The following is a 141,888-nucleotide window of genomic DNA, read 5'->3' as shown; positions in this document are numbered from 1 at the left end:
ATTACATGTTGCTGTGTCACCATGCCCAATGGCTTAGTCAAACCAGACAGGCTGCACCATCCTACACTCTTATGGGTACATACTACTGTACATTCTCTATCCGTCTGCCTGACTGAAATCTTCACATACATAGTCCGTCTGTTGTTTTAGCCAATAACTTGGCAGGACACTGAGGGGTTCAGTCAGCCAACCAATGACTGAAGAATGCAGGATGCTGTCCTTGCTGGAATGTTGTAGTATATATCATCATAAGTTCATGGGCAGAGTTTCTGTGTTCACTATAGTTCTCAGTGAGAACGCCATTTTAACCTTACAGGACACAGCAAGACTCCTCTTCGTCATGTTCTTCTTCATCCTCCTCCACTGCACCATATTGGTGACCTGCTGCTGGGCCCACAGACAGAACTACACTACACTTAAGCCCGTACTGGGCTTAAGAGAGAGGAGATGGACTTCTAACAACAACCTGGACCTCCATGTTGCTTTGGGGCGGACTGACTCTGAGGCGTTGTGAGAGACAATGGACAATAAAGCCCTCTATGGCGTCCATGTTGCTTTGGGGAGGACTGAGTGTGGGGAAAGTATGTTAATATGGGCTTATGCAGTCAGACAGGAACCTGTAGTTACCTAGAGACTGAGCTGGTCTAGGAACAGGAGAACGTGTTAATGAACGGAGGCTTGGGAGGGAGGGATCAGGGTTATTATTATTAAGCCTTAATAAATCCACAGTAATGATGATCAACCCAGTTCATCCCTCTACTAGGCATGTCATCATGTAACGTATTCCTTCTATACAGCAGGAGAAACAAACCCAGTCCTCCAGGGCCACTGGAATGATGCTCTCACTGTTGTACTCTACAGCATACAGCTTCTGGTTAGAAAGATATAGGGTGAAACTAGGTGAGACAGCTGTTGTACTCTACAGCAGTGGTATTCAAAGTCCAGGTTGTGAGTGAACTGCAGTTGGATCGCGGCAAAATAAAAACATTTATTTTTTTATGAACAAAAAATGAAGAGTACAGATTATTGTATGGGTCAACATAAAAACATTTTTGAGAAAGATTTGAAAAATAAAATGCATTTGTTTTCTTTTAATTTGATAAGAGATGAACATGTAATGAATTGAAGGTTATTTGTTGATGTAAAAAATGGGGTCGTAAAAAAATGTTGTGAAGAAAAATGGCTTCCCCTGAAATTGTTTCCGGGAAAAAATGGAGTCCCAGCTGAACAAGTTTGAATACCACTGTTCTACAGCATACAGCCTCTGGTTAGAAAGATTATAGGGTGAAACCAGCACAACCAGTCTCTGCTGGACCTGTCTCTCCCTGCTGTAGAAGGCTCAAACCACCTGTAAGTCAGTGCAACACAATATCACACTCAATTTGTGCAAATATGCACAAAAAGTATTTCAGCAGATTTTGTGCGTTTTTATGTGGCTTAATTTGTGTGAAAATACAACATAAAATGCTCAAATAACTTTTAAAATATTGTTCCTACGTTTGCCCCCCAAAACTGTATTTTCCTATGAATTAAGTTGCACAAAAATGTGTCTTTTCACACGAATTAAGCCACACAAAAATTCACAAAAACACACAAAATATGCTTAAATACTTTTTGTACATATTTGCACGAGTTGATTGTGAGATTGTGTTGCAACGTGTTATAAAGTGCTTGAATTGTGCCAGAACGCAGAAGTACAGAGTATCGCACCTCAAATGTATTACTGTTTTGAGTTTTGGCACCTCTTACAGAGTTTTGCTTTAAAATGTTGTGCCGTTCTGCCAGTGGCACATAATTATAAACAGTAGGGGCGCCCAAAATAAGTACTGTCACCTATTTCAGTCCACTTCAAGCACTGGTGTCATAGATGGATACAGCAGGTTGATGTTGGGTTTCAGTGAGAACGTTTTAAGTTAAGAAAGTTACTCAAGTCTTTGTCAATCCAAAGAGGAAGTGTCAACTGAAATATAATTATTTACAGTTGACATCAAAGTATGATTTCGTTTGTAGTGTGACTGTATGGGGAATAATGTTTATAATAAGGGAAACAATCAATCTAACCTATTTATAGCACTTTTTACAGACGTTTGTCTCAATGTTCTTAACCGCAACCCGGGCCTTATCTCCATAACCAAAAGAACAAAACAAGATGAACGTAGCCTTCGGAGAAGCAGGTTATTATTACTGACCATGTCATTAGGACAAGTCAAGATTACAGCAAAATATTTGCCCAATCTCCTGAAAAAGCAGTGTACTACGTAAACCTAGTGTTTGTTTTGTAACATACTCTCCCCAGCGCGCTGGCTCCGCAAAAGTGCTTCTGGCATTTCGCCCTTCAAACATGGACAGTTTTATCTGGAAAGGAGTTTGACACATGGACACGACACTATCTGTACTTTCGCAATGTCCGATTTCTGAGAGTTCATGTTGTCTGACCAGAATTAACTGAGGTTTAGGGATATATTCTCTCTGTATCGCAGAATCGTTACATATTGCGGGATAAACTTGTAATGGTAATTTCCGATTGAGCCGACATGCAGCGTTTACCGTGAATACTGTCTCCGCTAAAGTGGGAACATTACCTTGACTTTTCAATCACGCTGTAAAAGCTGAACTTCCGCGATACAGATTAAATAGAGCCCGTTGGGAGTGAGTGTGTGTGTGTGTGTGTGTGTGTGTGTGTGTGTGTGTGTGTGTGTGTGTGAGTGTGAGAGAGAGAGAGAGAGAGAGAGACAAGAGGTGGTCCGTTTAGCTGGTGCCTGGGGTGTAATTAGGCTATTAGGACAAATTCATGTAGGTCCCTCCCCGTTACGTCGTTTGCAACGTTTCTGCAACAGATCTGGTGATGTCTTCGCTTCTGTTATTTTATTAAAACACAGAAGGTGGTCTGATCTATTTGAGTTATGTAAATCAACAGCTGCTCATAACGGCAGTCCAGACTCAGTCCAGCGGAGAGGTAGTCTGGAGAGCTTGTACAGGAACAGGGACAACTTGTATAACGGTTTTTTTTCTGCGTTTTAAATGAGTGTTAATTGATGTCTGAAAGGGAGCAGCTTTATAATCTAGTCTACTGATACGGTGTGATTGGATTTACCGACACAGAGAGATGACTCGTATGAAAGAAGCGTAAAGATGCCATCGTGGATCAGGCTGACGGTTCTCCTGTCTGCGCTGACAGTCCACTGCTTTCTGGACGGGACCTGTCCACGGAGAGGTAGGTTTATTTTATTACTGGATTATATCAATCAAATATTTAATAGATTTTGTTTCATGCCTATAGACTAATTATTTTATTTTCAGTTATGTTTAGGGTGTCCACCCACTCTGCCCAGAGCGGGGAACGCGCTATGGTGATGAAATGTCACTTTCCTTATGTTATAAAATATATTTTAAGAAGGGGCATTTTCATGGAAAAGTCCCCATGAAGTTATCAAATTAGATATTTGGAGCATATCAAATGAAAGCTACGAGTTTATATTTTGGGGGAAATAAAGGCATGGGTGCATTTTTCTTAAATGTTCCATCTTACAATTTTGGCGTAAGTAAAGGCTTTGATTTGTGGATGAACAGATGGAAAAGGGGTTTCCACTTCACAATAACAGCACATACAGTTGTCCAGGGAAGCTCTAGCAGCACTTACAGTTGTCCAGGGAAGCTCTAGCAGCACTTACAGTTGTCCAGGGAAGCTCTAGCAGCACTTACAGTTGTCCAGGGAAGCTCTAGCAGGGCAGAAATTTGATGAACTAACTTGTTGGAAAGGGGGAATCCTATGACAGTGCCACGTTGAAAGTCACTGAGCTCTTCAGTAAGGCTATTCTACTGCCAATGTTTGTCTATGGAGATTGCATGGCTGTGTGCTCGATTTTATACACCTGTCAGGAACAGGTGTGGCTGAAATAGCCGAATCCACTAATTTGAAGGGGTGTCCACATACTTTACTTTTTTTTTGGTATATCCAAAAAGTTGGATTTTCTAACCTAAATATAGACCTTTGTTGACAGAGCGATGTTGCTTTCTCATGGACTATTGAGGATTTTACATGTTGTGGTCATCTGCAAAGTTGTTTCTGCTAGTCGCAAAAATGTAAATTAACATGAGCGGAATTACATGTAAAAAGCTTTTGGTAAGCTCAGTGCTCTGTTGACATTTTCCAGAGATGGGGTACTAGGGGGTAACTAGGCCCCCCTAAGAACAATGTCTAATTGCTGACACAAAAAAAGCTATGTTCTGAGGGGGAAAAAGTGTTATGTAGATGAAGGTCATGTTTAGGGGAATAAACTATAAATGGAAATTAATGGCTACAGTTTACACTTTTTTTGTTGTTATTTCATGAAATGTTGTTTCTAGAAAAGGGGCATTTTTTTAAAGTACTAGACTACTGGCCCCAGGGGATGCCAGTTACCCCGGTAGAAAATTGACAGAGGGTTTCACACAAGTGTGTTAAGAAATGATTTGGTAAGTAATACTCAAAAGCTAAGTTTAGTTGTCTTATGTTAATTATTTAAATAAAATATGGGGGGGATTGTGTTGCGCATATCACCATTAATATCCACACTATGAGGAGATTTGATGTAAAGTAATCTATTTAACTCACCTGCACATCATGTTCTTTGTTCTTTCTTTGTTGTTCCTTATCCATACCATCCATTATGTACAATTGCACAAAATATGATTTGAATAATGCAAGATTTTAAATCCCAGCAGTCTTTACAATGACATTCAGGAGCAAACGGTTTTCAATAGATGTTTTTAACTCATAAAACAAATATATTCATTGGAATATAATATTGGAATGGAATATAACTAATAACATTCAATTACATTGGAATATAACATTTAATAACTTAACTAATTAACTCATTTTAACATTGATGTGGAAACTCTTATGCTCTGCTGTGCACAATTCCAATTTGTACATAGGTCACAAATGAAGCTATCCTCAGTCAAATTGGAGCACAACTAATGAGCCCAACTCCTGCACTGTCCCCACCTGTGACTGAAAACAGAGGGAGAGATGCCAATTGAAAAGCTTTCTCTTAAAAAACGTACGGTGCATTCGGAAGGTATTCAGACCCCTTCCCTTTTCCCATGTTTTGTTATGTTACAGCCTTATTGTAAAATGTATATATATTTTTAATGTCCTTATGTTAAATGTCAATCTATACACAACACTCCATAATGACAAATGAAAAACACGTTGTTAGACATTTTAGCAAATTGATTAAATATAAAAAACTGAAATAACTTATTTACATGTGTATACATACCCTTTGTTATGAGACTCCAAATTGAGCTCAGGTGCATCCAGTTTCCATTGATCATACTTGAGATGTTTCTATAACTTCATTGGAGTCCATCTGTGTAGATTCCATTGATTGGACATGTTTTGGAAAGGCACAAACCTGTCTATATAAGGTCCCACAGTTGACAGTGCATGTCAGATCAAAAACCAAGCCATGAGGTTGAAGGAATTGTTAGTAGAGCTCCGAGACAAGACTGTGTCGAGGCACAGATCTGGGGAAGGGTAAAAAAAACAAAAATCTGCAGCATTAATGGTCCCCAAGAACACAGTGGCCTTCATCATTCTTAAATGGAAGAAGTTTGGAACCACCAAGACTCTTCCTAGAGCTGGCTGCCTGGCCAAACTGAACAATCAGGGGAGAAGTGCCTTTGTCAGGGAGGTGACCAAGAACCCGATGGTCACTCTGATGGGAAAACCTTCCAGAAGGACAACCATCTCTGCAGCACTCCAGCAATTAGGTCTTTATGGTAGAGTGGTCCAAATGGAATCCACTCCTCAGTAAAAGGCACATGATAGCCAGCTTGGGGTTTGTCAAAAGGCACCTAAAGGACTCTCAGACCATGAGAAACAAGATTCTCTGGTCTGATGAAACCAAGATTGAACTCTTTGGCCTGAATGCCAAACGTCACGTCTGGAGGAAACCTGGCACCATCCCTACAGTAAAGCATGGTGGTGGCAGCATCATGCTTTGGGGATCTTTTTCAGTGGCAGGGACTAGAGTACTAGTCAGGATCGAGGGAAAGATGAACGGAGCAAAGTACAGAGAGATCCTTGATGAGAACCTGCTCCAGAGCACTCAGGATCTCCGACTGGGTGAAGGTTCATCTTCCAACAGGACAACGACCCTAAGCACACAGCCAAGAGAACACAGGAGGGGCTTCGGGACGAGTCTCTGAATGTCTTTGAAAGGCCCACCCAGAGCCTGGACCCGATCCAACATCTCTGGAGAGACTTGAAAATAGCTGTGCAGCAACACTCCCCATCCAACCTGACAGAGCTTGAGAGGATCTGCAGAGAAGAATGGGAGAAACTCCCCAAATACATGTGTGCCAAGCTTGTAGTGTCATACCCATGAAGACTCTCGGCTGTAATCACAGCCAAAGGTGCTTCAACAAAGTACTGAGTAAATGGTATGAATTCTTACAGTTGAAGTCAGAAGTTTACATACACTAAGGTTGGAGTTATTAAAACTCGTTTTTCAACCACTCCACAAATTTCTTGTTAATAAACTATAGTTTTGGTAAGTCCGTATCGGACATCTACTTTGTGCATGACAAGTAATTTTTCCAACAATTGTTTACAGACAGATTATTTCACTGTTTGACAATTACAGTGGGTCAGAAATGTACATACACTAAATTGATTGTGCCTTTAAACAGATTGGAAAATTCCAGAAAACGATGTCATGGCTTTAGAGGCTTCAGATAGGCTAATTTACATAATTTGAGTCAATTGGAGGTGTACCCGTGGATGTATTTCAAGTCCTACCTTCAAACTCAGTGCTTCTTTGCTTGACAACATGGGGAAATCAAAAGAAACCAGCCAAGACCTCAGAAAAAACATTGTAGACCTTCACAAGTCTGTTTCAGCCTTGGGAGCAATTTCCAAACGCCTGAAGGTACCACGTTCATCTGTACAAACAATAGTACGCAAGTATAAACACCATGGGACCACGCAGCCGTCATACCGCTCAGGAAGGAGACGCGTTCTGTCTCCTAGAGATGACCGTACTTTGGTGCTAAAAGTGAAAATCAATCCCAGAACAACAGCAAAGGACCTTGTGAAGATGCTGGAGGAACAGGTACAAAAGTATCTATATCCACAGTAAAAACGAGTCCTATATCAACACAACCTGAAAGGCCGCTCAGCAAGGAAGAAGCCACTGCTCCAAAACCGCCATAAAAAAAGCCAGACTACGGTTTGCAACTGCACATGGGGACAAAGATCGTACTTTTTGGAGAAATGTCCTCTGGTCTGATGAAACAAAAATAGAATTGTTTGGCCATAATGACCATCGTTATGTTTGGAGGAAAAGGGGGGAGGCTTGCAAGCCGAAGAACACCATCCCAACCGTGAAGCACGGGGGTGGCAGCATCATGTCGTGGGGGTGCTTTTCTGCAGGAGGGACTGATGCACTTCACAAAATAGATGGCATCATGAGGCAGGGAAATTATGTGGATATATTGAAGCAACATCTCAAGACATCAGTCAGGAGGTTAAAGCTTGGTCGCAAATGGGTCTTCCAAATGGACAATGACCCCAAGCATACATCCAAAGTTGTGGCAAAATGGCTTAAGGACAACAAAGTCAAGGTATTGGAGTGTCCATCACAAAGCCCTAACCTCAATCCCATAGAAAGTTTACAAACCTGACTCAGCTCCACCAGCTCTGTCAGGAGGAATGGGCCAAAATTCACCCAACTTATTGTGGGAAGCTTGTGGAAGGCTACCTGAAATGTTTGACCCAAGTGAAACAATTTAAAGGCAATGCCAACAAATACACTCAATTAGTATGTAAACTTCTGACCCACTGGGAATGTGATGAAAGAAATAAAAGCTGAAATAAATCATTATCTCTACTGTTATTCTGACATTTCACATTCTTTAAATAAAGTGGTGATCCCAACTAACCTAAGATGGGGACTTTTTACTAGGATTAAATATCAGGAATTGTGAAACTGAGTTTAAATGTATATGTCTAAGGTGTATGTAAACTTCCGACTTCAGCTGTATGTAAACTTAATATTAAAAAATGTATATATATATATATTTAGAAATTATAAATTTTGCTTTGTCATTATGGGGTATTGTATCATTTTAGAATAAGGCTGTAAAGTAACAAAATGTGGAAGAAGTGAAGGGGTCTGAATACTTTCCGAATGCTCTGGATATCACTTGTAAATGATATACAAAATATACTACTTTCTAAACATGAGACTATAAGTTTGAAAGTCCAGGGTCCTGGGAACAGTATTGGTATTAGGCCAACATTGTCAAGGCTGGAGCCAATCGTGTTTACTCAGACCCAAGGGTAAACTAACAAGCCACAGATTTGTCAAAACCCTTAAAAAAATTCTGTTTCTACAGGATTTCCTTCACATTATCAGCTGGTGTCACCAGTTTGGCTTTTGCCGGTCGTTATAGAGAATCTCCAGTGTCTAGTGACAGCAGCTTTATGGAGGTTGGGGCCACAGACAGAGAGATTGTTATATTATTTGTTTATTTTTAGTAAAGAATGTTAATCAGTAAATATTTAGACAAATGTTTTGTAGCTCTGTGACGGAGCTTTAATGGTGGGAGAAAGGATAGGGGAGGAGATAAAAACAGAATAACAGAGAGAGAGGGTGGAGGCATAGGAGGAGGAGATACACAGAATAACAGACAGAGAGGGTGGAGGCATAGAAGGAGGAGAGAAACAGAATAACAGACAAGAAACAGAATAACAGAGAGAGAGGGTGGAGGCATAGGAGGAGGAGAGAAACAGAATAACAGACAGAGAGGGTGGAGGCATAGTAGGAGGAGAGAAACAGAATAACAGACAATAAACAGAATAACAGAGAGAGGGTGGAGGCATAGGAGGAGGAGAGAAACAGATTAACAGACAATAAACAGAATAACACAGAGAGGGTGGATGCATAGGAGGAGGAGAGAAACAGAATAACAGACAATAAACAGAATAACAGACAATAAACAGAATAACAGACAGAGAGGGTGGAGGCATAAGAGGAGGAGAGAAACAGAATAACAGACAATAAACATAATAACAGACAGAGAGGGTGGAGGCATAGGAGGAGGAGAGAAACAGAATAACAGACAGAGAGGGTGGAGGCATAGTAGGAGGAGAGAAACAGAATAACAGACAATAAACAGAATAACAGAGAGAGGGTGGAGGCATAGGAGGAGGAGAGAAACAGAATAACAGACAGAGAGGGTGGAGGCATAGTAGGAGGAGAGAAACAGAATAACAGACAATAAACAGAATAACAGAGAGAGGGTGGAGGCATAGGAGGAGGAGAGAAACAGAATAACAGACAATAAACAGAATAACACAGAGAGGGTGGAGGCATAGGAGGAGGAGAGAAACAATAACAGACAGAGAGGGTGGAGGCATAGAAGGAGGAGAGAAACAGAATAACAGACAAGAAACAGAATAACAGACAATAAACATAATAACAGACAGAGAGGGTGGAGGCATAGGAGGAGGAGAGAAACAGAATAACAGACAAGAAACAGAATAACAGACAGAGAGGGTGGAGGCATAGGAGGAGGAGAGAAACAGAATAACAGACAAGAAACAGAATAACAGACAGAGAGGGTGGAGGCATAGGAGGAGGAGAGAAACAGAATAACAGACAGAGAGGGTGGAGGCATAGGAGGAGGAGAGAAACAGAATAACAGACAGAGAGGGTGGAGGCATAGGAGGAGGAGAGAAACAGAATAACAGACAGAGAGGGTGGAGGCATAGGAGGAGGAGAGAAACAGAATAACAGACAGAGAGGGTGGAGGCATAGGAGGAGGAGAGAAACAGAATAACAGACAGAGAGGGTGGAGGCATAGGAGGAGGAGAGAAACAGAATAACAGACAATAAACAGAATAACAGACAATAAACAGAATAACAGACAGAGAGGGTGGAGGCATAGGAGGAGGAGAGAAACAGAATAACAGACAGAGAGGGTGGAGGCATAGGAGGAGGAGAGAAACAGAATAACAGACAGAGAGGGTGGAGGCATAGGAGGAGGAGAGAAACAGAATAACAGACAGAGAGGGTGGAGGCATAGGAGGAGGAGAGAAACAGAATAACAGACAATAAACAGAATAACAGACAGAGAGGGTGGAGGCATAGGAGGAGGAGAGAAACAGAATAACAGACAATAAACAGAATAACAGACAGAGAGGGTGGAGGCATAGGAGGAGGAGAGAAACAGAATAACAGACAGAGAGGGTGGAGGCATAGGAGGAGGAGAGAAACAGAATAACAGACAGAGAGGGTGGAGGCATAGGAGGAGGAGAGAAACAGAATAACAGACAGAGAGGGTGGAGGCATAGGAGGAGGAGAGAAACAGAATAACAGATGGTGAGAGAGAAAGAGTTTGTTAAAGAAGAGACAGGCTGAGAGAAGATAAATACTGAGAGGAGATAGAAGAGACTTCGAGAAAGGGAAAGAGAGAAAGAGGTGGGAAGAAGGGATGTGTTGAAAGAGGAAGTGAAAGAGGGGTTGGTGATCAGTTATGCAATGTGTTCTCTCAGTTTATCTGTACTGCCCAGTCAACCACAACCTATACCCCTCAACGTGTGTGTGTGTATATATAAGGGTACATCCGTGCCTGCATGTGTGCCTGTGTCTCTGTACAGTACTGACTCATTATGTCTTTCTCTCTCCCTCCAGACCCCCCTCCCAGGGTGCTGGTGGTGTCCCCAGGCAGCGTTCTGGTCTTGGCCTGTAGTGGTCAGGTGGAGGTGAACGGGCTGGAGGTGACGGTTAACAGGGCCAAACACACCAGCACCATCGCTGGAAATGGAAAATACACCGGTGTCATTACCGGAGTACACCCCTCCACTGTCAGCACCACAACAAACACCACATCTAACGGAACCACTGTCAGCACCACAACAGACACCACATCTAACGGAACCACTGTCAGCACCACAACAGACACCACATCTAACGGAACCACTGTCAGCACCACAACAGACACCACATCTAACGGAACCACTGTCAGCACCACAACAGACACCACATCTAACGGAACCACTGTCAGCACCACAACAGACACCACATCTAACGGAACCACTGTCAGCACCACAACAGACACCACATCTAACGGAACCACTGTCAGCACCACAACAGACACCACATCTAACGGAACCACTGTCAGTACCACAACAGACACCACATCTAATGGAACCACTGTCAGCACCACAACAGACACCACATCTAATGGAACCACTGTCAGCACCACAACAGACACCACATCTAATGGAACCACTGTCAGCACCACAACAGACACCACATCTAACGGAACCACTGTCAGTACCACAACAGACACCACATCTAATGGAACCACTGTCAGCACCACAACAGACACCACATCTAACGGAACCACTGTCAGTACCACAACAGACACCACATCTAATGGAACCACTGTCAGCACCACAACAGACACCACATCTAACGGAACCACTGTCAGTGCTATAAAAGACAACAGTGATAATGGAACTACAGTCAGTGCTATAAAAGACGACAGTGATAATGGAACTACAGTCAGTGCTATAAAAGACAGTAGTGATAATAGAACTACAGTCAGTACTATAAAAGACAGTAGTGATAATGGAACTACAGTCAGTACTATAAAAGACAGTAGTGATAATGGAACTACAGTCAGTACTATAAAAGACGGTAGTGATAATGGAACTACAGTCAGTACTATAAAAGACAGTAGTGATAATGGAACTACAGTCAGTACTATAAAAGACGGCAGTGATAATGGAACTACAGTCAGTACTATAAAAGACAGTAGTGATAATGGAACTACAGTCAGTACTATAAAAGACGGTAGTGATAATGGAACTACAGTCAGTGCTATAAAAGACGGTAGTGATAATGGAATAGACACATTTTCTACTGGAAAGGACACTATTGTCCTTACTGTAACAGACACTCCTGTCACAGATGATACCGGGACAGACAGTAGGGAGAAACCCGTCATCAGGAACACTCGTGCAGGAAACCACACCCCTCTTACTGTGAGAGAAGTTAACAAAGGGAATGTGGAAGATGTAACAGAGGAGGAGCACAAAGGAGGAGGAGAGCAGAGGGATACAGGGCGGAGTCTTTACACTGTCAATCAATCAGGACATACAGATACACAGAAACTATTTCCTCTTACTGGGACATCGCTCCAACCAACCAGAGACAGCGGAGTGGGAGGGGCTGACACTGAGCTGTCCTCTAATCGGTGGACTGATGCGATGGACAGTGAGGATGACTATGAGGAAGAGGAGGAGGGGGGGAGGATGGTGAGGGGGCTGAGAGGGCGGTCTCAGTGGAGACTGAATGGGAGGCCGCTGAGAGGAGGAGAGGAAAGAGGAGGAGTAGTGGTGTTAGGGAGGAGAGGCGCCACTCTGACCCTGCCCTCCCTGGCGGTGGGTGACTCTGGGAACTACAGCTGCCACCGCGGGGGCAAACTGGTCTCCTCTCTGAGGGTGAGCGTGGCAGGTGAGTTATACTGATGGCATCTCTCTGTCTAACCTCATCACCTCTGGTCATTGAAGCTGACAACCATACTGTATGTGTTCTGTGAAGTGTGAATCAGCAGCAGACGTTCATGGTCACATAAGAACAACGGACAAACATTATGGATTTTCCCCTGGAATGTCTTTCAGTTCCCCCAGAGAGGCCTAAGCTGTCCTGCTATAAGAGGTCACCCAGCAGTAAGATCCGCTGTGATTGGACAGCCAGTCAACCGGTGACTCCTGTCCCTCAGTGCTACCTCCTCCTACGGAAAGGGTGAGAGCACACATCTTCTTTTCCTTCTTTCTCATCACCCTCTTCTTCCTCCTCTTATCACCTTCTTTCTTCTCTTCCTCATCACACTCTTCTTCCTCCACTTCCTCATCACCTTCTTCTTTCTCCTCTTCCTCATTCCTTTGTCTTAAATTACTTACTTTATCAAGCATATGATGCCGACAGAACAGTGTGGGTGGAATACTAACTCACTCTCTCTCTCAGTCTATCAGGGTCATTCTCTCGTGTCAACTGTTCCTACTCCGCCCTGCTGTCTCGGTGTTGGTGTGCTATAGGTCATCAAGAGAAGGAGAGTAGAGAGCCACACCTGGCCTACCTGTGTGTCACCAACACTGCTGGCAACACCACCAGCCCTCTCCTAGACTTCACACCTCTGGACATTAGTGAGTGTGTGTGTGTGATATGTGTGTGTGCGTAAGGCAGTATGTGTCTGTGTGTGTATGATATGAGTGCGTGCGTGCAGGCATGTGTGTAATGTGAGTATAGGTTTGTGTGCATGCTTAACAGACCACTCAATAAGACACCTTGCTAACATTCTCCTCCTCTCCCACTCTCTACCTCCCTCTCTCACCCTTTCCCCCTGTGTGTAGTTCATCCAGACCCCCCCAGCTCAGTGGTGGTGAGGGGTGTGGAGGGGCAGGAGAGGAGACTGAGGGTGGGCTGGGCTGTTCCTCACTCCTGGAAAGAGAGAGACCGCTATCACGAGCTGCTTTATGAGCTCAGATACCACACCATGCCACACGGAACACAGGTGTGTGGCTTCGCATGCATGTGTTGGTGTGTCTGTGTGTTTGTGAAATGACCCATGTTGTTCATCTAGCCTGCTCCGTTCTGAGTGTTGGTGTAATGGCCCATGTTGTTCATCTAGCCTGCTCTGTTCTGGGTGTTGGTGTAATGACCCATGTTGTTCATCTAGCCTGCCCCGTTCTGGGTGTTGGTATAATGACCCATGTTGTTCATCTAGCCTGCTCTGTTCTGGGTGTTGGTGTAATGACCCATGTTGTTCATCTAGCCTGTTCCGTTCTGAGTGTTGGTGTAATGACCCATGTTGTTCATCTAGCCTGCTCTGTTCTGGGTGTTGGTGTAATGACCCATGTTGTTCATCTAGCCTGCTCCGTTCTGGGTGTTGGTGTAATGACCCATGTTGTTCATCTAGCCTGCTCTGTTCTGGGTGTTGGTGTAATGACCCATGTTGTTCATCTAGCCTGCTCTGTTCTGGGTGTTGGTGTAATGACCCATGTTGTTCATCTAGCCTGCCCCGTTCTGGGTGTTGGTGTAATGACCCATGTTGTTCATCTAGCCTGCTCTGTTCTGGGTGTTGGTGTAATGACCCATGTTGTTCATCTAGCCTGCTCTGTTCTGGGTGTTGGTGTAATGACCCATGTTGTTCATCTAGCCTGCTCTGTTCTGGGTGTTGGTGTAATGACCCATGTTGTTCATCTAGCCTGCTCTGTTCTGGGTGTTGGTGTAATGACCCATGTTGTTCATCTAGCCTGCTCTGTTCTGGGTGTTGGTGTAATGACCCATGTTGTTCATCTAGCCTGCTCTGTTCTGGGTGTTGGTGTAATGACCCATGTTGTTCATCTAGCCTGCTCTGTTCTGGGTGTTGGTGTAATGACCCATGTTGTTCATCTAGCCTGCTCTGTTCTGGGTGTTGGTGTAATGACCCATGTTGTTCATCTAGCCTGCTCTGTTCTGGCTCAAACATACATTACTTTTTCTATTTCGTCATCTGTGTGTGTTTTTACTATCATTGTGGTGACCAGAAGTCCTCACAAGGTTAGTAAAACAAGGACAATTCAAGGAAAAAGGAAAAAAGGCTATTTTAGACTGAAGGTTTAGATTTATGGTTAGGGTTATAATTAGGGTTAGCCTTGCGGTTAAGGTTAGGTTTAGGGTGTTAGGGAAAATAGTATTTTAAATGTGAATAAGGATAGTAAAACAAAAGTGTTGGTGTGTGTGTGTGCATGCAGATAAAAGGGACCACCACAGCCCAGTTCTACACTATAACAGATGCGTTGCCAGGAGTACAGTACCTGATCCAACTCAGAGCTAAGGAAGAGTTTGATGGCCACTGGAGTGAATGGAGCACGGCTGTCTACGCCAACACCTGGACAGGTAACACACACACCAGATCTGTACGTGCTTAATTAAACTCTTCCATACTATCATCCAGGACCAGGCTAACGAGAACCATCCAGCCCATAGACAAAGGTAGTCATGACAACCCCTCCCTGTTCCTTCCTTTCTGCTCTGGTCTCTAGTCTTAACAGATACCTTCTACAGAGCTTTACAGCTTACCTGTCAACTCGCTTACCCTTCAACGGATCCTGTTCATGTACCCAGCCAGACACACACTCCTCTATTAGCCAGTTAGCTGTGTATGTGTGGTTCATGGGGAATCTCCTTTATTACAGCCCCTGTGCCAACTGCGTTCAGCGATCTTTCTACTGTTATGGTAAGAAACACACACACAGTGGTCCTAGTTGTTTAATCTCTCTGTGACATCTTTCTTTCTCACATTGTCTCATTCTGTCTCTCCAGCAGGACTACACAGACGACACAGATTCTGGCTCTGGTATGACAGAAGAGACATCAGGTTAGTGGGACAGAGAGCTACTGTATGTCGATTGGTTGAAGCTACAGTGTGTTTGTGTTAGAGTTAAGTGGGATATTTTCAATGTCAGAAATCCTCCTACCTTACAGAAGGCCATAACAGGAAGCTAATGTCATAACCTCATCAACTGAAAGTGCTTCAGGAAACACAGAACCTGGGCCAACTCATCTCACCCCATTCTTCAAGTTTCACACAAATACTGTACACACACACACACACACACACACACGTCAGTATAATAGTGTAACAGTTTATTAATATCATGACCTTTCACCCGCACTCCGCTCTCCTTTCTCCTCCCCCTCTTTTTCTCCCTTCCTCCCCCTTCTCTCTCCCTCTCTCCCCCTCTCTCTCTCGCTCCCTCCCTCCCCCCTCTCTCTCTCGCTCCCTCCCTCCCCCCCTCTCTCTCGCTCCCTCCCCCCCTCTCTCGCTCCCTCCCCCCTCTCTCTCGCTCCCTCCCCCCTCTCTCTCGCTCCCTCCCCCCCTCTCTCTCGCTCCCTCCCTCCCCCCTCTCTCGCTCCCTCCCTCCCTCTCTCTCGCTCCCTCCCTCTCTCTCGCTTCCTCCCCCCCTCTCGCTCCCTCCCCCCCTCTCTCTCGCTCCCCCCCTCTCTCTCGCTCCCTCCCTCTCTCCCAACCCCTCTGTTTTCCCCTCTCCCTCTCAGTCTCTGAGTCTAGGGGTGGTGTAGAGGTGTGGCCTCATGTCCTGTGGGTGGTTGCTTCCTGTGTGCTGCTGTCAATCACTCTGTTGTCCACCTACCTCTACAGGTAAACCACCCCCCTCTGTTCTTCACCTCCACTCTAATCCTCCCATCCTCACTAGATAACACCCTGTCCTGTACATACAGTGCCTTGCGAAAGTATTCGGCCCCCTTGAACTTTGCGACCTTTTGCCACATTTCAGGCTTCAAACATAAAGATATAAAACTGTATTTTTTTGTGAAGAATCAACAACAAGTGGGACACAATCATGAAGTGGAACGACATTTATTGGATATTTCAAACTTTTTTAACAAATCAAAAACTGAAAAATTGGGTGTGCAAAATTATTCAGCCCCCTTAAGTTAATACTTTGTAGCGCCACCTTTTGCTGCGATAACAGCTGTAAGTCGCTTGGGGTATGTCTCTATCAGTTTTGCACATCGAGAGACTGAATTTTTTTCCCCATTCCTCCTTGCAAAACAGCTCGAGCTCAGTGAGGTTGGATGGAGAGCATTTGTGAACAGCAGTTTTCAGTTCTTTCCACAGATTATCGATTGGATTCAGGTCTGGACTTTGACTTGGCCATTCTAACACCTGGATATGTTTATTTTTGAACCATTCCATTGTAGATTTTGCTTTATGTTTTGGATCATTGTCTTGTTGGAAGACAAATCTCCATCCCAGTCTCAGGTCTTTTGCAGACTCCATCAGGTTTTCTTCCAGAATGGTCCTGTATTTGGCTCCATCCATCTTCCCATCAATTTTAACCATCTTCCCTGTCCCTGCTGAAGAAAAGCAGGCCCAAACCATGATGCTGCCACCACCATGTTTGACAGTGGGGATGGTGTGTTCAGGGTGATGAGCTGTGTTGCTTTTACGCCAAACATAACGTTTTGCATTGTTGCCAAAAAGTTCAATTTTGGTTTCATCTGACCAGAGCACCTTCTTCCACATGTTTGGTGTGTCTCCCAGGTGGCTTGTGGCAAACTTTAAACGACACTTTTTATGGATATCTTTAAGAAATGGCTTTCTTCTTGCCACTCTTCCATAAAGGCCAGATTTGTGCAATATACGACTGATTGTTGTCCTATGGACAGAGTCTCCCACCTCAGCTGTAGATCTCTGCAGTTCATCCAGAGTGATCATGGGCCTCTTGGCTGCATCTCTGATCAGTCTTCTCCTTGTATGAGCTGAAAGTTTAGAGGGACGGCCAGGTCTTGGTAGATTTGCAGTGGTCTGATACTCCTTCCATTTCAATATTATCGCTTGCACAGTGCTCCTTGGGATGTTTAAAGCTTGGGAAATCTTTTTGTATCCAAATCCGGCTTTAAACTTCTTCACAACAGTATCTCGGACCTGCCTGGTGTGTTCCTTGTTCTTCATGATGCTCTCTGCGCTTTTAACGGACCTCTGAGACTATCACAGTGCAGGTGCATTTATACGGAGACTTGATTACACACAGGTGGATTGTATTTATCATCATTAGTCATTTAGGTCAACATTGGATCATTCAGAGATCCTCACTGAACTTCTGGAGAGAGTTTGCTGCACTGAAAGTAAAGGGGCTGAATAATTTTGCACCTCAATTTTTCAGTTTTTGATTTGTTAAAAAAGTTTGAAATATCCAATAAATGTCGTTCCACTTCATGATTGTGTCCCACTTGTTGTTGATTCTTCACAAAAAAATACAGTTTTATATCTTTATGTTTGAAGCCTGAAATGTGGCAAAAGGTCGCAAAGTTCAAGGGGGCCGAATACTTTCGCAAGGCACTATATCTATGGTTATCATGATTAACCATCAGTTAATTAACTAGCTGTTAAATTTTGTCATCTACAGAAACAAGCACAACACCATTTATCTAAATACCTTCCCCTCTCTCTTCCTCCCTATCTCTGCTCACACTGCCTTTCCTCCCTACTTTCTCTCTTTCCTACACCCTCTCTCCCCACCCTCTCTCTCTCGCTCTCTCAGACACAGGGAGAGGTTCATGTCTAAGCTGTGGAGGTTGAGTCCCGTCTCCTCCTCTCCTGCTTGCCCCTCCCCCCCAGTCACAACCCTGCCTACCCAGGAAGGACATGCCCTCGTGAACTTTGACCACCCAATCTACGGGGAACCCGTCCCACGGGAAGAAGAGAGGAAGGAGGAGGATGAAGAGGAGGAAGAAGAGGAGAAGGTGGAAGTTATTCGCTTTAACAACACAAGCTATTTTCTGGTCCAGAGCAAATGATATGCCTGCTCTTAAAACAAACCCCTTACCCTCTATCCCAGGCCCTTACCGCTAGCCCCCTGTTCCCCTAGTCCAGGCTGGAGAAGCCCTGTTATTTCACTGTTTGGATGTGTGCAGTATTTTGTTCTCATTGGGGAAAATGAGCCAGTAGAGTAATGATGTAAATATTCATTTGTGTGTCTATAAAAAAAGTATTGGGTTTTTGTAAATCATTTTGTCAGAATGAAATAAATAGTTTTGAATACAAACTTGTGTAAAGAGAGTTTATTTTGAAAATGCTGTTCTGGGTGTATAAACACATTTGTAGTGAAGGAAATGTATTTGTGCCCAGCAGGTGATGGTAGTCATCTATAAATGTGTTGTACACAACAACTAGGATATTTTTATTTGGGTATACATGCCATTTTTACTGGGATCTGTCACTGACAGTGTACACTGAGTGTACAAAACATCCGATTCAATCCGTGTAGATGAAGGGGGGGGGGACAGGTTAAAGAAGGATTCTTAAGCCTTGAGAAAATTGAGTCATGGATTGTGTGTGTGCCATTCAGAGTGAATGGGCAAAACAAAAGATTTAAGTGCTTTTGAACGGGGTATGGTAGTAGGGGTCGGGGGAGTGGGTGGGGTTCAACTAAATATTAAGGTGTTCTTAATGTTTTTTCCACTCAGTGTAAAGTCTTGTTGTTAACAATACACACTAAAACAGGGGCTCTCAACCAGGGGTGCTAGGACCACTAGGGGTAATTACCTATCCACAGGGGGTTCTTGAGAAGATTCATGAGACCATAGGCCTACTGCCTAAACGCACACGACAGGGTACTTCAGGAGTACTCTGGGCAGAGCTACATGTAGTTAGTGGTAGTGTAACCAAGGTACTCTGGGCAGAGCTAAATATTGCTGGTGATTGTAATCGAAAAAGTTTGAGAACCACAGCACTAAAACATCACCTTTCCACTAGGTGGCGGTAAAGATTCATTATTACAGTGAGTTCTGCTCTGTAGTACGTTAGTAGCACAGGTCATTTAGGTTCCTGGGGCTTCAATAATCTCCTGGTTAGCTCCTTATTTGTAGTCCGTTATTAATGATATTACTCTATGTATTTCAGACTAAGATAGTTTTGGTTTCATGTATCAGCGGGTATATGTACACACAGAGTACAACACATTAGGAACACCTGCTCTTTCCATGACATACACTGACCAGCTGGATCCAGCTGAAAGCTATGATCCTGTATTGATGTCACTTGTTAAATCCACTTCAATGTGTGTCAGGTTTAAGAAGGAGTTTTAAGCCTTGAGACAATTGAGACATGGCTTGTGTAGGCTAATTGAGACATGGCTTGTGTAGGCTAATTGAGACATGGCTTGTGTAGGCTAATTGAGGCATGGCTTGTGTAGGCTAATTGTGGCATGGCTTGTGTAGGCTAATTGAGGCATGGCTTGTGTAGGCTAATTGAGGCATGGCTTGTGTAGGCTAATTGAGACGTGGCTTGTGTAGGCTAATTGAGACGTGGCTTGTGTAGGCTAATTGAGACGTGGCTTGTGTAGGCTAATTGAGGCATGGATTGTGTAGGCTAATTGAGGCATGGATTGTGTAGGCTAATTGAGACATGGCTTGTGTAGGCTAATTGAGACATGGCTTGTGTGGGCTAATTGAGACATGGCTTGTGTAGGCTAATTGAGACATGGCTTGTGTGGGCTAATTGAGACATGGCTTGTGTAGGCTAATTGAGACATGGCTTGTGTAGGTTAATTGAGGCATGGATTGTGTAGGCTAATTGAGACATGGATTGTGTAGGCTAATTGAGACATGGCTTGTGTAGGTTAATTGAGGCATGGATTGTGTAGGCTAATTGAGACATGGATTGTGTAGGCTAATTGAGACATGGCTTGTGTAGGTTAATTGAGACATGGATTGTGTATATGTGCCATTCAAAGGGTGATTTAAGTGCCTTTGAATGGAGTATGGTAATAGCTGCAGGGCTCCCCGGTTTGAGTGTGTCAAGAGCTGCAACGTTGCTGGGTTTTTATGCTCAACAGCTTCCTGTGTGTGTCAGGAATGGTCCACCACCCAAAGGACATCCAGCCAACTTGAAACAACTGTGGGAAGCATTGGAGTCAACATGGACCAGCAACCCTGTGGAGCAAATCCATGCACCAATGAATTGAGGATGTTCTGAGGGCAAAAGGCGGGGGTGCAGCTCTATATGAGGAAGTTGTTCCGAATGTTTTGTACACTCAGTATATACAGTATATCATATCATGGTGGGTAGACCAACATTAGTCCCAGAGAAAGACATACACCTTATTTCCAGCATGGGTGGCACTGATCCTCATAGACATAGAGTAGTCCAAACTGTGTATGATTCACATGGTGGCACTGATCCTCATAGACATAGAGTAGTCCAAACTGTGTATGATTCACATGGTGGCACTGATCCTCATAGATGTAGAGTAGTCCAAACTGTGTATGATTCACATGGTGGCACTGATCCTCATAGACATAGAGTAGTCCAAACTGTGTATGATTCACATGGTGGCACTGATCCTCATAGATGTAGAGTAGTCCAAACTGTGTATGATTCACATGGTGGCACTGATCCTCATAGACATAGAGTAGTCCAAACTGTGTATGATTCACATGGTGGCACTGATCCTCATAGACAAATGTTATTTGTCACAAACACATGTTTAGCAGATGTTATTGTGGGTGTAGCAAAATGCTTGTGTTCCTAGTACCAACAGTGCTGTAATATCTAACAATTCACAACACACACAATTACAAAAAAGCTAAAAGTAAAATAATGGAATTAAGGAATATATAAATATTAGGATGAGTGATGTCAGAGTGGCACACTAAAATACAGTAGAAAAAAACATAGTATATAAATATCAGATGAGTAAAGCAAAAAATCTGTAAACATTATTAGAGTGACTAGTGCTACAGGCGCCACTACAGATCCGGGTTCGACCAGGAGACCCATGAAGCGGCGCACAACTGGCCTAGCGTCGTCCAGGTTAGAGGAGGGTTTTGTCCTTGTCCCATCGCACTCTAGCGACTCCTGTGGGGGAACAGGCGCATGAACGCTGACACGGCCAACAGTTGTACGGTGTTTCCTCCGACACATTGGTGTGGCTGGCTTCCGGGTTAAATGAGCAGTGCGGCTTGGCAGGGTCGTGTTTCAGAGGTCCAAGAGACTCTCGACCGTCGCCTCTCCCGAGTCCGTACGGGAGTTGCAGCGATGGGACAGGACTGTAACTGCCAAGAGACTCTCGACCTTCGCCTCTCCCGAGTTCGTACGGGAGTTGCAGCGATGGGACAGGACTGTAACTGCCAAGAGACTCTCGACCTTCGCCTCTCCCGAGTCCGTACGGGAGTTGCAGCGATGGGACAGGACTGTAACTGCCAAGAGACTCTCGACCTTCGCCTCTCCCGAGTCCATACGGGAGTTGCAGCGATGGGACAGGACTGTAACTGCCAAGAGACTCTCGACCTTCGCCTCTCCCGAGTCCGTACGGGAGTTGCAGCGATGGGACAGGACTGTAACTGCCAAGAGACTCTCGACCTTCGCCTCTCCCGAGTCCGTACGGGAGTTGCAGCAATGGGACAGGACTGTAACTGCCAAGAGACTCTCGACCATCGCCTCTCCCGAGTCCGTACGGGAGTTGCAGCGATGGGACAGGACTGTAACTGCCAATTGGATATCACAAAATTGGGGAGAAAAGGGGTAAACAATACAATTATTCACATGGTCTGACTAACATAGAGGAGGAACAGTGGTACCTCTTAAGAATGTTTGAGATACTCATTGTTGCCCCTCCCATTTAAAACACACACCTGAAATAGTTCATTTATGGCAGACGCGTTCTTCTTCGTTAGAAGGAAGGATGTGTTTTTTATGAAGAACATGTGAAACCAAAGAAAAAGCCTTTACCCACCCTGGATTTGTGATGTTATGTTTATCTGATCCTGCCACATTGCTAGGCAACAGTGACTTTAATCACTATTCCATACATCGGCTGCGTAAGGGGAGGTGGACTCAGTCAGCAAAAGCTAACGTCAGGTCAGATATTTATTGTGCATTGTGTAATAGATTTATCACATGCAACCGGTTCCAGTTTTCAAATATAACTGTCTCTAGTCTTTAACTCCTGACTCCTGCCTGCTGTGCTCCAGGCCTACTCCTGCCAGTACCATTCTCCTGGCCTGTCTCAAGTCTTTGACTCCTGCCGGCTGTGCTCCAGGCCTACTCCTGCCAGCACCATTCTCCTGGCCTGTCTCAAGTGTTTGACTCCTGCCTGCTGTGCTCCAGGCCTACTCCTGCCAGTACCATTCTCCTGGCCTGTCTCAAGTCTTTGACTCCTGCCTGCTGTGATCCAGGCCTACTCCTGCCAGTACCATTCTCCTGGCCTGTCTCAAGTGTTTGACTCCTGCCTGCTGTGCTCCAGGCCTACTCCTGCCAGTACCATTCTCCTGGCCTGTCTCAAGTCTTTGACTCCTGCCTGCTGTGCTCCAGGCCTACTCCTGCCAGTACCATTCTCCTGGCCTGTCTCAAGTCTTTGACTCCTGCCTGCTGTGCTCCAGGCCTACTCCTGCCAGTACCATTCTCCTGGCCTGTCTCAAGTGTTTGACTCCTGCCTGCTGTGCTCCAGGCCTACTCCTGCCAGTACCATTCTCCTGGCCTGTCTCAAGTCTTTGACTCCTGCCTGCTGTGCTCCAGGCCTACTCCTGCCAGTACCATTCTCCTGGCCTGTCTCAAGTGTTTGACTCCTGCCTGCTGTGCTCCAGGCCTACTCCTGCCAGTACCATTCTCCTGGCCTGTCTCTTCTCCTGTCGTCCCTGCCTTACTACATTAGAGTCAAGGAGTGAGCATTGACATGGCATGGGCACAACTTTCCATATACCCCACTGCTCTCATTATAGAGATACATGTTTAATAGGATCTCTGGGGCTACTAACCTTGGATCAGGTCTTATTTTAGGGTCATTTATTAACCATTCCTACTGAGGTTTGTTTATATAGAAACAGCCTGTGTGTGAGTGTGAAGGGGAAGTATTTCTCTGAGCTGCGGTCCACAACCAGACATGTTTGTTTTGGCTGTTTTTACTATCATGAGGCACACGCCCACACTAGCTGCTGCAATATCATGCCTCCAGAGAGCGGGAAAAGATTATGGAGCTTCAAACTTTAGTAGCCTACTTTACAACTTGAGGCCTGCTATACTTTCACTTGGGTTAGTCACGTCATACATCACACACACCGAAGAAACTTGACTACGAGTCAGGGTTGCCAGGTCTAACTAAAATGTCTAGCACAATGACCACTCAAAACCCACCCAAAAGGCCTGAAAACTAGCCCATATTTTTTTTGTTCACAGCAATTGGAGTTGCCTCATGTATACAATAAACCATTTTTCCATAATGTTATCGAGCCAATTAAGAAGAAATATTGTCGTAACAACATTATTAAAAAAAAAAATGATTTCCATCAACATAATAATTATTACAAACTGTGACATGACGGGATAAACGAATTCGAATATGTAGAAAGGGAAAATAAAATGACCTTATTAAACTCACCAGATCCTTTTCCATCAATGGATATCAATATAACTTGTTTGACTGCTATGACTAAGCAATAATGCATGAGGGGGGTATGGTATAAGGGCTGTTCTTAAAACCTCTTTGGGCTAGGGGTCAGTATTTTCACGTCCGGATGAAAAGCATGCCCAAAGTAAACTGCCTGCTACTCAGGCCCAGAAGCTAGGGTGTGCATATTATTAGTAGATTTGGATAGAAAACACTGAAGTTTCTAAAACTGTTTGAATAATGTCTGTGAGTATAACAGAACTGATTTGGCAGGCAAAACCCCGAGCACAATCCATCCAGGGAAAAAATGTTGAGGTCAATCTGTTTTCCATACTTTTCTATGGTAAGCCCTTTTTAATAGGAATCTGCTTGCAGTTCCTATGGCTTCCACTAGATGTCAACAGTCTTTAGAAATTGGTTGATGTTTTTCTTTCGAAAAATTAAGAAGTAGCCCTGTTGTTTCCAAGTGTCACTCAGATGGACTCAAGTCTTTTGGTGCGCACGACCTGGAACACGCTTCACTTTGTTTTCGTCCGGTATTGAACACAGTATATCCCGTCTTAAATGTGATCGATTATTTAAGTTTTAAAATACCTAAGGTTGGATTAGGAACGTTGTTTAAAATGTGTGGACCAAGTTTACAGGTAACTTATTAGATACTTTGTAGTCATGTTGGGCGAGTTGGAACCGGTGTATTTTCTGAATCAAAAGCGCCAAATAAATTGACATTTTGGGGATATAAAGAAGGAATTTATTGAACAAAAGAACCATTTGTGATGTTTAAGGGACATTTTGGAGTGCCAACAGAAGAAGATCTTCAAAGTTAAGGCATGAATTATATCGTTATTTCTGACTTTTGTGTCGCACCTGGCTGGTTGAAATATGATTTATGTGTTTGTATGTGGAGCGCTGTCCTCAGATAATCGCATGGTCCACTTTCGCCAGAAAGCTTTTTTGAAATCTGACACCGCGGCTGGATTAACGAGAAGCTAAGCTTTATTTTGATGTATTACACATGTATGTTTAGTGAATTTTTATTATGAGTATTTCTGTTTTTTAATTTTAAACCCAGTTTATAACTGTAAATAAATCCCTTTTACGCATGTGCATAACTATTCAACTTTGTCATGGTTCTCTTAGATGCAGGTAGCCTATAAACACAAATGCTTTGTTTGTAAATTATGACTTAGTGTTGGAGTGTGCCCCTGGTAATCTGTAAATAAAAAAACAAGTAAACATTGCCATCTGGTTTGTTTAATATAGGGAATTTGAAATTATTTATACTTTTACTTTCAATACTTAAGGATCAAAAGTAAATGTAATTGCTAAATTATTAAAACCAAATACTTTGACTTTTACTCAAGTAGTATTTTACTAGGTAACTTTCACTTTTACTTAGCAATTTTCTATTAAACTTAACTTTTACTCAAGTATGACAATTGGGTAATTTTTCCACCACTGTACATTCGTGGTGCAACATAGAACTCGCAATCTGCAACCAATAAATTTTTACCTGCGACATGTTTGTGAAAATAACGAACATGGCAACTCTACTATCAGTTGTATTTCAGTCATGGCGCAGACCATATTAAATCGCATGATATCATTCATGTCACCCCACCGTGAAAAATCGACCACAATACCGCCTACCAAAGGGCCGTTAGGCTAGATTCTTCACGGCTGATGCCACATAACTAAACTACATCGCAGTCTCGGTTAGTTAAAACTTCTTATGGCTTGGGGCAGTATTGAGTAGCTTGGATGAATAAGGTGCCCAGAGTAAACTGCCTGATACTCAGTCCCAAAAGCTAAGATATGCATATTATTAGTAGATTTGGAAGTTTCTAAAACTGTTTGAATGATGTCTGTGAGTATAACAGAATTCACATGAGCTCACATTAGCCAGCAGCATACCACCCTGCATACCACTGCTAGCTTGCTTCTGAAGCTAAGTAGGGTTGGTCCTGGTCAGTTCCTGGATGGGAGACCAGATGCTGCTGGAAGTGGTGTTGGAGGGCCAGTAGGAGGCACTCTTTCCTCTGGTCTAAAAAATCCCACTGCCCTGTGTAGGGTGCTGTCTTTCAGATGGGACGTTAAATGGGTGTCCTAACTCTCCGAGGTCATTAAAGATCTCATGGCACTTATTGTAAGAGTAGGGGTGTTAACCCCGGTGTCCTGGCTAAGTGTGTGTTTGAGGGAAAGAGGTGAGAACACTCTGTTTCTTTGACCTGGCGACAGAACCTTGTTATGGCAGTGCCAGATACTGTGGATGTGGAGAATCTGAAAGAACCAGTTTTGGAGTGTGTACCTGTCACACACACACACACGTATGAAAACACGCAACTATAGGTAAATATCCGTACATTTAATTGCCCTTATACCTAAAAACAAAGAACAATTCAATTAAAGACCCACATAATTAGCAAATCATGTTTATTTTCCCCCATTAAAAACACTCTTACATATCTGTCTAGATTAGAACTGTTGCTGTTAAAATACAATAAATCATTTAAAATCTTAACTGGAATAAACTGATTGATCACATCACACAGATGTATAACAGAACATACACACAGGCGCCGCTTTTGATAGTGCAAAGTAATAGTACAGATTTAAAATGACTGTAGAAAGTCTTGTTGAAAAAAAGGTGTAGGGTGTAACTGTTGCTGTTAAAATACAATAAATATTTTCACATCGCAGATGTAGACCAGAAAACAAACACACACAGTCCTAATGAGAGGTGTGTAGCTGGTTGAAGTTTTCAACAAGTATGTCTATTTTGGGCTCAGTTTTTGACAGTGCAACCCTGAGGTCAGCATCTAGTCTTTTTCTGTACTTTTTTTTTTTTAAGTACGCCAGAGTTGAGAACCCTGACTCACATACTGGAGGTATGTGGTGCCAAACTGTATCAGAACATCTACCGCTTCCTGCTGTAGATGGGCGACCCAGAACTGTGTGGGTGTTTGCCTCAAAAAGCATCTTGCTTCAATCAGTTTATCCTGAATGAAAATGATTTAACAGCAACAGTGCCAACCTATACTTGTTTGTAACAATAATTTCCACAGTAAGATGTACAGTAGGCCTGATCATGTTTCATCTTCATATGTACTGTTACTTAGGGTTGCACTTATCAGTAAGCTAGCTTTGGCTAACGTTAGCTAACGATTAGCTGGGGATTGTTTGAAAGAGAAACTCACATCTACTATTATGAGCGACAGTGCTCCCTTATTTGTTTATCATCACCTGTTAGAAAATTACAACAATGCCTTGCTAGATGACTTACTTTTACACTGTAGAAGCATTGTTTCCTGAAGCATTGTCCCCTGTTCTGAAATAACTCACTGGGTTTAACGTCATGCTGTGAATGTTTGGTCAGGCCGTGTTGTTTCAATTTGTTCGTTTTGTGAGACTCGACATTAGTAAGCATTTCCCGTACTAAACACATTGCAGGCGCTCCTAGTTATTTCTCAAAGTTAGTAGGAAACCAAGAGAGCGAAACTGTATCGCTGGATGACCTCGGTCAGAATTTCTGACTGGTTTGAGTCCATTTCACGACAGCGGTGCAGTTTGTAGGTTGCAGAGTGATCTTCAATAAAACTGCAGAACAAAATATCTGGTAAACCGTGAAGCACACGGACATCTCCCCCACTCGCGCAGCTGCCAAACTGAGCAGAGACACCGCTGCAAAGCAGAGAGCGCACTGAACAGAGAGCGCAGTTGCACTTGGCCATATCAATTATAGCAATGAATTAAATAATTATACATTTACTCTGACACGTTGCGACCCACCATTAACAGGTCCTAGAAAGGCTGGCCTACGCTATTGGTTGCATTTATGACACGGGTCGTTCGTTGTATTGATCTCAGTATGTACATTTTTTTCATGTATTTTTTATTTAACCTTTATTTAACCAGGTAGGCAAGTTGAACAAGTTCTCATTTACAATTGCGACCTGGCCAAGATAAAGCAAAGCAGTTCGACACAAACAACAACACAGAGTTACACATGGAGTAAAACAAACATACAGTTAATAATACAGTATAAAAATAAGTCTATATACAATGTGAGCAAGTGAGGTGAGATAAGGGAGGTAAAGGTAAAAAAGGCCATGGTGGCGAAGAAAATACAATATAGCAAGTAAAACACTGGAATGGTAGATTTGCAGTGGACGAATGTGCAAAGTAGAGATAGAAATAATGGGGTACAAAGGAGCAAAATAAATCAAATAAATACAGTAGGGAAAGAGGTAGTCGTTTGGGCTAAGTTATAGGTGGGCTGGTGTTTAAAGCGAGTGAGGGAGATAAGTGTTTCCAGTTTCAGAGATTTTTGTAGTTCGGACCAGTCATTGGCAGCAGAGAACTGGAATCATTTTAATAATTTGTGTGGTATAAACAAATAGTATTGTAACGTCTCCAGTCATATAAAATGATGTAGAATTACAGGAAAGGCCCTTTTTTAAATTGGAACCACAAACCCCTTAGTCTTCGGGACTGAGCCCCGAAAGAATATGGAACTCTGGAGACGGCCCCGGCCTGCCGGATAATAACGAATTCTATGGAACCCTGGAGACGGCCCCGGCCTGCCGGATAATAACGAATGCTATGGAACTCTGGAGACGGCCCCGGCCTGCCGGATAATAACGAATTCTATGGAACCCTGGAGACGGCCCCGGCCTGCCGGATAATAACGAATGCTATGGAACTCTGGAGACGGCCCCGGCCCCGGCCTGCCGGATAATAACGAATTCTATGGAACCCTGGAGACGGCCCCGGCCTGCCGGATAATAACGAATGCTATGGAACTCTGGAGACGGCCCCGGCCTGCCGGATAATAACGAATTCTATGGAACTCTGGAGACGCCCCGGCCTGCCGGATAATAACGAATTCTATGGAACCCTGGAGACGGCCCCGGCCTGCCGGATAATAACGAATTCTATGGAACCCTGGAGACGGCCCCGGCCTGCCGGATAATAACGAATGCTATGGAACTCTGGAGACGCCCCGGCCTGCCGGATAATAACGAATTCTATGGAACTCTGGAGACGGCCCGGGCCTGCCGGATAATAACGAATTCTATGGAACTCTGGAGACGGCCCCGGCCTGCCGGATAATAACGAATGCTATGGAACTCTGGAGACGGCCCCGGTCTGCCGGATAATAACGAATTCTATGGAACTCTGGAGACGGCCCTGGCCTGCCGGATAATAACGAATTCTATGGAACTCTGGAGACGGCCCCGGCTAATAACGAATGCTATGGAACTCTGGAGACGGCCCCGGCCTGCCGGATAATAACGAATGCTATGGAACTCTGGAGACGGCCCCGACCTGCCGGATAATAACGAATTCTATGGAACTCTGGAGACGGCCCCGGCCTGCCGGATAATAACGAATTCTATGGAACTCTGGAGACGGCCCCGGCCTGCCGGATAATAACGAATGCTATGGAACTCTGGAGACGGCCCCGGTCTGCCGGATAATAACGAATGCTATGGAACTCTGGAGACGGCCCCGGCCTGCCGGATAATAACGAATGCTATGGAACTCTGGAGACGGCCCCGGCCTGCCGGATAATAACGAATTCAACATGAGAAAGGCTAAATACTTTTCTACGTTGAAGGGACACAATTAACACAACTAGATACATTTCTATGAGAATGAAGGACATTGGCATTCTATAAGCATCTGATCGAACAACCGATTAAATTGATCAAATTAAATAGTAAACTCACGTGCTTGAATGTGTGCTAAGCTGAAGAGTCCTCTAAACTGAATAAAACGGCAGCTTTAATTTGTCTGGAATGCATTTGGGTCTCTGAAATGCAGCGTACGGCAACTTGTATTCAACTTGTTTGCTCAATGCGTATCCTGTCTTCCAAGGTCAGAGAAGTTCATACATGAATGATCGTGCGGAAAAGTGTCTCTTGATACGCTATGACTCCGCCCTCAGCATAAAGACACATGTTACTTTCAATCATTAATTCAAAATATTATTTTGTGCCAAAACACCATATCAGCTATATGAAAACTAACGGTCGTAGTGTGCACTGCACTCTGCATGTGACATAAGCAGTTTAAATCACTTGTTGTGGAGCAACACAATCTCACATTCAATTCGTGCATATATGTACATAATGCACAGCCTTTCATGGACAAATTGTCCGGCCACAATTTTATGTATTGGATTTTAATTGTTTTTTCGGACAAAAGCCGTAATTACCAGCTAAGGGAAACTGTCGCATTTTCCCATCAAAGTTGTGTTTCCATCAAATTGACTTGTTGCAGCTAAAAGTCTGCGTGTAAATACGTAGTGCACATGTTTTATTTGAGGTTTAATTTCCATTTACTGAATGAAAAATACAAGTTAAATGAGTTTCCATGCATTTTCAACTCTAGGCCTACTGATTGGTTTGTCACATAATAATGTAGCGAAATTGCCGACTCTGGTATTGGCAGGTGCGCTCTATCCAACAGCGTGCTGATACAGTGCAGGTATAGCCTACTACATGATGAGGTTATCATGGACAAAAGTTAAAGATTATTTGTATTTGTCAAATGTCAAGCATCGATCATTATGTCACCAGAATAAGGCCCTTCATCAACCTCATAGCTGTGCACTTTCACCACCCTGTGAAGTTCATAATTTCTTTCATCTGTAGCCTAATAAACTGCATGCTTTCCCGTGTTGCTGTGACATTTTTTATCCGACATGTAGACTACTTTACTCGCATTAGAAGGTTGGATGGAAACATGGTTAATGTCAAGCCATTCTGAGGATGGTGGAATTATATTTTGGATGAATGTGCGCATGCCTACAGGAGACTTTTGAAGTTGCCTAATCAGATTAAAACTGGTTGTGACTGGTTGTGTTAATTACACATATAAAAGGTAATACATTTTAAAAGTTAAAGGATAAATATTTAGGCTATATTGAAGCTCTATGTTCTAGGTGCAGAGAGGAGGCAGTGTTAAGCTTTCCTGACAAACTGGGCCTGCCGGGAGCATATGTGGTCACATTATTATAGGACCATTTGGGAGAATGATGATCTGAAACAGCTTATTCAGTATCAGAATAAAAAATACAGCCAGACTGGCCTGGTACTGTGCCTTTCTAGACCTTATAAACTGTCAGAGTAGACCCACAACTGATCCAAATGGAATGAAATGAAACTTTCAAATCACAAGACTTTTTCACTGCAGCCTAGAGTACAATTTTGTACTAATTTGAAAACAATAATGAAATGATTCATTGCATTGTGGTGTTGTAGGCTACTATAGTCTAGGTAATAATTGTATTGTCCCTAAACAAGATCAATAGGGGAGCTTTTTGATCTGTGTTTCATGTCTTCACTGTTTTTTCATGTGTAATGATGCACCTGGCTTGTCAGCTGCATATCAGCTATTCCGATTTGTTCTTGTCTAGGGTAGCCTAGTGGTTAAAGTGTTGGACTAGTAACTGAAAGGTGGCAAGTTCCAATCCCTGAGCTGACAAGGTACAAATCTGTCATTCTGCCCCTGAACAGGCAGTTAACCCACTGTTCCTAGGCCATCCTAAGAATTTGTTCTTAACTGACTTGCCTAGTTAAATAAAGAAAACAATTTATATTGGATATTGATGTAGTTTTGAATGCTTTTATGTGTGGTATGATTGCTACAGTAGTTAGCCTATTGCAGACCTGGACAAACGATCCGCCTAACACTATTGTCACTATGAATGGTGGATAGAGGGCAGGATAGATCTTTAGGCTGGTAGACTATACTGACCTGTGGTATAGTAAAAGTTAACACACTAAAAAGCGTAGTGCATAAGGGAAGTACCAAAACACCTTGATATAGAGGAGGCGCATGCAAACAAATGCTTTACATTTGGCTAGGATGGAAGAAATTATTTAGTATAACCTGCAATAGAACAAATGTTAACCAGGAACATTTTTACCCCCCCTCCCCACCCCAGTATATGGCGATATGTCCCTAATCCTTCAATAAATCACTTTGGGATCACAAATTTGTCACGGACAGTGGTTAACAGTCAGCAACTCAGCTAGAATTGGGCATTTGGATTTGCCTATAGGACAACAAAATAATAGGCCTGTACACTTGATTTAGGCTACATTATTGCATGCTAAATGTTTCTGATCAGTGATAGATGACTCACCTCCTGTCACGTCCTGACCATTTTTATGTCTCTATTTTAATGTGGTCAGGGCGTGAGTTGGGGTGGGCATTCTATGTTTTTGTTCTATGTGTTATAGTTCTATGTGTTTGGCCTGGTATGGTTCCCAATCAGAGGCAGCTGTCTATTGTTGTCTCTGATTGAGAGCCATACTTAGGCAGCCTGTTTTCCCACTATGGTTTGTGGGTAGTTGTTTTCTGTGTTTTACCATACAGAACTGTTTCCATTTTCATTGTTTCACTTTGGTTATTTTGTATTCAGTGTTCAGTTATATTTCATTAAAATGGACACTTACCACGCTGCGTTTTGGTCCGATCTTTCATACTCCTCATCAGATGAAGAAGATAGTTACACCTCCACTTATTTGTCCAGCGAACCTGGTCTCAGAGCATTTTGTATTATTCTGTATGTAAACGTGAAACACTCCATTTAGTATGATACGTTACGAATTACAATTTGTATATGTTACAAATTTGCAAAATATTTTTACCTTTATTTAACTAGGCAAGTCAGTTAAGAACAAATTCTTATTTACAATGACGGCCTAGGAACAGTGGGTTAACTGCCTGTTCAGGGGCAGAACGACAGATTGTCAGCTCGGGGGTTTGATCTTGCAACCTTCCGGTTACTAGTCCAACGCTCTAACCACTAGGCTACCCTGCCGCCCCAATATGTTACTAATTTGAGAGGGGATGGGTGTGCCATTCAATATTCATTACCAGACCAGAAAGGTAGATCATACCACAGTATACAGCATCTCCATCCAGTACAAGGTATATGGGCAGACATGACAAACACCTCTAGAAACTCATGTACTGATAAGAAAGGCAATACTCCTGCCAGCTCACTATTGAAGTAGCCAAATGCTTCTGCTGTAGAGTGTGAGAGATGAGGCTTGAGGGTTTGACACTCACTGACATTTTGACTGTTTCTGATTCTAGGAATAAGAAGAGCTTCGGCTATTAACAGATACAAATACAGTTTTGCCTCTAGCCTCGTCCCCTCACCCTGTCACACTGATCTCAGACCTTCCATTCTCCTGAGGAACTCAGCTCAAACAGATGCTTGTCCTTTCTGCCTCTGATCTCATGTGGACATACGTAAACAGCATCTAACCAAATTACAGGCGTTGTGTTAGTATGAAATTAGTTCTGGGTTAACAAAGATTACCTTGTCCCGCATGTCACAGCCAGTGTATGAGTATGAATGAAGGATAATTATGTCTCTGAGCTGAGGGGCTGAGTTCATGTTGCACAAAGAACTAACTGAGGAAAAGGTTTTAACTCATCATCGTGACATCGATCCCAAGAGTGGGCGAAAACGACTAAACAGATAGTCTGCAATTACATCTAGTGTTGACACAGCAGTAAGTAGCTAACGTTACACAAGACTTGACCAAGCCAGAACAGCTCATAGTGTAGTGCGAGGCAGCATCTTGTACAACCCCCGGACACAAGTCTATCACAGTGCCTTAACCACAATCTCCTTAATGCCGAATTCTAATCAGAGATGCATCAAGGCCCATTTTTACAGTCTTTGGTATGATTCAGCCATGGACTCAACTCACAACATTCCAATCTCAGGGTAGACACTCTAACCACAAGGCCACTGAGCAGTGTTTGTTAACTACCACTGATACTGTGCAGGGTTTTGTTGTTGCAGCCTGGTCTCAGATCAAAACGTATTAGGAAGGTTGTTTTGCTTTGTGTTGTTTGTGTACTACTGTCATTATGGGAGTGCAATACTGTGGTTTGGATAGTATGTTCTGTTTTCATTTTATCTGTTGGAGTCTGGAAATAGGAAGGATCCCTTATTATAGGAAGGACATTTAGGTCTATATCGAAGGTTATTGGGAAGGTGTGGGAAATATGTACCTTCTGGGTCAGAAAGATGAGACCAGACACCTGTCAAGGAATGGACCTGATATCATCCAGTGTAAGAAGAGCTGTTGACACACGACATTTGTTCTCCCAAGAGCTGCGATGTGGTATTGTATTGTGTTGTGTTGAGCTGCTGTGGTTGCCCTCTCTGTGTTGAGAGTTGAGTATTGTTACATTAGCATGGGTGATGCTGCTGCTTTGTGCAGTGCTGTTAGTGTAGCCTGTTTGCTGTTGTGTTTTATCATCACCCGGTGACTACCCCACTGACAGCCTTATATGGCTCTGATATGAACTATCATGTTAGTGACAATAAAACGAGGAAGTGGGCAGAATCATTTACTCAAGATCGTACGATTAAGACGGTCAGACATAATGGACCAATCCAATGTTGACCAACCACTCTGGTTGTTGGATCAGCTCTGTCATGCGGATGGTGTCAATTAAGTTGATTTGTGTGTTCTGTAAGTAACCTTACCTACAGTATATCAAGAAGGCTAAGGTACAGAAAAGCTTTTAGGCCAACGGTAGTGTTTTGGCCCAATCATCCTATGTAGCCTTTTTTACTCATGTTCCACCGTCTTGCAATGTTGAGGTTTGTGGAGGATTATGGGAAAACAGAGTCGCCTTAATCCATCATGCAATCATGTTTAATCATGTAATGCATCATGTTTTATCATGTAATGCATCATGTTTTATCATGTAATGCATCATGTTTTATCATGTAATGCATCATGTTTAATCATGTAATGCGATCACGTTTTATGCCTAGTTTAATGTTTTTATGGGTTTGAGAGAGGTGTGTGTGTGTGTGTGTGTGTGTGTGTGTGTGTGTGTGTGTGCGCAGTGTTTCTTATCAGTATTATTAGCTTGATGTATCAGTATCTGGGGTGTTTGTGGACAGATATCTGTTATACACTCCTGAAATATAACACACCTGCTTTAAATGTCTGTCTCTCTATCTCTCTGATTCTACAATCCATGCTATGTGTCCAAAGTTAAAACTGAGTTCCCTTGCTTTCACAGTGGTGTCTCAGCTGAGTAGCTGTGTCAGTGTCCAGACCGTTGGCTGTAACACTGTACATGCCAACTGTACAATGACCTATCAACTCTCAGAGCCCCTGCCAGGATCGCCCTCAACCTGTGTAACACAGTGGTTGGATGCAAATGTGAGTGACCATATGATTGCTTATTTGGAGGCTACATCTGTATAGCTGGGATCAACATGGTCACCAGCCCTGATTCAACTAATCAAGGTATTGATGATCAGTTGAGTAGTTGAATCAGGTACATTTCTGTAGCTATCCTGGACCAGGGTCAGTGACCAGTGAGTTATGCAAAGCTGTGTCAACACAGAGGAACACCATTTTGTGGTTTGTATTTTATTTAGGGCACTGTTCTCACTAACAGCAAAGAGATTGACAAAGATCGTGTTGTGTTTCAGACCAGTCAATCTATTACCATCATATGCTGCATGGACAGACTGAAGTACTTAGAGGAATGCACACATAATACAACGCTGTGTAGAATATGTTTACCCTCCACTACAACCCTGTTGTTACTGTATGGTTACTGTTTGTGTTGGGACAACATGAAAATCAAATCAAAGTTTATTTGTCACGTGCGCCGAATACAACAGGTGTAAACCTTACAGTGAAATGCTTACTTACAGGCTCTAACCAATGGTTTGGAGAAAAAAGAGAGGAAAAAAAAGGTTGTGTGTGTGTGTGTGTGTGTGTGTGTGTGTGTGTGTGTGTGTGTGTGTGTGTGTGTGTGTGTGTGTGTGTGGGTAAGTAAAGAAATAAAACAACAGTAAAAAGACATTTGAAAAAAGAGTAGCAAGGCTATATACAGACACCTGTTAGTCAGGCTTATTGAGGTAGTATGTAGGTATGGTTAAAGTGACTATGCATATATGATGAACAGAGAGTAGCAGTAGCGTAGAAAGAGGGGTTGGTGGGTGGTGGGACACAATGCAGATAGCCTGGTTAGCCAATGTGCAGAGGAGCACTGGTTGGTCGGGCCAATTGAGGTAGTATGTACATGAATGTATAGTTAAAGTGACTATGCATATATGATAAACACAGAGTAGCAGCAGTGTAAAAGAGGGGTTGGGGGCGGGGGGGGCACACAATGCAAATAGTCGGGTAACCATTTGGTTACCTGTTCAGGAGTCTTATGGCTTGGGGGTAAACACTGTTGAGAAGCCTGTTTGTCCTAGACTTGGCACTCCGGTACCGCTTGCCATGCGGTAGTAGAGAGAACAGTCTATGACTGGGGTGGCTGGGGTCTTTGACAATTTTTAGGGGCTTCCTCTGACACCGCCTGGTGTAGAGGTCCTGGATGGCAGGCAGCTTTGCCCCAGTGATGTACTGGGCCGTACGCACTACTCTCTGAAGTGCCTTGCGGTTGGAGGCTGAGCAATTGCCGTACCAGGCAGTGATGCAACCGGTCAGGATGTTGCAGCTGTAAAACCTTTTGAGGATCTCAGGATCCATGCCAAATCTTTTTAGTTTCCTGAGGGGGAATATGCTTTGTCGTGCCCTCTACACTACTGTCTTGGTGTGTTTGGACCAATCTAGTTTGTTGTTGATGTGGACACCAAGGAATTTGAAGCTCTCAACCTGCTCCACTACAGCCCTGTCGATGAGAATGGGGACGTGCTCCTTTTCCTGTAGTCCACAATCATCTCCTTAGTCTTGGTTACGTTGAGGGATAGGTTGTTATTCTGGCACCACCTGGCCAAAAATAAGATCATGATTATGGATTACATTTGCATACACATGCTGTAGCTGTCACTAGGTCTTAAAGTGTTTTATAAAGGAAAGCTCACATCATGCAACACCTGTGTGTAGCACTCACTATTTGGGTAATGCACAGTAGCCATTTTGTGCCAATACTCACCACATTTTAACACTGGCTATCAATGTAATGAGCACATAGAAAATACAGTAGCAGCTGGATTCATGACCATTTTAGGCCAGAGAGTGCAGACATGCCCAGACATGTTCAGGATGCCTAGTGACTACTTCCTAACTCTGCCTTCTGTTAACCAGTTTTTTCTCCATCTCTTATAGCTGTCATTTCATAAAGCAGAGTGTCTTAGTGAGTGTGAGTCCATATTACAGTGTTATTGTCAAATCACCATTAGCAAAGTAGAAACTTAGTCTTTCTAAGAACAATGCAGTGAAACCATGCTGAGATGTTCTCACCAGTAATGAGAATCCTCATCAGACACCTACATTATCTTACCCCCTTCATGTTCACACTGCTCTATAGTTGTGGAAGTACCTAAATACTCATCCCCCACACAGAATGCTCAGAGACACAATGAGCCAGTCTGCAACCTTGAATGGCCCATTTACTGAGCTACCTTATGAGACTTCATTATACTGAATGTCTAGCTCTTTCAGAACAGTTAGGCTGATTTCCTCTGTGAATCTGTTTACAGTAGTAATAGTGGCAGTAGTAGTAGTGGCAGTAGTAGTAGTGGCAGTAGTAGTGGCAGTAGTAGTGGCAGTAGTAGTAGTAATAGTAGTAGAATCTATTAGTTACTCAACTGTAAACAAAGTGAATGTACATTTGAATGTAATTCGACTAATATGCTTTCAAGTTAGTTACTAATGTTCTTACTGTATTGTTCTATGTAATTACACCAATAACCTGAAACCCCATGTAATTACATGACATATATGCACCTGTGTGTGTTTGTGTGTGTGTGTGTGTGTGTGTGTGTATGTGTGTGTGTGTGTGAGGTAGTCTCAAGGCCTGCTGGGTTTTTCTACCAACTTGAACAGTGTGTCTTTTGAACTTCTCTAGGTAACTGTATTGTGAAGCCATTTGACCAGGAACACATTGAACTAGATGATTATGACTCACAGTAGCTTGAGACATGCAGAGAGATCTTGGTATTGTTGCTATGGCTCCAGTAAGTTTAACTTTTTCATCAAATGTTATTTTATACTTGAGATTCTTCAAAGTAGCCACCCTTTGCCTTGATGACAGCTTTGCACACTCAGGTGTGCCTTGTTAATTGAAATGCAGGTCAGTCATTCTGGAAAATGTCAAGAACTTTGAAAGTTTCTTCAAGTGCAGTCGCAAAAACCATCGAGCGCTATGATAAAAATGGCTCTCATTAGGACCACCACAGGAAAGGAAGACCCAGAGTTACCTCTGCTGCAGAGGATACGTTCATTAGAGTTACCAGCCTCAGAAATTGCAGGCCAAATAAATGCTTCACAGAGTTCAAGTAACAGACACATCTCAACATCAGCTGTTCAGAGGAGACCCAGGCCTACATGGTCAAATTGCTGCAAAGAAACAACTACTAAAGGACACCAATGAGAATAAGAAACTTGCTTAGGCCAAGAAACACGAGCAATGGCCATTAGACTGGTAGAAATCTGTCCTGGTTCCAACCACCCTGTCTTTGTGAGACGCAGAGAAGGTGAATATATGATCTCTGCATATGTGGTTCCCACCATGAAGCATGGCGGTGGAGGTGTGGGGGTGCTTTGCTGGTGACACTGTTCATGATTTATTAAGAATTCAAGGCACACTTAACCAGCATTGCCACCAATGCATTCTGCAGCGATACACCACCCCATCTGGTTTGCACTTAGTGGGACTATCATTTGTTTTTCAACAGGACAATGACCTAAAACACACCTCCGGGCTGTGGTAAGGGCTATTTGACCAAGGAGAGTGATGCATCAGATTACCTTTCTTCCACAATCACCCGACCTCAACCCAATTGAGATGGTTTGGGATGAGTTGGACCGCAGAGTGAAAAGAAAGCAGCCAACAAGTGCTCAGCATATGTGGGAACTCCTTCAAAACTGTTGAAAAAGCATTCCAGGTGAAGCTGGTTGAGAGAATGTCAAGAGTGTGCAAAGCTGTCATCAAGGCAAAGGATGGCTACTTTGAAGAATGTAAAATATAAAATGTTTTTTAATTTGTTTAACACTTTTTTTGGTTACTTACTGTCCATACTGTATTATTTAATTATTATTATTTAATCTGTTCTGAATACTGTGGCATGTAGCCTAGCGCTTAAGAACGTTGCGCCAGTAACTGAAAGGTTGCTGGTTTGAATCCCTGAGCTGACTAGTTGAAAAAATCTGTTAATGTGCCTTTGAGCAAGGCACTTAACACTAATTGCTCCTGTAAGTCACTCTGGATACGAGCGTCTGCTAAAAATGTACTGTGGTTGTACTGACAGGCTATTGTTACTCTGAGATAGTGTATATCCATTATTACAATATGTCTACATCAACATTTTTAAATTACATATTTTAGTTTTCCTTATTGTTAAATGTGTAGAATTAATAATAATGTGTGATATATCCAGGTTTATTTGCTTTGTAACCCGGTTCAACAGCTTGTATTGAAACATTAAACCATTAAGTAATGTTTCTGTGTTTTATTTCTTGGCCTTTGTTCTTCCCTCAGTAGTGCCTCATTTCCCTCTTTCCATAGTTTCACAGTTATTAGAAGACAAAGCTGGTTCGTCAGGCCAAGAGGGGGGCATCTTGGCATAATGTTGAGTAATGAGCACTGTCCCTGTATCTGGGTCAGAGGAATACTGGAAAATAGACATCCAGTCAGCACAAAGACATACTTCCTGTTGTGGGGATTTCATCACTTCTTCTGGCTCATAGCTCACAGCTGAGTAATGTTAATCCTCTTAGAAACACTGACTACAAGCTACACTTGTTTATTTCAGCCCTGCCAACCAGATGCTTATCGTCTGCATTTGACTTGACTTCCTAACTCCTGATGTATAACTATTGTCTACAGTATATCTGCTGCTGGTATCTACAAATAGTTATCTGAGATTAGCTGTGCTGTTCTCACTGTAACAACACCAGTATATCATTTTCAGTGGAACATTTCACATAGGTCATCTCTTCTTTTCAACCCTCATTTCCCTCACGAAACGAAATAGACACGATGTACAAGCAAACCAATTATAAAACTGACTCAAATTCAAAGTAATATTTTAAACAAATCAATTCAGTGTGCCTCGGGTTATTGATGAAGAAACTGTTAATGAACCTCAGGTTGGACACAGGGCTGAAGTGGCACCACCTTTCATTTCAAAAAATAATTTATAAGTAGTCCAAGTCAAATGATGGACATATTACTGAACGGTGGCCCCATGTTCCAGAAGAATGTACCCATTGCCCTCTTCATTACAAATACTCTTACACACACAGACACACCCAGTTTATAGTAACAGCCTGTGTGTGAATGCGAAGGGAAATTCCATCTCAGAGCTGAGAGACCAGGTCCTCTGAGGTTGGTGGTCAAACCATCCCCCACTCCCAGTAGTAGAGTTTAGGGGAATGAATAGCTACACTGGAGTCACATACTGCGTGAAGAGGTATCAGGTGTGTAGGGATGCATGTAGGCACTGTAAAGTCGTCATCCTTCCTCTGCATATGGTGTCTAGTAGGCATGCTTGTAGGCGATGTGTCATGTGTGCATGCCAAAATTGTGCAATAGGGCTGGAGGAGATGATTGATTAGGGGAAGTGGAGAGGAGAGAGGGTAGAACTGCCGGTTTTAGTCACCCTGATTGAAGGTGACATAATATCGTATAGTTTCCGTCACCATAAAATAATCGAGACGTGGCCTGATAGCTACATCATTGGCTGAACGCGATAGAGGCTCGTGTACAGTAGTGTAGTTATTGGCTATCCGATTGGCCGGGGCGTGGTTAACGCAGCAGAAAGTCCTAAAAGCAGGGTTGACGTTTAAAAGCGGTTCATTCGCAGCGGAACGCAGAGAACAGTCTGTTTTACATCCATTTGAATGACTACACAACAAAGAGGAATTCTGGCGAAATGGTGTCAATCTTCGCTGTGCATGGTGAGGACTGGATACATTCCTCGCATTCATAGGTAGAGATATGTGACATGAGATTATATCATTTATCAGTTTTAATCATATTGTAATGAAACAGGCAGGAAGCATGTCTTGAACCCTCAATCTTCTAGCCCGAAGTACAGCGAGTTTATCGATTGTGCCCCAAAAGCACACTCAAGCGGCTGAGTCGATTTCCGCGCTTATAAACCCAGGGTCGTTACAATATGTTTAAGCTACATGCCGACATTGTTTATTTGCAAAGACATTGTTAATGAAGTAGCCTTAAAGTGACGCTCCAAAGGTTTTGTATAATTCCAGCCAGTAGTTTTGAAAGTTGTGCTCACGTCTGTAGAGGTCTTCTTGGGTCCCGAAAATGAGACCCGAACCGAATTGGACCAGCAAACTTTCCACTCGACCATAACAGGACCTGGTCATTTAAAAAATAAAATCAGTACCCTACCCGATTTGGATCTGATGTGGACCAGATCCGACCTGAAACAGGTCTGAGGTGAGAGAGGGTCAGGGCCAGGTAGGGTCGGGTCTGTAGGACCCAAATGGATCCAAAATATTAAATAGTAAGTTTTATTGCCGTGCAAGACAGCAACATTGTTTTGACTTGTCTGGTTGGGAAGTTTCACATGTGCATTTTCTGTTGTATCCTTCTACTGCTATGTTTGTTCAACAGAAATAAGGAAAACATTTCCTGAAATCACCTATAGTGATGGCATTATGAAAAATACTCCGCTGTAGACCACAAACATAACTCCTGATTAAATTGGGTAGCTGATATTCAGAGCTTAAATAGCCAAATGGATTAGTCACAGGAATCAGGATTTATACACCCAATGTAACTGTTTTACAAACACATGGACGGTCATTCATAACATTCCATTGCAGACTGCCACGGTAGGCCAAATTATCTAAAACTACATGTTATGGTGGAGGAATTAACATTAAATTCTATAGCAACAACTGTGTTAGAAATTCCTGTAGTCAGCATGCCAATTGCACGCTCCCTCAAATGTTGACATCTGTGGCATTGTGTGACAAAACAGCACGTTTTACAGGGGCCTTTTATTGTCCCCAGCACAAAGTGCACCTGTGTAATGGTCTATATGCCACACCTGTCAGGTGGATGGATTATCTTGGCAAAGGAGAAATGCTCACTTAAAGGGATGTAAACAAATTTGTGCACAACATTTTAGATAAATAAGCTTTTTGTGCATATGGGACATTTCTGGGATATTTTATTTCAGCCCATGAAACATGGGACCAACACTTTACATGTGTTAATATTTTTGTTCAGTATATATATATTAGAGGTCGACCGATTAATCGGAATGGCCGATTAATCAGGGCCGATTTCAAGTTTTCATAACAATCGGAAATCTGTATTTTTGGGCGACGATTTTGCCTATTTTTATATATTTTTTTATAATTATTTTTTTTATAATACCTTTATTTAACTAGGCAAGTCAGTTAAGAACACATTCTTATTTTCAATGACGGCCTAGGAACGGTGGGTTAACTGCCTTGTTCAGGGGCAGAACGACAGATTTTCACCTTGTCAGCTCAGGGGATCCAATCTTGTAACGTTACAGTTAACTTGTCCAACGCTATAACCACCTGCCTCTCGTTCCACTCCACAAGGAGACTGACTGCCTGTTACACGAATGCAGTAGAAGCCTAGGTAAGTTGCTAGCTAGCTAGCATTAAACTTATCTTATAAAAAAACTAGTTATAACTACACATGGTTGATGATATTACTAGTTTAATATAGCGTGTCCTACTTTGCATATAATTGATGCAACGCTTGGGGATGATTTAACAAAAGCGCATTTGCAGAAAAAGCACAATCGTTGGACGACTGTACCTAACCATAAACACCAATGCCTTTCTTAAAATCAATACACAGAAGTATATATTTTTAAACCTGCATATTTAGCTAAAATAAATCCAGGTTAGCAGGCAATATTAACCAGGTGAAATTGTGTCACTTCTCTTGCGTTCATTGCCCGCAGAGTCAGTGTATATGCAACAGTTTGGGCAGCCTGGCTCATTGCGAACTAATTTGCCAGAATTTTACGTAATTATGACAAGGTTGTGCAATGTAACAAGAATATTTAGACTGTTTCATTTATCACCCGTTAGATAAAATACCGAACGGTTCCTTATTTCACTGAAATAATAAACGTTGTTTGATAGTTTCTGGATTCGAACATATTAATGACCTAAGGCTCGTATTTCTGTTCGTATTTCTGTGTGTTATGGTATAATTAAGTCTATGATTTGATAGAGCAGTCTTTTTTTATTTTTTATTTTACCCCTTTTTCTCCCCAATTTCGTGGTATCCAATTGTTGTAGCTACTATCTTGTCTCATTGCTACAACTCCCGTACGGGCTCGGGAGAGACGAAGGCTGAATGTCATGCGTCCTCCGTACTGCTTCTTAACACAGCGCGCATCCAACCCGGAAGCCAGCCGCACCAATGTGTCAGAGGCTACACCGTGCACCTGGCAACCTTGGCTAGCGAGCACTGCGCCCGGCCCGCCACAGGAGTCGCTGGTGCACAATGAGACAAGGAGATCCCTACCGACCAATCCCTCCCTAACCCAGACGACGCTAGGCCAATTGTGCGTCGCCCCACGGACCTCCCGGTCGCGGCGGGTTACGACAGAGCCTGGGCGCAAACCCAGGGACTCTGATGGCGCTGCAGTACAGCGCCCTTAACCACTGCGCCACCCGGGAGGCTGATAGAGCAGTCTGACTGAGCGATGGTAGGCATCAGCAGGCTCATAAGCATTCATTCAAACAGCACTTTTGTGCGTTTTGCCAGCAGCTCTTCGTAAGCACAGCTCTGTTTATGACATCAAGGCTGTCAGCCTAATGGCTGGTGTAACCGATGTGAAATGGCTAGGTAGTTAGCGTGGTGTGCGCTAATAGCGTTTCAAACATCACTCGCTCTGAGACTTGGAGAAGTTATTCCCCTTGCTCTGGGCCGCGGCTTTTATGGAGCGATGGGTAACGCTGCTTCGTTGTGTTCCTGGTTCAAGCCCAGGTAGGGGTGAGGAGAGGGACGGAAGCTATACTGTTACACTGGCAATACCTGTGCCTAAAAGAACATCCACTAGTCAAAGGTATATGAAATACAAATGGTATAGAGAAATAGTCCTATAAATACTATATTAACTACAACATAAAACCTCTTACCATGGAATATTGAAGTCTCATGTTAAAAGGAACCACCAACTTTCATATGTTCTCATGTTCTGAGCAAGGAACTCAAACGTTAGCTTTTTTACATGGCACATATTGCACTTTTACTTCTCCAACACTTTGTTTTTGCATTATTTAAACCAAATTGAACATATTTCATTATTTATTTGAGGTATGGAATATTTTATTTGATATATTATATTAAGGTAAAATAAGTGTTCATTCAGTATTGTTGTAATTGTCATTATTACAAATAAATAAATACAAATTGTCAGATTAATCAGTATCGGCTTTTTTTGGTCCTCCAATAATCTGTATCGGCGTTGAAAAATCATGATCGGTCGACCTCTAATATATAACTTCTGATTTTTCAATGAGTGCTGCAGTACCCTTAGCACTGCTACTTTTCGTGGCTATGTACACAGTAGGAAAGCCCAGAAACGTGAAGGCCATGCTATTGCAAAATACTCTATAAACGGGATCATATAAACCATGCAACGTCCAGAGTTGTAGCTCATTTTCTTTTCTCTCACAGTGGTGTTTCTGCTGATTAGATGTGCCAACTTCCTGTCCATGCACTGTAACTGTTCTCAAGCTCCCAATGGTACAACAACCTATCACCTCTCAGAGCCCCCGCCTTCAATGAATTGTGAAACAGAGTGGGCATATCCAAATGTGAGTGACAGCAGAAATAACCCAATCATTCAAAAGCAGGGTTAGGGTCAATTTCAATTGAAGTCAGTCAAATGGTTTGAATTTTTTTCCAAAAATCGAAAAACTTTTGACATAACTTCTCCTTTTTTAACTTATTGAGAAGTCATTGAAAATAGATGCCCTTTTTAAATTATTGAATTGGAATTTCAGTTTACTTCCTGAATTGGCTGACTTCAATTTGATTTAAACCCCAACCCTGTTCAGAAGACTAGTGCATCTGTCATCATTAGGGAACAAGTTGTTACTGACCAGGAGAAACTCTGTCTGTGTTTTTGTTTAGGGATCCACGCTGACCTTCAAAGGTGAAACAAATGCAAATCAGGTTCTGGGTCTGACCAGACAGTCCATCACTACCACAGTCTGTCTGGGCAGCCTGAAGTATACGGTGGACTGCGTAAAGCCTCAGGTACTAATATTGCCTTTGAATTTGGTTGTCACCTCTTCTCCATGTAAGTGAGAAGTACGGTCAGACATTCAGAAAGATAGAGGGGAGCATATCACATAAAAGTGCTGGCAATGGATCAATGGATGGCTGGACTTGTAAAGGTCTAGAATCTAGACTACATCACTTCATGGTCTCTTATTGTCACCTCTCTGTTGTCTTTCAGGTGGTGAATAAAGTAGAATGTGAGTATAACCCCACCTCCAACTGAAAACAACTAGATTACACACACACATACACACCGACACACACACACACAGAGACACCGACACACACACACACACACAGAGACACCGACACACAGAGACACCGACACACTCCGAGACACACACATGCACACAAACACACTGTGGTTTCAATTCATCAGTGTACTAACTTCTTTGTACAGTAACTGAATAAAAATCACACAGGAACTGAATAGTCATACGGTGTTGGAGCATGTGAGGGTGGAGTATGAGTCCAAATCAAAGCATGTTAAATGAGCACGTAGGGCACTTCTCTAATGCATACTCCGTTCGAACATATTTAAAAGAAAGTATCCATTGAAATCAATGGCAGACATTATTTTTTTAACCTGGCAAGCCAGTTAAGAACACATTCTTATTTACAATGACCACCTACCGGGGAGCAGTGGGTTAACTGCCTTGTTCAGGGGAAGAATGACAGATTTTTACTTTGTCAGCTCAGGGATTCAATCCAGCAACCTTTCGGTAACTGGCCCAATGCTCTAACCACTAGGCTATCTGCCACCCCAGGTAGCCTTGTTATGTGAGCTGAAGCTATAGAAAATAAATTCAGACTAATTAAATGTTTCCCATTCACATGTCATATGTTGCCTGACTGCAATATATTGATACGTTACAGTGAACAGTGAACTCAAAGTATTGGGACAGTGACAATTTGTCTGCACTTTAACTGCATAGTCATTGTATCGTTTCAAATCCTAAGTGCTGGAGTACAGAGCCAAAACAACAAAACATGTCACTGGTCCAATGCGTTTAGAGCTCACTGTACATTCTGGGTTCATTTTGTCATGTTTACCTGCCTACAATGCCCACTGTAGTGTGTAGATCACAAGCCCATAATAAGTCAATAGGGCTAACTGGCTAGCTACTACTGTTACTGCTAACTAGCTAGCTACACACAATGAATTGACATCTACTTTGCATACATCTACTTTGCTAGCTACTACTGTTACTGCTAACTAGCTAGCTACACACGATGAATTGACATCTACTTTGCATACCATTGCTTTTAGGACATGTTTACCTGTTAAACTATCTGGTTAGATAGATTATTACAATTCACACATAGCTAGCTGAGAGTTATGAAGTAAAATGTTTGCTTTGTGTGTATCTTGTTTCGTCTCTATTGTTTCCATTGTCTTTGCTGGAAGATGGTTCATTGAATGGGGAGGTGCAGCCTGCGATAATACAGGGGGGAGTGCTGCTGAAATGTAATGTTTTATGCGTTCTCCACACTCGTCCTCACGAGACGTACTCAAGAGAACATCCTCGGAGAATGCACTTGAAGAATGAGTGTGGAGCACGGTAGTATGCATATTGATAAACACCCAGAGACTTAGCAGACAGACCCTGCAGCTGAGTTAACAGTTAATCAGTAAAGAAAGTGAATAGATAACCTTGTAGTTGTCACGCCTGCTCCCACTCTTCCCCCCCCCCCTGGCGCTCGAGGGCGCCAGGCTCTCCAGCACTACGCACGCCTGCCATCCCCGTCACGCGCATCAGCGATTATTGGACTCACCTGGACTCAATCACCTCTGTCATTACCTCCCCTATATCTGTCTGTTCCTCCGCTCTGTTCCCCGTCTGCTGCATTGATTGTCGTCTGTCTTTGTTACCCAGTTCTGACGCTGTTCCTGTCCTGTTGCCTGTCCGTTTCTAATTAAATGTTAACTCCCCATACCTGCTTCTCTTCTCCAGTGTTGTTCCTTACAGTAGTAGGCCTACTGTAGCTTAAGGATTTTTTTACCCTATAATTAATTATTTTTAAGTACCTGCATTGAGCCTGTTGTTTACTATATCATACCAAAGTTGCTGAACAAGTTACAAGTTACTGATCATCCCCTTGTGTTTCTTAGGTAACTGCACCATGGAACCTAGCAGCCCCTCTAATCCTGACCACATCAAGGATGTCAGACCAGGTGACAGTGTTAAGTCATAGTTGGAATCAGGATGTGTTTTAGGCACCCAGTCCTGAGAATCAATGTGTACAAAACATTAATGACACCTGCTCTTTCCATGACATGAACTGAAAGCTATGATCCCTTATTGATGCCACTTGTTAAATCCACTTCAATCAGAGTAGATTAAGGGTTTTCATGCTCAACAGTTTCCCATGTTTATCAAGAATGGTTCATCAACCAAAGGACATCCAGCCAACTTGACTCAACCATGGGAAGCATTGGATTCAACATGGGCATCCCTGTTGAACGCTTTCGCCCGTGCCCCGGAGAATTGATGCTGTTCTGAGAGCAATATTACTAATGTTTTGTACTCCATGTATATGTCTACCACCATGAGTCAAGACAGAAAGACAGAGACCTCTATATGACTTCTGAATTACTGCCATTTTGGATTTCAGTGTTTCTGCCAACTTACCCCTCCTACTATTTACCCTAGCTATGTCCCCATGTTCGTTCGCTCTCTCAATTCAATCTAATTTCAATTTAAGGGCTCTATTGGCATGGGAAACATATGTTTACATTGTCAAAGCAAGTGAAATAGATAATAAACAAAAGTGAAATTAACAATACAAAAATGAACAGTAAACATCACACACAAGTTCTAAAAGAATAACGACATTTCAAAGGTGTTGTAACGATGTGCAAATATCTCCCTCCCCCACCACGACTCTTCTCATCACTGTAAAACAATTGTCTTTAATGGCTTGTAGGTCTTCCTGTTATGGCTGGTTGATTCCTTTGGTAGTTCATCAGGTGTGTTTATCTACTCTAAAAGGATCATATCATATCCTCAGACTCAGCTAGGCTCCGAAGGAGTGTTTTTTTTTATTTATTTTTTTACCTTTATTTAACTAGGCAAGTCAGTTAAGAACAAATTCTTATTTACAATGACGGCCTAGGAACAGTGGGTTAACTGCCTGTTCAGGGGCAGAACGACAGATTTGTACCTTGTCAGCTCGGGGGTTTGAACTTGCAACAACGCTCTAACCACTAGGCTACCCTGCCGCCCCAAGTGTTCCCTAAGTGTTACAGTTACTGTAACGGCAGATTAAAAATCAAATCAAATATTTGTCACATGAGCCGAATACAACAGGTGGAATTATTACTTACAAGCCCTTAACCAACAATGCAGTTTTAACACTTATTTTACTTAAGTAAAAAATAATTCAGTTTAAAAAAAAACAACATTATAATTAAAGAGCAGCAGTAAAATAACAGTAGCGAGGCTATATACAGGTTGTTACGATAATAATCAATGTGGAGGCTATATACAGGGTGTTACGGTACAGAGTCAATGTGGAGGCTATGTACAGAGTCAATGTGGAGGCTATGTACAGGGGGTATCAGTACAGAGTCAATGTGCGGGGGCACCAGTTAGTCGAGGTAATTGAAGTAATATGTACATGTAGTTAGAGTTAAAAGTGACTATGCATAGATAATAAGAGTAGGGGGGTTAACAGCGGTGTCCTGGCTAAATTCCCAATCCGGCTCTCAAACCATCACGGTCACCTAATAATCCCCAGTTTACAATTGGCTCATTCATCCCCCTCCTCTCCCCTGTAACTATTCCCCAGGTCGTTGCTGTAAATGAGAACGTGTTTTCAGTCAATTTACCTGGTATAATAACAGATAAATTAAATAATAATAATAATAATAATAAACCGAGAGTAGCAGCAGTGTAAAAGAAGAGGGGGAGGGGGGGGGGGGCACGCAAATAGTCTGGGTAGCCATTTGATTAGCTGTTCAGGAGTCTTGTGGCTTGGGGGTAGAAGCTGTTAAGAAGCTTTTTGAACTTGGCTCACCGGTACCGCTTGCTGTGCGACAATCTGTCAAAGTGGTTTAGTGAAATAGTACAATGAAGATGAATTGTATAAACTTGACTTGAATGGACTGACATGCTCCACTGCTGCCCTGCCCAACAGTCCTGTGGAGTAGCTGAAAGTGGAGAGGCACTCAGGCTAAATCAACTCAGATCGTACAGTGCATTCGGAACATATTCCAACCCCTCCACATTTTGTTACGTTACAGCCTTATTCTAAAATGGATTAAATCATTTTTTCTCCTCATCAATCTACACTCAATAGCCCATAATGACAAAGCAAAAACAGGTTTGTAGATTTCTTAGCAAATTTCTCACAAAAATATTCAGACCATTTACTCAGAACTTTTTTGTCAGTCTTCTTTGGTATGACACTACAAGCTTGGCACACCTTTGAGGAGTTTCTCCCATTCTTCTCTGCTGATACTCTCAAGCTCTGTCAGATTGGACGGGGAGTGTCACTGAACAGCTATTTTTGGGTCTCTCCAGAGATGTTGGGCCACTCAAGGACATTCAGAGACTTGTCCCGAAGCCATTCCTGCGTTGTCTTGGCTGTGAGCTTTGGGTCTTTGTCTTGTTAGAAGGTGAACCTTCACCCCAGTCTGAGGTCCTGAGCGCTATGGAGCAGGTTTTCATCAAGGATCTCTCTGTACTTGCTCCTTTCATCCTTCCCTCGATCCTGACTAGTCTCCCAGTCCCTGCCACTGAAAAACATCCCCACCGCATGATGCTGCCACCACCATGCTTCACCGTAGGGATGGTGCCAGGTTTCCTCCAGATGTGACACTTGGCATTCAGGCCAAAGAGTTCAATCTTGGTTTCATCAGACCAGAGAATCTTGTTTCTCATGGTCTGAGAGTCATTTAGGCATTTTGGCAAACTCCAAGCGGGCTGTCATGTGCCTTTTACTGAGGAGTGGCTTCCGTCTGGCCACTCTACCAAAAAGGTCTGATTAGAATAGTGCTGCAGCGATGGTTGTCCTTCTGGAAGGTATTCCCATCTCCATAGAGGAACTCTGGAGCTCTGTCAGAGTGACCTTCGGGTTCTTGGTCACCTCCCTGACCAAAACCTTCTCCCCTGATTGCTCAGTTTGGCCGGGCAGCCAGCTCTAGGAAGAGTCTTGGGGGTTCCAAACGTCTTCCATTTAAGAATGATGGAGGCCACTGTGTTCTTGGGGGACCTTCAATGCTGCAAATCATGTCCAATTAATTGAATTTACCACAGGTGGACTCCAATCAAGTTGTAGAAACATCTCAAGGATGGTCAATGGAAACAGAGCACCTGAGTTCATAGCAAAGGGTCAGAATACTTGTGTAAATATTTACGTTTTTTATTTTTAATAAATTAGCTAAAATGTTTTAATAAAACAGTTTTCGCTTTGTCATTTTGGGGTATTGTGTGTAGGATGATGAGGAAAGCATCAATTGTCAGGGCTCCGAGTGGCGCAGCAGTCTATAAGGCACTGCATCTTAGTGCTAGAGCTGTCACTACAGACCCCGAATCGATTCCAGGCTATATCACCAACGGCCGCTATTGGGAGTCCCATAGGGCGGCGCACAACTGGCCCAGCGCCGTCCAGGGTAGGCTTGCCTAGTTAAAAAATATATATACAGTGGGGCAAAAAAGTATTTAGTCAGCCACCAATTGTGCAAGTTCTCCCACTTAAAAAGATGAGAGAGGCCTGTATTTTTCATCATAGGTACACTTCAACTATGACAGACAAAATGAGGGGAAAAAAATCCAGAAAATCACATTTGTAGGATTTTTAATGAATTTATTTGCAAATTATGGTGGAAAATAAGTATTTGGTCAATAACATAAGTTTATCTCAATACTTTGTTATATACCCTTTGTTGGCAATGACAGAGGTCAAATGTTTTCTGTAAGTCTTCACAAGGTTTTCACACACTGTTGCTGTTACGGTGCGTGAATGAGGACCCAAAAGCGAATTAACGTAAACAGAGCTTCTTTAATGACAAAACATAGGTAGGCTCAGATGGACCGGCAGATTCCGACAGGACAGGACAAGGTTGCAGCAAACATGACGATAGTCTGGTTCAGGCATGAATAACACAAACAAGAATCCGACAAAGACAGGAGCAAAAACAGAGAGAGATATAGAGGACTAATCAGAGGGAAAAAGGGAACAGGTGGGAAAAGGGGTGACGAGGTAGTTAGGAGGAGACAAGGAACAGCTGGGGGAAAGAGGGGGAGAAAAGGTAACCTAATAACGACCAGCAGAGGGAGACAGGGTGAAGGGAAAGGACAGAAACAAGACACAACATGACAATACATGACAGTACCCCCCCACTCACCGAGCGCCTCCTGGCGCACTCGAGGAGGAAACCTGGCGGCAACGGAGGAAATCCTTGATCAGCGCACGGTCCAGCACGTCCCGAGAGGGAACCCAACTCCTCTCCTCAGGGCCGTACCCCTCCCAATCTACTAGGTACTGATGACCACGGCCCCGAGGACGCATGTCCAAAATCCTACGGACCCTGTAGATGGGTGCGCCCTCGACAAGGATGGGGGGGGGGGGAGGAAGACGAGCGGGGGCGCGAAGAACGGGCTTGATACAGGAGACATGGAAGACCGGGTGGACGCGACGAAGATATCGCGGAAGAAGAAGTCGAACTGCGACAGGATTAATGATCTGAGAAATACGGAACGGACCAATGAACCGCGGGGTCAACTTGCGAGAAGCGGTCTTAAGGGGAAGGTTCTGAGTGGAGAGCCAAACTCTCTGACCGCGACAATATCTAGGACTCTTAGTTCTACGCTTATTAGCAGCTCTCACAGTCTGCGCCCTATAACGGCAAAGTGCAGACCTGACCCTCTTCCAGGTGCGCTCGCAACGTTGGACAAAAGCCTGAGCGGAGGGGACGCTGGACTCGGCGAACTGAGATGAGAACAGCGGAGGCTTGTACCCGAGGCTACTCTGAAAAGGAGATAGCCCGGTCGCAGACGAAGGAAGCGAGTTGTGGGCGTATTCTGCCCAGGGGAGCTGTTCTGACCAAGACGCAGGGTTGCGAAAAGAAAGACTGCGTAAGATGCGACCAATAGTCTGATTGGCCCGTTCTGCTTGACCGTTAGACTGGGGGTGAAAGCCGGAAGAGAGACTGACGGAAGCCCCAATCAAACGGCAAAACTCCCTCCAAAATTGAGACGTGAATTGCGGACCTCTGTCCGAAACGACGTCTGACGGAAGGCCATGAATTCTGAAAACATTCTCGATGATGATTTGTGCCGTCTCTTTAGCAGAAGGAAGCTTAGCAAGGGGAATAAAATGAGCCGCCTTAGAGAACCTGTCGACAACCGTAAGAATAACAGTCTTCCCCGCTGACGAAGGCAGTCCGGTGACAAAATCTAAGGCGATGTGAGACCACGGTCGAGAGGGAATGGGAAGCGGCCTGAGACGGCCGGCAGGAGGGGAGTTACCGGACTTAGTCTGCGCGCAGACCGAACAAGCAGCCACGAAGCGACGCGTGTCATGCTCCCGGGTGGGCCACCAAAAACGCTGGCGAATGGAAGCAAGCGTACCCCGAACGCCAGGGTGGCCGGCTAACTTGGCAGAGTGAGCCCACTGAAGAACGGCCAGACGAGTAGGAACGGGAACGAAAAGAAGGTTCCTAGGACAAGCGCGCGGCGACGGAGTTTGAGTGAGTGCTTGCTTTACCTGCCTCTCAATTCCCCAGACAGTCAACCCGACAACACGCCCCTCAGGGAGAATCCCCTCGGGGTCAGTGGAGGCTACTGAAGAACTGAAGAGACGAGATAAAGCATCAGGCTTGGTGTTCTTAGAGCCCGGACGATAAGAAATCACGAACTCGAAACGAGCGAAAAACAGCGCCCAGCGCGCCTGACGCGCATTAAGTCGTTTGGCAGAAAGGATGTACTCAAGGTTCCTATGGTCAGTCCAAACGACAAAAGGAACGGTCGCCCCCTCCAACCACTGTCGCCATTCGCCTAGGGCTAAGCGGATGGCGAGCAGTTCGCGGTTTCCCACATCATAGTTACGTTCCGACGGCGACAGGCGATGAGAAAAATACGCGCAAGGGTGGACCTTGTCGTCAGAGAGGGAGCGCTGAGAAAGAATGGCTCCCACGCCCACCTCTGACGCGTCAACCTCGACAACGAACTGTCTAGTGACGTCAGGTGTAACAAGGATAGGTGCGGATGTAAAACGATTCTTGAGGAGATCAAAAGCTCCCTGGGCGGAAACGGACCACTTAAAGCACGTCTTGACAGAAGTAAGGGCTGTGAGAGGAGCTGCCACCTGACCGAAATTACGGATGAAACGACGATAGAAGTTCGCGAAGCCGAGAAAGCGCTGCAGCTCGACGCGTGACTTAGGGACGGGCCAATCAATGACAGCTTGGACCTTAGCGGGATCCATCTTAATGCCTTCAGCGGAAATAACAGAACCGAGAAAAGTGACGGAGGAGGCATGAAAAGAGCACTTCTCAGCCTTCACAAAAAGACAATTCTCTAAAAGGCGCTGGAGGACACGTCGAACGTGCTGAACATGAATCTGGAGTGACGGTGAAAAAATCAGGATATCGTCAAGGTAAACGAAAACAAAGATGTTCAGCATGTCTCTCAGGACATCATTGACTAATGCCTGAAAGACAGCTGGAGCGTTAGCGAGGCCGAAAGGAAGAACCCGGTATTCAAAGTGCCCTAACGGAGTGTTAAACGCCGTCTTCCACTCGTCCCCCTCCCTGATGCGCACGAGATGGTAAGCGTTACGAAGGTCCAACTTAGTGAAAAACCTGGCTCCCTGCAGGATCTCGAAGGCTGAAGACATAAGAGGAAGCGGATAACGATTCTTCACTGTTATGTCATTCAGCCCTCGATAATCTATGCAGGGGCGCAGGGACCCGTCCTTCTTCTTAACAAAAAAAAACCCCGCTCCGGCGGGAGAGGAGGAGGGGACTATGGTACCGGCGGCAAGAGCTACAGACAAATAATCTTCGAGAGCCTTACGTTCGGGAGCCGACAGAGAGTATAGTCTACCCCGGGGGGGAGTGGTTCCCGGAAGGAGATCAATACTACAATCATACGACCGGTGTGGAGGAAGAGAGGTGGCCCTGGACCGACTGAACACCGTGCGCAGATCGTGATATTCCTCCGGCACCCCTGTCAAATCACCAGGCTCCTCCTGTGAAGAAGAGACAGAGGAAACAGGAGGGATAGCAGACATTAAACATTTCACATGACAAGAGACGTTCCAGGAGAGGATAGAATTACTAGACCAATTAATGGAAGGATTATGACAAACTAGCCAGGGATGGCCCAAAACAACAGGTGTAAAAGGTGAACGAAAAATTAAAAAAGAAATGGTTTCGCTATGATTACCAGAAACAGTGAGGGTTAAAGGTAGCGTCTCACGCTGAATCCTGGGGAGAGGACTACCATCCAGGGCGAACAAGGCCGTGGACTCCCTTAACTGTCTGAGAGGAATGTCATGTTCCCGAGCCCAGGTCTCGTCCATAAAACAGCCCTCCGCCCCAGAGTCTATTAAGGCACTGCAGGAAGCTGACGAACCGGTCCAGCGTAGATGGACCGACAAGGTAGTGCAGGATCTTGAAGGAGAGACAGGAGTAGTAGCGCTCACCAGTAGCCCTCCGCTTACTGATGAGCTCTGGCTTTTACTGGACATGAAGTGGCAAAATGACCAGCGGAACCGCAATAGAGACAGAGGCGGTTGGTGATTCTCCGTTCCCTCTCTTTAGTCGAGATGCGGATACCTCCCAGCTGCATAGGCTCAGCACCCGAGCCGGCAGAGGAAGATGGTAGTGATGCGGAGAGGGGGGCAACGGAGAACGCGAGCTCCTTTCCACGAGCTCGGTGACGAAGATCAACCCGTCGCTCAATGCGAATAGCGAGTTCAATCAAGGAATCCACGCTGGAAGGAACCTCCCGGGAGAGAATCTCATCCTTTACCTCTGCGCGGAGACCCTCCAGAAAACGAGCGAGCAAAGCCGGCTCGTTCCAGCCACTGGAGGCAGCAAGAGTGCGAAACTCAATAGAGTAGTCTGTTATGGATCGATTACCTTGACATAGGGAAGACAGGACCCTGGAAGCCTCCTCCCCAAAAACAGATCGATCAAAAACCCGTATCATCTCCTCCTTAAAGTCCTGATACTGGTTAGTACACTCAGCCCTTGCCTCCCAGATTGCCGTGCCCCACTCACGAGCCCGTCCAGTAAGGAGAGATATGACGTAGGCGATACGAGCAGTGCTCCTGGAGTAAGTGTTGGGCTGGAGAGAAAACACAATATCACACTGGGTGAGGAACGAGCGGCATTCAGTGGGCTCCCCAGAGTAACACGGCGGGTTATTGATTCTGGGCTCCGGAGATTCGAAAGCCCTGGAAGTGGCCGGTGGATCGAGGCGGAGATGGTGAACCTGTTCTGTGAGGTTGGAGACTTGGGTGGCCAGGATCTCAACGGCATGTCGAGCAGCAGACAATTCCTGCTCGTGTCTGCCTAGCATCGCTCCCTGGATCTCGACGGCTGAGTGGAGAGGATCCGAAGTCGCTGGGTCCATTCTTGGTCGGATTCTTCTGTTACGGTGCGTGAATGAGGACCCAAAAGCGAATTAACGTAAACAGAGCTTCTTTAATGACAAAACATAGGTAGGCTCAGATGGACCGGCAGATTCCGACAGGACAGGACAAGGTTGCAGCAAACATGACGATAGTCTGGTTCAGGCATGAATAACACAAACAAGAATCCGACAAAGACAGGAGCAAAAACAGAGAGAGATATAGAGGACTAATCAGAGGGAAAAAGGGAACAGGTGGGAAAAGGGGTGACGAGGTAGTTAGGAGGAGACAAGGAACAGCTGGGGGAAAGAGGGGGAGAAAAGGTAACCTAATAACGACCAGCAGAGGGAGACAGGGTGAAGGGAAAGGACAGAAACAAGACACAACATGACAATACATGACAGTTGCTGGTATTTTGTCCCATTCCTCCATGCAGATCTCCTCTAGAGCAGTGATGTTTTGGGGCTGTTGCTGCGCAACACGGACTTTCAACTCCCTCCAAAGATTTTCTATGTGGTTGAGATCTGGAGACTGGCTAGGCCACTCCAGGACCTTGAAATGCTTCTTACGAAGCCACTCCTTGCCTGGGCGGTGTGTTTGGGATCATTGTCATGCTGAAAGACCCAGCCACGTCTCATCTTCAATGCCCTTGCTGATGGAAGGAGGTTTTCACTCAAAATCTCACGATACATGGCCCCATTCATTATTTCCTTTACACGGATCAGACGTCCTGGTCCCTTTGCAGAAAAACAGCCCCAAAGCATGATGTTTCCACCCCCATGCTTCACAGTAGGTATGGTGTTCTTTGGATGCAACTCAGCATTCTTTGTCCTCCAAACACGACGAGTTGAGTTTTTACCAAAAAGTTCTATTTTGGTTTCATCTGACCATATGACATTCTCCCAATCTTCTTCTGGATCATCCAAATGCTCTCTAGCAAACTTCAGACGGGCCTGGACATGTACTGGCTTAAGCAGGGGGACACGTCTGGCACTGCGGGATTTGAGTCCCTGGCGGCGTAGTGTGTTACTGATGGTAGGCTTTGTTACTTTGGTCTCAGCTCTCTGCAGGTCATTCACTACGTCCTGCCGTGTGGTTCTGGGATTTTTGCTCACCGTTCTTGTGATCATTTTGACCCCACGGGGTGAAATCTTGCGTGGAGCCCCAGATCGAGGGAGGTTATCAGTGGTCTTGTATGTCTTCCATTTCCTAATAATTGCTCCCACAGTTGATTTCTTCAAACCAAGCTTACCCATTGCAGATTCAGTCTTCCCAGCCTGGTGCAGGTCTACAATTTTGTTTCTGGTGTCCTTTGACAGCTCTTTGGTCTTGGCCATAGTGGAGTTTGGAGTGTGACTGTTTGAGGTTGTGGACAGGTGTCTTTTATACTGTTCAAACAGGTGCCATTAATACAGGTAACGAGTGGAGGACAGATGAGCCTCTTAAAGAAGAAGTTAGGTCTGTGAGAGACAGAAATCTTGCTTGTTTGTATGTGACCAAATACCTATTTTCCACCATAATTTGCAAATCAATTAATTAAAAATCCTGCAATGTGATTTTTCTGGATTTTTTTTCCCTCATTTTGTCTTTCATAGTTGAAGTGTACCTATGATGAAAATTAAAGGCCTCTCGCATCTTTTTAAGTGGGAGAACTTGCACAATTGGTGGCTGACTAAATACTTTTTTGCCCCACTGTATATATTTTTTTTAATCATCCATTTTAGAATAAGGCTGTAACGTAACAATGTGGAAAAAGGGAAGGGGTCTCAATACTTTCCGAATGCACTTTATATCAACACTGATAGTCAAATCTCTCGTTCTGAAATGGATTTGGGTTTTATCTGAATGCTCATGTTGAAGACTGGGTTTGTAACAGGGTCATCTGTGAGTGTTAGTCTACTGTTGTTAGTCTACTGATCTAAAGCATATCATTAGCTTCTTCCATTACACTGAGCCACTCTCTCTTTCCCACATAGATGAAAGGTCCCACACACTGGCCTGGATTCCTGTGGGATGTTTTGCTGTAGTCATCATACTGTTATTTGCTGGAGAGAGGTGTGTATGGGGGTGGGGGGGGGGGGGGGTCCAAAGTTTTTTTTAGTTTAGTCAAGGTTACTGAGACATTGTAGGTCACTGAATGTATATAAATGATTATTTTGTGAATTTATACGTATTGCTAAAGACATCTGTTTGGTATTTCAGTTACAGATGTGTTGACAGGAGCAGGAATAGGACCCAACGAACCTCAGTTAATGTGGACAACGCAGAAGAAACCAAAGTGTGAATGTGTGTACGTGGGTCTGGGGGTATGTTTTGTGCCCGTGTGTGTGTTTTGTGGTGCGTGGGTGGGAGCGCGCGGGTGTGTGTGTGTGTGTGTGTGTGTTGTGCCCGTGTGTGTTTTGTGGTGCGTGGGTGGGTGGGTGCACGCGGGGGTGTGTGTGTGTTGTGCCCGTGTGTGTGTTTTGTGGTGCGTGGGTGGGTGGGTGCACGCGGGGGTGTGAGTGTGTTGTGTGTGTTTTGTGGTGCGTGGGTGGGTGCACGCGGGGGTGTGAGTGTATTGTGTGTGTTTTGTGGTGCGTGGGTGGGTGCACGCGGGGGTGTGTGTGTGTGTGTGTGTGTGTGTGTGTGTGTGTGTGTGTTTTGCCCGTGTGTGTGTTGTGGTGCGTGGGTGGGTGCACGCGGGGGTGTGAGTGTGGTTGTTCTTAGTGTTTTTAGCTGCCCAACTGTTTTTAAAAGTGTATTTTAATTTTTAAAGCATTGTAATGGGCAAGTGGCTTGAGCTTGTCTTGTATTACATTCTGAGACAGTTTTAGTGCAGCAGTGGATCTCTTGCTGTGGAAGCTAGATTCCCATAGCTGCACTTTTAGTCTATGATAAGTGACTAGGCATATTAACACACATACATACAAATGTACAGTATACAAACTCATATTACTATGTTGGGGGGAAATTACTCATCTGTGGTCTGTTGAGTAATAGTGTGACCTGGTAGTGGAGACAGTGTGATACTATTTGTGTTTCTAGTTATTGTAAAGATGGGTGAAAGATTTCTGTATCAGACAGCACACGAACATGACATTCCTTTTCCCCTCTCTTTCACTAGTTCCTAACAGTTCATACCAGTTCACTTCCTGTCGTATGCCGCAACAGATTTAGTTCCTCTCCCTCCCCCCCAGCTATACCAGGGAAGTCCCTGTGTGATTTATGAATGACTTAGAATTGGAGTTCCAGGCTTGATATTGAAGCAGAGAGGATATGACATCAGTTCCCAGCCACACCTACTCACACCACTCTGCCTAGACATTGTCTGTTAAACAAGTATTATTATAATACATCATTATATATCTAGTAATATAACCATAATATACATTTTGTACATAGTAGAACATGAAATATGATTACGATATGTATTACCGTTTTCCAGTCAGTCACTGAGGAAGTGACTCGTGGATCCAATGTCATGCTTTTAATAGATTAAATTGGCCCATAGACACGGATTTAAAGTTTCCCCCTAATGAAGTAGTGTTCGGGAAGCTGATCCTAGATCTGTGCCTATGGGCTCGTCTGACCCAGATTTTAGTGTTGTCTTTAGGTCAGCTAATGCTTATAGTGAGTGATGTAGGACTGGCATCTTTCCACATCTTATATTGGTTTATATTCTATGTGAGCGCAAATCAAATAGCCAGATTCCAAACTGCTACCTTGCTGCTATCCTTAGGATCTTGTTGACTTCCCTTTGTGGATCTGAAAGGACAACTTCAAGTGGAAGGTTAAGGGTGTGTTAGACCTACAGGAGAAGTTCAAGTGGGGCTAGAGAATCATAACTGCTGTTTTAGAAGTACTGACAGGATATATAACACATTATTAGGCTTCTAATAATTTTTTAAAGAAAATTACTTATTTTTGTTAAATTTCATAATGAATGATACTGACTGTATTTGTTAATGTGATTTTTATTTTTTATTGAATCATTACTCATGTGTTTAACACTCATTTATGTTTGCTTTGCTAACCTGCTCAACAACTTGTATTAAAACATCCTGCTATTCATCTTGATGTGTCTTGTTGGTTTAATCTGTTTTTCCTTGATTGATTGAATTCATTTGTGACAGTACTGTACTCCACTCAGACTGTTTAGATATAATTTAAGAGCCATTATTTAAATGTATCCCCTGGTGTAGTAACTTGGTTTATGTGTATTATCTGACCCCTGTATCTACTGGCTTACTGCCAAAGCTGGGTGTAAGACAAAGATAGAGATGTAGGGAAAGTCTGGGGACAGCCATGGCTTTCCCTCTCTCTCTATGTCTCTGTCTCTCTCTCTCTCTCTCTCTCTCTGTGTGTGTGTGTGTGTTTGATTGACGTTGACAGCATACAGTATTACATTTGTCTAACAAGTCAATCTCTCCTTAACACTCCAACTACTTCACAGTGATATAATGTAGTCTGGTGATTGACTTCAGGAAACACATTTACTGCTGTATAACCTCTCTTCCTCCTGGCTCTTAGCTGCTGATAAGCAAATGTTTGTGTAGGTTGTGGTTAGGTTTAGAATAAGGGTTAGGGTTATGGCTGGGATTAGGTTAGGATGAGGGTTAAGGCTAGGGTTAGTGGATAGTTGGTTTAAATGTTGTTGACAGTTATTGAACAAGCCATCTACTTGAGACCATCCCAATAAAGTGTTAACAAATAATTGGGGTAATTGTTGAATAACCTGTGGTTAACCTAAAGTGGGTCACGGGGCTGAAGTGGTGCCACTTTTCAATCCAGTCAGCCTAGATGAGTTGTCTTCATCTGTATTTCAATACAGTTACATGATTTCTCAGAATTCCTGATGATTCTAAAGACAGACCTGATCATATCACCTCTACCTTACCTGACACCCTAGACCCACTTCAATTTGCTTTCCACCCCATCACCGGGGGCAAACTACTTGTCCTCCAGGACACCAACAGCACCTGATGTCACAGGAAGGCAAAAAAGATCATCAACCACAGGTTGAGTACATGTGCATCAAAGCTGGGACAGAGAGACTGAAAAAACGCTTCTATCTCAAGGCCATCAGACTGTTAACTAGCCAACACTAGCCGGCCACTCCAACATTGCTCATCCTAATATTTATATATTTCTTAATTCCATTCTTTTACTTTTAGATTTGTGTGTAATGTTGTGTATTGTTGGATACTACTGCACTACTGCACTGTTGGAGCTAGAAACACAGGCATTTTCCAAACGCCCGCAATAACATCTGCTAAATATGTGTATGTGACCCATAATATTTGATTTGATGTCCCCACTGAGTCATAGAAATATGATGGTAAGTGTTTGATACAGGTCCCAGCTGAGGAAGAACAATGTTCTCTCTGTGGTATATACTGAGCCTACACTCCTTCAATGAAGACCAGACAGAGGCCATAGACTGAAGGGTTTTTACTATTGAGACCATGTCAAGGCAAGGCCAACAACAATTGCTTCATCATAATTCCATGACATCATATTCCTGCATGCAGACCACATTTGATGATGAGGATCCTCACACAGTTGTGATTGGTTGAGCTGGTATTGGGTGATGTGGTGCTGAGGTCTCTAGTTACTATTCTTTAGAGAGTTAAACTGAACACTGCTGGATAACTGATAAACAACCTACCATCTATAAACTGCAATCATGAACTCACTTTCCACTTCCAGCAAAACAAGTGGGAAAAAATGGTGAAGGAGGAGCTAATGGGGAATCCCCTGAAGCACAGATGTAATTGGTCGAGTTGGTGTGAGGTGATTTGATCCTTTAAGTTTGTCAGGAGCTGGTTGTAAAACTGACACACAGACTAGAATAGCATAAAACAGACATACAAGCAAAATATTAATATAAAACTGTCTGGAAATCAATTGGGATAGTTGCTGAATAACCTAGATTTTGCATGACATTTTGTGATTTATAAAATAAAGATTTGTGATTGGGTGTAGATACATTATATAAACACCTTTTCTCATATTTTAAGAAACTTGCCAGCTTTTTGATGTGGTTTCTGCTTATCCAACTTCCTGTTCAGCTTAGCTAGCGGACTAGGAAACTTAGCAGTGCATGGAACACAAGTAGTGACTCATATTTATGCCCACTTGCTCTGCCACAGTTATACAAACACAAACACACATACCACACACACACACATTCACACACACAGTGGTAGGCACAGTTCGAGCACAGCATACCAGGGCGGTGTGTCACTACACTCCACATTAAAGAAACACAGGCCCCCTCTGATGCACAGTTGTGATTGGTTAAGCTGGTATATGGTGATCACCAATACAGTCCTGAGGTCACTATATTTTATCTTCCCCAGTGAGCTAACCAACCTGGAAAGGAGTGCAGATAAACACATTCAAACATCACAGGTAAAATAACGTGACGGTGAGTCATTGTCAAACTCATTTTTGGTCAAACAAGACTCCCTATGCCCAAATGTTACAAGTGTGATCAGTAGGTTAATATTTTGTTTTTCTTGGTGTAACTCACGTACTATAGTGTCCCTGTTTTTGCATTCCTCCTCTTCTCTCCCCTCCGTGTCCATGGTAACCTGCTGAATAACATACACATTTCAATACCCCCCCAACCCTCCTTAAAGGCTGCACATTCAGTCTATAACCCTGGTTATTTGCCCTGATAGCTCACACAAGTCTGTTATCCACGGCTATCTGCTCACTGTTTCCAAAGTCTCTGGCAATGTGAAAGTTGTGAGTGTAATGTTTTCAGGGATTTCCAACCCTGTTCATGGAGAGCTACTGTCTGGTAGGTTTTCACTCCAAATCTAATCTAGCACACCTGATTCTAATAATTATCTGCTTGATGAACTGAATCAGTTTTTTTATTGAACCTTTATTTAACTAGGCAAGTCATTTAAGAACAAATTCTTATTTACAATGACGGCCTACATCGGCCAAACCTGGACGACACTGGGCCAGTTGTGCACTGCCCTATGGGACTCCCAATCACAGCCGGTTGTGATACAGCCTGGAATCGAACCAGGGTGTCTGTAGTGACGCCTCAAGCAATGAAATGCAGTGCCTTAGACAGCTGCGCCACTCAGGAGCCCACTGAGGTTGGAGTGAAAAGGAAAAGGAAAACTGTTTATTTTGTTTGGTTAATAGAGTGTCAGAAATGTTTACGTGCCACAGAGGGTGGTTTTGCTTTGGACATATTTGTGTTGTCAGAGCTTATTTGCTTGACATGATTGAAGATGCTTCTCTTGATATGCAGTAGTAGAAAACTGTTATCCCAAAGGGGAACTGGTTTAGTTGCATTGCTGTTTATTTAATCATTCCCTGGAGGTTTAGTTAATATTTTATTACAACTTGTCAGACACTCCTAACCCTCACCCTATAATCTGTTTATTTGCCTGACAGTAGTCTGTTGTCCACAGCTATCTGCTCATTGTTTTCCAAGGTCTCTGGCAAAGTTAAAGTTATGAATCTAATGTTTTAGATTATACTAGTGGAGAGTGTTTATTCTTCTTTAATAGTTCTTATGCGTTTAGCTCAGACTGTAGGTGAGGTGTCATGTTTCAGACTGGTGTCAGAGAGGGACAGCATTGTGATCCAGAGGTTTGGTGTGGGGTGGGGTTCTTAATCATAATGTACACGCTCATTGTATTTTATTATTTATGGTGTTGAGGGTAATGTTTCTGGTTGCTGTTGCGGAGTATCTTCAACACTTATTGGTTATCTAAAGCAGGGCAGGACACTTTTGTTACAGTCCAGCTTTATGGTAAAACACTGATTCAAACTAATCATGGTCTAGATTAAAGCCCATTAACAGTCAGTTGATTAGTTTAATCAGTTGTGTTATAGATCGTTTACCTAAACAGCCCATATATGCTACAGCTCAGCGTTCAACACCATAGTGCCCACAAATCTCATCACTAAGCTAAGGACCCTGGGACTGAACACCTCCCTCTGCAACTGGATCCTGGACTTCCTGACGGGCCAACCCCAGGTGGTAAGGGTAGGTAACAACACATCTGCCACCCTGATCCTCAACACGGGGGCCCCTCAGGGGTGCGTGTTTAGTCCCCTTCTGTACTCCCTGTTCACCCACGACTGCGTGGCCAAGCACGACTCCAACACCATCATTAAGTTTGCTGACAACACAACCTGACATCGATGAGACAGCCTATAGGGAGGAGGTCAGAGACCTTGCAGAATGGTGCCAGGACAACAACCTCTCCCTCAACGTGAGCAAGACAAAGGAGATGATCGTGGACTACAGGAAAATTAGGGTTGAACATGCCCCCATTCACATCGACAAGGCTGTAGTTGAGCAGGTCGAGAGTTTCATGTTCCTTGGTGTCTACATCACCAACAAGCTATCATGGTCCAAACACACCAAGAAAGTTGTGAAGAGGGCACCCCTTTCCCCCTCAGGAGACTGAAAAGATTTGGCATGGGTCCCCAGATCCTCAATATATCCACATAATGTTCCTTCCTCATGATGCCATCTATTTTGTGAAGTGCACCCGTCCCTCCTGCAGCAAAGCACCCCCACAGCATGATGCTGCCACCCGTGCTTCACGGTTGGGATGGTGTTCTTTGGCTTGCAAGCCTCCCCCTTTTTCCTCCAAACATAATGATGGTCATTATGGCTAAACAGTTCAATTTCTGTTTCATCAGACCAGAGGACATTTCCCCAAAAAGTACAATCTTTGTCCCCATGTGCAGTTGCAAACCGTAGTCAGGCTTTTTTATGTCGGTTTTAGAGCAGTGGCTTCTTCCTTGCTGAGCAGTCTTTCAGTTTATGTCGATATAGGACTCGTTTTACTGTGGATATAGATTATTTTGTACCTGTTTCCTTCAGCATCTTCACAAGGTCCTTTGCTGTTGTTCTGAGATTGATTTTCACTTTTCGCACCACAGTATGTTCATCTCTAGGAGACAGAACATGTCTCCTTCCTAAGCGGTATGACGGCTGCGTGGTCCCATGGTATTTGTACTTGCGTACTATTGTTTGTACAGATGAACATGGTACCTTTAGGCATTTGGAAATTGCTTCCAAGGATGAACCAGACTTGTGGAGGTCTACAATTTCTTGGCTGATTTCTTTTGATTTTCCCATGATGTCAAGCAAAGAGGCACTGAGTTTGAAGGTAGGCCTTGAAATACATCCACAGGTAGACCTCCAATTGACTCAAATGATGTCAATTAGCCGATCAGAAGCTTCTAAAGCCATGACATCATTTTCTGGAATTTTCAATGAAGGCACAGTCAATTTAGTGTATGTAAACTTCTGACCCACTGGAATTGTGATACAGTGAATTATAAGTGAAATAATCTGTCTGTAAACAATTGTTGGAAAAATGACTTGTGTCATGCACAAAGTAGATGTCCTAACCGACTTTCCAAAACTATAGTTTATTAACAAGAAATTTGTCGAGTGGTTGATGAACAAGTTTTAATGACTCCAACCTAAGTGTACTGTATGTAAACTTCCGACTTCAACTGTAGGTCCTGGATGGCAGGAAGCTTGGCCCCAGTGATGTACATCTCAAGACATCAGTCTGGAACTTAAAGCTTGGTCGCAAATGGGTCTTCCAAATGGACAATGACCCCAAGCATACATCCAAAGTGGTGGCAAAATGGCTTAAGGACAACAAGGTCAAGGTATTGGAGTGGCCATCACAAAGCCCTGACCTCAATCCCAAAGAAAATTTGTGGGCAGAACTGAAAAAGCGTGACTCAGTTACACCAGCTCTGTCAGGAGGAATGGGCCAAAATTCACCAAAACTTGTGGAAGGCTACCTGAAACATTTGACCCAAGTTAAACCATTTAAAGGCAATGCTACCAAATACTAATTGAGTATATGTAAACTTCTGACCCACTGGGAATATGATGAAATAAATAAAAGCTTAAATAAATCATTCTCTCTACTATTATTCTGACATTTCACATTCTTAAAATAAAGTGGTGATCCTAACTGACCTTAAACAGGGAATTTTTACTAGGATTAAATGTCAGGAATTGTGGAAAAACTGAGTTTAAATGAATTTGGCTAAGGTGTATGTAAACTTCCAAATTCAACTGAATATACTAGGCAGTGTCAGAGGAAGGCCCAAAAAATTGTCAAAGACTCTAGTCACCCAAGTCATAGACTGTTCTCTCTGCTACCGCACGGCAAGTGGTCCCGGAGCGCCAAGTCTCGGTCCAAAAGGCTCCTTAACAGCTTCTACCCCCGAATCATAAGACTGCTGAACAATTCATCAAATGGCCGACCAGACAATTTTCTAAACTGCATTGTTGGTTGAGGGCTTGTATTCGGCGCATGTGACAAATACAATTTGATTTGGAGTCAGGAAGGTAAACAGGAAAGGTAGTTGGTTGAGAGGGTAGGAGAACTAGCCTAAGGTACCTTAACAGTTACACCGGCAGCCCCCGGTGGCAACAAATGAATAAAACCAAAAGCTTACCTTGACTTGGAAGAGTTCCAGTGTTGGATAGCCATAGCCACCTAGCTAACATAGCATCGCTCTCTGTTTAAGCTGGGTAGCTAGCTCTTTCTCTCTCTCTCTCTATCGTTTCTCCATTTTAGAGTAATGTCATTCTCTTTTTGAGTCAAGACGGGTCACTCAACCGAGTCTGCTCTTCTCTGGGTCACGGAGGCTCTCCACACTGCCATAGCGGACTCTCTCTCCTCTGTTCTCATCCTCTTAGATCTGTATGCTGCCTTGGACACCGTGAATCATCAGATCCTCCTCTCCACCCTCTCAGGGCTGGACGTCTCAGGCTCTGCACACTCTTGGATTGCATCCTACCTGGTAGGCCGACATGGAGAGGATCTGTGTCTGCACCACGTACTCTCACTACTGGTGTCCCACAGGGCTCGGTTCTAGGCCATCTCCTTTTCTCTTTATACACCAAGTCACTTGTCTCCGTCATATCCTCATATGATCTCTCCTGTCATTGCTATGCGGATGACACTCAAGTACTTTTCTCCTTACCCCTTTTGACACCCAGGTGGCGACACTCATCTCTGTGCGCCTGGCAGATATCTCAACTTGAATGTCGGCCCACCACCTCAACCTCGAAAAGACGGGAGTACTCTTCCTCCAAGGAAGACCTGCCTGCTCAAAGACCTATCCATCACGGTTGACAACTCCACAGTGTCGCCCTTCCAGAGTGCAAATAACATTGGCGTGACCCTGGACAACACCCTGTCATTCTCTGCAAACATCAAAGCAGTGACTGGCTCCTGCAGGTTCATGCTCTACAACAGCCATAGAGTACGACCTTTCCTCACACAGGAAGCGGCGCAGGTCCTAATCCAGGCACTTGTCCTCTCCCATGTGGACTACTGCAACTCTGTTGGCTGGGCTGCCCGCTTGCAGCATCAAACCCATGCAATTTATCCAGAAGGCTGCAGCACGCCAGGTTTTCAGCCTTCCCAGGTTCTCTCATGTCACCCTGCTCCTCCGCACACTCCACTGGCTTGGAGTCAAAGCTCGCATCCACTACAAGACCATGGTGCTTACCTACGGAACAGCAACAGGAACTGTCCCTCCCTACCTTCAGGCTATGCTCAAACCCTACACCCCAACCCGAGCACTCCGTTCTGCCACCTCAGGTCTCTTGGCCTTGCCATCGCTACAGGAGGGCAGCTCCCGCTCAGCCCAGTCCGAGCTCTTCTCTGTCCTGGCCACCGATTGGTGAAACAAGCTTCCCCCAGAAGCTAGGACAGCAGAGCCCTGCCCATCTTCATAAAACATCTGAAACACTACCTATTCAGTGTCTTAGATAATCCTCCTCCCCACCTCGACACCCTACCCCCAAAAATTAAATAAATAAAATAACTAGTTAAAAAAATGACCAGCACTTGCACTTAACCAGCACAGGGAGGTGAGAACTATGAGCCTCCTGGGTTTTGTATTGAAGTCAATGTACCCAGAGGAGGACAGAAGCTAGGTGTCCTCTGTCTACACCATGGTGCTACCCTACAGAGTGCTGCAGAGGCTACTGTAGACCCTTCATTGCAAAACAATGTGTTTTAATCAATTATTTGGGGACACGTGAATATATTTATTATAGTTTGATCTTTAAAGGATACCTTTTAAGATGTTTCACAATTTTCTTTGTTTCTGAAATTCACTGGTCCTCCCCTTCCCCTTCCTCTGAGAAGCCTCGACTGGATCACAGAAGGCGAAGGCTGTGGCTTACCCATTTGTGGTCTGTTGAAAATAAAAGAGAGCCGCACACTCTAGGAGCTCAGATGCAATAATTGAATTACCAACGTTTCGACAGCCAAGCTGTCTTCATCAGGGTATAATCACAAACACAGTGTCAAAAGACACAGGTGTCTGTAATCATGGCCAAGAGTGGCCTAATACCATTGGTTAATAATCAAATATTAAAATGTCATACAAAGAACAGCATACAAACAAATGGATAACATTTGTGGTCTGTTGGCCTGGTAAACTGCTCTTAGTGACTTATGTCATATTTCAATCCTGAGTTGAAGTTGGAGTCACTTAGTTAATACTACAGAATGTGGTATTAATGTTCAAATCAAATGTTATTGGTCACATACACATGGTTAGCAGATGTTATTGGTCACATACATGGTTAGCAGATGTTATTGGTCACATACACATGGTTACCAGATGCTATTGGTCACATACACATGGTTAGCAGATGTTATTGGTCACATACACATGGTTAGCAGATGTTATTGGTCACATACACATGGTTAGCAGATGTTATTGGTCACATACACATGGTTAGCAGATGTTATTGGTCACATACACATGGTTAGCAGATGTTAATGGTCACATACACATGGTTAGCAGATGTTATTGGTCACATACACATGGTTAGCAGATGTTATTGGTCACATACACATGGTTAGCAGATGTTAATGGTCACATACACATGGTTAGCAGATGTTATTGGTCACATACACATGGTTAGCAGATGTTATTGGTCACATACACATGGTTAGCAGATGTTAATGGTCACATACACATGGTTAGCAGATGTTATTGGTCACATACACATGGTTGGCAGATGTTATTGGTCACATACACATGGTTGGCAGATGTTAATGCAAGTGCTTGTAAACCATGTCACCTTTGTTACTGTAACTGCTGAAAAGGCAAGTTTACCAGGCCAACAGACCAGGATTTATATTATTCAGACTGCTGAAAAGGCAAGTTTACCAGGCCAACAGACCAGGATTTATATTATTCAGACTGCTGAAAAGGCAAGTTTACCAGGCCAACAGACCAGGATTTATATTATTCAGACTGCTGAAAAGGCAAGTTTACCAGGCCAACAGACCAGGATTTATATTATTCAGACCACTGAAAAGGCAAGTTTACCAGGCCAACAGACCAGGATTTATATTATTCAGACTGCTGAAAAGGCAAGTTTACCAGGCCAACAGACCAGGATTTATATTATTCAGACCACTGAAAAGGCAAGTTTACCAGGCCAACAGACCAGGATTTATATTATTCAGACCACTGAATAATGTACATCCATGCCGTCACACAGGTCTATGTAGGAGAAATGTAGTTCTTTAGGGCAGTGGTTCAACCCTTATTCGGTTTTACTGTTCCACCAACTGAATTTTGCTCTGCCAGGAGTGAGCCTGAAGTACTCCCTCATTTTACCAGTAGGCCTATAGCCTCACTGTTCTAGGGAATGTTTAAAAACCATTTCACTGGTGCGCATAGAAACTCTACTTCCAATAAAACAATGAGTATCAAACATGAGCGATAGACGCAGCTGAAACATGTGTATACCCAGATACATTATGTGTGACACCAGAACGGTGGCAGTAAATGCAACACAATAAAAATTAATTTATATAAAGATTTATTTGAGAAAGTTAAAAAAAGAGAAGTTAATATTTCATGATCCTTTTCTGACACACTGCATCTCCAACACTTTAATACAGTACTATAATAATACACTATCATTCAACTCCCTTGGATTTCTTTACATAATATGGGATTCAAATGAATTTCATTGTCATTTTTTTGTCAATGATCCACACAAAATACTCTGTCATGCCAAAATAAAACATTTTTTTAAAATAAAATATTTATAAAGATATAAAACACTAATATACCTTGATTAACATTAACATTGGTTAACAGGTACTGTTATACAAGAATCTGAATATGAAAATGTATAAAAAGATTACAACTGTAAGAACAGTTAAAGAGATGGAATGAAGGCAGAGACAATCCAGCAGCATCCTTATCTGGGGGTTTGGGTAGTCCAAAGGGTTGTCCGTGTCTCTGGTGGTTTGGTCCAAACAGCTTGGTTAAGGGATGGGTAGTCCTGAGGGTTGTCCGTGTCTCTGGTGGTTTGGTCCAAACAGCTTGGTTAAGGGATGGGTAGTCCTGAGGGTTGTCTGTGTCTCTGGTGGTTTGGTCCAAACAGCTTGGTTAAGGGATGGGTAGTCCTGAGGGCTGTACGTGTCTCTGGTGGTTTGGTCCAAACAGCTTGGTTAAGGGATGGGTAGTCCTGAGGGTTGTACGTGTCTCTGGTGGTTTGGTCCAAACAGCTTGGTTAAGGGATGGGTAGTCCTGAGGGTTGTCCGTGTCTCTGGTGGTTTGGTCCAAACAGCTTGGTTAAGGGATGGGTAGTCCTGAGGGTTGTCCGTGTCTCTGGTGGTTTGGTCCAAACAGCTTGGTTAAGGGATGGGTAGTCCTGAGGGTTGTCCGTGTCTCTGGTGGTTTGGTCCAAACAGCTTGGTTAAGGGATGGGTAGTCCTGAGGGCTGTACGTGTCTCTGGTGGTTTGGTCCAAACAGCTTGGTTAAGGGATGGGTAGTCCTGAGGGTTGTACGTGTCTCTGGTGGTTTGGTCCAAACAGCTTGGTTAAGGGATGGGTAGTCCTGAGGGTTGTACGTGTCTCTGGTGGTTTGGTCCAAACAGCTTGGTTAAGGGATGGGTAGTCCTGAGGGTTGTCCGTGTCTCTGGTGGTTTGGTCCAAACAGCTTGGTTAAGGGATGGGTAGTCCTGAGGGTTGTCCGTGTCTCTGGTGGTTTGGTCCAAACAGCTTGGTTAAGGGATGGGTAGTCCTGAGGGTTGTACGTGTCTCTGGTGGTTTGGTCCAAACAGCTTGGTTAAGGGATGGGTAGTCCTGAGGGTTGTCCGTGTCTCTGGTGGTTTGGTCCAAACAGCTTGGTTAAGGGATGGGTAGTCCTGAGGGTTGTCTGTGTCTCTGGTGGTTTGGTCCAAACAGCTTGGTTAAGGGATGGGTAGTCCTGAGGGTTGTACGTGTCTCTGGTGGTTTGGTCCAAACAGCTTGGTTAAGGGATGGGTAGTCCTGAGGGTTGTACGTGTCTCTGGTGGTTTGGTCCAAACAGCTTGGTTAAGGGATGGGTAGTCCTGAGGGTTGTACGTGTCTCTGGTGGTTTGGTCCAAACAGCTTGGTTAAGGGATGGGTAGTCCTGAGGGTTGTCCGTGTCTCTGGTGGTTTGGTCCAAACAGCTTGGTTAAGGGATGGGTAGTCCTGAGGGTTGTCCGTGTCTCTGGTGGTTTGGTCCAAACAGCTTGGTTAAGGGATGGGTAGTCCTGAGGGTTGTCCGTGTCTCTGGTGGTTTGGTCCAAACAGCTTGGTTAAGGGATGGGTAGTCCTGAGGGTTGTCCGTGTCTCTGGTGGTTTGGTCCAAACAGCTTGGTTAAGGGATGGGTAGTCCTGAGGGTTGTCCGTGTCTCTGGTGGTTTGGTCCAAACAGCTTGGTTAAGGGATGGGTAGTCCTGAGGGTTGTACGTGTCTCTGGTGGTTTGGTCCAAACAGCTTGGTTAAGGGATGGGTAGTCCTGAGGGTTGTCCGTGTCTCTGGTGGTTTGGTCCAAACAGCTTGGTTAAGGGATGGGTAGTCCAAAGGGTTGTCCGTGTCTCTGGTGGTTTGGTCCAAACAGCTTGGTTAAGGGATGGGTAGTCCTGAGGGTTGTCCGTGTCTCTGGTGGTTTGGTCCAAACAGCTTGGTTAAGGGATGGGTAGTCCTGAGGGTTGTACGTGTCTCTGGTGGTTTGGTCCAAACAGCTTGGTTAAGGGATGGGTAGTCCTGAGGGTTGTCCGTGTCTCTGGTGGTTTGGTCCAAACAGCTTGGTTAAGGGATGGGTAGTCCTGAGGGTTGTCCGTGTCTCTGGTGGTTTGGTCCAAACAGCTTGGTTAAGGGATGGGTATTCCTGAGGGTTGTCCGTGTCTCTGGTGGTTTGGTCCAAACAGCTTGGTTAAGGGATGGGTAGTCCTGAGGGTTGTACGTGTCTCTGGTGGTTTGGTCCAAACAGCTTGGTTAAGGGATGGGTAGTCCTGAGGGTTGTACGTGTCTCTGGTGGTTTGGTCCAAACAGCTTGGTTAAGGGATGGGTAGTCCTGAGGGTTGTACGTGTCTCTGGTGGTTTGGTCCAAACAGCTTGGTTAAGGGATGGGTAGTCCTGAGGGTTGTACGTGTCTCTGGTGGTTTGGTCCAAACAGCTTGGTTAAGGGATGGGTAGTCCTGAGGGTTGTCCGTGTCTCTGGTGGTTTGGTCCAAACAGCTTGGTTAAGGGATGGGTAGTCCTGAGGGTTGTACGTGTCTCTGGTGGTTTGGTCCAAACAGCTTGGTTAAGGGATGGGTAGTCCTGAGGGTTGTACGTGTCTCTGGTGGTTTGGTCCAAACAGCTTGGTTAAGGGATGGGTAGTCCTGAGGGTTGTACGTGTCTCTGGTGGTTTGGTCCAAACAGCTTGGTTAAGGGATGGGTAGTCCTGAGGGTTGTCCGTGTCTCTGGTGGTTTGGTCCAAACAGCTTGGTTAAGGGATGGGTAGTCCTGAGGGTTGTCCGTGTCTCTGGTGGTTTGGTCCAAACAGCTTGGTTAAGGGATGGGTAGTCCTGAGGGTTGTCCGTGTCTCTGGTGGTTTGGTCCAAACAGCTTGGTTAAGGGATGGGTAGTCCTGAGGGTTGTCCGTGTCTCTGGTGGTTTGGTCCAAACAGCTTGGTTAAGGGATGGGTAGTCCTGAGGGTTGTCCGTGTCTCTGGTGGTTTGGTCCAAACAGCTTGGTTAAGGGATGGGTAGTCCTGAGGGTTGTACGTGTCTCTGGTGGTTTGGTCCAAACAGCTTGGTTAAGGGATGGGTAGTCCTGAGGGTTGTACGTGTCTCTGGTGGTTTGGTCCAAACAGCTTGGTTAAGGGATGGGTAGTCCTGAGGGTTGTACGTGTCTCTGGTGGTTTGGTCCAAACAGCTTGGTTAAGGGATGGGTAGTCCTGAGGGTTGTCCGTGTCTCTGGTGGTTTGGTCCAAACAGCTTGGTTAAGGGATGGGTAGTCCTGAGGGTTGTCCGTGTCTCTGGTGGTTTGGTCCAAACAGCTTGGTTAAGGGATGGGTAGTCCTGAGGGTTGTCCGTGTCTCTGGTGGTTTGGTCCAAACAGCTTGGTTAAGGGATGGGTAGTCCTGAGGGTTGTCCGTGTCTCTGGTGGTTTGGTCCAAACAGCTTGGTTAAGGGATGGGTAGTCCTGAGGGCTGTCCCTGTCACTTTCTCCTGCAGAAAAAAAAGAATAGAGAGAGGGAAGAGAGAATGAAAGGTTGTAGGAAGCAGTATCTAGGAATGTGGTGGTCAGGTCCTCAGTGACATAATCACAGTATTTATGAGATGTCTGTTGGTCAGGTCCTCAGTGACATTATAATCATAAGCTACAGTGGGGCAAAAAAGTATTTAGTCAGCCACCAATTGTGCAAGTTCTCCCACTTAAAAATATGAGAGAGGCCTGTAATTTTCATCATAGGTACACTTCAACTATGACAGACAAAATGAGAAAACAAAATCCAGAAAATCACATTGTAGGATTTTTTAATGATTTTATTTGCAAATTATGGTGGAAAATAAGTATTTGGTCAATAACAAAAGTTTATCTCAATACTTTGTTATAAACCCTTTGTTGGCAATGACATAGGTCAAACGTTTTCTGTAAGTCTTCACAAGGTTTTCACACTGTTGCTGGTATTTTGGCCCATTCTTCCATGCAGATCTCCTCTAGAGCAGTGATGTTTTGGGGCTGTTGCTGGTCAACATGCACTTTCAACTCCCTCCAAAGATTTTCTATGGGGTTGACATCTGGAGACTGGCTAGGCCACTCCAGGACCTTGAAATGCTTCTTACGAAGCCACTCCTTCGTTGCCCGGGCGGTGTGTTTGGGATCATTGTCATGCTGAAAGACCCAGCCACGTTTCATCTTCAATGCCCTTGCTGATGGAGGAGGTTTTCACTCAAAATCTCACTATACATGGCCCCATTCATTCTTTCCTTTACACGGATCAGTCGTCCTGGTCCCTTTGCAGAAAAACAGCCCCAAAGCATGATGTTTCCACCCCCATGCTTCACAGTAGGTATGGTGTTCTTTGGATGCAACTCAGCATTCTTTGTCCTCCAAACACGACGAGTTGAGTTTTTACCAAAAAGTTATATTTTGGTTTCATCTGACCATATGACATTCTCCCAATCTTCTTCTGGATCATCCAAATGCTCTCTAGCAAACTTCAGACGGGACATGTACTGGCTTAAGCAGGGGGACACGTCTGGCACTGCAGGATTTGAGTCCCTGGCGGCGTAGTGTGTTACTGATGGTAGGCTTTGTTACTTTGGTCCCAGCTTTCTGCAGGTCATTCACTAGGTCCCCCCGTGTGGTTCTGGGATTTTTGCTCACCGTTCTTGTGATCGTTTTGACCCCACGGGGTGAGATCTTACGTGGAGCCCCAGATCGAGGGAGATTATCAGTGGTCTTGTATGTCTTTCATTTCCTAATAATTGCTCCCACAGTTGATTTCTTCAAACCAAGCTGCTTACCTTTTGCAGATTCAGTCTTCCCAGCCTGGTGCAGGTCTACAATTTTGTTTCTGGTGTCCTTTGACAGTTCTTTGGTCTTGGCCATAGTGGAGTTTGGAGTGTGACTGTTAGAGGTTGTGGACAGGTGTCTTTTATACTGATAACAAGTTCAAACAGGTGCCATTAATACAGGTAACGAGTGGAGGACAGAGGAGCCTCTTAAAGAAGAAGTTACAGGTCTGTGAGAGACAGAAATCTTGCTTGTTTGTATGTGACCAAATACTTATTTTCCACCATAATTTGTCATAGTTGAAGTGTACCTATGATGAAAATTACATGCCTCTCTCATCTTTTTAAGTGGGAGAACATGCACAATTGGTGGCTGACTAAATACTTTTTTGCCCCACTGTATATCGTTACAGTCAGAACACACTCACCCTTATACGACATGGTTTCTATTTATTTTGCGCTTCTTGATACACCAGTAAGCAATGCCAATGCCAATGCCAATGCAAATGACGACCAGGACGAGGATCAGTAAACACCACCACAGTTCACCCCCTTAAGAACAACAGATAAAGGAACACAAAATGATGGAATAAGTATGTATCATATTACATTTGGAGGACTAATTATTTACAATGAGGAGGAATCATAAAGCATGAAGCATTAATCAAATCAACGGATTAATACAATTACAAAAGACAGACAGTACAATTTGCAAAGCCACTGAGGAGTAGATTCGTCTGTCAGAGGGAAATTGTCAGTGTTGAGCAGCATTGCTGCGCTGTGTATTTCTGCACTCACCAGGATGTCCGTTTTGACCACCAGCTCCAGTGAAGTCTGGACCTGTCACCAAGACAAACAACTCAGAACAGCCAGACTTGTTTTCACTGAACTATATACAGAACAATTAAGGCTCGCTGTCAAAGTTAGGATGGGATTCAATCCAATTGCGAATTTGGACAATGTGCCATTTTATGGTAATTTTCAATTCATCCCCCATGATTGTGGTCTCCGTGAACACAGGAACAATGCATTTAGAACATGTATTGTGGGCAAAGCTCAATCAGACTGACTCCTGACCTTAGTGTTCAACTCAGCAAGGGACAATGCATAAATAGTGCTGTGTAAAATGATCATTAGATTCTCTACAGCCAGTTTGTGAAAATAATACAGAATGTTTGAATCAATGACTCACCATTCACAGTAGTTGACGCGATGCCAATGACAGAGCAATCTGAAATAGCAGAACAGGGTTGATTAGCCTAAATGCGACAACTGACAGACAGATCACATACATTATAGAAATGAGTTTTTGGTTTAGTTAACAGAGTTCTCATGCTCTATAATAAAGCCTACTTCCTATAGCCCCCTGGGATTATTGACACCCAGGACCATCGATTTATTCACTCTACCCACTAGCATTTCTTCCACATTGTACTATCTTGGGCCTTCAGAGACACTCACTGGTTTGTTTATAGTTGGTAACGGCAGTTCTATTGGCCTCCAGGGCAGGCTGGAGACTCTCTGACACACTTCTGCACAAAGCATAAGAATAATTATCCTGGAGACACATGGTGCACTTCCCAGATGGAGGATAGGGAGTGGAGGTGCATTTCTGGAAAGGGCCTGGCACCAGCAGATTCTTGTTCAGATCACCATTAAGATCATAAAATATGGCCACCTCTGGGCATTTTGTGTGATAACACTGGAAACACACGTCCTTCATTGCAACTGAGAGAGAGAGAGAGAGAGAGAGAGAGAGAGAGAGAGAGAGAGAGAGAGAGATATGTATTCACAAAAACAGGCAGAGGAGGATTACACTGGATTACACAGACAACTCATCACAATGACCATCCAGTGGAATAGAGACAAAGAATTACCAGTACCATGTTAACTTTGGTGTTAATCTTGGGTTGAAATAATTTATAGTGTGAATATATGTATAGATCATTCAATGTAAAGATCATTCTATAGCTGGTGTGAGGCATTAATACTGATGAATGATAGTGTGTTGATATACCTACCTTTTTCGAATCCTGATGTTTTGAAACCAACCTGTGAAATAATGTACCAGGAATATTATTCTAACTCAAACACTACAAATTCAAGCAATCATTTGTCATCCCATCTCTTCAAGTATGAGTTTAAGGACATTCTTAATTTAAGAAATTCCTAACAGGAAAGAAGACATAAAGCTTGTTCTTCCTGTTTTTACTGAACTTTTGGTAAAATAATAGAATAATAGAATAATTCCAGTCTGTCAGAGTAGCAAGGAAGACAACAAACTGCATAACGGTCTCTCAGTTTGTTGGCAACGTGGGATCTGGAGCCTCTACCGTATGGAAATAGGTGGTTTCCGAAGCATTCCTTTCCCAATCCGCAGGTTGGCATTTATTGTCATGAATCTTACCCTGGAGGCAGCTCTGCAGAGTGATCACTAGCTGGCACAGCCACAAAGTCATAAAATCGGATTTGAAAACCTAACCTTAACCACACTGCTAACCCTAATGTAACGTTAAATGAAGACCAAAAAGCAAGAAAAAAATGTTGACATTGCAGCTGACACGGTTAGAGGACATGTCTCAGTTCTGCCTCCAGGGCAAGATTCATGACAAACGTCAACCTGCTCCCTATCTGGGCGCGTAGCTTCTGAAACTCCCGACAGGGTTATAGAGATGGGTCAGAAAATCGTCTGGCCAAAAACAATCTAGGGGCTATCAGAACAGTAGGATATATCCAAATAAATAGGATAAATATGGCTCTGATATTTCGGTTATATTCCATACAAAAAAAGATGCTATAGCCTACAACCGTACCTTGACATGTGATGCAATTCCATATCAAAGACTAGGAACGTCATGAAAGCGGAATTATACGTTCCACAACCCAACCGACAGGCTACAATGAAAATAAACTTACGTGGTAGGTGTATCCTTTGGTACCGTGCCCGGTATGTGCTCTAGTCCCACTGCTATCTACCGACGCGTGCAGTCCTATACCCTCTCCGCCTCTAGTCTACTTCAAATTTGACACGCGCATACCACTCCACTTGCTGGAGGGATGGCGTTCCTCCGGCTGTTCCTCCTGAGAGTCTGGAAAGTTCTCGACTGCGCATCTCGAAGTGCATTTCGGCCAATTTCTGTTAATAATATTTCTAAATAAAATGAAAATAGAGCAGTCACTGTTTACCAGAGGATGTTATGTAGCATTTTAAACTATCATGTGTAAAACGTTAAAAGAACAGTGCTGCACTTGGTTGAGAGCTCACTGTAGGCTCAGCCACATAGCAGGCTGGTTTATCACTAGGGTCAGTCTGTAGGCTTACTTTATCTATAGGGGTCAGTCTGTAGGCTTACCTTATCTATAGGGGTCAGTCTGTAGGCTTACCTTATCTATAGGGGTCAGTCTGTAGGCTTACCTTATCTATAGGGGTCAGTCTGTAGGCTTACCTTATCTATAGGGGTCAGTCTGTAGGCTTACCTTATCTATAGGGGTCAGTCTGTAGGCTTACCTTATTTATAGGGGTCAGTCTGTAGGCTTACTTTATCTATAGGGGTCAGTCTGTAGGCTTACCTTATCTATAGGGGTCAGTCTGTAGGCTTACCTTATCTATAGGGGTCAGTCTGTAGGCTTACCTTATTTATAGGGGTCAGTCTGTAGGCTTACCTTATCTATAGGGGTCAGTCTGTAGGCTTACCTTATCTATAGGGGTCAGTCTGTAGGCTTACCTTATCTATAGGGGTCAGTCTGTAGGCTTACCTTATCTATAGGGGTCAGTCTGTAGGCTTACCTTATCTATAGGGGTCAGTCTGTAGGCTTACCTTATTTATAGGGGTCAGTCTGTAGGCTTACCTTATCTATAGGGGTCAGTCTGTAGGCTTACCTTATCTATAGGGGTCAGTCTGTAGGCTTACCTTATCTATAGGGGTCAGTCTGTAGGCTTACCTTATCTATAGGGGTCAGTCTGTAGGCTTACCTTATCTATAGGGGTCAGTCTGTAGGCTTACCTTATCTATAGGGGTCAGTCTGTAGGCTTACCTTATCTATAGGGGTCAGTCTGTAGGCTTACCTTATCTATAGGGGTCAGTCTGTAGGCTTACCTTATCTATAGGGGTCAGTCTGTAGGCTTACCTTATCTATAGGGGTCAGTCTGTAGGCTTACCTTATCTATAAATAACCTCTAACACCAGTTTGCCCCGTAACGCCATTTCTCTTTAGAATGCACCCCTTATTTAGCTACATTGGATGGATACTCAACTATTGTTGTTCATGTTCAGAAGCATGCCACTGCACCATGCATGTACCTTGGTAGCCTTTCTGTTTCTGCTTTAGCCAGCAATCCCTCATGCATGACAATGCCAAATAAGTCTTTAAAGCAGGAACAAGCAGGTAACTGTACTGCTACATGTACTGTTCCTTTTCCTAATGAGTGTCATCATTACTGCTAATTAGAGATGAATCCTGGGGGATTGCAGTGAGCTGGCTTGTTGTTTATCAGGCAGCCTGCTCCATGGGGAGGGTAGGCCACTGTATCTGCTGCTAGGTTTAGGAACAGAAGCTTACAACTGGCCTCTCCGTGTGGTAACCTACAGTACCATAGTCTGCTGTGTGTGTAGCCGTATGTAACTGTGAGGTAGGGAAAGTACTATTGGTGTGTCAATGTTGTTGGTACACCTAATGTCCAGTCATGATGATTATATTTATGGGATCCTGAGTGGCTCAGAGGTCTAAGGCAGTGCATCCCAGTGCAAGAGGCGTCACTGTAGTCCCTGGTTTGAATCCAGGCTGCATCACACCTGGCTGTCCCATAGGGCGGTGCACAATTGGCCCAGCATCGTCCAGGTTTGGCTGGAGTGTGCCGTCATTGTAAATAAGAATTTGTTCTTAACTGACATGCCTAGTTAAATAACAGTTACATTTAAATGTACTCATGTTGGAGTAGGTACAAGTTGAAACTAATCACTTGTTTAGGGTTTGATGTTTTCATGTTAATGTGTATTTGAAAGTTCACCTGTGTTTGAGTCAGTTGAAAAGATTACGTAAAAGAGATTTTAAGCCTTTTTCCAAGACACAAAACATTTATTCTCTGAGAATGTATTTCTCTCTGATATAGTATGATAATGATTGTCTTTGACATAAAATGACTGTGAACTAAGGCCTGATTACTGTAACATGGTCAACATATCATTCCCACACACAATACTCGGGCTTGTATGAGACACACACACACAGAGCGTATGCACCTGGTCTGACACCTGTACAGGTAACCTCCCACGAGGGAGGGAGGGAGGGAGAGAGAGAAGGAGGGAGGGAGGGAGAGAGGACACATACACTCTTCTCCTGCTGAACATACTGCTGTTACATATTCTACTCTACATCCAAAAAGAAAACACCATTCAGTAAGTACATTTATCTTTGGTTTGGTTGTGGTTAGAACTGTGTTGGTTGTGACCTCCATAATGGTTAGAACTGTGTTGGTTGTGCCCTCGATAATGGTTAGAACTGTGTAGGTTGTGTGTTGTTGCTCTGTCAATTGCATCATTATCTAATAAGGATTGACAGTGTGTTGTTTTTTAAATGTTGAAGTAGGCAATTATCTGTCTCACAGAAGAAGTATATTTATAATATTTTTAAAAAGCCACCATTTTCAATCTATGAATAGTTAATCTATGAAAAATGCATCACTAATGTGCAAGGCCAGAGTATTAACAATGGACTAATGAACTAATTCAACTGAATAAGATATTCAGAATAGACAGGACTGTATTTAGAGGAGACAGTCCCAGGAATTTGTAACCAATGTATATTCATATAGTGAAATAATTATGCGATTGGTAATTATGACCATAAACCCCAGAATCACCACGCTCAGACAGGCAGATTGCATGACACACCTCAAGGCCAAACCCAAATGAGAAGTCAAATCTTCGGAAGCCATGCAAATGACTTAGAGAGGAAAATCTTTTACAGAAGCAATGAAAGGAAAGTAGTGGAAATGGAAAGAGAGGAGGAGAGAAAGAGAGAGAGAGAGAGAGAGAGGAGGAAAAGAGTACTGTAGAAAGGCAAATATAACCAAGAGAAAGATCGAGAGATGGAGAAAGAGCATGACATAACATATCAATTAAAGTACATGTTTTTCTCAGCATGTTCTCCGTTACCCCCAGTGGGCTTACTCCATGGGGCAGGTAACTAGGTGGATAACTAGGGCGGTAGCTAGGCAGCTGTGAGCTCTCAGCCCCAGAGGAGGAAGCCTTAAAGAATATACCCTAGTATCCCTGAGACCTGGCTCACATGGAGACACGTTATCCAACTGACATTTTTACGACAGTAAAAGTTGTCTTTTACTGAGAACAAAGGGATGCACGATTGATAGAAACAATATTAGAATTACGTTTAGGAAATTAGAATGGGAAATTAGAATGATTCCACGTTTAGAATTGATGTTTACAAAGGCTGACATCACCTCTCTCCTCCTCCTCTTTAAAGCAGAGTTGGACAATTCCACCATGGCTTCACCAGGGGAGAAGGCTCTCCTCCTCCTCTTCCTAGTCCATGCAGTCTCAGGTAAGCAGTAAACGCACCAGGCCTAACCCTCTTCCATTTTGCAACAGTGGATCATTCCTAAATTACAGTTAGATCCAAACGGGAAACAAGTGTAGCATACACACGTAACATGTTAACAGTTTGGAGACGTGTGCGTGTCCGTGCTCATGTGTGTGTCTGTGTATGCAATATGCCCCTCTCAGCCCTCTACCCAGATACAATGTCACCGATGTCTCCCATGATGCTTGACCCTGACCCCTCGACCCCAGGCTTCCCATCTACGCCCGCTCGCTTCCAAGACATGGCCAAGAAACTGGTAATCAATCAAACAACCAGTCAATCAATCAACCAATCAATCAATAGTCTATCGCCTGCCTTAACTGACCACCTCTGGGTGATGTTACAACAGTACTGATTAGTACACACACCTCTGGGTGATGTTACTACAGTACTGATCAGTACACACACCTCTGGGTGATGTTACAACAGTACTGATTAGTACACACACCTCTGGGTGATGTTACTATAGTACTGATCAGTACACACACCTCTGGGTGATGTTACTACAGTACTGATCAGTACACACACCTCTGGGTGATGTTACAACAGTACTGATCAGTACACACACCTCTGGGTGATGTTACAACAGTACTGATCAAACACACACCTCTGGGTGATGTTACTACAGTACTGATCAAACACACACCTCTGGGTGATGTTACTACAGTACTGATCAAACACACACCTCTGGGTGATGTTACTACAGTACTGATCAAACACACACCTCTGGGTGATGTTACTACAGTACTGATCAAACACACACCTCTGGGTGATGTTACTACAGTACTGATCAGTACACACACCTCTGGGCGATGTTACTACAGTACTGATCAAACACACACCTCTGGGTGATGTTTCCACAGTACTGATCACAGTTGGCCTATGTTGATGTTACAGTTACACCATCCCCAGTTGTAGTTTAAGCCCTACACAGACTCCTTCACCTGCTATGTGTATTGTGACTCCCTCGTTGGCTGACTGGCGAGGCTGTCTCACACCTCACTGTAAAGGGGTATGACATTATACCTCAGTTTGTACTGTAGGTTACGTGTAGATAGTCAACGAAGACACCACAGGTAGAAAGACATCAGTAAAAGTAACAGTTCCGTAGTTCATTCTGGTGTCCCTCTGTCCCCACAGATGATGAGATGCCTGCAAATGGGTGAGGACACAGCACATACCTCCTCTAACCTAGTAAACACAGAGGGTGTCACTAATGTATTGTTGTAATAATATTGCTTATGAACAACATGCTAGAAACAGCACCACATTGTTGTTGCATACATTAAAACAGTTTGATAATGCGTATTACATCATCTTGTTTTTTCCTGTGTGTTTCTTAATGCATGGTTGCTATGCTACAGGACACCTGTTACCCATGACAATGGACAACCCCTTTAATAACAGGTAAGGTGACCCATGTGTGTGTGTGTGTGTGCAAATTAATGGATCTACAAGTTAGCCCCCCCTCTCGCTCTCTCTCACGCTCTTTCTCTTTCTCTCTCTATCAGTGGGGTGCAAATGGAAGACAGCATGTCTCGTCCCAACCCTCTCTCCCACTTCCACTCTCTCCTCACCTCCCTCTCTGCTGAGGAAACAGATACCTACTCAGACACAGACATGGACTCTGCTTCCCGCTTCTATTTCCAGCCCAATAGCACCATGAAATACCCTGACGCTGACCGTGAATGGGTACCTCAACATTCATCTTTATTTACATAGCTAGATATATTCAAAATATGCAAGACAGTACTCTAGTTATACACCAGGAGTGTTGCAAACAATTATTTACATAATGGGGATTGTATCCATTTTAGACACAAAGGCCATATTTGGTCTTGTTTTATGTAAAGTTTTACAGTGGTTTTTATAACCTGTTTATTAAACTACAAGGCATAAGATAATGACATTTTTAAAAGATGTTCCTCTATCTCTCTCTTTCTAGAACGTGACAGAGAGGTTGTGGAACTGTTCCAGTCTACCAAGCTTCATTGAGCACATGAGGAACTCTTCGGTCAGTGTCACTCAAGCCCTCAGCCAATTACAAGCTGTTTTTCAACAATACTGCATCTTCAGCCCTCCCACTAGTCGTTGTTCCTGCTCCCGCTCCCCCTCCCTGGCGCTCTGTTACCATCATTAATACTGCATCTTCAGCCCTCCCACTAGTCGTGGTTCCTGCTCCCGCTCCCCCTCCCTGGCGCTCTGTTACCATCATTAATACTGCATCTTCAGCCCTCCCACTAGTCGTGGTTCCTGCTCCCGCTCCCCCTCCCTGGCGCTCTGTTACCATCATTAATACTGCATCTTCAGCCCTCCCACTAGTCGTGGTTCCTGCTCCCGCTCCCCCTCCCTGGCGCTCTGTTACCATCATTAATACTGCATCTTCAGCCCTCCCACTAGTCGTGGTTCCTGCTCCCGCTCCCCCTCCCTGGTGCTCGAGGGCGTCAGGCTACCCGTTATTATACGCAGCTGTTACCATCATTACATGCAGCTGTGCTCACTGGACTCCCTCACTGTGTTGATTGTCCCTGCATATATGTCTGCTCCGTGTTGTTCCCTGTAGTAGCATTGTTTGTCGTGTCATATCTATGTCCAGACGCTGTTCTTGTTCCACTGTGTGTCCGTCTATATTAAATGGTTCACTTCCTGTACCTGCTTCTCGTCTCCTGCGTTGGGCGTGACAGGTTTAGCCCTAGCATGAGATTATAACCTGGCTTCAACAATGCTCCTGTTTTACTTCCCAAACGCAACATCTTTCTTTCTCTCTCTCAGGCTGGTCCCCAGTGTTTCCTGAGAGCGTTCATCGCCCCCCTCTCTTGGGTTGCCCTGATGATGAAGGGTGGAGACGACATGGAACCAGAAGATTATGGGAGGCTGGTGTGGGCCGCTAAACCCCTCCTACAGAACATGCCCCCACCACAGATGACCCTGCCTCCCTGGATACAGAACCCCCACCTGGAAGAGATGTGTGTGTGTGTGTGTGTGTGTGTGTGTGTCTCTATGTGTGTGTGTCTCTATGTGTGTGTGTGTGTGTGTGTGTGTGTGTGTGTGTGTGTGTGTGTGTGTGTGTGTGTGTGTGTGTGTGTGTCTGTGTCTGTGTGTGTGTGTGTGTGTGTGTGTGTGTGTGTGTGTCTCTGTGTGTGTGTGTGTGTGTGTGTGTGCGGTAACAGTATGGTCTGGTTCCAGGATGAAGATGCTGGGAGAGGTGTTTGGGTCTCTCTCTGAGGAGCAGCGTGTTCAGATCAGAGAGTGGGCCAAGGAACGGGTGGCCCAGAACAACTACAACTGTAGCCACACTGCTGCAGCCTGGCGCCCCAGACCCATACCAGAACAGAAACCAGGACAGACACACAGACCAGAACAGGAACCAGGACAGACGCACAGACCAGAACAGGAACCAGGACAGACACACAGACCAGAACAGAAACCAGGACAGACACACAGACCAGAACAGGAGCCAAGACAGACACTCAGACCAGAAGTAGGACCGAACTGGCCTGCTAGACCACCACAGCCTGATATGACAGGTGAGAACCACCTCTGCAGAGATAGAATATGTTACATTATTCATTATTATAATTCATCTAAATACTGATATAAATATGTTTAGTTGAGATTTTAGATGTTACAGCAACCTTTGGTTTTTCAAGCTCTTAGAAACAGTCTTGTTTTGTATCTTTGATTTATCAAGCTCTTAGAAACAGTCTTGTTTTGTATCTTTGATTGATCAAGCTCTTGTTTTGTACCTTATGACCCAAATACTAATGATCAATCTCTTCAAGTCAAACCGGAGAAAGAGAAAGAGAAATAGGATGAGAGGACCCAAATCAAGAGGGGGAGAGAGGAAAGGAAAGAGGAGTAGAATGAGAACGAGAAGAAACCATTGAAAGGTGGGAAACCTAAAGGAAAACCAAATGGAAAGAAATTATGAGAAATACAGGAAACAAGCTTGGAAGGAGAGGAGAAGAGAAGGGAGGAAGGAGAGAAGGATACAAGCTGGAAAGGAGAGGAGAAGAGAAGGGAGGAAGGAGAGAAGGATACAAGCTGGAGAGAAGAGAAGGGAGGAAGGAGAGAAAGATACAAGCTGGAAAGGAGAGAAGCAGGGAGGAAGGAGAGAAAGATACAAGCTGGAAAGGAGAGGAGAAGAGAAGGGAGGAAGGAGAGAAGGATACAAGCTGGAAAGGAGAGAAGCAGGGAGGAAGGAGAGAAAGATACAAGCTGGAAAGGAGAGGAGAAGAGAAGGAAGGAGAGAAGGAGAGAAGGATACAAGCTGGAAAGGAGAGATGCAGGGAGGAAGGAGAGAAGGATACAAGCTGGAAAGGAGAGGAGAAGAGAAGGGAGGAAGGAGAGAAGGATACAAGCTGGAAAGGAGAGGAGAAGAGAAGGGAGGAAGGAGAGAAGGATACAAGCTGGAAAGGAGAGAAGAAGAGAAGGGAGGAAGGAGAGAAGGATACAAGCTGGAAAGGAGAGGAGAAGAGAAGGGAGGAAGGAGAGAAAGATACAAGCTGGAAAGGAGAGAAGCAGGGAGGAAGGAGAGAAAGATACAAGCTGGAAAGGAGAGGAGAAGAGAAGGAAGGAGAGAAGGAGAGAAGGATACAAGCTGGAAAGGAGAGATGCAGGGAGGAAGGAAAGAAGGATACAAGCTGGAAAGGAGAGGAGAAGAGAAGGGAGGAAGGAGAGAAGGATACAAGCTGGAAAGGAGAGGAGAAGAGAAGGGAGGAAGGAGAGAAGGATACAAGCTGGAAAGGAGAGGAGAAGAGAAGGGAGGAAGGAGAGAAAGATACAAGCTGGAAAGGAGAGAAGAAGAGAAGGGAGGAAGGAGAGAAAGATACAAGCTGGAAAGGAGAGGAGAAGAGAAGGGAGGAAGGAGAGAAAGATACAAGCTGGAAAGGAGAGGAGAAGAGAAGGGAGGAAGGAGAGAAGGAGAGAATGATACAAGCTGGAAAGGAGAGATGCAGGGAGGAAGGAGAGAAGGATACAAGCTGGAAAGGAGAGGAGAAGAGAAGGGAGGAAGGAGAGAAGGATACAAGCTGGAAAGGAGAGGAGAAGAGAAGGGAGGAAGGAGAGAATGATACAAGCTGGAAAGGAGAGAAGAAGAGAAGGGAGGAAGGAGAGAAGTATACAAGCTGGAAAGGAGAGGAGAAGAGAAGGGAGGAAGGAGAGAAAGATACAAGCTGGAAAGGAGAAGACCGAAGCAGAGTAAAGAAAGGAGGGAGGAAGAGGAGGAAGAGGAGGAGAGGCATGAAAAGGGACATAGATGTGGGAAGTAGGGATGCTGAGAGTGTTGCAGCACCCCCTGAAAAATCACCCCAAAACTACTTCCTGCGCGGCTATGAAAAGGGAGAGTGAGTTATGTCCAAAGGACAGCGGAGAGGTGTGTGTTTATTCGAGACACAACACCTGATTTGCGTGTGTGTCACACAGATCTTCACTCTGCAGTGTGTTTATGTGTTTATTACATCTGCATGTGTGTTTTCAAGTAATACTGGGCCCTGCCTGTGTGTGGGTGTGTGTGTGTGTGTGTGTGTGTGTGTGTGTGTGTGTGTGTGTTTGCGCGCATGTGCGTGTGTCTACTGAAAACAACTCTGGTGACTACAACCACTGTTGTGACATCATGTTTGTGTTCAAGTACTACTCTGCCCTGTATGTGTGTGTGCCAACTGTGTGTGTGTGTTTGCCACCCTCCTCTCTCTCCAGTAATGCCCAGCCCCTGTCCTCCCAGGCTGCTGTGGCTGAAGATGGATGTGATGAAGATGATGGGGCCCTTCCTTTCCGGGCTGCCCATGGACGACATCCAAACCATCCCCAACGACCAGGTCTTTGTTTGTTGTAGTTCTCCCCACTCTGCTTTTTAATGGATCTCATCAAAACTCACTGAGACCCTCAAAACAGATCACAGTCCCCTATTTTACAAATGCTATTTAATCTATCCGTCTTCCCCACTATCTCTCTCTTTCCCTAGCTGTGTCCATTCTTCCATTCGCCCCAGTTCCCTTCCTCCTTCAGAGGGGTGGGGGGGCTCCCTCCTCTTCAGGGCAGAAAGATACTCCAGAAGATCAGAGAGTGTTCCCAGAAGAGAGGGGACTTGGTCCAGAACCTGGACAGGTTTGTACGTGCCTAAGAGAAGGACTGGAGTTGCATCACCTGGACATCACAGGAGGCTGCTGAGGGGAGGATGGCTGATAATAATAGCTAGAATGGAGTGAAAGGTATCAACACATAGATACCATGTGTTTAATGAGTTCAATTCCATTCCATTCATTCCGTTCCAGCCATTACTCTGAGCCCATCCTCCCCAGTCAAGGTGCCACCAACCTCCTGTGCTGGATATGCAAATTACCATTAATTTTGCTAATTGTTCAGACCATCCTGTAGTTTCAGAATTACTTCACTAAACAAAATAGGTATTGACGGTTAGATTATAATTTCCAGATCTACATACAACCTTGAGCATGAGCGAGTGCTTAGTCACAGAAATATGACAAACAAACAAGGGAGGAGAGTTCAGAACAGATGTTGGATGACTTACTAAACACGGTACTGAATAGCCAGTAGGGTATTTTACTTAACTCTGACCTACTGACCTATGACCTCTGACCCTTTCCTATCCAGACTGGGCTCGCTGGCATGTTTCTATGATGACGCCCCAACCCTAAACTCCTCCATGAGCCGGCTCCTCCTCTCTCAACTTGATGACTGTAGCAACTCTGGAGTCAACAAGGTATCCCCCAGTCTCTCTCTCTCTCTCTCTCTCTCTCTCTCTCTCTCTTTCTCTCTCTCTCGCTCTCTCTCTCTCTCTCTCTCTCTCTCTCTCTCTGTCTCTCTCTCTCTCTCTCTCTCTCTCTCTCTCTCTCTCTCTCTTTGTCTCTCTCACTCTTTCCAAAGTTGTTGTAGTTTATTGTTTATAACTCAGGAATCACTAAAATTGGGATTTTACAGAGAACAATTATGGGAATAATCTGTGGTGTTTATTTATAACCCTCCTCTTCCTCTCCCCTCCTCCTCCTTCCAGCTAAAGAAGAAGCTCGTCAACACTGTGATGTCATCATCTGTGGATGATTCCAGTCCTGAGCTGCTGCGTGCGCTGGGTCCCGGTGTTACGCTGCTTTCCCCTTTCCATCTCTCCCAGTTCTCCCCCGACGCCCTCAAGGACACCCTGATGTCATTGGGGTCAGAGGTGAAGTGGGGTCTGACCCAGGCCAAAACACTGGCCAATAAACTACTGCAGGGGAAGCAGGTGAGAGAGGTGTTACTCTTATAAATATGCCTTTGTCTCAGTCTACTATTAACAGGCTTCTCAACTGGAATGTTTAGGTGATACTCTTCTATTGTATGAGGGGCCGAGGCAGGAACTAATGGTGAAATAGAGAGCAGCTCTAAAAACTCTAATTTCTGTATCTCTTCTCTTCTCTTCCTTCTTTCCTTTTCCTTCCTTCCTTCCTTCCTTCCTTCCTTCCTTCCTTCCTTCCTTCCTTCCTTCCTTCCTTCCTTCCTTCCTTCCTTCCTTCCTTCCTTCCTTCCTTCCTTCCTTCCTTTCTTCCTTCCTTTCTTCCTCCCTCCCTCCCCCCCCCCCCCCCCCTCTCTCTCTCTCTCTCTCTCTCTCTCTCTCTCTCTCTCTCTCTCTCTCTCTCTCTCTCTCTCTCAGGAGGTGTCTGGTAAGGAGTTAATGTCTCTGGGTTCAGCTGTGACGGGCGTGGCCTCCTCTGTCCTCAGGAAGGTCAAATCCCAGGGGCTTCTGGGTAATGAGGGTCTGGACATGATGAGTCAAAAGATGACCAGTCTACAGAGAAAAGCATTGTTGGAGGGGGTGAGAGGGGAAGGGAGGGGTGTTGTCTGTAGCTTGTGAGGTGTGGAAACAGTTTGTTGCTTTTATGAATTTTGTCTTGCTGCTTTTTGTTCTATGCTGCTCTGCCTGTATGCTACGTCTTGCTTGTCCAATGTTGCTCTGTCTGTATGTTATGTCTTATAGCAGAAAATAAGATGTGCAGCAAAGATGGTTCAGGTTGATCCTAAAGTTGTGTGTGTGTGTGTGTGTGTGTGTGTGTGTGTGTGTGTGTGTGTGTGTGTGTGTGTGTGTGTGTGTGTGTGTGTGTGTGTGTGTGTGTGTGTGTGTGTGTGTGTGTGTGCGTGTGTGTGTAGCTGCTTGGGGATGTGAATGCCTCAGAGCTGATCCAGAAAGTCCCTGCCTCTCTGCTGTCCAGCCTATCCCTGACCACCCTGGACAAGGCTAACCTGACCTCCCTCGACCAACTGGAGGGCAAGCAGTGGACACGTGCACAGGTGTGTGTGTGTGTGTCTTCTGAACGCAACTCTGGGGACTACGGCCACTGGTGTGACATTACACACTGTTCTCTGTCTTGCAGTCGGCCTTTCTGGTCAGAAATATCCTAGGCAAGAAGATGACACTTACAGACATGCGGTGAGAACACACACACACATACAGTTTTTGATGGTACTGATGATGAGGATGATGATGATAAGCAAGGTAGTTGCTCCTGTAAGTCTCTCTGGATAAGAGCATCTGCCTAATGACTACAATGTAAATTATGATGATGACAGGAAGCTGGGCTCGGCAATGCAGGGCGTGGCCTGTGAGATGATTGAAACGGTGGCTGAAAGTGGCGTCATGGAGATGGCCCAAGCTGTGACAGAGACTCCACGCTGGCTCTCTAAGACACAGGTACACACACACACAAGTGATGACTGCAACTCCTACTGTTCTGTATGTAAATCTGTGACAACTGATAGGTTACATTATGAATGGAGTAGCAGTCATAGAATATCATATGAATTAGAGGATGTATAGTATCATACATCTTACCTGGTCGTACAATAGCATACGAATTGGATGATGTAAGTTATTATACATCTTGGAGGACTTATATGTATTTCTCTGAGACCAGGTTGCTTGTTGCGTCGTAACAGCAAAGGAGAATTACGTTCGTGGTTAGGTGAACTAACAACAAAGGTTAGGTGAATTGGGTCAAGTTTAGAATAAGGGTTAGGGAAGGGTTAGCTAATTAAGTGATAATGCCTGATAAAACGGTGTTTGGAGGATATATTGGCACGGGTGTTGTTTGTCTCGGGCAGCAAACTGTGCCAATATATCCTCAAAACAACACCTTCTCTGGCATTATCACTTTTATACAACGAGTTACCAACATATTCAAATAATGATTGACATGTTTTCATTAACGTTATTTTGATTAATTTATTCATACTATTTCATCCTTCCACAAATCTGTGGTTGCAGCCAGAACAACAACAGTAGCTGCATTTGCATTTGTTTAAGCTGTTTTCTAGTGACATTTATTTGGATACATCCATGACAATGAGCAAATGGTGCGCGATTTCGACTAGCATAGAAAAAATGCTTACTGGTCAGGACTCAGAGGAGCTAGCCAACAACACAGCTAACACGATCACGAAACTGAAGCTGGAAAGGCTGCAAACTAGCTGCACTTCATTTCGTTTGACATTTTTTCAATTTACATTTCTTTCTTTGTATATATCCATGAAAATGATGCCAGCTGATTCATGATTTCGACTGGATGAGAAACGCTGCCTGCCTGTCTGTCTCGTCCCGACACGTTCATTACCATGGGACAGCTGGAGTCAAATTTGAATATTGAAACAATGTTGCAAATGTCGGAGAGACAGATGGCAAGGTTTATACAAATCTCCGCTGTTGAAAACTAAACACTGTCTAAAAGAAATGTGAGATAATGTCTAGATGCTTCTTATAGTGGAGATCACGTTTATAAATTGCTTGGCTGGGCTGATGAGACAGTGGATTGTGCAGTCAGATGGAATAGAGTAAATAGGCATTTTAACGTCACAGATTTAGCCAGTGGTAATTTATGGAATAGACACCGTCTGGAATGTGATTTTAACCAATCAGCATTCAGGATTAGACTCACCCGTTGTATAAAAAGCTACAATTGCCCTCGACACGACTCAAACACGCAACCTTTGGATTGTTAGATTACATCCACTCATCCTCTCCGACCAACCTCCCTAAATTAATTTCTGTCTAAAGTAACTAGGCCATTAGTAGATATCATACGTCTTCGAAATGCTCAGAAATACATGCAAGTTTGTTTCATATAGCTCTGAGGTCAGGCTGGTTATTACATGCTTAGGGGCCATTGATTTTGAGACACACGTTTATCTCCCGCCCTCTCACTTTGTCTGTCAGGTGTGCTGTACTGCACAGAGTCTGTTTGCAGGTTTGGAGAAAAAGAGAGCAGGCTACTTCAACAACATCACAGACACAGAGCTGGAGGAGATCCCCACCCTGCTGCTGCTTCACCTGCCGTGATTACACACACACACACACTGGCAGATGTTGCTGTGTTCCAGGGGTTTCAATTAAAATTATCCCCAGCTGTCCAGGGGGCCACACTGACCTATTGTTTATATGCAAATGTATTTTTTTAAGTGTATCCCCTATAAATTTCAGAATTTCCTGATATTAAAAACATACATGAAATAAATATTTTCAATTGTGGGATAATACATTAAGAATCAATCAGCAGGTAATGTCTGTGGGAAAATGGCTATTTTGGGGGTGGGGGGCCCCAACACACTGACACACACTTACACACACATATACTATTTCTCTCTCTCTCTCTCTCTCTCTCTCTCTCTCTCGCTCTCTCTCTCTCTCTCCCTCCCTCCCTCTCTCTCTCTCTCTCTCTCCCTCTCTCTCTCTCTCTCTCCCTCCATCCCTCCCTCTCTCTCTCTCTCTCTCTCCCTCCCTCCCTCCCTCCCTCCCTCCCTCCCTCCCTCCCTCCCTCTCTCTCTCTCAGGGCTGAGAAGATAGCCAGTCTACCTGCCTCTGTATGTGCTGTGTTCATGAAGAAGATGAAAGAGGCCAACCTGAGTTCTTTGCCTCTCACCTCTCGCTCTCGCCCCACACTGACCAGCAGAGCTCTGAACTGCCTGGTAAACACACAACCCTACATCCCTACATCCCAGTTCAACCCTAATCCTAACCCTCGGTTCATGTCTACATCCCAGTTCAATCCTAATCCTAACCCTCGGTTCATGTCTACATCCCAGTTCAACCCTAATCCTAAACCTCGGTTCATGTCTACATCCCAGTTCAACCCTAATCCTAACCCTCGGTTCATGTCTACATCCCAGTTCAACCCTAATCCTAACCCTCGGTTCAGGTCTACATCCCAGTTCAACCCTAATCCTAACCCTCGGTTCATGTCTATATCCCAGTTCAACCCTAATCCTAACTCTCGGTTCATGTCTACATCCCAGTTCAATCCTAACCCTAATCCTAACCCTAGCTTCATGTCCACAACCTAGTTCAACCTTAACCCTAGCCTCAACCCCAACCCTAACCCTAATCTTTAGTGTAAATCACAAACACACACACACATACTGCAATGAGTGACAGAGCCCGGTGCACCCCTGTGTCCCCAGGGGAGGAACGTGTCAAAGTTGTCCAGTGAGGAGGTGTTGAGTCTGGGGTCGCTGCTGTGTGAGCTGGCCCCCTCTCAGATGTCCCTCCTGGCCCCTGAGGTCCTCAACTCCAGCGTGCAGGCCCTGGCCTCCTGCAAACAGATTCCTCCACGCCACTGGAGGGCGCTCTTCCAGCTGCTCAATGATACATATGGGTACGAACAAGCACATCCTCTAACCTTTCTAGATAGAACTGCTACTGTCAAAATAAAATTTGACAAATATACAATTATTATTGTTTCTCTCCTTTGAAAGTGACCCGTCTGATTGGACAGCTGACACCATCAAATCCCTGGGTCCTCTCCTCCTGTTGGATGATTCTGCTGTCCGCTCACTGCGCTTTAAGGTCAGTGGCTCTCTATCACCATGATCTCCCTGACAACCACATATGAAAGGCCCCTAATTAGTCTCTTCCTGATGTTGTCTACGCTTGTGCTTCTGTGAATTTCAAAAAATGAAGATAACCTCTGCTCTTTTACTTTCTACCCTGGCTTCTCTCCCCTCTAGTCGTGGCTGAAAGAGACTCTGTCTGACCTGATGGACAGCCTACCCAGCCCTCCGATCCCTAACCCTCCTCAGGAGTTTAGTAGGGGTCCGGACCTCTCAGCCCTGCGATGGAAACTCTTCTCTCTCTCCACGTCCACATCTGAAGTAATGCCCATGCGCAGGAGGAGAGCAGGTGAGAGAGGGAGAAACACACACACCTAAGGTGCAGATAAGAATGTGTGTGGGATTATTTTGAATATGAACATAATAAAGACGCACATTACAATACATTTACCACAACCTCCCTGGACCCTCTCTCTCTCTAGTTCTCCCTCAGGGGGAGGCGGGCCTTACTGTGTCTCTGTTGGAGGAACTGGGCGGAGCCAATGTCTACTGGAGCCCAGCCCAGCTCTCCAAGATGGACGCCGGCACAATCACCGCTGCCGTGGAAACGCTGGGGGAGGTCCTTGATTACAGCGCCGAGCAACTAGTGGTGCTCAGAGAGAAGGCCATCCAGGTAGATTGCCAGGCTCAGGCACAGATCAGTTTACCCTCTTCAAGTCTTGGGGGTTCCGAAACATACTTTAGATCAGTGTCTAAATCTTGGGGCCATTTCACAGAAGTTAGAAGAATCTCAAGTGCAGGGGTGAGAATCTTTTTATGTTCTGCTGTTGAGTGAGCTGTGCTTTACTATATTGTACTACAGGCCTGGGGTCCAGTGTCAGGTTTGAATGAGAGCCAGGTGCTCCAGCTGGGCTGTGTCTCTCAGGGGTTCAACCTCACTGAGCTGGCCAGCCTCCCCTTCTCCTCCCTGGACACTCTGGAGACACTTTCCCGCTGCTCCTGGACACAACCACAGGTACTGTATATATGAACCTTCACACACACACACAGCCACACACACACACACACACACACACTAACTAAATACTAGACTCTAATGGTGATCATGTCTGGTCCCTGGCAGAGGGAGGCTGTGTGGAGGGGTTTTGTGGAGCGTATTAATGAGACAGTGGGAGAACTGGGAGCTGTGGAGTTGGTGGGACTGAACCAGTTCATCTGTGGTCTGAACACTGAGGAGACTGGTCAACTCAACACTGATGCCTTCAGGTCAGACATGGACAGTGTGTGTGTGTGTGTTCGCGTGAGCTTGTTTTTAAATGTGTTATATATCTCTATAGGGAGGCAGTACAGTCGGTGGGCGAGGTGCAGTGCCCCCTGGCAGTAACAGAGCTTCTGAAGCAGCGTGCCGTGGCTGTGTTTGGAGAAACACAGGGATGGACCGAGGCTCGGGTCAACTCTCTGGGCAACATCATGGGTCAGATACACTCCTCTGTTTCCCTCTTTCTCTCTCTCACACACTATTGCTCTCACTTATTTTGTGAAATACATTTTAAAATGTAAGCCATTTCTCCTCCCTCCTCTCTCTTTCTCTCTCTGCTTTGTCTCACTTTTCTCCAGCTGGTTTGAGTTTGTCAGAGTTTCTTTCTCTCAGAACCTCTGCCTTCTCATTCCTCAGTCCGACCAGCGTTCCCCTCATCCCCCCAGACCGCCTCGCTGTGAGTACACTCACTCCCTGCCTCCCTCTATCAATTCAATTTCAATTTCAAATTAAGGGTTTTATTGGCATGGGAAACATGTTTACATTGCCAAAGCAAGTAAAATATATAAACAATTGTGAAATAAACAATAAAAAAGGAACAGTGAACATTACACTTACAAAAATTCCAAAAGGATAAAGACATTTCAAATGTCATATGTCTACGTACAGTGTTGTAATGATATGCCAATAGTACAAAAGGTCAAATAAATAAACAAATATGGGTTGTATTGACAATGGTGTTTGTTCTTCACTGGTTGCACTTTTCTTGTAGCAACAGGTCACAAATCTTGCTGCTGTGATGGCACACTGTGGTATTTCACCCAGTAGTTATGGGAGTTTATCAAAATTGGGTTTGTTTTCAAATTCTTTGTGGATCTGTGGGAAATGTGTGTCTCTAGTATGGTCATACATTTGGCTGGTTAGGAAGTACAACTCAGTTTCCACCTCATTTTGTGGGCAGTGTGCACATAGCCTGTCTTCTCTTGAGAGCCAGGTCTGCCTACGGCAGCCTTTCTCAATAGCAAGGCTATGCTCACCTAGTCTGTACCTGTACATAGTCAAAGATGTCCTTAATTTTGGGTAAGTCACGGTGGTCAGGTATTCCATCACTGTGTACTCTCTGTTTAGGGCCAAATAGCATTCTAGGGTGCTCTGTTTTTTTGTCAATTCTTTCCAATGGAATTATCTTTTTGTTTTCTCATGATTTGGTTGAGTCAAATTGTGTTGCTGTCCTGGGGCTCTGTGGGGTTTGTTTGTGAACAGACCCCCAGAAGCAGTTTGCTTAGGGGGCTCTTCTCTATCTCCGCTGTGTTCCACTGAGGTTTTCTAATTACTAGGTTTACGAAGAAAATAGGTGACTTTTGAACCCAGCACTCCATACTCTTCTGACTTCTGATCAGGCACTCTCAACCAGCCAGCTGAAGGCCCTGGGTCCTGACAATGCTGCCATGGTAACCAGTGCACAGTGGGCAGTGCTGGGGGAGGCACAACGGGCTGCTCTTGGCAATGCTCTGGGTGTGGCCTACGACCGAGTGGCCTATGACCGCGCAGAACCGACTACAAACCCACCCAGAAACCTGCCCCAACTCTCAGGTGAGTAGGAGAGAGGGGACTGGGAGGGGAAGAGATGAATGCTGCGTTCATAACAAGTGGGAAACTCAGAAAATACTACTTGTAAAGCGTTTTAGTGCTTTGAACTAGTTGAGAATGCCGATTGGCTAAGATATAAAGGAATGCTCCTGAGGTCAGGTAAGAGAAAGAGTTGATTAGACTATGAGGAAGAAACTGAAATGAAGATGAATAGGCAGGAGAGAGCGAGAGAGGTCAAGTGGTATAATGTATTATTTTTTCTCCACCAGGAGCATCTATGCTGGGAACTCTGGGAGTTGGAGTCTTTATGCAGCCCTTCTTGTTCCTACTGCTGGGGTTTGTCCTGTAGTGAAACTACACATCCAATAGACACGCATGACATATGGAACTACTCATGCATGTGTTGAACAAGAAGAGAGATTGTTGATAATATGGCATATTTTAACACATTTAACAGTAACAAATATAACTTTATATCCTGCTTCTTTAAAAAAAAAAAACTATTCTAGATTAAGCCAGAGCAGGCCTTGAGCACATCAAAGCAGATACCTGTGACAATGTAAAAGCACTTACATATTTCTTATTCTATTTGTTAAAGAAATATGTATCTTTCTATATCTTTGTTGCAAGAGAAAGACCAGTGGTTTCTTCTAGTAGGACAATGCTGGAACATGTAATGATGTGTGAGTCGGTGTTGGTTGTTTTCTGAGAGTTGGGATCATAAAACAAGGATTATGGGTGCTAATCCAGTGCTGATAAAATTGGAAGTGGAAGACTAAGTTAATAATAAAGATTATGAACCTATCACTTACTCTATGGATTGTTACGACTGACAGAAGCTCAAATGAGACTCAGAATATAATAATCACTTTCTCTGGGTATTTTATTAGAAATGCTCTACGCAAGAAAGAAAACATAGAATTGGGTTACAAGGGGAAAGAGGGCTGTGTGTTAACATTGTAATCTCTGAAGACTGAAGAAACTCTAGCTCTAGCTTTATCAAAAGAGTAGAAGAGATAACAGTTAACACCGCTGATTGGTGACTAATCTTTAAGTTAAAAAAGTATCTTTTTATTTAATGTTTTACTGTAGTTCAACACGCCTTACATGCTTTTCTTTAGCATACAATCACTGTCCTCAACCCTTCACACCTCCACTCCTACACCAGGAGTTTCACTATCACTCCATCCATATCTCCCTCCCTCTCAGAGAGAGAAAGAGGATAGATGTCTAGTACTCATATTTACATGGTTATGGTTCAGTTGTGGTCAAGTACAACCACACTTTAGTAATGGAAGGGTCCAACCCAACCCCTCCAGGTTATAGAGGGTCATCTTGAGATGGGATGTTTCCTGATGTTACGAGGCCGGATCAACAGGAATACTCTGCCTGACGTCTCTGTGGAGCCAATCTCATCCCTGATCATACTATATGGCTAGACGGACGGGGATGAGAATGGAGAACATTCAACAGACAAAACAAATACCTGCACATACACAAACCCTTAAATCAAAGCCTATGAACAAAACTATAAGAAAATCAATGCAATAGTGAGAATGAGAACTGGGACGGGCTCTACACAGAGAAAGACCAGTGGTGGCTGTCACCAATCCACTGTGAGATTCTGTGCTTGGATGAACCATAGAAAACAAACATTCAAATCAATAAGCAAATCACACCCCCATGTTGACTAGTCTCTTCCAACACCAGTCACATTCCCTGTTGATGACAGACAACAGAAACCTAATAGAACTCAGCTGTAGACTGACTGGTGGTTAACTGTCTCCATTTTAAAAAGTACACTTCTGAATGGAAGTGTTATTTGGTAATATAACCTGTAATAATGCGTTTCATAAGTCATTTACAACCAAAGGAGGTTGGTGGCACCTTAATTGGGGAGGATGGGCTCGTGGTAATGATTGGAGTGGAATCAGTGGAATGGTATCAAATACATCAAACACATGGAAACCATGTGTTCCGTTCCAGCCATTATTATGAGCCGTCCTCCTCTCAACAGCCTCCACTGTTTACAACTCAGTGAGAAGATATTAATACTACCTCAGTTTAGACAGGTATAGCACCTGAGGTACTGCGTCCAGAATCAGTCAGACAAACACACACAGGTTATGGCTGCCATATAACAAATGTGACAGAAAATTAAATAAGAAAGAATTGAATGAAAACAACAACTGTTATCACAATGTGCTTGTGTGTTGGATAAGTGATGACAGGAACACACTGCTGAAGAACAGCTTACAGTGAAGAGCTTTCCTTCCCATACCGCCTCTCTCTTACTAAAATATCTGCAGTTTATAGTACTCTCTCACCCTCCTCCCCTCCAAAATATTATCTCCTCTCTCTGTCTCTCTCCTCCTCCTTCTCTACCTTCCCCTCCCTCTCTCTTAGACAGGTTTGTCTGTCTTGCGTGCAGTGATGAAGGCCATGCCGTGAGTCCTGAAGTGTGTGTTCAGATCCGAAACCTTCTCAAAGCGTTTCCCACACACCTTACACCCCACCCTGCCCTCCCCGTCCTCCCCCAGCGGTGTGGGGGGGTGAGACGAGGAAGAGGGAGACCCCGGCAGGGAACCTCCTCTGGGACTCCCGTCACCATGGTTACCGCCGTTGCCGGGCGAAGGTGTCAGGGAGCAGTCGTTATGGCTGTGACGGCTGTGGTTGTCAGGGGGCGTGTCTCGAACCCTGTGGCTGATGAAGCGGTGGCGGGAGAGGGAGGGGGCGGAGGCAAAGCAGGCTCCACACTGTAGACACTGCAGGCTGACTCCTCCCCCCAGGGCCTCGGAGCGGTGCTGGGGGATGTGGTCCAGGAAGACGGCGTGGTCCTCGGTGGTGAAGCCACACGGAGTACAGTGGAACCCAGACTCTGGCTGGGGAGGGGGGGCCGAGGAGGTGACGCGAGATCTCTTAGCAGGGATGATGCCCTCGGTCACATCGTCCTCTTCCTCCTCAGTCTTCAACCCTCCTCCTCCGTCTTCCTCAGCTGAAACAGTGAACGGAGGGTTGGAGCCTCCGTCCTGCTCCGAGGAACTGTCGGCCCCTTCTGCACCCCTCCCTCGCTGACAGACAGACAGAGAGAATTAGAGTTAATGACATTTAGCATTAATAACCGGTCTTCCTACATAAAGGCTGCAGTCGGTAGTTGTGAGAGAAAGTGGAACTGTACCTTTGTGTCCAGAGCTGACATGCCGTGTCTCAGCTGGACATGTCTCTCCAACACCAGTCTACTGCTGAACGTCCTCTTACCCTCACCACACAACCTACACACACAAACACACGTTAGGGTTTAGTGTAGGGGTTAAGGTGAGATACAGCTGTTGTAGGGTAGTATAGGGGTTAGCGTGTAGTGTGCATACTTAGTGGGTGACTCATTTAGACTCTGACGTGGGGGTAGGGTATGTAGGGGTTAGGGTGTAGTGTGCATACTCACCGGCAGTGGAAGGCTCGTTTGATGCCCTTGTGTTTGACTCTGATGTGGCGTCTGAGGCTGGACGTGGAGGAGAAGGAGTTCTCACACAGACTACACGGGAACTTCTTCAGGATCTACACAAAACACAGGCACCTTACAGTGAACAGTCCCCTCAGCTCCCCTAGTTTAAAAACAGAAAGGCTACTAAAGACAATGATGCTTACTGAGAAAAACGGCTGAAAATCTGTTCTTCAAAGAAAAAAAAGAGGGCAAACTTTCCTGGATCCCTCCACTTCATGTGAGAGGTGACTGTGCTCCAGAACTTTAGATATACATGATATGACTTTATAACCTATATGATCAGGACCAATCCCAACTTGAGAAACACCTGGGGAGCTCAAAGTTGAGCATAAATAAACTGATCGAATTTTGATGGAAGAACGTAAGTGACGTATTAAGCATAACTTTTCTCAAGTGAGGATTGGGCCTGTGGTGATTAGGTGATTCATTTAAGGGCCAGTTAGGGGTTCATTTCGGGCAGGACTGGGCCTGGGGTGATTGGGTGATTCATTTAAGGGCCAGTTAGGGGTTCATTTTGGGCAGGACTGGGCCTGGGGTGATTAGGTGATTCATTTAAGGGCCAGTTAGGGGTTAATTTTGGGCAGGACTGGGCCCGTGGGCCGGCAGTAGAGTAGGCCTGACCTAGAGGGTCAGAAGATACAATGGATCACTGATCAGTTAGAACCGATTCAGAATCAATCTACTGTACTGCACATCAAACAGTATATCACTACTGCATGAAACATTTAACTGTCTTTATGTGTAGTCTATGTGCAGTCTGTGTTCCTGACCTTGCCATGCTGCTCGGCCATATGGGTAATGTAGTCCTCTCTGTCAGCGTAGCGGGCGTGGCAGGGAGCACAGCTCCACCCTGGGCTTGTCTTACTGCTCTCTTCCTCCTCCTCTTCCTCCCTTCCCCACTCCTCTCCGTCAGAGCTCTCTGTCTTCACCAAGCTACGCACCCGGGGGGGAGGGGCGGGGGAGGGCGCCATGGCAACGGGAACTTCCTGTTTGACCGCAGGGCCTCTGTGAGTAGTCTGAGCGAGGGAAGGAGAATAGAGAAAGGAACACAGCAGATAGGGAGATGGAGGAAAGTTAAGCTACATTTTATATCAACAGAACTGACTGACCCAAACCCAGTCTGGAGAAGGACTGTGTGAGAGGGGAACCCATAGATGTACCTTGATGTGCTCCAGCATGGAACTTCTCTGCGCGTAGAGCTTGGGGCACTCAGGACACTTGAACACATGCACCTTCTGCTTGACTAGGTGGGTGTCAAAGTGGACGTACAGCAGTGGCTTCTGGGTAAATACTGTGTCACACATCACACACTTGTAGATCATCCTGTAAGGAAGGAGTGAAGGGTATAAGCTTCAATGCCACACAACACTCCGTCCGTGGGCTTCAACTGCTCTTAAACGCTAGTAAAACTAAACGCATGCTCTTCAACCGATCGCTGCCCGCACCCGCCCGCCCGACTAGCATCACTACTCTGGACGGTTCTGACTTAGAATATGTGAACAACTACAAATACCTAGGTGTCTGGTTAGACTGTCAACTCTCCTTCCCAAACATACCCTTGTAAAACTGACTATCCTACCGATCCTCGACGATGTCATTTACAAAATATCCTCCAACACTCTACTCAGCAAACTGGATGCAGTCTATCACAGTGCCATCCATTTTGTCACCAAAGCCCGATATACTACCCACCACTGCGACCTGTATGCTCTCGTCGGCTGGCCCTCGCTACATATTAGTCGCCAGACCCACTGGCTCCAGGTCGTCTTTGCTAGGTAAAGCTCCGCCTTATCTCAGCTCACTGATCACCATAACACCCACCCGTAGCACGCGCTCCAGCAGGTATATCTCACTGGTCACCCCCAAAGCAAACACCTCTGTTGGCTGCCTTTCCTTCCAGTTCTCTGCTGCCAATGACTGGAACAAATTGCTGAAGTTGGAGACTTATATCTCCCTCACTAAATTTAAGCATCAGCTATCTGAGCAGCATACCGATCGCTGCAGCTGTACACAGCCCATCTGTAAATAGCCCATCCAATCTACCTACCTCATCCCCATATTTTATTTACTTTTTTTGCACACCAGTATCTCTACTTGCACATCATCATCTGCACATCTATCACTCCAGTGTTCATTTGCTAAATTGTAATTACTTCACTACTATGGCCTATTTATTGCCTTACCTCCTTACTCCATTTGCACACACTGTATATAGATTTTTTTTTATTTTTTAGATTTGTGTTATTGACTGTATGTTTGTTTATTCCATGTGTAACTCTGTGTTGTTGTTTGTGTCGCACTGCTTTGCTTTATCTTGGCCAGGTCGCAGTTGTAAATGAGAACTTGTTTTCAACTGGCCTTCCTGGTTAAATAAAGGTGAAATTTAAAAATGTAAATTTAAAAAATCTGAGAACACAACCAGTGTGTGTGTGTGTACATACTTGGCCTGTCCTCCAGTGAGTGTGGGGTGCTGGGTGTTGATGTGGCTCTGGGCGCTGGGGGAGGACTTGAAGGCCATCGGGCAGCTGGGACACTTATGGAACACCTCACAGTGGGCCGTCTGGATATGGGACTTGACCGAGTTTAACCCTCCGAACACCACCTGACAACTAGAACACCTGCAGACAGACAGAGAGAGAATCATCGTTGTAGATGTTGTCCCTAAACACTGATTCAGTGTCAGATATTTCTTCATCCTCCTAATGGTTAAAGCATGGGTTGGTGGCTGTTGCGGTGACTATATTACCGACACACTGGCAGTCACGAGTCATGACCACAGTAAAATTCCACGTAATTGTTGAGTCATGGTAATCTCCTCTTATGCACTCTGGACATGTGTTAATAGTACTCAAGACGCTAACTACCATCAGGTCCTAATGGCCTGGTACTCCGGGCTCTACTGTCCCTCCATCAGGTCGTAATGGCCTGGTACTCCGGGCTCTACTGTCCCTCCATCAGGTCCTAATGGCCTGGTACTCAGGGCTCTATCGTCCTCTAACCACTCTGACATCAATGGAAAATATAATCAAACACTAATCATCAAAACAGTAGGACTATCGTACTTTTAAAACTCACTGTGATAATTAATTTGAAGAAAGAAGTTCAACAGCAGGTTGGACCAGTGCAAAATATGGTCGTTGTGGATGTTGTTTCAAAGCCTAACACAACGAAATGGACAGCGCTTTCTAAGGTGATGATTCCAAACACACATTAGAGCTTATGCATAGGCTTCTATTATGAGCCCAAGCCTGTTATACAATACATAGCATACAGTATATTATGCACGGTAGAAAAACATAAAACAAAACTGATTTAAGAGGTCTTTGGTACATAATTGGTCTAGCCTATACTACAAAATTAAACTAATTCTAGTAATGGCCTTTCAGTGTGGGCTGTATTATTATGCATACTGGATGGACTGGTTACCTTATGCTACACTCCAACATTTCTATCCATGAGTCTGGAAGAGAACGTATAGGCCTAGGCCATGTTGCTGCTTCATTTATCGGGCAGGGCAGCTTACAGTTAGCCTACAATGATAGTGAATTTGATTTTGAATAGCCTAGTAACAGTGCATTTTTTATATTTTCATAATTAATTGGGTGACACACTACCTTTAGCGTTTCCATCTCCTCCCCTATCTCCAGCGCGCAGATGGGCTGTCAACAGTTTAGTGAAATATGTTTCGTTGCGAAAATATGTCACTACCGATGTTCTCAAACAGATTTCACTTGGTTTCTCAAATGGAGCACTGGGTAGCTACAGGAACAGGGCTGGACAACCCATGGCATACAGAGTTTGGGAGGAATAGCACCTGTAGGGCAGCCAGAGCATGCCTGTAGGACCTGTAGGGCAGCCAGAGCATGCCTGTAGGACCTGTAGGGCAGCCAGAGAATGCCTGTAGGGCAGCCAGAGCATGCCTGTAGGACCTGTAGGGCAGCCGGAACATGCCTGTAGGGCAGCCGGAGCATGCCTGTAGGGCAGCCGGAGCATGCCTGTAGGACCTGTAGGGCAGCCGGAGCATGCCTGTAGGACCTGTAGGGCAGCCGGAGCATGCCTGTAGGGCAGCCGGAGCATGCCTGTAGGGCAGCAGGAGCATGCCTGTAGGGCAGCAGGAGCATGCCTGTAGGGCAGCCGGAGCATGCCTGTAGGGCAGCCGGAGCATGCCTGTAGGGCAGCCGGAGCCTGCCTGTAGGGCAGCCGGAGCCTGCCTGTAGGGCAGCAGGAGCATGCCTGTAGGGCAGCCGGAGCATGCCTGTAGGGCAGCAGGAGCATGCCTGTAGGGCAGCCGGAGCCTGCCTGTAGGGCAGCCGGAGCATGCCTGTAGGGCAGCAGGAGCATGCCTGTAGGGCAGCAGGAGCATGCCTGTAGGGCACCAGGAGCATGCCTGTAGGGCAGCAGGAGCATGCCTGTAGGGCAGCAGGAGCATGCCTGTAGGGCAGCAGGAGCATGCCTGTAGGGCAGCCGGAGCATGCCTGTAGGGCAGCAGGAGCATGCCTGTAGGGCAGCCGGAGCATGCCTGTAGGGCAGCCGGAGCCTGCCTGTAGGGCAGCAGGAGCGCGGAGCATGCCTGTAGGGCAGCCGGAGCATGCCTGTAGGGCAGCCGGAGCATGCCTGTAGGGCAGCCGGAACATGCTCCTCAAACAATGTTTGATGTGTGGAGTGAAATAAGTGTTCTTATATTTATTTCTCAGCTGCTCATATTAAGCACATGCTCTGCTATAAAACCCAAGTAGTCTTCAAAACAGACCTGCGGGAAAGCATGCAGCCTCCATTCACTATTGGAGTGCATACAGATTAGAGGTCGACCGATTATGATTTTAAAATTCTCAAATAACTCAAAATCTAGAATATAGGACCCGTTTCAAATGATCACTTTTATGCTCAACATAGCTACTTCATACGTGAACACACTCTGTAATGGGATTTTTTCCCCCCAGCTAAATTCAATTATACTGTTCTTACTATCAAATCATATAAAATAAGGCATATATTGTCAGCTAAAAGCTAAATTAACAAGCCTACAGCCTATGGCATGGAGCATAGCCAGATAACATAGGCCTACAGTAGCCCAACTCAAATTATATTCTTCTGAAATACATTTTCTTCAAATCAAAATGTTTTAGACCTGACTAAAATAATCAATTTATTGTGATGGTGTACATTACATAGACTTATTATATATTGACGTTCCAAAGGTGCACATGTTTACGTTAATTAACGGTTAAATTCCTTGAGACCGGCAGACTTCTGCAAAATTTCATGACCGCTACAGCCCTATTTGGTGGTAAAGTAATCTGATCCTAGATTAGTGTCTACGGGAGTAACTAGGTTTGCTTCAACCACAGAGGGAGTGAGGGGTGAAAGGTCACCGGTATCCGATGCGTCGTGTGAAATGGAGACAGGCCTCCTCCAAATGGGATTGAAAGACTGGCTGCTTGGCCACACCCCCACACTCTGGGCAGACGTAGGGGGGGCGGGGGTTGTGGATGCGAGCGTGAGCAGAGGCACTGCAGCCGTTAGGAAGGAGCATGGGAGGAGAACACTCCGTACAGGACTGGAGGAAGAGACAGATGGGGAAAGGAGGGCGCACAGGTCAGTAAGGCAGGTACTCCTAAAGCCATGAAACAAGCTATTACATACAGTGTCTAGACTGAAAAAGTTCTGTGTATTTTTGAACACACACACTGCTCTACTCACAGTGTTAAGGGCTGGTTTGACCTCTTGGAAGTGGGCAGCCACCTCAGCCTTGCTGCAGAACTGCACCTTACACTCAGGACACTTGTTATTGGTGTACAGCAACGGCTCTGTCGCCTTCTTACTGATGATTGGCTGCTGCAGTTGCGGGGCGGGGCTCAGGGTTGCCGGGGTCACTGCTGAAGTCACAGCCGGAGCAGAGGACGCTGGGACAGAGGAGGTGGAGAGGGAGGGAGAGAGCATGCCTGAAGGAGGCATAGAGAGAGACGGGGAGATAGATAGGGGAATATAGGGGAAGGGGAGTGAAAGGTAAAGAGGAAAAAAAGAGTGAGAGGTAAAGAGAGAGGTGGGGTAGATAGGTACTGATAAACAGCGCTGCACTAGTATTCATAAAGTGTCTCAGAGTAGGAGTACTGATCTACGATCAGGTCCCCCCGTTTATATAATATTCATTATGATCTCAAAGTCAAATCTGATCCTAGATCAGCACTGCTACTCAGAGATGCTTTACAGTGCATTTGGAAAGTATCCAGACCCTTGACTTTTTCCACATTCTGTTACGTAACAGCCTTATTCTAAAATGTATTACATTATTTTTTCCCCTCATCAATCTACACACAATACCCCATAATGATGAGGTGTAAAAAGGTTTTTAGAAATAATTGCACATTTATAAAAAATGTAAAACAGAAATACCTTATTTACATAAGTATTCAGACCCTTTGCTATGAGACTCCAAATTGAGCTCAGGTGCATCCAGTTTCCAATGATCATCCTTGAGATGTTTCTACAACTTGATTGGAGTCCACCTGTGGTATATTCAATTGATTGAACATGATTTGGAAAGGCACACACCTGTCTATATAAGGTCCCACAGTTGACAGTGCATGTCAGAGCAAAAACCAAGACATGAGATAGAAGGAATTGTCCGTAAAGCTCAGAGAGAGGATTGTGTCGAGGCATAGACCTGGGGAAGGGTACCAAAAAATGAACAGTGGCCTCCATCATTCTTAAATGGAAGAAGTTTGGAACCACCAAGACTCTTCCTAGAGCTGGCCGCCCGGCCAAACTGAGCAATCGGGGGAGAAGGGTCTTGGTTAGGGAAGTGATGGAGAACCAGATGTTCACTCTGACAGAGCTCTAGAGTTCCTATGTGGAGATGGGAGAACCTTCCAGAAGGACAACAATCTCTGCAGCAATCCACCAATCAGGCCTTTATTGTAGAGTGGCCAGACAGAAGCCTCTCCTCAGTAAAAGGCACATGACAGCCAACTTGGAGTTTGCCAAAAGGCACCTAAAGGACTTTCAGACCATGAATGCCAAGCGCCACGTCTGACGGAAACCTGGCACCATCCCTATGGTGAAGCACGGTGGTGGCAGCCTCGCAACCTGACAGAGCAAGAGGATCTGCAGAGAAGAATGGGAGAAACTCCACAAATACAGGTGTGCCAAGTGTCATACCCAAGACTCAAGGCTGTAATCGCTGCCAAAGGTGCTTCGGCAAAGTAAAGGGTCTGAAAACTAATGTAAATTTGATTTTTTTAGACATTTGCAAACATTACTAAAAATCTGTTTTCACTTTGTCATTATGGGGTATTGTGTGTAGATTCAGGGGGAAAAACAACTTAATCCATTTTAGAATAAGGCTGTAAACAAAACAAAAAAATGTGAAAAAAGTTGAGGGGTCTGAATACTTTCCGAATGCACTGTATGCATACAGTCCTAGGTGAGAAATGAAGGTAATAGCACACAGTCTCTCTCACCGATGGGAGTGGTGTCCTGTTGGCCTATCATCTGCTCTACACTGACAGGTCTCATGACCAGGTGGGAACACTGCATGACCAGTCCCCTCTCCTTGTGTTCCCTGGCGTGGAGCAGCAGGCTGCACTTGTTGAAGAATGCCAGCCGCTTGGCACAGTGGTTACAGGTCACCTCGATCCTCAGGGACCGCCGGTCGTAGTGGCGGGCCAGGCTGCGCTCCAGGGCAAACGCATCGCCACACTCCAGACAGCGGTAGCCCTGCGACGCAAAGGAAGAACAACATGAATACAATACCTATGTCGATGACATGTCTCTAGATACAATGCATATTCATTGGTCTTGTATGTATTGGCTGGCGCAATCAAATTTCCCCTTTGGGGATTAATATGTGCCCTTGAGCGGGGCACTTAACCCTAATTTGCTCCAGGGGTGCTGTAGTACTATGGCTGACCGTGTAAAACAACACATTTCACTGCACCTATCTGGTGTGTGACCATAAAAAAAACACATAAACAAGAGCGATTTATTGATCTACAGAACACAAGGTCTAACAGAAATTGGACATGCGCTTTTATCCCAACCACTACTAGTGCAATATTGAATCCATGCTGATATAGACCCATTAACCTTAACTCTGGACCTCAAAGCCAGTTCCACTGTGTTTTTTCATTGTTTCCATCTAATCAGGGACCGATTTAGACCTGGGACACCAGGTGGGTGCAATTCATTATCAGGTAGAACAGAAAAGCAGCAGGCTCCGGACCTCATGGTGTAAGAATACCCCTAATATAGACCTGGGTCTGTTACCTGTGCAGGCAGAGGCAGGTCCCACTCCGGTGGTAGTGGTGTACAGAGGTCTGGTCTGTAGCTGGGCAGCAGGTTCTTGCTGTTGAGGATCTTGTTGAAGGCCTCCACCAGACTGGACTGGCTCCTGGAGATAATGGCTCCTGTACTGTTCACTATGGAGGCTGGTCTACTTCCCCCCTGAGGGGTGAGGAGGGGGGAGGGGGACACAGACACACCCCCATTCAGGGTCTTCTGACCTAGGCTGCGCACGCCGGCCCCCCCTGGACTGAATCTGGGGGAGGAGGAAGAGGCGGAAGAGACAGAGGGGAGGGCTGCTGACTTGGTGATGCTGACAGCCGTAGCCGACACTTTGGGCTTGTTGCTGTCGGCGGCCATCTTGTTTTGGGCCTTGCTGGCGGCCATCAACATGGCAGTACTTGCATCCTGGAGTGTAGACACAGGCAGGAGGCTGCCACCCTTTGACTTCTGCTGCGGAGGCTGCTGAGATGCCACCCTCTTGGGCCGGCTGAGGACCTTACGACCCCCAGGGGAGGGTTTGGAACCATCTGCGCCTTTTGAGGGGGTCCCCCCTGCTCCTTTGGATGCTACTCGTGTCACTGTCCTGGTGATGCTGCCTGTAGGGGTCTTGACTGTTTTGATTCGGACTTTGAGTGGGCGAACGGGGGCTGTTGGTGTTGTCGTAGAATTGGCCGGAGCCGTCTCCGTGTCTCCTGTTTGTCTTCCATCCACAACCTCCATCTTCTCACTGTTGTCTGACCTGCACCCCAGGCTAGGCTCACTCTCTATGGGCTCCTCTCCCTCTCTAGCCCCATGTGGAGTTGATGCTGAGGTTGGTGCAGGGCTGGAGCTCCTCTTGGACACAGTGGACATAGCAGAACCTGTCTGGTCAGGCGGGGGGCTCTCTGGTGAGTCCCTCTCCTCGATCACATGTTCCGGGTTTCTTTCCTCCATCACAGGGCTAGAGATGGGTCTGGGGTTACTGAGGGCGGCAGCCAGCCAGGACTGACGGGCCTGGGGCTGGGCAGGAGGAGGGGAGGGAGACCTGGGGGTGGAGGGTACTTCATCTGGAGGGGGCGGTTTAGAGCTGGAAGATGTCTGAGAGATGGAGGGAGGGGGTTTGGAGGAGAGAGGAGGAGGGCAAGAGAGGAGAGGAGGGGAGGAGGGAGTTGGGGAGCTGAACAGCTCTGAAGAGGACACTTGGCGGTGTCTGCGTGGAAATTTGGGAGGGGAGCACATGGGAGAATCTGGGCTCTCTTGGATCACTAGCGGGCTTCCCAAATCCGGTTCAGAGTCGTCCTCATCCGAGTCCATGATGCGCCTCACCCCCACTCTCAGGCTTCCGTTGGAGGGAGGGGGGGAGGAAAGAGGCCCGGGAGGGCACAGAGTGTCCTCACTCAGGATGGAGGGAGGAGAGAGGTGTGGGTTGACAGAGAGTGAGGACGACAATGATGATGAGGAGGATGTGGAGGTTATAGGACCAGCAGAGGTATGAGAGGAGAGAGGTTTCCGTCTGTTGAGAATATTAACTGTATGTTTGGTTGTGCAGGCCGACCCCCCTACGCCTCCAATGCTGCCCCCTCCTTCACTCGCAGTGGGAGGGGAGCAGGTTGACCAGAGCTCCCCGTTGGCCTGACCCAATGCCTGGCCCAGCCCCTGGCCTCTCACACTGGGCTCCAGCGTGACTGTGGACCCCTCAAACCCATTCTGGAGGAGAGGTTCTGAGGAGACCAGGCCAGGCATCCTAGGAGCCAGTTGTGAATTCAGCAGGCCCCCCTTGACTCCCATCCCAGTCTCCACCTCAGGTTCTGTCCCACTCCCCCCAGGGCTGTCCCCATTATCTTCATCTGACCCCTCAGTCTCTTCATAGGAGTCAGGCCTCACCCTGTTCTTAACAATCACACTGACCACTGGAGGCTCACTTTGGGAGTTGGGAGGGGAGTCAGTGGGGCTGGAAGGTCTTGGCGAGGGACCCCCGGCCCCCGACACGCTGCTCCCGACCTTCCCTGACCCCTCCCCACCCTCTTCTGGCGCAGACTGGATGGCCTCTTTGGCATCGATGTCTGGAATGTCGAAGGCTGCCAACAAGTCGTCGAAATCTGGGGTTTTCATGTCCCCCATTCCCGGATTACAAAACCTGCAGAACGGACACACAGGAGTGAGAAATAAACACTGTTGTCCCCAACCCAACCAAAGCCTGAGGCAGGACCGAATACTATGATTCTTGATAATTCATGATAAACGTAGACGTGACTTCCTGTTTTGAACGTGCATCATCATAATGTTGAATAGCCTATATTTCAAGTAGCTATGTAAGTAAATTACTAGAACCCAATAAACCTCAAACCTGGCAAACTTGTTGAATGAGTTAGCAGTTAGAAGCAACCACTTTATTTGGAAGTCAGAAACTTATTTGAAAGTTCAAGTTCCCCTACTGCCCTCGTGTGAACTGGCTACTGCGCTAATGTTAGCAAGTTAGTACAGCAAAGGCAGCAAGAAAGACCGATAGCTAGGCTAATTTTCAGACAGCGTTTTTTCCCCTTGTTGCACATGTTTCATGCAGTGCAGCTGTACTAGCTAGCTATTCTCGCTGAGTTTGCGAGAACACAAAATGTGGATATTTTATCCACAGAATGTGTATTTAGCTATGTAGCTAGCTACCACACTGAGCTGTCAACCACCTCGGCACACATACACTAACTAGTTACGTTCCCTTCTAGCATTCCTCTGACCAGCTAGCGTAGCTAACATTACTTAGCTAGCTAGAATTTTCTACGTCGTCGTCAAAGCAATGAAGCCTTTTAACGCCTGCTTTTCAGGTATTTAAACCTTACAATTGGAAATTATTTAAGAACATTCATTTGAATAAGTGGTTTATACGGGTATATGTGACAAGCAGAAATGTATAGTTTTAAATGTGAAGGAAATGGTTTGTTTACCTGGCTCTTCGGTTCCCGACTTTCCTTTTTGACGCATGAGTTGTTCGTCACCAGAAACGACGGGGGAGATAGGTCCTGCCAGGTTCATAACGTGTCAACTTTGGAAGCTGTGTATGCAATTTGCCACACTCCTGACGTACATACGTGTTATATTGTAATGCATTGTTTTGTAATGCATTGTTCTTGCTCTGGCGAGTGTTGGCTATCATTTCTTGAAAATGGCAGTGGTATAATCAAATAACCTTTATGGCACAATGTCCTCCAAAGCCAAGGGCATGCTTTTGTTGCAGGGACAAAATTTAGACAATGTATCTTGTGTTTCATAAAGCATGGCTTTTCAGAAAGACCTAGTTACACAGGGATAATTTGCAATAAAATCAATGTTTATCTGACATTTTATACTAACAGTCAAGTCCATATTCCACCACATCTGTTGTGTAGTCATCAATCCCCTCTTTGGAAGGAGTATGTGTGCAGCATGTCAACATTGGCACAAAACTCCACAACAACCAGCTGAGGTGTTCTCTTGAATTATGTAAATGTATTTATTATTATCAGCACATAAATGTACACTTAATGAATGTGCTTGGGTTGATATAAGGTCCCACTTTAGTACAAACTTTTATTTTTTAAACATGCATCATTAACCTTGACACAAAGATAAAGAAAGCCCTATTCAACTGTTTGAGTATGGCAATACAAAAAAAAACTAGAGGTCATCTGAGGTTACAGTTTGCACAACTATTATATTAAAGGAGCCATTATCAACAGGTCAATGCCAGGGTATCTATTATGTTTACTGTGTAAATGTTCATTTCTTCTTCTCATCGTCTTTGTCTTTCTTGCTGTCAGGTTTGGATCCTGTCTGTGAGGCCAGCGAGCCCATGGCATTCCGGATGGCCTCGTTGTTGGGGTCGACACCCGGTAGGTTCTCCAGGACGCTTTGGAGGAACTCTGGGTCCTGCATCACATCATAGTCCTCCTCATCCTGCAGAGAGAGATTAACATTCGCTAGAAAAACAAGAGCATTTGAGCATGTGTAACAAGCGGGATATGTCCGCTACACATGTACACTTTCATCTCAGTGGTGTGAGAGAGTTGGCCGTACCTTAGCACCCTCTGAGTCTACAGGGGCTCCTGTGTCCATGTCCATTGACTCTGCACCAAACTCTGCTGGGTAGGATAGGACAGATGTTACAGACTGACTGTGCCATGTTATAACTGGTTATAACAGGTGTATGTCACTGACCTCCACCCTGCATGGACATCTGTAGGGCGTAGGCAATCTGCTCGTCCTCCGTCATGCGGCTGAAGTCGGGCATAGCGGGCGTGGCCGTGTCAGCCTGGGGGACTGACATCTTCAGCAGAGCTTCGTCTGACTCTAGAACAGGAGGTGGTTAACAGTTTAGTCCCCCATATGCAGTGCCTCCCTTCAGGGAAGATCCAAGTACAGAGTGGGGAGAGAGATAATGGTGTATGGGCATTGGTTGGTTGCCAGTTATAGATGAGTGATTAGTTTGTAGCTAGAGGTTTATAGTTGTGTACAGGGTGTAGATGGAGAGTTGTGTATTTGTCTCACCGTCAGCGGTAGGCGAGGGAACCCCGGCCTCAGTAGCAGACACCACTGCTGCCCTGCGAGTCTCATCCTCCTGCCTCTGTCTCTGCTCCTCCATCGACACCCTCAGAGCCTGGAGAAAGCACAGAGTGAAGAAAAAATTCAAAGGAGGAAGATTGTAGCATACGATAATAACCATCCAAAAAAGAGGCAATGAGAGCGAGAGAGAACTAGAAAGTGTAAAAACAAGAGTGAGAGAGGATGATCAACCCATCTAGTCATCCCCCTCTCACCAGTGCCAGCTCTGGGTCTGCACTGGGGTCCACTCCAAACTCAAAGTCACTGGACCCCAGGCCCAGCATGGCTCCTCCCTCCCCAGCAAGGATAGGAGAGGACAGCAGGGCATCAGCCAGACTGGGGCCTGGAGGCACTGTCACAAGGTGGGACCCTGCTCCTTCCTTCCCATTCAGAGTGTTGATGAAGGCCGTCAGCTTTTCTGTGTTCACCTCCTGGAGACCAAAAGGAGTTTATATAAGGGAGACAGTGATGGCTATAAAGAAATAATGAGACCAGATAAATATTAGGTAAGATATTTGGTACCTCCTCTCCAAAGTTAATGATGTCCACACTGACTTTCTCTTTCTTTAGACGCTTTGCCATTTTCACCAGCTAGAGAGGATGTGACAGGAAATGATGTCAGAGGGGACATGCATGCAGTTATCAACACACTGCATTGATAGAACACTCACATCCTTCTCGTTGTCCTCCACTGGGCTACCCACAAAGGCAATTATACGCATCTTGTGGTTCTTCCCCTGTCTGTGCTTCAGAGCCAACTGGGAGAGGAGAGGACACAGGGTTCAGTGTCATGACGTACAATAAGCTGAAGTGTATTGTTGTGTAGTATACATACATGTGCCACTCTGATGCCTGTGCAGAAGCTGATGTTTCCACGGGGCTGGACAGCATGCAGTTTAGACAGTATCCTCCCCGCGTCTGCAGTCAAAGTGGTCAGCACCTCACAGTTACTGCGCAGAGAACAATAGTTACTAAACATTTTACACTCGATCACTAAAAAATAATCACAAGTATCCAGGCATCCTGTAATATTTAAATGATGAATGTTTAAAATGTTTGTTGCGACCATAGGACAAGCACAAAGACACATCTCACACACACAGCTCCTTACTTGGCCATGGTGATGAGGCCCACATTGTTCTCAGGGTTGCTGCGCGTCTTGGAGTGGCACACAATGTTGACTGCATCTTGCTGGGCCTGAAGTCTGGTGGGGAGGAAGTCTCCATTCCTCATATACTCACTGTTGTCCACACTGAGGCACACAGACAACACAGTACATACATACGTTACACAGTGTAGCATGTAGGCCAGGGAGGGGCAACTCTAGTCCTCAGGGGCCAGAGTTGTCACACCTTTCCCCCCATCCCTACAGCTGATTTAGAGATCATGGTTAGTTGATTATTGGAGTCAGACATGTTAGCTGGAGCAAAAGTGTGACACCAACTAGGCTCCCGAGGACTGGACTTGCCCATCCCCGATAAAGGCCCACTAGAGCAGGGTTTCCCAAACTTGGTCCTGGGGCCCCTCCTTGGGTGCACATTTAGTTTTTTGCACTAACACTACACAGCTGATTCAAACCACCAAAGCTTGATGAGTTCATTTGAATCAGCTGTGTAGTGCTAGGACAAAAAACAAAACGTGCACCAGTGCTGAGTTTGGGAAACCCTGTATTAGAGCACAGTGACAAGGTGGCTGGTATTATATCTATATTTAGAACAGGGTTGCATAAGTTAGTTAATGCTGCCATTTGTACGTTTTTGGGCTCACCGACCAAATTCAGAAATGTGAGTTATATGTAATTCTCATTGAAAGCAAGTATTTTACGTTTGGTTTTGTACACCAGCTTCAAAACAGCTGAAAATACAATATGTGGTTATGGAAAATATATTCCGCAGTGGTTTAGATGGTACAGTGATGCTCTACACTATACTTTTGTCACAAACAAATTATAACCATTAGAATTTTAGCAACCTGGAAATGGCGACAGTAACATTCTGCCAACCGTTTTCCCCAACCAGGACTCTCCATTTTACCCCCTTCTCCCATACTACTGTTAATCCCTAGACAAACTGATGGTAGGGGACATATTCAAGTGCCCAGCTAGCGAATGTTGTCATGGGAAGCTTTTATCCAGAACAGCTTACAGTAGGCAGAAACAAAGACTGGGGTAATCGTTTACCGAACCTTATGTTTAAACTACTGCCTTGTTCACCAAATAACAAAGAATACTAGCTAGCTAACGATACATTTCAGGATGTAATGCTTGCTACATTGGCAAAATCCATCACGACCTTACTTGAAACAACTTCTCGGAGTACATCTTGCGAACTAAGCTGCTCTAAATTCTCAATTATTTTATTGCAATCATAACCGTTTGCATGTCATAGCGAAGCTAGCATTAGCAAGCCAAAAATGACTCAGGAAAATGGCCAGGATTGCTGGCCTGACGTGTTTACATAACTCATGTTAACGGCAATTTCATGATAAAAGACCCACGTTCACATTAAACTAAACAAACTCTTCCTCTTAATTTAAAGAATAAAACATATGACAATTATTTTTTTCTTTCCCTTACCAGACCATAGTACTTTCGAGCCCCATCTTGGAATCTTGTTGCTACGTCACCAGAACTGATGGTCGATGGGAAATGCAGCTCGGCCCAAAAATACCTGCGTATATATTTGTTGACAATGACTTACACCACAGGAGGTTGGCGGCACCTTACTTGGGGAGGACGAGCTGATGGGAATGGCTGGAGCATAATTAGTGAAATGGTATCAAATACATCAAACCATGTAGTAATTCAGTAATTAGTGTAAATAACTCATTGTGGAACCAATACCACCCTCTGTGCCCTTCCTTCCCAGCCATTATGAGCAGCCTCCATACATTATGGACCAAGAGAGACTGTAATCCACATTTTGGTTTGGTTTACTGAGCAGAGAAGCTGAGCAGGGTTATCAGGGTCAAAACATTCAAAAGAGCACAACTTTTGAGGGCCATGGTTGGAAATAGCATTAACAAGAAATACATTGAGCTTTTTACAAAGAGGGTGGGTTAGGGAGGAAAAGTAGTGAACGCAAGAACACCTAATATTACATTTTTTGGGCCCTGCTTAAGGCCTTCTTTGCCTCTCCTGCAAACAAAAACCTAAGTCAATATACTGTAAAATACCATGTCAAGGACAGACTCCCCCGCTCACAAATAAAGTGATGTGAGTTTGTGGATCTACTGTAGTGTAGACCTACCCTTCCATTCCCTAAACAGTTGTATCATGTTCAGGAATAAGGACAAGAACCAACATTTAGAAAATAAGTTTATTCTAAAATCAGAGCCAATATGAAAAACATTACATCACTGAAAGATGGTAGAAGGAACAGGCAGCATGAGAAGGCATTTCCGTGACTACTATATACATATACACATTTTATACAGGCAGAGTAAAAATAGAGTAATTGAAGCATAGACGGTAACCAGCAACATTGGCTCGGAGGCTGTGTGAAACATTCAACGTAGAAAAGCATGGGACATCCTTGCCCCAGAACAATGGAGAATATATCACTATCAAAATCAAACATGAAATATAAAAAGTGAAATTGTCAAACAATCCCCTCCCATATGCAATACACTACTTAAGTCGCTGACATTTCCTGTCAGAAGAATACATTATTATATGTACAATCATCTACATGTACAACTTATGAATCATTTCAGGCTACAAGGTCATAATACAAATACAATAAATACGATTCTTGAAACTTTAAGATGGCAGACTTGTTCATATTGCATTAGTTAATATGTTCTGTAGTGTCTGTGTTGCAAGTGTACCGCCCTTTGAGCACCAAAGGGTGAGGTGTCTGTTGTGCTGTGGTCCAGTCAAGTCACCAGACACTGCAACGGGTTTAATCCAGCATCTACACAGAAGCACACAGGCTTTAAAACAACATTGTTCTGACTGTCAGATGTTAGTTTGTAAAGTTAAGCATACGCTAAAAGTAATGATCAGTGTTCATGGAGTCAAATCCAGACCCTGTTGTCACACTAAGGCCCTTGTTATAAGACACAATACCATCTATTGAAAATGTGATTCAAAACTTGGGAACATGGGGCTTGGAGAGTTCTTTGGTGGACAACTCTTCTCAAACAAAAAGCACAAGACTGAACTGAGCTCTTTGAAATGATGGGGAAGCTGAGCAGGGTTATCAGGGTCAAAGGTCAAAACATTCAAAAGAGCACAACTTTTAATTGAGGGCCATGTTTGGAAATGATTTAACCAGGAATACCATATGAGCTTTTTACAAAGAGGGTGGGTTCGCCAGGAAAAGTAGACGCAAGAACTTGAAATGAATCAAACCATGTAGTAAGTTATTTGTGTAAATAACTCATTTGGAACCAATACCACCCTCTCTTGTGCCCTTCCGTCCTGTGTGCTTTAAAATACGTATAGTTATCATGCAGGACAGCTCCTCTCAAATGGTGAGCGCTGAAACGGTTTAAAGGCTCATTAAACTCAGATCTGTTAGGAAAACATCAAGTTCATAATCATAGGTTTCCATGTAGTTTCCATATGCAGTGAGTTCATCCATGTTCAAGTCCATAACATTTTGATTGCTTTTCCAATTTGTCATGACAGTTGATCAGAAAGAGCTCCACTTCCAGCCTCTAGTTTCTTCAGGGCATGGCTGTGTTCTTGTACTCCCCCATTCCCTTTAAACATTCCCTATTGTCTCACGGTGCATCAATGAACATTAATCATTTCCACCAAAGGCTGATATCCCCCAGTTTGTCAGTCTGTCCATCTCTCCCTCTCTGCTTTGAACCACATGTGCACTCCCATCTACTTAGAAATGTGTCCTCACAATCAGGCCATTGTGGCCCTTTAAAATCACACTGTGTTGGTGTGAAATACAAGATCTAGCATAACCAGTAGGTAGTGATATGTATCCCTGTGTCTGAAATATCCTACTACAGGATAAATAGTATGAGCTACCACCCAGCGCTTGTGTTAGTATTCTACACAATGACTGAGCAAATGGGAAAAAAATAACAAACCCATGTTTATATAAACGTTAATGTACAAGAGGTGTACTACAGAGATGCAAACAAAGTCATTCACACAATGTGGTGAGTCTCAAACTCAGTGGGGTGAAGCAGCCATTTCTGTAGCCAGCAGAAATCCCTTGTTGCTTATTAATGAAAGTCAGGTCAGTTAAAAGTATCAAAGTGCTTGAATGACGGTGGTAGAATTACCATTGCTTGAAGAACACTTATAATCTTTGTGCACAAAACAGTCTAAATGGCTGGGTGTGAATGAATGTGATGAAACCGAACTGCCATACGAAGACCGAAAAAGGCATGTGTAGAGTGTGCGTTAAACGCTTGCTCTGAATTTTGATTGGCTCATTCCTTTCAACCCTGCCGGTTGATTGGTCAATTTTCTTTCAAAGATACTTTTGATTGGTAGTGAGAATTTAAAAACAACAGACAAACAAGAGTTTGAATGTATGTGTAACGGGACATTAAAGAAACAAAAATATGAGAGAGAGACAGCTCAGCAAGACTAGCACCAGACAGACACAAAGGCACAGATATAAAAAGGAAGACCGTAAGTGACAGGAAGCTAGCGTTAGTGTGGTCAGGTCACTGTCCTGTCCTTCTGTTACTGCTCCTCTTTGTCTCTTCTCTGGTGTGGTGAACGTCCATTCGAAGGATCATCAACTAGATTCAGTCGTGGGGTGATTTTTTTTCTTGAGCGGATGGTCAGGGGGCCGGAACATAATTACAAATCATTTGTAGACTGCAATTTGACCGCAAGAAAGCCCAAACAGATCATATTTGACAAACAATTTCAAACCTGATCTCTATTTTGCATAGGAATACTTTAGAACAGATTTCTTAAATTTAAATCATTTAGAGTGGATTTGCTGGTGTTTACCTTTTTTGTCCACCAGTAAAATAAATTGCATCCGCAGGTCTCCAGTTGGGGAACCCCGCTCTATTCTAAGGGTATGGAGGTGGCAGCCATTACTATGTTCTTGCTCTGGTCTCTCACTCCTAGATCAATATAGCACATGTGGTCTCATCAGAGAGGAAGATTCCAGGATAACCATGGAAACAGTGACAGACAGAGCCTTCCCATCAGCCGGTAACACTGTGTATAGCAGTGGAGGCTGTTGAGGGGAGGACGGCTCATAATAATGACTGGAACAGTGCAAATGGAATGACATTAATCCATGTGTTTGATGTATTTTATACCATTCCACTCAAGACATGACCACGAGCCCGTCCTCCCCAATTAAGGTGCCACCAACCTCCTGTGGTGTATAGCCTACCCATACTGCCCTACCAAGAAAAAAGGCAGTAACTGCTCATTTGGTCAAAAATGAGTTAGCATGTATTTAATGTAGCAAAAATGACTTAATCATGTGGGCCTCGTATTGTGTTTGAGAAAATGGGGGTGATATTAGCAGTAACTCCACTAGGTAACTGTGAAACTAAGGTAAATAAAAGTCATTTTTCTCAGTTCCACACTATGAGCAGTTACTGCCTTTTTGCTTGGTAGGGCAGAATAGCTCTGGCCTGTACATTCCTGCCCCCAACTCCAGTCAGTCAGCTACTGTATACATCCATAATCTAAAAGAATAGAAGGTCTGTGTGATGAAGTCATATGTTCTGTCCACAGCAGTAAAAGTGTGGTCATTATAAAAAAAAACACTACATATAGAGATGATTCTCCTGTCCGTCCCATCTCCTGGCTGTGTGGAGGGAGGAAGGTGTGGACAGATGTAGAATGATAACATATGAGATATTATGATTGGAGTCACTGAAAACAGAACCCAAATACTGTCCACAAGAAGGAATGCACAAAGTAACAGAACAGAGAGTGATATAGAGCATGGGGTTCCACCTCCACACTGTTGATGCAGGGGTGTCTAAGCCCACATCCCTCTCCCCTTCAGGCTTTGTGATAGGTGGGACAGTGTATGTGGGTTTCGTGACACAGAGACTTCCTGTAACTTAGTTGGAGAAAGGTTTCTAGCAGCATACCCGTGTGTCTGTCTGGCTGACCAAGCCTTCAGACAGCCACCACCTCCCCACACATATATACACCACTCTCCCTCTTTGTTCCTCTCTCTGGCACCCAGTCACACTCGCCCTCACTTCACCACCCCCCCATCCCGTTTAGTCAGCCTGAAGTATGTTCCAAACCTCCCCCGCAGAAAAGGAGGGATGGATCGACAGAGTGAGAATGGAGGATGCAAGACTACTCTCCCCCTCTCACTCTTCCACCCACCTCCTTGGTTCCAGAATCACCTTTTCCTCAGATGACTCCAGATCAGTTGTTACTGTGGGGGACACACAGGGAGGGAGGCCAGTGAGCCATGGGAAACACCATAGTGAAGATCTTAAGAAGAGGAGGAGGAGGAGGAAAAGGATTGGACCAGACTTACAAAGCAGATGTTAGTCTCTGGGATGATGTCTGATAGTGAGATGGCATCTTCATTACCTGACTGATCACCTGACGCTTCCACTTCCGCACCCATACTGAGAGACAGAGAGAGAAGTCTGATAAGGGTGTGTGTGTGTTCACGTAAGTGGGAATACATGAATCAGTGGTGTAATTAATTTGTGTACCTGTGGGAGACACCGTGGTCTTGTTCTGTGCTTGTTACTGCTCTATGTACCTCAACCCCTACTGACCTAGAGAGAGCGAGCGAGAGAGAGAAACACATGAGAACTGGATGACTTGAAGAGGAGGACTGATTTTGTGGAGGAGAGGGGATGGAGGGATGTGTTACTGTAGCGGAGGAGAGGAGGAGGTGAGTCCTGTGCTTCCTAATGAGGATGTGGAAAAGTTGGCCTCCGCATCCCCTGACCCTCCCGCAAGGGGAGGGGTCCTTGGCACCAGGTCTGGCCTGCCCGACTGCATGCCTGAACAGAAAGAGGGAGTAGAGGGGAACTAATGGCACAATTCCAAGTCGACCCCTAATCCCTTGTCCATAAGCACTTCATGTAGCATGCAAGCTACATGCTTGCAAATGCATGCTTTTCAACCGTTCGCTGCCAGCACCCGCACGCCCGACTAGCATCACCACCCTGGATGGCTCCGACCTAGAATATGTGGACATCTATAAGTACCTAGGTGTCTGGTTAGACTGTAAACTCTCCTTCCAGACTCATATCAAACATCTCCAATCTAAAATCAAATCTAGAGTCTGCTTTCTATTCCGCAAAAAAGCCTCCTTCACTCACGCCGCCAAACTTACCCTAGTAAAACTGACTATCCTACCGATCCTCGACTTCGGCGATGTCATCTACAAAATAGCTTCCAACACTCTACTCAGTAAACTGGATGCAGTTTATCACAGTGCCATCCGTTTTGTTACTAAAGCACCTTATACCACCCACCACTGCGACCTGTATGCTCTAGTCGGCTGGCCCTCGCTACATATTCGTCGCCAGACCCACTGGCTCCAGGTCATCTACAAGTCCATGCTAGGTAAAGCTCCGCCTTATCTCAGTTCACTGGTCACGATGGCAACACCCACCCGTAGCACGCGCTCCAGCAGGTGTATCTCACTGATCATCCCTAAAGCCAACACCTTTGGCCGCCTTTCGTTCCAGTTCTCTGCTGCCTGTGACTGGAACGAATTGCAAAAATCGCTGAAGTTGGAGACTTTAATCTCCCTCACCAACTTCAAACATCTGCTATCTGAGCAGCTAACCGATCGCTGCAGCTGTACATAGTCTATCGGTAAATAGCCCACCCAATTTGACCTACCTCATCCCTATACTGTTTATATTTATTTACTTTTCTGCTCTTTTGCACACCAATATCTCTACCTGTACATGACCATCTGATCATTTATCACTCCAGTGTTAATCTGCAAAATTTTAATTATCCGCCTACCTCCTCATGCCTTTTGCACACAATGTATATAGACTCTCTTTTTCTACTATGTTATTGACTTGTTTATTGTTTACTCCATGTGTAACTCTGTGTTGTCTGTTCACACTGCTATGCTTCATCTTGGCCAGGTCGCAGTTGCAAATGAGAACTTGTTCTCAACTAGCCTACCTGGTTAAATAAAGGTGAAATAAAAAATAAAGCTCTGGTCCACCTTGACCTCTGATCAAACATAAAATCAACGTTTGTGTTAACTGTTCACTCACCACCGTCTCCCTCTGCATCAGCCTTGTTGAAGTGTGATTGGTAGACGAGTCGGGAGTCCACCACAGACTGTCCAGCAGCGTGGGAGAGGGGGGTGGGGCCTCCCAGGGTAGGAGCTCTCCTCAGACCCCCCGGACCCCCACCACGAGACTTCTTGGATGGGGAGAGCTTCACTGAGGGGTGGGGAAAACAAAATAACGACAGCACGTTATATCATAAAAAGTAAATATTGAAACAGAAGATACACACACACAGCAGTCTTACATGGGATCTTCTTGAACACTGTGTTACACATGAATTGTTGGAAGCGCTCAGCGTAGAAGCCTGGTCTGTGCACCGACACTGTATCCTACAGAGGAAAAGGAATAAACCAGTTACAACCTGATATAGGCCTGACATAAGCAGTGGCAGATCTGACACATCTTTCATAATGTACTACAGGTAATGTGTGTGTGTGTAGGATCTTACCCCATCATGGACGAGGGCCTTCCACGAGTGTTCCAACTTCTTGATGAACCTGAAAAACAGTCTTCGTGAATGTAGCTCAGTTGGTAAAGCATGGCGCCAGGATAGTGGGTTCGACTCCCGGGACCATCCATACGTAAAATATAAGCACGCATGACTAAGTCGCTTTGGACAAAAGCATCTGCTAAATGGTATATACAGTGAGCTCCAAAAGTATTGGGACAGTGACACATTTGTTGTTGTTTTGGCTCTGTACCCCAGCACTTTTTGGATTTAAAATGATACAATGACTATGAGGTTAAAGTGCAGACTGTCAAGTTTTGATTTGAGTGTATTTTCATCCATACCAGGTCAGTGTATCATTTCAAATCCAAAATGCTGGGGTAAAACAAAAAAATTTGTCACTTTCCCAATACTTTGAGTACTGTGTCATTATATTACCATGTGAAATTGTATGAAGTCTGTACACAAGAACGCACACACACAAAGAAACACAAGCACCTACCTGTAGGACTGCAGAATGTCGATGATGCCGATAAAGACCAGCAACCTCTCTCCTTTAGAGTTCCTGGCTGGGATCCCGCCCATACTGAAATGACATCACATGCCACACCAACCAATCACCATCAACAAATCCTGATTTACGTGACAGTTTGCATATTTTCCCAAGGTAATATTGTGTGATGTATTGATTGACTCACTGGTCCTCAGACTCCAGGGCTCCCTTCCCACGGGCCTCTCCCTGTATAGACTCCATGGCTGTGCAGTACAGACTTTTCTGGGCCTGGGGTCGGCGCTGGTCTGGGGTTACTGCCCCCTCTGACCCCCCACTGTCCCCCATCTGCCCCCCACCTCGCTCCCTCTCTCTACTAGCCTGCTCCAGGTTATGGATCCCCACCAGTAGACTGTAGTCCATGATTTTAAAACTCTGCAGGAGCTGGAGCACACACACAAACACAGACATAAGAGTTACTATACAGTAGACCTAAACAGCACACACAGAACACACACACCCTCCCTCCCTCACCAGGCAGTCTCTCTGGATGGTCTTGCTAAGGGCGTTGTAGTTGTCCGTCTCCAGCAGTAGTCCATCAGGCAGGTCCTGGATGAAGTCCAGGTCTTTAAAGGTGGGAAAAGTCTTGTCCCTCTCCTTGGCTGAGGCCCGTCTCTTATAGGTGGAACCCTTCATGTCGTACTTATGGTGCATGTGGACCACGCGGGGCAGCAGGTTGTTCATCACCACCAGGCGGATGTTCTTCCCTCCCGCCTGGATGCAGTACAGACCGTAGAACTTAGGGAGCAGGGTCCGTTTGTTCTGATTCAGGTTCTATAGAGAGGGAAGGGACGGGTAGAAAGGAGAGGAGGAGAGTGAAAAAGACGAGGCCACCACAGACAGCTAGGTATTATATAAACACTAAAACACACAGGCCACCACAGACAGCTTGGTATTATATAAACACTAAAACACACAGGCCACCGAAGAATCTCCCCCCACCACCTCCTTCAATATCTCGCTATGAAATCCCCCCCCCTCCCTCCTCCTCCTTCAACATCTCACCATGAAGGATCTCTTCCTTCAACATCTCACCATTAAGTACCTCCTTCAACATCTCACCATGAAGGATCTCCTCCTCCAACATCTCACCATGAAGGATCTCCTCCTCCAACATCTCACCATGAAGGATCTCCTCCTCCAACATCTCACCATGAAGGATCTCCTCCTCCAACATCTCACCATGAAGGATCTCCTCCTCCAACATCTCACCATGAAGGATCTCCTCCTCCAACATCTCACCATGAAGGATCTCCTCCTCCAACATCTCACCATGAAGGATCTCCTCCTCCAACATCTCACCATGAAGGATCTCCTCCTCCAACATCTCACCATGAAGGATCTCACCTTCCAACATCTCACCATGAAGGAGCTCACCTTCCAACTCAGTGCCTCTTTGCTTGACATCATGGGAAAATCAAAAGAAATCGGCCAAGACCTCAGAAAAATATTGTAGACCTCCACAAGTCTGGTTCATCCTTGGGGGCAATTTCCAAACACCTGAAGGTACCACGTTCATCTGTACAAACAATAGTATGCAAGTATAAACACCATGGGACCATGCAGCCATCACACCGCTCAGGAAGGAGACGTGTTCTGTCTCCTAGAGATGAATGTACTTTGGTGCAAAAAGTGAAAATCAATCCCAGAACAACAGCAAAAGACCTTGTGAAGATACTGGAGGAAACAGGTACAAAAGTATCTATATCCACAGTAAAACGAGCCCTATTTCGACATAACCTGAAAGGCAGCTCAGCAAGAAAGAAGCCACTGCTCCAAAACCGCCATAAAAAAGCCAGACTACGGTTTGCAACAGCACATGGGGACAAAGATCGTACTTTTTGGAAAAATTGAGAAATAAACCTCCCACGCCACTCTGTCAACATCACAGCAAATCTCATGTGAGTGCATTCCATCTATTGGCACAATGGACAGTTTTTAACATCTCGTCCCGTGTTTTATGATTCTCTGGTCTGATGAAACAAAAATAAAACTGTTTGGCTGTAATGACCATCGTCATGTTTGGAGGAAAAAGGGGGAGGCTTGCAAACCGAAGAACACCATCCCAACCGTGAAGCACAGGGGTGGCAGCATCATGTTGTGGGGGTGCTTTGCTGCAGGAGGGACTGGTGCACTTCACAAAATAGATGGCATTATGAGGAAGTAAAATTACGTGGATATATTGAAGCAACATCTCAAGACATCAGTCAGGAAGTTAAAGCTTGGTCACAAATGGGTCTTCCAAATGGACATTGACCCCAAGCATACTTCCAAAGTTGTGACAAAATGGCTTAAGGACAACAAAGTCAAGGTATTGGAGTGGCAATCACAAAGCCCTAACCTCAATCCTATAGAACATTTGTGGGCAGAACTGAAAAAGCATGTGCGAGCAAGGAGGCCTACAAACCTGACTCAGTTACACCAGCTCTGTCAGGAGGAATGGGCCAAAATTCACCCAACTTATTGTGGGAAGCTTGTGGAAGGCTACCCGAAACGTTTGACCCAATTAAACAATATAAAGGCAATGCTACCAAATACTAATTGAGTGTATGTAAACTTCTGACCCACTGGGAATGTGATGAAAGAAATAAAAGCTGAAATAATTCTCTCAACTATTATTCTACTATTATTCTCTACTATTATTCTGGCATTTCACATTCTTAAAATAAAAGTGGTGATCCTAACTGACCTTAAACAGGGAATTTTTTACTAGGATTAAATGTCAGAAATTGTGAAAAACTAAGTTTAATTGTTTTTGGCTGAGGTGTATGTAAACTTACGACTTCAACTGTATCTCTCCATGAAGTACCCTCCCTTCAATATCTCACCATGAAGTATCCTGGCAGTAGCTTCTGGAGAAACTCAGCCTCTTTGTGCTGCACCGTCTTGATAATGAACTCATCATCACTGGACACGTAGAAGAGAGAGCCACTGGCGCCGGAGTTAGACAGCTCTATCAGGCCATCGTTACACAGAGAGTACTGTAGGAGAGGAGTTAGGTAGCATCCTGACCACAGAACTACAACCAGACACAACCAATCAACCATAGAGAACTATAACCAGAAACAGCCAATCAACCAGATTAAATTAAGTGAATTTTTGTAGTCTACTGACCAGGTAGTCGTCTGGCCGGATGCCAAATAGTTCTCTGAAGTAGCGGAAGGCGATGGGGGCGTAGGTCTTAAACCTGAAATCACTGTAGTGGTGGGCAGGGGTCAGGTTACTGCCCTCACTGAGACAGAGAGAAGGGTGTTAATGAGTGCTGAATACAGGAAGACTTCTCTCAAGCATAAATGCAAGATGGGCACAGACCAGTGGTGTAGCACAGTTCAGGAAAAATTTGTTTCCTAGCTAATCTCATACTATTTTACACATTTTGCCATGAGGCTGAGAGAACGTGTTTCAGTTTTAAAGCCAATTTCCTGTAATTATAAACATTTCCTTCATAGTTTATGACATGTTCATATAGTATCTGGGGGGCCTAACTTATATTTTTGGGGGAGTCGGGGGGCCCCCATACCTCATGCAGGTGCTCCGGGGTAGTGTGCTACATGTGACACACACACACGTCTAACACACACACAGTGACACACACGTCTAACCTGGGGAAGAAGATGCTCTCGACCACCACAAAGTCCTGCATGAGAACATCCCTCTCAGCCTTCTGACTCAGGCTGCCCACAGTGTGAGTGATGCCCAGCTGAATTGCTCCTTTCAGGGCTGACGACGTGGTCTGGAGGGGGAAGTGGAAGAGAGAAATGGAGAAATGGAGGCTTGTCAAGAGAAATTGATAAATTCATTGTTTCCGAGGAATTCACATGTTATAATTAATCTATGACTCTCAAATGCTTGTGTACATTACATTCTGCGAGTCATCATTGGCTGTGGACGAGGAAGGGTTTCAGGCTACGGGTAATTTTAGCACACGTGGTGTGTGTGTGTGTGTGTGTGTTGACCCCATGCTGACCTTCTTATAGGTGGTCTCTCCAGTGTTCGTCTCAACTCCTCTGTGTCCAATGGTCTTCTTCATACTCTGACTGGATCCAGGAATCTGAGACAGAGAGAGAGAGACAGGATGAAAGAGAGAGAGAGGAGAGAAAGATGGAAGAGAGGATGGGAAGAAATAAAAGGTATTAAGAAACTAAAGAAATGCACTGTAGAGTTGTGTGTTTGACTCCATTAAAACAAGTTTCAGCGTCACCCTGTTCTCTCCATTGTTTGGTTTTATGACACACGGCTTAAAGATAAACATCAGCCATTGACACACAGAAACCATCAAAACCAGTTCCCCCTCCCTTTCCACATATCCTGTGTCCTCTCCCTAGACAGAGAGGTGATATACAACACATCTTCACCAGGGTCTATAAATGTTGCGTAAATACACACTGTTCCCTAAACCTAAAGGTAGTGGAAAACACAGTTTCATCAACAGTGCTCCAGCATCATCAGCAGAGTGCTGTAATTAGTGGTTGTGTGAGTCAGGGATGGTGTCCGTCTTACCTCGGGGGATGCCATTTTCCGAGACGCACTGGACCCTTGAGAGAGAGAGAGGCGAGAGAAAAAAGGAAAACATATTAGAGAGTATAGTGATGGGCCTATTTTTGTTAGGTTCCTCCATGTTCCATGCTCAACTCAGTCCTCTTAGAATCGAATAGTTACCGACAGAACCTAGCTAATAATCACAGAGCTAGAGTCATGCTAGACAGATGCAGTGATGAACTTGTCATATAGTATAGTAGTTTATGGAGGAAGGAACCTGCATTAAAGTGTCTGATCGGGTTGTGTGATGTCTGGAATGACACATCGTCCCATCCAAACGTCGTTGATATACATTGTGCACGGAGGGGTCAATTGGCGGGAAGAACGCAATATAAAAAGACACATTGGTTTTACCAGAACTGTGATTTGGGGCATGTCGTCATTGTTCTTATTCAAATTGTTACAAAAGCCACAAACAAGTTCATTAAATCATTGTTCAAAACAAGACTTATTATTTCTACCTTGTTCTTGGCTACAGAAGGATTTTCAAACTGGAAGGTGTATTATTCTCTTGTCCATAAAAATACTCAGATATCAGTTATATTAGTAGACCTTTTAAAACAAATATTAAGGCCGTATCCAGTGTATTGTTATTTCATCTTGATCATCTGGAAAAGCACATGTGACATTCTTTCTTCCATTAGGCTACTTTCAGTCAGTTTCAAGAAGTGGATTTCACTTAGTAACTATAGTGTAGCCTGCCAATGCAAAATCAGAAAAATAACTATGGCTGACTTTTAGTGGAGGGAAAAGCACTTCTTTGCCGGTCTGGCAGTTTTTCGCTCAATTTCAGGCCATATGATAAAGGTGAGCCAGCAGACCTTACCCAAGACACTTGCAGAATATGCTAAAAGATTATCAGGGCAAAGGATGGAGAGACCTCAGTCATCCTGCTGAGTTCGATACTCTGGGGGTGAACATGCTGGTGTTCCTTGGTATAAATAATCATTTGTTTTATCGGATTGTATATTTAGGATTTAGCCTAAGGATAATAGGCCTATTCGTTTTAAGCCTAAACCAATGTTCATTCAAGTGTTATAAAGAAAGTTAAAGGCTAAATAATAATTTATGTAATCTGATTGATGTTGACTATTATATAAATGCACAATTTGTAAGCTATTCAAAAGAAAGTTGTTTGCGAGACAACTCCGACAGACTCATTCATTTATTTTTTGTTCCCGTTTATTGAAAGTGCTGCTGCAGGAGCTTATACCCGATTGTCCGTTGCACAATTCAAGGACATTAATAAACACTTCGACAATATTAGTTTAACTTGTCAAAGCAACGTTTACTGCAATTTATTGACAGTAGCCTATGTGTAGGCCTATATTATTGACTGTTTGGTTTGCAAAGAGGGATTTAAAAAAGGCACCATTTATTTTTCATCCTACATTGGAGAGAGGATATAAAATAAAAAACACGTTAGGCCCGGTCTGACATTTTGCTCTACTTTGGTGCTCTCCGCTCTTTCTACATTGTTCTCTTGCATTATGTTAATAATCTAACTACCACATGTATTGAAAATGTAGGCTACGACAATTAGAGTGTAGGCCATTTGGCATGCCGCCCTGGTGTAGTCAAATTCAAATACAGTGGGGCAAAAAAGTATTTAGTCAGCCACCAATTGTGCAAGTTCTCCCACTTAAAAAGATGAGAGGCCTGTAATTTTCATCATAGGTGCACTTCAACTATGACAGACAAAATGAGAAGAAAAAAAATCCAGAAATTCACATTGTAGGATTTTTTTATTAATTTATTGGCAAATTATGGTGGAAAATAAGTATTTGGTCACCTACAAACAAGCAAGATTTCTGGCTCTCACAGACCTGTAACTTCTTTAAGAGGCTCCTCTGTCCTCCACTCGTTACCTGTATTAATGGCACCTTTTTGAAGTCGTTATCAGTATAAAAGACACCTGTCCACAACCTCAATGGAAGACATACAATGGACATACAACCTCAATGGAAGACATACAAGACCACTGATAATCTCCCTCGATCTGGGGCTCCATGCAAGATCTCACCCCTTGGGGTCAAAACGATCACAAGAACGGTGAGCAAAAATCCCAGAACCACACGGGGGGACCTAGTGAATGACCTGCAGAGAGCTGGGACCAAAGTAACAAAGCCTACCATCAGTAACACACTACGCCGCCAGGGACTCAAATCCTGCAGTGCCAGACATGTCCCCCTGCTTAAGCCAGTACATGTCCAGGCCCGTCTGAAGTTTGCTAGAGAGAATTTGGATGATCCAGAAGAAGATTGGGAGAATGTCATATGGTCAGATGAAACCAAAATATAACTTTTTGGTAAAATCTCAACTCGTCGTGTTTGGAGGACAAAGAATGCTGAGTTGCATCCAAAGAACACCATACCTACTGTGAAGCATGGGGGTGGAAACATCATGCATTGGGGCTGTTTTTCTGCAAAGGGACCAGGACGACTGATCCTGGTTGTAAAGGAAAGAATGAATGGGGCCATGTATCGTGAGATTTTGAGTGAAAACCTCCTTCCATCAGCAAGGGCATTGAAGATGAAACGTGGCTGGGTCTTTCAGCATGACAATGATCCCAAACACACCGCCCGGGCAACGAAGGAGTGGCTTCGTAAGAAGCATTTCAAGGTCCTGGAGTGGCCTAGCCAGTCTCCAGATCTCAACCACATAGAAAATCTTTGGAGGGAGTTGAAAGTCCGTGTTGCCCAGCAACAGCACCAAAACATCACTGCTCTAGAGGAGATCTGCATGGAGGAATGGGCCAAAATACCAGCAACTGTGTATTGTGAAGACTTACATAAAACATTTGACCTCTGTCATTGCCAACAAAGGGTATATAACAGTATTGAGATAAACTTTTGTTATTGACCAAATACTTATTTTCCACCATAATTTGCAAATAAATTCATTAAAAATCCTACAATGTGATTTTCTGGAGAAAAAAAATCTAATTTAGTCTGTCATAGTTGAAGTGTACCTATGATGAAAATTACAGGCCTCATCTTTTTAAGTGGGAGAACTTGCACAATTGGTGGCTGACTAAATACTTTTTTGCCCCACTGTATGTTAAACTATCGTTTGACATCGAGATGTCATCATCAATGACGCGATCGTACAATCGCCCAACCCTAGTGTCCGAATTGCTTCATTGCAGTCTTTCCACTCCATGCACAAAACCTAATAAACTTCAGCGTAATTTTGACTTGAGAAGAAATTTGTCACAGTAAATGCTTGACAACCACTCTAGTTAATTACAAAAACAGCCATCAAATGTGTAATTTTCCACAGATGCCGAGCCATGGTTTGACCTACACAGCCACAGGAATGGATAGGCTAACTGCTGCTCCCATTCATTATTGTGCTCTAGATTTACACCACTATTCCCTCTAATGTTGCTTCCATGTCAGCCTGCCCTGGATGCTGTTGTGGTTGGGCCTTTGCCTCAAGCCTAAAACAATCCAGGAACCCTTGTACTTCAGTCACTGCTCAGGATGCATTGCATTTGTATGACGTTTTTCACTAAATTCTAAAACACCAAATCTTGTAGGTTGTAGTTACTACCCTTACTGACTGCCTATCTGTTACTTAGTGCCTCTCCATCTCCAGACAGTATAGTATTACAGCAGACATCCCCTCTCAGACAGTCTACCACAGAGCAGATACTGTGAGAGCATAGAGCAGCGGAAGGGCCACAAGTTAACTGTCCACTCGCTGCATAACACACCACACACACACAGAAATACAGAGCGATGAGTGGACATAGCCTGGTATAAGGTTTAATGGGGAACACCGGATACAGACAAAGATCAGGATTAGAGGTCGGCCGATTAATCGGAATGGCCGATTTCAAGTTTTCATAACAATCGGAAATATGTATTTTTGGGCTCCGATTTTGCCGATTTTTTTAAATTTGTTTTTCATTTTTCATTTTTTTAATACCTTTATTTAACTAGGCAAGTCAGTTAAGAACACATTCTTATTTTCAATGACAGCCTAGAATCGGTGGGTTTAACTACCTTGTTCAGGGGCAGAATGACAGATTTTCACCTTGTCAGCTTCGGGAAATCTAATCTTGCAACTTTACAGTTAACTAGTCCAACACTAACCACCTGCCTCTCATTGCACTCCACGAGGAGCCTGCCTGTTATGCGAATGCAGTAGAAGCCAAGGTAAGTTGCTAGCTAGCATTAAACTTATCTTATAAAAAACAATCAATCATAATCATTAGTTATACCTACACATGGTTGATGATATTATTCGTTTATCTAGCGTGTCCTGCGTTGCATATAATCGATGCAACTCTGGGGGATGATTTAACAAAAGCGCATTTGCGAAAAAAGCACAATCGTTGGACAACTGTACCTAACCATAAACACAAATGCCTTTCTTAAAATCAATACACAGAAGTATAAATGTTTAAACCTGCATATTTAGCTAAAAGAAATCCAGGTTAATATTAACCAGGTGAAATTGTGTCATTTCTCTTGCGTTCACTGCACGCAGTCAGGGTATATGCAGTTTGGGCAGCCTGGCTCATTGCAAACTAATTTGCCAGAATTTTACGTAATTATGACATAACATTGAAGGTTGTGCAATGTAACAAGAATATTTAGACTTATGGATGCCACCCGTTAGATAAAATACCAAACGGTTCCGTATTTCACTGAAAAAATAAATGTTTTGTTTTCGAAATGATAGTTTCCGGATTCGACCATATTAATGACCAAAGGCTCGTATTTCTGTGTGTTATTATGTTATAATTAAGTATATGATTTGATTGAGCAGTCTGACTGAGCGATGGTAGGTATCAGCAGGCTCTTAAGCATTCATTCAAACAGCACTTTCGTGCGTTTTGCCAGCAACTCTTCGTAAGCACAGCTCTGTTTATGACTTCAAGCCTGTCAGCCTAATGGCTGGTGTAACCGATCTGAAATGGCTAGCTAGTTAGCTGGGTGTGCGCTAATAGTGTGTCAAACGTCACTCGCTCTGAGACTTGGAGTAGTTATTCTCCTTGCTCGGCCTTTGTGGAGCGATGGGTAACGCTGCTTCGAGTGTGGCTGTTGTCGATGTGTTCCTGGTTCGAGCCCAGATAGGGGCGAGGAGAGGGACGGAAGCTGTACTGTTACAATGGCAATACTATAGTGCCTATAAGAACATCCAATAGTCAAAGGTATATGAAATACAAATGGTAGAGAGAGAAATAGTCCTATAAATACTATATTAACTACAACCTAAAACCTCTTACCTTGGAATATTGAAGTCTCATGTTAAAAGGAACCACCAACTTTCATATATTCTCATGTTCTGAGCAAGGAACTCAAACGTTAGCTTTACATGGCACATATTGCACTTTTACTTCTCCAACACTTTGTTTTTGCATTATTTAAACCAAATTGAACATGTTTCATTATTTATTTGAAGCTAAATTGATTTTTATTGATGTATTATATTAAGTTAAAATAAGTGTTCATTCAGTATTGTTGTAATTGTCATTATTACAAATAAATAAAAATTGTATTTATTTTTTAAATCAGCCGATTAAATCGGTATCTGCTTTTTTGGTCTGTCAATAATCAGTATCGGCGTTGAAAAATCATGAACGGTCGACCTCTAATCAGGATGGTGGGAGGAAATTACGAGAACTCTTGGCATCGACACTGGGACATACGCCAGTCTCTGCAAAACATAACCCCAGTCTGATACTGTGTCTAGACCACTGGGTCCTCTGCCACAGGTCTCTGGCAGACATAACCCTAGTCTGATACTGTGTCTAGACCACTGGGTCCTCTATCACAGGTCTCTGGCAGACATAACCCCAGTCTGATACTGTGTCTAGACCACTGGGTCCTCTATCACAGGTCTCTGGCAGACATAACCCCAGTCTGATACTGTGTCTAGACCACTGGATCCTCTATCACAGGTCTGTGGCAGACATAACCCCAGTCTGATACTGTGTCTAGACCACTGGGTCCTCTACAACAGGCAATGACTAAACTTTTTCCATAACCCAAACTAAGCTTGGGACTTTCCCTGTGACTCACCGAGTTGCCATCTTCCTTTTTGGTAGGGATGTGCTCATTACCAATCCTCTCTAAGAATAAATTCAACCCTGCAGACCAGCCCCAACTTTATCCAGCCCAAGAGATAACATCCAATAGCCTATTATAAAACATTGCCAATTTGTGCGACAAACATGCCAACATAGAGAAACACAGCAAACACGTGTGTGAAAAATCTAGAAGCAAAATATGTCTGGTATTTTAAAAATAAACGGTCGACCTCTAATCAGGATGGTGGGAGGAAATTACGAGAACTCTTGGCATCGACACAGGGACATACGCCAGTCTCCGCAAAACATAACCCCAGTCTGATACTGTGTCTAGACCACTGGGTCCTCTACCACAGGTCTCTGGCAGACATAACCCCAGTCTGATACTGTGTCTAGACCACTGGGTCCTCTACCACAGGTCTCTGGCAGACATAACCTCAGTCTGATACTGTGTCTAGACCACTGGGTCCTCTATCACAGGTCTCTGGCAGACATAACCCCAGTCTGATACTGTGTCTAGACCACTGGGTCCTCTGCCACAGGTCTCTGGCAGACATAACCCTAGTCTGATACTGTGTCTAGACCACTGGGTCCTCTATCACAGGTCTCTGGCAGACATAACCCCAGTCTGATACTGTGTCTAGACCACTGGGTCCTCTGCCACAGGTCTCTGGCAGACATAACCCTAGTCTGATACTGTGTCTAGACCACTGGGTCCTCTATCACAGGTCTCTGGCAGACATAACCCCAGTCTGATACTGTGTCTAGACCACTGGGTCCTCTATCACAGGTCTCTGGCAGACATAACCCCAGTCTGATACTGTGTCTAGACCACTGGATCCTCTATCACAGGTCTGTGGCAGACATAACCCCAGTCTGATACTGTGTCTAGACCACTGGGTCCTCTACAACAGGCAATGACTAAACTTTTTCCATAACCCAAACTAAGCTTGGGACTTTCCCTGTGACTCACCGAGTTGCCATCTTCCTTTTTGGTAGGGATGTGCTCATTACCAATCCTCTCTAAGAATAAATTCAACCCTGCAGACCAGCCCCAACTTTATCCAGCCCAAGAGATAACATCCAATAGCCTATTATAAAACATTGCCAATTTGTGCGACAAACATGCCAACATAGAGAAACACAGCAAACACGTGTGTGAAAAATCTAGAAGCAAAATATGTCTGGTATTTTCTCAATATTTTCACATCGTCATGACAATGCTTGAAATATGTGCTCCTCACAAAAGGATTCGCCATTTAAAATTGTGTGCGTGTGTGAGATTCGCCTTCTCACCCACTCCATGAGAACTTCAGGCCTGTAACCAATAGCAACGGCTATTTCTGAGTTTCAACATAGTGATATTACAACCAGTTGTCAAAAAAACGTGTCTGCTGTTATTGTAATAGTGTGGGCAGGTCAGAGTTATGTTGAGGACAGTGAGAGGCAAGAGGAGGCAGATCTACTGAAAATATATCATGGAAAGGTGGGGTACTGATAGCGAAACAGGAAACAGCCTTTAGGCTATTTGTCTGTGATATTAGGCTAGGCCTATTCAAACTGTGAGATGGATGAAATCAATCAATTAAACCAATCCACATTACTTGAGCAAACACCACAAGGATTAGTTCTTTCAGGGAGTGGAGAGGCACTGTGTCTTGCTAAACCATGTTGTAGCCATTTCACTGCAAAATGCATTGCACACACAATAGAAAGCAAACACGAACAATAGAAAACAACCGTTAACAGCCTGTATTTGGTCCACTCGTCCTTTGCTTGCTCTCAGCTTGCTCAAATGTCACAAAGCCCTGTAATGCCTGTAAGAGGCACTCACAGGAACAAAGCACACGCTCAACCGCTCCCTCACACACAAACACACACTGCAACACCATGCAGGTACCTCTCTGCAAGGCTCTCCTCCAGAACTGAGTCCTAATGTCTATGGAAGAAGATACAGAACAACCACAACCAGTTACACATGAACAGGGCATGCAACCGAATTAGGCTTCAATCACATTGCTCGCCTCTAAATTAGCCTATATGGACCACATGCTACAGAGATCTAGAAACAAGCAGCGCTCCATTTAAGAAAAGCTTGTTTTTACAATAGGATTTAAATAACATCCTAGTTCGACATTGTGTCCAAACATTTCCACAGTTACAATGAGGGTGCGTGCACACTAAACATATCTCCCAGTGCCAGCACAGTTCAGTTCAAAACACATATTGGCTGTTTGCCTGCTAGCAGCCTGTACTGTAGCCTGCATGTAGAGCAATAATATGGGACACTCCCCTATTTTTGTCTGACAGAGTAGAGTAAATGTGCTGGTTATTGGCCTAATTTATGAACTTATACAGTACCAGTCAAAAGTATGGACACCTACTCATTCCAGGGTTTTTATTTTTACTTTTTTCGACATTGTAGAATAATAGTGAAGACATCAAAACTATGAAATAACACATATGGAATCATGTAGTAACCAAAAAAGCTAAACAAATCAAAATATTTCATATATTTGAGATTCTTCAAAGTAGCCACCTATCGGCATTCTTTCAACCAGCTTCATGAGGTAGTCACCTGGAATGCAATTTAATCAGCAGGTGTGCCTTGTTAAAAGTTCATTTGTGGAATTTCTTTCCTTCTTAATGTGCTTGAGCCAAATCAGTTTCTTCAAGTGCAGTCACAAAAACCATCAAGCACTATGATGAAACTGCCTCTCATGAGGACCACCACAGGAAAGGAAGACCCAGAGTTAGTTACTCTGCTGCAGACGTTAAGAACAAATTCTTATTTACAATGACGGCCTAAGAACAGTGGGTTCAGGGGCAGGATGACAGATTTTTACCTTGTCAGCTTGGGGATTCGAACTAGCAACCTTCCAGTTACTGGCCCAGCGCTCTAACCACTAAGCTACCTGCCGCCTCAGAATTACCAGCCTCAGAAATTGCAGCCCAAATAAATGCTTCACAGAGTTCAAGCAACAGACATCTCAACATCAACTGTTCAGCGGAGAATTCAGAGTGAATCAGGCCTTCATGGTCGAATTGCTGCAAACAAATCACTACTAAAAAGGACACCAATAAGAAGAAGAGACTTGTTTGAGCCAAGAAAAACAAACAGTGGACATTAGACCGGTAGAAATATGTCCTTTGGTCTGATGAGTCCAAATGTGAAATGTTTGGTTCCAACCGGCATGTCTTTGTGAGACGCAGAGCAGGTGAATGGATGATCTCTGCATATGTGGTTCCCACCACGAAGCATGGGAGAGATGTGATGGTGCTTTGCTGGTGACATTGTCAGTGATTTATTTAGAATACAAGGCACACCTAACCAGAATGGCTACCACAGCATTCTGCAGCAATACGCCATCACATCTGGTTTGGCTTAGTGGGGCTATCATTTGTTTATCAACAGAACAATGACCCAAAACACACCTCCAGGCTGTGTAAGGGATATTTGACCAAGGAGAGTGATGAGTGCTGCATCAGCCGACCTCAACCCAATTGAGATGGTTTGGGATGAGTTGGACCATAGAGTGAAGAAAAAGCAGCCAACAAGTGCTCAGCATATGTGGGAACTCCTTCAAAAAACATTCCTCATGAAGCTGGTTGAGAGGATGCCAAGAGTGTGCAAAGCTGCCATCAAGGCAAAGGGTGGCTACTTTGAAGAATATCAAATATATTTTTATTTGTTGAACACTTTTTTGGTTACTACATGATTCCATATGTGTTATTTCATAGTTTTGATGTCTTCACTATTATTCTACAATGTAAAAATAAAGAAAAACCATGCAATGAATATGTGTCCAAACTTTTGACTGGTGCTGTATATAGTGAGAACACCCTGTATCATTTGTATGTGTGTGTGTTCACTGGCCTAGTTCGCAGTCCTGTAGTCAGACTTAGATCCCCATAAAGCAATCAGGCTTGTTATTGCGGGACCAAAACAGACCTGTCTATTCTCATGACCTGACTCAAACTGACTAGCTCCTACAGTACCAAGGGAAGATCAAGTGTAACAAACACCGTAGTCAAGCTGATAAGAGCCTCTACGATAACAGGCTTAGAAAAGTGGAGAACACTCTTCTGTCCTGACCCAGCGTCACTGTTCACATCATAACCTCTGATATCAACTGATTCTGAACAAGTGAATAATGTGACCACAACCAAAAACCAAATCAGTCAGGACTAGACCTGGGGAAACAAAAATGATCAACACTGATCACTTATCGCAGGCATTTTGCTGATGTCGTTCATTTCGATCCATAGCCTATACTAGAAAATTGTGAAGTTTGAAATGAAATAAGTTGGCTAATTTGGGCAATTGTTAATGGGACAATTGATAACTACAACCATCAAACCTTGTAGTAGTATAAAGGATGCTGTTAAAAAAATTGTGGCGACAATGGGGCGGCAGGGTAGCCTAGTTGCGTTGGGCTAGTAACCGGAAGGTTGCAAGTTCAAATCCCCGAGCTGACAAGGTACAAATCTGTCGTTCTGCCCCTGAACAGGCAGTTAACCCACTGTTCCTAGGCCGTCATTGAAAATAAGAATTTGTTCTTAAATAAAGTTAAATAAAAGGTTAAATAAATTAATGTTATAAACGTATCATTCTCGCATTAATTCAGGCAATTTAACGCGATATGGATGTATGTACCGATCCCAGCTCTAGTCAGGGCTCCCCGTGAATTCCTCTTCCTCTCTGTGACTTCCAGTGAAGTTCTCTGTAACTGTGCTGGAATGGTGACAGAGCAGTGGGCTCTACTTCAACCACATAGGCCTACATTACTCAGACTACTGCTTATTATCAGGTAGCCGGTGTGGCAGGTAGGTTAGAGCGTTGGGCCAGTAACTAAGGTAAAACTCTGTCGTAATTCTTCTGGACAAGACAGTTAACCCACTGTTCCCCTTGACTTGCCTAGTTAAATTAAAAAAATATCTCCCGTGGAAGCGAAATCTGTATCCATTCCACCCTAAACTAACGTTACTTAACCTGTTTTTTTTCGTGAGTCCAAAAGCTGAAGACCAACATTAATGTGTCAACAACAGACATGGCCACCACATTCTATCCACGAAAACAATTGTGCTGGCATTACAAGTAAATATTCAACACACACCTAGTTAGCTAGCCAACATTGCTGGCTGGCCTCAGTTTGTTGGGTTGGCTAGTTAGCCAGCTAACACAAATTAACAGGTGTTTTGTCCTACTACGAGATGCGGCAAATATGACAAAAGATCAACAAAGACCCACTGGTTTCGAGCATGGAAAATAGTTAGAGGCAGTAAATTAGCCAACTACTGTAGTTAGTTAACACTGCTGGAGTTTGAGAATTTGCCCCATTCAGGGTGACCTAACATTAACTAGCTGCATATTATTGAAAATAACCACATTTTCGGGTGCGACTATCCCATCCCAAGCCCTAACTATAAACACCATAAAGTACATGACCCAATTTCAAGCGTGTAACGCTAGTTGGTAACGTTAGATGCCTAGCTAGCTATAACGCAATCCATCCGATCCGATTGTTGACGTTAGCAAACTGGCTAACAGCAACGGTGATAACGTTAGCTAGCTCAGACAGGAGAAATTAAGTCAGTTGAATTGAGACAAAATTACCATATTCAGCTACAGGCTGTGCTGAATCTGTAGCTACGTTAATTAGATTGCATTTTCGTGCAAACTACTTCACGGAGACCTAAATTAGTTATTATAGATACCTGTCGGAGCAGTCAATCCCGAATCAACTGGAACGGCGGTCGCCATTTTGGATTGGCCGGTATCGGAACAGATAGAACAAATCTTTGGCATGGGTATCCACCTAGCTAGTAGAGTCAAAATGGGCTATTATCGTAAAAATATATGAAAACCAAAATGTGCTATTTGGTATTAATTTGGGGTTATGGTTAGACATACGGTTAGCAGTGTGGTTCTGGTTAGATTTAAAATAAAAATGTAAGAAGATAAATTGTAGAAATAGGCTGGTTTATGACTTTGTGTATTTCCCTTAGACCGGTTCGTACATAAAACATACTAATTCAGGCAGAAAAGGCATCGATTTAATGGCGAGGAGGCGGGGGGGAACAGAGATAATATGCATACTTTCTTTATGAAACACCATTTTCCACCATCATAATAGAGTTGCTAATGCAATTTGCGCTCTTCTTCGATGACGTTTAACGGCGGTTGGCATCCAATAAACTTGCATTACCGCCACCTACCAGACTTTCCTTGAAAAAATAAATAAACAAATATCCTACCATCTAACACTACAAAAAATTGAATAAAATTAACACCACCCTACTCCACTATTTAAATCTATTTAGTCCTACCTCGGGCCAACAACCTTAACACATCCAGTAATTCTTCCGATGTCAAGCCCGCACACCCAAATACCTCTCTGCAGTTGCCACCACAACCTCATTTTTTTGCGACTTAGGTTCCATCCCTCTGCAGTACAGTTGATAACCATTGCTATAAATGCCCAAAATCCAATCTTCCTGAAACGTATATCACTTGTTGGCATATCCCTCTGTACTGGTACAGATCTACAACTCACACCACCCCTCTCATGATCCCTCCTCTTGACTCATCTTACTATACTTTCTTCACTGCCTCAGCATATGGCAACTTCTGCACTACTCTAACCCTGGAAACCTCAACCTGCCTCTCTTGCACTGGACATTTTTGATCCTCAGCCCCATAGGCATCCCTACAACTAACACATACCACTACCTTCCCCAATGCTACACATTCCTTTGTCTCATGCCCTTCTGCACACTTCTCACAACTAGGAACTTCCCTCCAACACACTGCTGCCACATGCCCAAAAGCTTGACACCTGTAACAACGTAATGTATTTGGCACAAAATCTCGTACAGGATAACTTAAATATCCTCACATCACATTGTTGGGCAAAGACTTAACATCAAAACTCAAAAGAACAGACAATGACTCTTCTGTTTCACCACTTGCCATGTTGTCTGCGTCGCATCAAATGACAAGGATCACAAACACCGGGAATCTTCCCCTTCAGTTGGTCAACTTTTACATTTACTGTTAACCCAGTAATCAATTCTTTCAATGGTGCCATTTTCTTGAGAGCAAAACAATTCACATTTCTTGCCCCCATTCGTTTAATGTGGTGTGCCTTCTCCCTCTGACCAGCAGAAATACAAACAATTATCACAAGACCACTTCTGGTTACCCTCACCGATTCCACAGCACCCATCTCTATTTTATCCCAGCCTGAAATCACAAATGGATCAGCCAAAAGGCAGGGGTCCAGTTTTTCCCAAAACTTCACTCCTACTGTCACACTCCTCTTTATCCTGACCCTCGGGCTCCGAGAACTTCACCACACCTACCACCTCCGATACTTCAACCTCATTCATTTCCATTTCTCCTCCTGTCTTCAGCTCAATCTGCTTACACTTTCTACAATTCTTCTTTAAATCAAATCAAATCAAATTTTATTTGTCACATACACATGGTTAGCAGATGTTAATGCGAGTGTAACGAAATGCTTGTGCTTCTAGTTCCGACAATGCAGTAATAACCAACAAGTAATCTAGCTAACAATTCCAAAACTACTACCTTATAGACACAGGTGTAAGGGGATAAAGAATATGTACATAAAGATATATGAATGAGTGATGGTACAGAGCGGCATAGGCAAGATACAGTAGATGGTATTGAGTACAGTATATACATATGAGATGAGTATGTAAACAAAGTGGCATAGTTAAAGTGGCTAGTGATACATGTATTACATAAAGATGCAGTAGATGATATAGAGTACAGTATATACGTATACATATGAGATGAATAATGTAGGGTATGTAAACATTATATTAGGTAGCAATGTTTAAAGTGGCTGGTGATATATTTTACATCATTTCCCATCAATTCCCATTATTAAAGTGGCTGGAGTTGAGTCAGTGTGTTGGCAGCAGCCACTCAATGTTAGTGGTGGCTGTTTAACAGTCTGATGGCCTTGAGATAGAAGCTGTTTTTCAGTCTCTCGGTCCCAGCTTTGATGCACCTGTACTGATCTCGCCTTCTGGATGATAGCGGGGTGAACAGGCAGTGGCTCGGGTGGTTGTTGTCCTTGATGATCTTTATGGCCTTCCTGTGACATCAGGTGGTCTAGGTGTCCTGGAGGGCAGGTAGTTTGCCCCCGGTGATGCGTTGTGCAGACCTCACTACCCTCTGGAGAGCCTTACGGTTGTGGGCAGAGCAGTTGCCGTACCAGGCAGTGATACAGCCCGACAGGATGCTCTCGATTGTGCATCTGTAGAAGTTTGTGAGTGCTTTTGTAGACAAGACGAATTTCTTCAGCCTCCTGAGGTTGAAGAGGCGCTGCTGCGCCTTCTTCACGATGCTGTCTGTGTGGGTGGACCAATTCAGTTTGTCTGTGATGTGTACGCCGAGGAACTTAAAACTTACTACCCTCTCCACTACTGTTCCATCAATGTGGATAGGGGGGTATTCCCTCTGCTGTTTCCTGAAGTCCACAATCATCTCCTTAGTTTTGTTGACGTTGAGTGTGAGGTTATTTTCCTGACACCACACTCCGAGGGCCCTCACCTCCTCCCTGTAGGCCGTCTCGTCGTTGTTGGTAATCAAGCCTACCACTGTTGTGTCGTCTGCAAACTTGATGATTGAGTTGGAGGCGTGCGTGGCCACGCAGTCGTGGGTGAACAGGGAGTACAGGAGAGGGCTCAGAACGCACCCTTGTGGGGCCCCAGTGTTGAGGATCAGCGGGGTGGAGATGTTGTTGCCTACCCTCACCACCTGGGGGCGGCCCGTCAGGAAGTCCAGTACCCAGTTGCACAGGGCGGGGTCGAGACCCAGGGTCTCGAGCTTGATGACGAGCTTGGAGGGCACTATGG

At 44.5% G+C, this 141,888-nt stretch overlaps 8 protein-coding genes and 1 pseudogene across 30 annotated transcripts in view; 5 read left to right on the top strand and 4 right to left on the bottom strand.

Moving 5' to 3' along the window:
* Positions 1-1,095, top strand: part of LOC110518702 (phospholipid-transporting ATPase ID) — an 83,980-nt gene extending 82,885 nt beyond the window's left edge. For both annotated transcript variants that reach the window (XM_090190167.1, XM_090190165.1), the window contains one exon: positions 1-1,095. This exon is cut by the window's left edge and continues 1,789 nt beyond it. The gene's annotated coding sequence lies outside the window, so the exon portion shown is untranslated.
* Positions 1,096-2,127: 1,032 nt separating this feature from the next.
* On the top strand, positions 2,128-18,619 carry il6r (interleukin 6 receptor). Of its 5 annotated transcripts, NM_001281406.1 has the most exon segments (11): positions 2,950-3,214; positions 10,689-11,160; positions 11,629-12,518; positions 12,686-12,809; positions 13,032-13,210; positions 13,418-13,578; positions 14,801-14,945; positions 15,245-15,285; positions 15,372-15,426; positions 16,107-16,209; positions 18,116-18,619. In NM_001281406.1, coding segments are annotated over 11 exon segments (2,508 nt in total). In that variant the 5' UTR covers positions 2,950-3,132; the 3' UTR covers positions 18,372-18,619.
* A 21,939-nt stretch (positions 18,620-40,558) lies between these two features.
* On the top strand, positions 40,559-59,875 carry LOC110536013 (uncharacterized). 9 transcript variants are annotated; one of them, XR_016484475.1, is made up of 9 exons: positions 40,686-40,881; positions 42,529-42,568; positions 44,630-44,769; positions 45,089-45,214; positions 45,417-45,435; positions 46,647-46,800; positions 47,352-47,414; positions 57,802-57,880; positions 58,028-59,875. XR_016484475.1 is itself a non-coding variant. In XM_021621488.3 (8 exons), the coding sequence occupies exons 1-8, from the start codon at positions 40,825-40,827 to the stop codon at positions 58,107-58,109; spliced, it is 606 nt and encodes a 201-aa protein (XP_021477163.1). In that variant the 5' UTR covers positions 40,694-40,824; the 3' UTR covers positions 58,110-59,875. The 9 variants fall into 9 exon arrangements, 8 of the variants coding, with proteins under 8 accessions (XP_021477182.1, XP_021477172.1, XP_090046244.1 ...); XM_021621488.3 differs by lacking the exon at positions 46,647-46,800 and having other exon boundaries at positions 40,694-40,881; XM_090190147.1 differs by lacking the exon at positions 46,647-46,800 and having other exon boundaries at positions 40,775-40,913.
* A 1,656-nt stretch (positions 59,876-61,531) lies between these two features.
* On the top strand, positions 61,532-67,651 carry LOC149984877 (uncharacterized; annotated as a pseudogene).
* Positions 67,652-69,666: 2,015 nt separating this feature from the next.
* LOC118937786 (uncharacterized) lies at positions 69,667-77,723 on the bottom strand. Of its 6 annotated transcripts, none has more exons than XM_090216470.1 (7): positions 77,549-77,723; positions 76,650-76,684; positions 76,094-76,360; positions 75,825-75,863; positions 75,431-75,472; positions 75,061-75,184; positions 69,667-73,342 (listed from the first exon to the last, which is right to left on the bottom strand). In XM_090216470.1, the coding sequence occupies exons 3-6, from the start codon at positions 76,353-76,355 to the stop codon at positions 75,063-75,065; spliced, it is 465 nt and encodes a 154-aa protein (XP_090072596.1). In that variant the 5' UTR covers positions 76,356-76,360; positions 76,650-76,684; positions 77,549-77,723; the 3' UTR covers positions 69,667-73,342; positions 75,061-75,062. The 6 variants fall into 6 exon arrangements, with proteins under 6 accessions (XP_090072596.1, XP_090072580.1, XP_090072591.1 ...); XM_090216454.1 differs by having other exon boundaries at positions 76,654-76,684; positions 77,549-77,722; XM_090216465.1 differs by lacking the exon at positions 76,650-76,684 and having other exon boundaries at positions 77,549-77,722.
* Positions 77,724-79,219: 1,496 nt separating this feature from the next.
* otoa (otoancorin) lies at positions 79,220-96,692 on the top strand. 2 transcript variants are annotated; one of them, XM_036939180.2, is made up of 29 exons: positions 79,220-80,028; positions 81,116-81,193; positions 81,376-81,488; positions 82,373-82,394; positions 82,597-82,639; positions 82,744-82,924; positions 83,178-83,246; positions 84,005-84,198; positions 84,419-84,759; positions 86,930-87,048; positions 87,195-87,337; positions 87,845-87,953; positions 88,245-88,469; positions 88,878-89,039; positions 89,372-89,512; positions 89,596-89,651; positions 89,792-89,912; positions 91,431-91,549; positions 92,044-92,179; positions 92,672-92,865; positions 92,966-93,056; positions 93,218-93,389; positions 93,523-93,713; positions 93,903-94,055; positions 94,164-94,306; positions 94,378-94,514; positions 94,658-94,755; positions 95,699-95,891; positions 96,158-96,692. In XM_036939180.2, the coding sequence occupies exons 2-29, from the start codon at positions 81,136-81,138 to the stop codon at positions 96,235-96,237; spliced, it is 3,804 nt and encodes a 1,267-aa protein (XP_036795075.1). In that variant the 5' UTR covers positions 79,220-80,028; positions 81,116-81,135; the 3' UTR covers positions 96,238-96,692. The 2 variants fall into 2 exon arrangements, with proteins under 2 accessions (XP_036795075.1, XP_090046189.1); XM_090190063.1 differs by having other exon boundaries at positions 79,447-80,028; positions 81,119-81,193.
* A 61-nt stretch (positions 96,693-96,753) lies between these two features.
* Positions 96,754-110,685, bottom strand: znf687a (zinc finger protein 687a). Of its 2 annotated transcripts, XR_016484466.1 has the most exons (12): positions 110,592-110,685; positions 107,656-109,789; positions 106,851-107,106; positions 105,091-105,332; positions 104,763-104,947; positions 101,832-102,008; positions 100,551-100,713; positions 100,161-100,406; positions 99,534-100,011; positions 99,331-99,443; positions 99,067-99,160; positions 96,754-98,959 (listed from the first exon to the last, which is right to left on the bottom strand). XR_016484466.1 is itself a non-coding variant. In XM_021621452.3 (11 exons), exons 2-11 carry the CDS (start codon positions 109,771-109,773, stop codon positions 98,291-98,293), a joined length of 4,263 nt encoding a protein of 1,420 aa, XP_021477127.2. In that variant the 5' UTR covers positions 109,774-109,789; positions 110,592-110,685; the 3' UTR covers positions 96,754-98,290. The 2 variants fall into 2 exon arrangements, 1 of the variants encoding a protein (XP_021477127.2); XM_021621452.3 differs by lacking the exon at positions 99,534-100,011.
* Positions 110,686-111,112: 427 nt separating this feature from the next.
* Positions 111,113-115,098, bottom strand: LOC110535991 (26S proteasome non-ATPase regulatory subunit 4). 2 transcript variants are annotated; one of them, XM_021621438.3, is made up of 10 exons: positions 114,800-115,098; positions 113,336-113,476; positions 113,060-113,174; positions 112,896-112,982; positions 112,747-112,815; positions 112,440-112,655; positions 112,171-112,279; positions 111,841-111,972; positions 111,700-111,761; positions 111,113-111,579 (listed from the first exon to the last, which is right to left on the bottom strand). In XM_021621438.3, the coding sequence occupies exons 1-10, from the start codon at positions 114,823-114,825 to the stop codon at positions 111,403-111,405; spliced, it is 1,134 nt and encodes a 377-aa protein (XP_021477113.1). In that variant the 5' UTR covers positions 114,826-115,098; the 3' UTR covers positions 111,113-111,402. The 2 variants fall into 2 exon arrangements, with proteins under 2 accessions (XP_021477113.1, XP_021477105.1); XM_021621430.3 differs by having other exon boundaries at positions 111,700-111,764; positions 114,800-114,930.
* Positions 115,099-115,527: 429 nt separating this feature from the next.
* LOC110535970 (phosphatidylinositol 4-phosphate 5-kinase type-1 alpha) lies at positions 115,528-138,823 on the bottom strand. Of its 2 annotated transcripts, none has more exons than XM_090190074.1 (16): positions 138,715-138,823; positions 126,915-126,949; positions 126,382-126,465; positions 126,017-126,147; positions 125,529-125,646; positions 125,243-125,395; positions 122,889-123,188; positions 122,563-122,798; positions 122,367-122,450; positions 121,865-121,913; positions 121,661-121,745; positions 121,399-121,569; positions 120,024-120,156; positions 119,860-119,925; positions 119,676-119,769; positions 115,528-119,570 (listed from the first exon to the last, which is right to left on the bottom strand). In XM_090190074.1, exons 1-16 carry the CDS (start codon positions 138,803-138,805, stop codon positions 119,568-119,570), a joined length of 1,833 nt encoding a protein of 610 aa, XP_090046200.1. In that variant the 5' UTR covers positions 138,806-138,823; the 3' UTR covers positions 115,528-119,567. The 2 variants fall into 2 exon arrangements, with proteins under 2 accessions (XP_090046200.1, XP_090046204.1); XM_090190078.1 differs by lacking the exon at positions 138,715-138,823 and adding an exon at positions 134,897-135,002.
* Between the last annotated feature and the right edge of the window lie 3,065 nt (positions 138,824-141,888).

The sequence above is a fragment of the Oncorhynchus mykiss genome, chromosome 2, assembly GCF_057628025.1.
Source record: "Oncorhynchus mykiss isolate SJ-2025 chromosome 2, ASM5762802v1, whole genome shotgun sequence".
Classification (NCBI taxonomy): domain Eukaryota; kingdom Metazoa; phylum Chordata; class Actinopteri; order Salmoniformes; family Salmonidae; genus Oncorhynchus; species Oncorhynchus mykiss.
This window is presented reverse-complemented; position numbering and strand designations above follow the sequence as displayed.

Coding starts and splice junctions, on each gene's coding strand:
- LOC110536013 (XM_021621488.3), top strand. CDS start 40,825: ATGACTACACAACAAAGAGGAATTCTGGCGAAATGGTGTCAATCTTCG. Junction 40,882..42,528: donor GTCAATCTTCGCTGTGCATG/GTGAGGACTGGA, acceptor CCACTCCACAAG/GAGACTGACTGCCTGTTACA. Junction 57,881..58,027: donor CTGTTATTTGCTGGAGAGAG/GTGTGTATGGGG, acceptor TTGGTATTTCAG/TTACAGATGTGTTGACAGGA.
- LOC110535991 (XM_021621430.3), bottom strand. CDS start 114,825: ATGGGGCTCGAAAGTACTATGGTCTG. Junction 112,816..112,895: donor TGGAGGACAACGAGAAGGAT/GTGAGTGTTCTA, acceptor CATCCTCTCTAG/CTGGTGAAAATGGCAAAGCG. Junction 111,580..111,699: donor TAGACTCAGAGGGTGCTAAG/GTACGGCCAACT, acceptor CTCTCTCTGCAG/GATGAGGAGGACTATGATGT.
- il6r (XM_036939305.2), top strand. CDS start 3,133: ATGCCATCGTGGATCAGGCTGACGGTTCTCCTGTCTGCGCTGACAGTC. Junction 12,519..12,685: donor TCTGAGGGTGAGCGTGGCAG/GTGAGTTATACT, acceptor AATGTCTTTCAG/TTCCCCCAGAGAGGCCTAAG. Junction 14,946..15,244: donor CTACGCCAACACCTGGACAG/GTAACACACACA, acceptor CCTTTATTACAG/CCCCTGTGCCAACTGCGTTC.
- LOC110535970 (XM_090190074.1), bottom strand. CDS start 138,805: ATGCCAAAGATTTGTTCTATCTGTTCCGATACCGGCCAATCCAAAATG. Junction 122,451..122,562: donor GCCCTGGAGTCTGAGGACCA/GTGAGTCAATCA, acceptor ATGTCATTTCAG/TATGGGCGGGATCCCAGCCA. Junction 121,570..121,660: donor AGTGTTCAAGAAGATCCCAT/GTAAGACTGCTG, acceptor CCCACCCCTCAG/TGAAGCTCTCCCCATCCAAG.
- znf687a (XM_021621452.3), bottom strand. CDS start 109,773: ATGGGGGACATGAAAACCCCAGATTTCGACGACTTGTTGGCAGCCTTC. Junction 107,107..107,655: donor ACCTGCCTCTGCCTGCACAG/GTAACAGACCCA, acceptor TTTGCGTCGCAG/GGCTACCGCTGTCTGGAGTG. Junction 104,948..105,090: donor TCAAACCAGCCCTTAACACT/GTGAGTAGAGCA, acceptor CTCTTCCTCCAG/TCCTGTACGGAGTGTTCTCC.
- otoa (XM_036939180.2), top strand. CDS start 81,136: ATGGCTTCACCAGGGGAGAAGGCTCTCCTCCTCCTCTTCCTAGTCCAT. Junction 92,180..92,671: donor GCAGAGCTCTGAACTGCCTG/GTAAACACACAA, acceptor CTGTGTCCCCAG/GGGAGGAACGTGTCAAAGTT. Junction 94,056..94,163: donor GCTCCTGGACACAACCACAG/GTACTGTATATA, acceptor GGTCCCTGGCAG/AGGGAGGCTGTGTGGAGGGG.
- LOC118937786 (XM_090216470.1), bottom strand. CDS start 76,355: ATGAAGGACGTGTGTTTCCAGTGTTATCACACAAAATGCCCAGAGGTG. Junction 75,864..76,093: donor TACCAACTATAAACAAACCA/GTGAGTGTCTCT, acceptor CTGCTATTTCAG/ATTGCTCTGTCATTGGCATC. Junction 75,185..75,430: donor TGGTCAAAACGGACATCCTG/GTGAGTGCAGAA, acceptor GTTGTTCTTAAG/GGGGTGAACTGTGGTGGTGT.